General features: G+C 40.2%; 2 protein-coding genes across 4 annotated transcripts; both read right to left on the bottom strand.

The window, feature by feature from the left end:
* Positions 1 to 2,405: 2,405 nt before the first annotated feature.
* On the bottom strand, positions 2,406 to 33,744 carry UGDH (UDP-glucose 6-dehydrogenase). 3 transcript variants are annotated; one of them, XM_080681377.1, is made up of 13 exons: positions 31,960 to 32,017; positions 24,724 to 24,808; positions 24,326 to 24,494; positions 17,864 to 17,965; positions 14,648 to 14,848; positions 14,339 to 14,536; positions 13,728 to 13,875; positions 10,025 to 10,119; positions 8,250 to 8,380; positions 7,397 to 7,530; positions 6,685 to 6,776; positions 6,461 to 6,571; positions 2,406 to 3,748 (listed from the first exon to the last, which is right to left on the bottom strand). In XM_080681377.1, exons 2-13 carry the CDS (start codon positions 24,738 to 24,740, stop codon positions 3,638 to 3,640), a joined length of 1,509 nt encoding a protein of 502 aa, XP_080537503.1. In that variant the 5' UTR covers positions 24,741 to 24,808; positions 31,960 to 32,017; the 3' UTR covers positions 2,406 to 3,637. The 3 variants fall into 3 exon arrangements, with proteins under 3 accessions (XP_080537503.1, XP_080537504.1, XP_080537505.1); XM_080681378.1 differs by lacking the exons at positions 24,724 to 24,808; positions 31,960 to 32,017 and adding an exon at positions 32,874 to 33,744; XM_080681379.1 differs by lacking the exon at positions 24,724 to 24,808 and having other exon boundaries at positions 31,960 to 32,033.
* A 12,362-nt stretch (positions 33,745 to 46,106) lies between these two features.
* SMIM14 (small integral membrane protein 14) lies at positions 46,107 to 106,719 on the bottom strand. Its single transcript, XM_080681364.1, has 5 exons — positions 106,404 to 106,719; positions 79,482 to 79,591; positions 65,821 to 65,869; positions 50,633 to 50,775; positions 46,107 to 49,237 (listed from the first exon to the last, which is right to left on the bottom strand). The coding sequence occupies exons 2-5, from the start codon at positions 79,554 to 79,556 to the stop codon at positions 49,205 to 49,207; spliced, it is 300 nt and encodes a 99-aa protein (XP_080537490.1). The 5' UTR covers positions 79,557 to 79,591; positions 106,404 to 106,719; the 3' UTR covers positions 46,107 to 49,204.
* Positions 106,720 to 107,172: the final 453 nt, after the last annotated feature.

Below are 107,172 nucleotides of genomic sequence, written 5' to 3'. Positions count from 1 at the left end.
TTTCTAGCCTTCTGCCCTTCATCTGAAAATGAGGATCGGACTTATATCTTAAAGGAATTATGTGAGAAATGGATGAGAAAATGCACCCAATGGGTTCAGCACAGTAAGTGTCCTGTAATGCTCAGTGTTAATTACTGTTCTTGGTGATTCCAGAACCTAAACGTGGTTCTGGTTCAGTGGGACCAACTCATCATGGGTTTAACAGGAGTGCCCGTCACCTGCCAGCCACTATGCCGATATTTGTGTAAACATTCATTTCATGAAATCCTTATAACAATTTTTTATGCTTGTTTTGTTTTTTAATTATTTTTTTATTGATTTCAGAGGAAGGGAGAGGGAGATGGAAACATCAATGATTAGAGAAAATCATTAATTGGCTGCCTCCTGCACGCCCCCTACTGGGGATTGAGCCCACAACCCAGACATGTGCCCTTGACCAGAATCGAACTCAGGGCCCTTCAATTCGCAGGCTGACGCTCTATCCACTGAGTCAAACCAGATAGGGCTTATCACAATTTTTTGAGTTAGAGATGAATTACCTCTATTTTACAGATGAGGAAAATAAGGTTTGCAGGTAACTTAGCCAAGGTATCACATGCTAGTAGATAATGCAGTAAAAATTTAAAGCCAGAAATCTTTATAAAAAATATTTTTATTGATTTCAGTGGCAATATCGTAGCCAATAAGGTTTATCCGAGGCGTGATTATTGCTAATTGAATATATATATATATATATATATATATATATATATATATTGATTTCAGAGAGGAAAGACAAAAGGAGAGGGAGAGAGATAGAAACATCAATGAGAGATAATCATTGATCAGCTGCCTCCTGCATGCCCTCTACTGGGGATCAAACCTGCAACCTGGGCATGTGCTCGAACTGTGATCTCCTGGTTCATAGGTTGATGCTCAACCACTGAGCCATGCTGGCCAGGTTAAAGTTGGAAGTCTTAAGGGAATAACAGATAATTTCTAGAGAGCACATTGTGGGAGAAAGATTTTACTTTTTTATATACTCTTGTGTATCTATTTGAATGATTTTTTAAAAACCATTTTATGTATGATTTTATTTTAATTATTGGCTAATAATCTCACCAATATACATTGGCCCCACCAAAAATACTAGCTAAGAAAAATAGAAACCATGTATCACATTTTTTTTAGTGGTCTTTAATTTTATTAGGGGAAGAAATGGCTAACCACATTCTTGCAACTTTTCACACCAAGTTCTCAAATAGCTGTGCTAAGTTACCTCCCCAGCTGCTTTGGTTTTTCTCCTCCCCACCATAGACATCAAGTTTACAAGGCTCTATAAGCCATCTAGTGCCCGTTTTCCTCCACTTACCAATTCTCTTAACTTTTAATTCGTATTTTACACTTCCTTTTTTTTGTTGTTTTTGTTTTGTTAATCCTCACTTGAGTATTTTTCCCCCCCCCGTTGACTTTGAGAGAGAGTGGAAGGGAGGGGGAGAAACAGAAACATCAGTGCTAGAGAGACACATTGATTGGTTCCCTCCCACACCCCGACTGGGCGGGGATTGAGCCTGCAACTGACCAGAATCAAACCTGAGACCCCTCAGTCGCAGGCCGATGTTCCAATCACTGAGCCAAACCAACTGGGGCAGTATTTTACACGTTTTTTAAATAACCAATTCTAGGCATTTGAAGCATGCTAGCACTAAAAACGAGTGCCTAATTCTAGCAAGACATTTTTGGGTTATAATCCCTTTACTAGAATATAAAATTATTAAGCAGAATATTTTCAAGCAAAAATGTAAAGCAAATTCTAATAAATAAGCTCATCCTCACTTTCAAATTTTGTGAGGGCTCATTGTTTTTATTTTTGAGAGAGAGAGAGAGAGAGAGAGAAAGGGAAGGGGAGAGAGAGAGAGAGAGAGAGAAACATCGATTGGTTGCCTCCTGCACATGCCCCAACCAGGGATTAAACCTGCAACTGAGGTATGTGCCTTCTTCGGTCCACAAGCCGACGGCCTATCCACTGAGCCAAATCAGCTAGGGCAGGCTCATCTTATGTTCAAACATCCTGCTGTTTGTTTCTTTCAGGAGTCTACAAACGTTTTATTGAAGAGTCAGACAGCAAATATTTTAGGCTTCTCGGACTAAGGGGCAAAATTGGAGACTTACATAACCATTCGAAATGTAATTATGTAAAAATATAAAAAACATTCTTAGCTCACAAGGGGCTGGCCAGATTTGGCTCATGAGCTATAGTTTGCTGATATCTGGTCTATTTGCTACCGTCCCTCCCTTTCTCACATCATCTGCAAGTATGATGTAATGGTTTTTTCTCAAAAAAGTAGTGAAATTTTTCCTTTCTAATGTCAGACTGTCATAACTCATTAGTTATTTGCACTGTGACAAAAATACACTACACAGTTGTTTATGTAGAATATTTTATTTATGTATTTGAAATCTGTACAGATGGCTCCATCCTTATCTCTGTATTTATCTCTGTGTTCTTACTGAACAGCATTAATTCCTCAGGGATAAGGCCTGTATCTGTTTAACTCTGTACCCTCTTAGCAGAGCATAAGCATCAAATGGACATCTGACACATTTCAACAATAAAACAGAAGAGAAAACAATCAAACATAAGTCAACGAAAGACATAAAAAAGCAGGTGGAAACACATACAAAAATTCTTATTTTAAACTACCCATAATTTGTAAATTCTACGTCTTTAAGTTTATACATGAGATTATATCCATTTTCTTACTTAAAGAAAAAGTAGGAAAATTGCAACAGATAATAAAAATAAAAATGCAAAGTCAAGATAACAAATATTTTTGGCTCTCGAACTAAAAAAATGATCATCAATGAGGAAAAACAAGAAGTGAAGAGAAATGATATAGATCACACCATTGATGTTCTCTTCATGTTAAAAAAAAGGGGGGGCTTTTTAATCTTATTTGGATTGATTGGAAATGAGCAGTGATGACCTTTGGGGCTTAAAAATCAATGACACAGCTCATTAGACAAAAGGGTTATTTCTAACACAGAAGCACAGGAAATATATTAGAAGCAAACTAAAAATAAAAAGCACAAAAGGCCCCATTCTGTCCATTTCATCCTCCTCCTAAGAAACGGTCATCGAGACAAGAAATGGTGTGGAAAGCACCTTACCCAATGAAGCCAGAACCTCTAAGTCTCCACGACACTGTCTGAAAGGTTAACAGGGTTGCCCAGTAATTAGCATAGCAATTTTACGATTTAAAATACATATTTAATGACAGGTAATCAAACCGATAATCAGAAAACTGAAGAGTGCCTTTCCCTTTATAATATGACATTAAAGTGCTCCTATGGGTACTCTGTAAAGTAAAAAGTGTTTGAAGTTTAATCTTTGCTTTACAAAAATCAACACCATTAAAGCCAACATGATCATTTGCCACTCATCCAACCACTGAGGTAACAATATTATAAAAATATGTAAAAAATATTCTAGATTCATAATTACTAGATATGCTGATTCTCACAGAGCTAATATAAATTGATTATTAAAAAAATAGTTTTCTTTCCTTAAAAACACTTGGTTCATTTACCATTAAATATCAGATAGATATTAGCTATCCTGAAGTACCAAAAAAATTACAAATAAAAATGACAATGTTTAGACTCTGGGTTTCTTGTTAGGTGGATCCTGAAGACTAAACTTTGGGATTTCACCAGAAGGAGCATATGGAATTCTCTTTGAAGACACCTTTTTCCCAATTGTTTCAATCTAGAAAAAACGGGGGGGGGGGGTGGGAAGAGATTTTAGAAAGAAAACTAACAACAAGTATAACACATAAATGTAAATACTCTACATTGAAGTATAATAAGGGGAAAGAAGAAAATGTTTTCCAAGTTGTCTGAGTTGCTATGAAAGATCTTTGGTTCCTTGCCTATTATTTGGTTCCTTGCTGTGTCATTGATATGTTTCTCAAGTCCATATATATTATACTTTTCATATTCATATCTAGATACTCTCACTCCAGCCAGTCCCAACACCAGACCCCCCCCTCAAACAGAGCAGAGAATCATATACTGCTTTGGTTAAGGTAGCACATATGGAAGCAATTAAGACACTAGACTCCAGTTAATTCACATTCTCATACTCTGTTTTCATATCCACTTCCCTTATTCTAAAAAACTTGCAGAAGCTCTAATAGCATAGTTTTGGGGAGTTCAGGCTCTAGAGTTTGGAGGGCCCAGTTGGAATCCGGCTACGTTACCTAAGCTCTCTAGGTCTTCCTTATTTATAAACGTTATTACTACCACCTGCCTCGAAGGGTGGTGGTAAGAAATTAGATAAAGTGCTCAATACAATGTTTGGCATACAAGTCAACCTTCAATGAGTAAAGTCAAATTGTATTTTGGATATTACATTTTAAATTCTTTTCCATATATTCAAAATCATCAATCTTAACTTTAAAGACACTGCTTCTTTAATAATCATAAGTTTGCCCAGCCAGTGTGCTTTAATGGTTGAGCGTCAACCTATGAACCAGGAGGTCATGGTGTGATTCCTGGTCAGGAATAAAAGACCTGGCCTCTGAGGGGTAAGTGCATGATTTTACTAGGAGCCCTGGCTGGTTTGGCTCAGTGGATAGAGCATCAGCCTGAGGACTGAAGGGTCCCAGGTTCGAACCCGGTCGGGGGCACATGCCCGAGTTGTGGGCTCGATCCCCAATGGGGGGCGTGCAGGAGGCAGCTGATCGATAATTCTCTCTTCTCATTGATGTTTCTGTCTCTCTCTCCCTCTCCCTTCCTCTCTGAAATCAATAAAAATACATTTAAAAATAAATAAATAAAATAAAATGCTTACTAGGAAAAGTTAACTTATAAGAACTAAAACTCATTTGAAATATATACCTTTTACACATCTTCTCCCTTACATGAGTTCAACAAGAATGAAAGAAAATCTGTCTATGCCTTGCAAATAATCTTTGAAAAATAGCACTGCTGAGTTCAGTAAGGACTGGGAAGTCATGTTGTTACTCAGTAAGGAGGGGTGGGATAGAAGAATCCCCAAGGTCCTTGATGCAATGTTAACAGACAAGACTGCCATCTGATTCTTGCAAGTGAATCTCATGAATGAGAAATGAACACAATTCTAAATAACGAAGATCTTCAACAATTCAGTGAAGGTTAAGAGAACCAGATCTGATATTTTGAACAGGAGATGAGGCCTTCTCAGCACACAGCCAGCTCTGAACTCTGTCCCCTTCCACTCTGCTAGGGGCCTATGCTGACAGCAATCTCCTGGCACATTTCTTTACCATTCCCCCGCCGCCGCCCCACCCTGGCCTGCCGCCCCTATACACTGCTGTGAGGAAACAGAAAGTGGCTCCTTCTCATTAATCTTTTGGGACGCCTGGTAGAACTGAAATAGATGCAATATATGAACGTACTGTTCTGGGCAGAGGTTTCTGTCAGCTCTCTAAGCATTCCACAGTTAAGTGACAAACTGAAGAAGCAGAGGGCCAGGACCACTGAAGCTCCCACATCTCCTTCAGACCTCTCTCAGCACTAGGACAGTTTCAGAATGCAGAAGGCACAGGATCCTACACCAACACGTGGCAACTATATTGCATTCTGCGGTTTTCAAGTCACTTGTGTAGGAATAAAAGACCTGGCCTCTGAGGAGTCAGTGTACTGCAGACAGTTTAGCAAAGTAGCCTTGGCAGTTACAGGAAACATTTTTATGTCTTTTCATGATCTTTATGAGACGAGGTAGGGCAGGGCACATTTTGTCCCTATATGATAGGCAACTAATGACTTTAGCTACTATGTACGGGAGACTAAGACTGACCTTTTGATCGTACATTTTTTTTTTAATATATTTATTGATTTCAGAGAGGAAGGGAGAGGGATAGAGAGATAGAAACATCAATGATGAGAGAGAATAATTGATTGGCTGCCTCCTGCATGCCCCCTATTGTGGATCGAGCCCACAACCTGAGCATGTGCCCTTGGCCGGAATCGAACCTGGGACCCTTCAGTCCGCAGGCCGATGCTCTATCCACTGAGCCAAACCAGCTAGGGCTTGATCGTACATTTTTTTAAAATATATTTTTATTGATTTCAGAGAGGAAGGGAGAGGGAGAGAGAGACAGAAACATCAATGAGAGAGAATCACTGATTGGCTGCCTCCTGCACACCCCCCACTGGGGATCGAGTCCGCAACCCGGGCATGTGTGCCCTTGACCGGAATCGAACCCAGGACCTTTCAGTCCTCAGGCTGATGCTCTATCCACTGAGCCAAACCAGCTAGGCCTAGATCATAAATTTAAGGAGGGAATAGAATAGTTACAAAAATCCCATAGAGACTTCCCGGAGAACTGCCCTAGAGTCATGTTATTGTAAATGAGAAAATATTAAAATTCTAAAATGCAACACCATTGGAAAGCAAATGGCCAAACAACATAACACCAGTCTAGGCCACGATTACCTGGAAGCCAATGGTTTGCAGTTCATGGTGGAGCCCATCCAGGACACGCCGTCCGTCGAAGATGAAGGCTGGCTTCAGCATTTTTTTGTGAATACGTTCATAATCTAACTCCTATAGAGACAGAACCAAAGGAGCAGTTAGAATACACACATGAGCACATATTCAACTCCAACTGGTACTAGAACACCTCTAAAATTTTCCCCAATACCATTTCGCCACCTCACCTTAAACATGTCCCACTCAGTGCAAATAACAACAGCATGGGCACCATCACATGCTTCGTATGGGTCCTTAGAAATGGTCACAAGTTGGGACACTATAACAACAACAAAAAATTGGCGATAGAAAAGGAGTTATTTTAACACTAGGATTGCAGGAGGAGTTGAGGGCCTGAAAGAAATGGAATGGTCTGGTTGAAGTGTGAGTGAGGGGAATGAGCTGGCCATGAAGCACCCCAGTGGTGCCCCAGAAGCATCTCCTTGGAGCCTCTGGGGCGTTTTAGAATATGTAGGAAAAATAATGAGGGTAACCCACAATCATTACTTCAAATTGAAGTTGACAAAACAATGCCTAAGGTTTCTTTTTTTTATTTTTCCATTGATTTTTAGAGACAGTGGAAGGGAGGGAGGACAGAGGGAAGGGAGAGATAGAGATAGAGATAGAGATAGAGATAGAGATAGAGATAGAGATAGAGATAGAGATAGAAATATAGAGAGGCATCGGTGTGAGAGAGACACATCAAATGCCTCCTGCAGGAGCCCCCAACCAGGGCTGGGGATCAAACCTGCAACCAAGGTACACACCCTTGACCAGGAATAGAACTTGCTCTAACCAGGTGAAATGGGGCCTACCAATGACAGAAACTGAACAAAGGTTTCTGGAGAACAAACAAATTGTGGGACCATACTCAGTGATTCGTGAGACTCAAAGCCTTACCTTGGTCATCCTCTGAAACTCCTGGATGAGACAGATCCACAACTATTTGTTCCCTTGGTACTTTTGGATCATATATATGGAGGTGTGCACCTTCATCCATCAAATATTTGCTAATATATATACTAGAAGATTCTCTGATAAAAAAAAAAACAACCAGTGTTGTTAAGCTTTTTAAATGGCATATATTTTAATACCTTAGGCCAGTGGTCGGCAAACTCATCAGTCAACAGAGCGGCAAACCACGGCTCGCGAGCGCATGTGGCTCACGAGCCACAGTTTGCCGACCACTGCTTAGGCATTTAATATACAGGGTGGGGCAAAAGTTTACAATTGTGAGTATAAGAAACAGAGTTTATTCTTATATTATTTTTTTCCTTTTTAATGAATTTATTGAGGTGACACTGGTTAAAAAAATTATACGGGTTTCAAGTGCACAATTCTACAACACATTACTGCACATTGTATCCTGTGTTTACCACCCCAAGTCAAGTCTTTGTCTATCCTCATTTATTCCCCCTAAACTGTCCTGCACGTCTCTCCACTGCCTTTCCCTCTGGCAATTACCACACTGTTGTCTGTGTCCATGAGTTGTTTTTTCTGTTTTACTCAATTCCCCTACCCCCCATATTATATTTATTAATTACTGTATTATTTTCCATGTGAACAACTGTAAACCTACTTTTGCCTACTCTGTACAGGTAAGATGCTATATCTCGTGAAGATATGGATGTTCACTTTATTTTTATTCTTTATACTATATACACAGTGTTTTACACACTCATCCACCAAACACCAGAATAAGATAAGGAGTTAACACTCTCAAAGGGATTGAAATATTTTAAAGAACTAATACCTTGTATCACCAGTGTCCTTTTTGAATGCAAACCCCAAAATAGCTATCTTCTTATCAGTCACTGTATTAAACAGACCATCTATAATCCGGGAAGCAAACCTCCTTCTCTGGTAGTCATTTATATCTATGACCTGAAATTACATGTACAATTATGCAATTATTAAAGAGGTACAGCTTGTGCCATACATTGCTTAGTTTTATGATGCATACTGTTGTATGAAACCAAGCCTTATAAATCAACAGGATACAAGGATTAGTCAACTGCTTTAGTATCTACAGATTAAAAAAAACAAAACCCCCTTCTCCCCTCCTTAAAGCCATACTAAAATTTCTATTTTTCATTTGGCTTATCTTTCCATGCATCAGGCTGGGATGGATGTAAAGATGGAGAACACAGCTAAGTTTCAACTCCATTTGAGGTCCAGCTATGAGGCCAGCCTAAATAAGCACATAGAAGCTGTGTTCTCCTTAGCTAACTTCTCCAAACCCTGTGGAAGCAGGGCTGTAAGCAATCAAATCCCAAAGTACTTCCTCATATGCTTACTCCCACCCCTCACCACAATTGAGTGTGAATAGAAAGTGGACAGAGAACGGTCAAACATTGTACAGTTACAGCTGCCTCTGGATGAAATATAACACCATGAGCATTTGGCAGTTTTTAACTAAATGTTTTGGGTAAAAGTCTCTGATCACCTATTTATTTCTCTCCTAAGAGTTTATAAACAAAACTTCATGTTGGTGACCAAATGAATGTAAGGAAAGAGACTACTTTTCTGTGTGGGTTTTTTTTTTAAGTCTCTAAGCTTCAAGTGGCTGTATCCTGAGGACAGAAAATGAGCCCAAAGTGTTGGAAAATCAAGCTTTTATCTGCATTTGCCCCGCAATGGACAGTAAGATAAAGCTATTGTGTGGGATTGAGTATACATTTCCATTTTTTAAAATGTGTATTTCCTTACATTCCTACCCATTGCTGAAATCTGAAAAACTACAAACTTGGGGGGAAAATATTTGGGAAAGGTACGTGTACTGGCTGTATCTTGGATAAATTACTTAACATCTATAAGTTTCAATTTCCTCATTATAAATGAAGGATACTATTAGTGATGAGGACTATAAATGAGGACTAAGCAAAGCACTTAAAAAAGAGAGTCTGGCCCGGTTGGCATGGCTCAGTGGTTGAGTGTCGACCTATGAACCATGAGGTCACAGGTTCAATTCCCGGTCATGGCACATGCCTGGGGTTGGAGGCTAGATCCCCAGTGTGGGGCGTGCAGGAGGCAGCCGATCAATGGTTCTCTCTCATCATTAATGTTTCTATCTCTTTCTCCCTCTCCCTCCCTCTCTAAAATAAATTTAAAAATATATATTTTTAAAAAAGAGTCTGGCACAGAGTAATAAATGTTAACTCTATTTCCAATTTGAAAAGGTCTGTAATTTTAGCTCAAAGGGACAAGACAAATATCAGCCTATGCAAACCACATGAAATCATTATAATACAAGTCCTTCCTTTATTTTGTTATGGGTTTAATAATTACAATTTAGAGTAAGTTCTTGATTTACTCTAGGAGCAAATTTAGTTATAAAATTAGAAGAAATACTGCTTTATCAGAAACTTCTATCACAGCTGATTATCAAGAGAGAAAAACACCGAATAAATCTAAAATTTAAAAACTGAATATAATAATAGTTGAGTTCCTGGAATAAATAAATCCTATCAAAGGGTGACATTTTTAATTAGAAGTTAATCATAAGTTGTTGACTATAAAGATTAATACCTGTTGCCAATAATGAGCTACTTCAGGCAGATTCAGAGCCTCACAAAGATAAACCAAATTCAGAACATCCTTTTGAAAGCAGCTCCCACCAAAACCTAAAGAAAGAAAAAAGGAAATGACAATATTTTCATTTAGGATACCACAAAACTGAATCATGACCAGTTTGTCATACTAAAACAGAGGGCCTATGCTAGAATTTTAAATACTAAAATTTAAATATTGGAAAATTAGTGGGTTTACAAATTGTGTGAAATTTGCTGGCAACTAATCAATTCTAGAAATAAACCCCAAATAATTTTCTAGCTGAAGTTTTATTATTTTTATATTTTCTATTCTTTTTCTTAGTCATCTAGTATCACTGTCCCACATATCTAACTTTAGCACAGGGCTGGCAAACTTTTATGAGCCAGTAGCAAATATTTAAATCTTTGTACACCATATAGTCTCTGGCACAACTTTTTCTTGTTGTTAATCCTCACCCAACAATATTATTTCCATTGATATTTAGAGAGAATGGAAGGAAGAGGGAGAGACAGAGAGAGAGAAATATCAAAGTGGGAGAGACATATGGGTTGGTTGCCTCCCACACATGCCACTGAACAGGAATGGAACTCGTGATTCTTCAGTCCGCAGGCTGATGCTCTAACCACTGAGAAGTACCGCCCAGTGCTCTGACACAACTCTTCAACTCTGCCTTTGTAGCTCAGAAACAATCACAGACTATATGTAATCAAATGGGTGTGGCTATGTTCCAATAAAACTTTATTTACAAAAATAAACTGTGGGCAGGATTTGGCCTGAGGGCCATATTTTGCCCACCCCTATTCTAGTGCAATGCAGTATACAGTGAGGGTTGGCGTGAACTCTGGAGTCAGAAACACCTAGCCACTCATTAGCTGTATGACTTTGAGCAAGTTGCAAAATTTCCCTGAACCTCAATTACCTCCATAAAGAAAATACCAGCACCTTTATAATACGTTGTAAGGATTAATAATGAGATATATAAAGTGCTGGTTAAGTTGGTGCACAATATGGCTTCAGTAAATTGTAGTTATTTTCATTAAATGGTAGCTAGAAGAAAATATCAAAAAGATACAAAAAGCCAGGGAAACCAGTATTGGAAAATGGCATAAGGCCCCAGAAATACAAGAAAGGCTGCCCTATGGACCAATGTGTAAAAGGCTCTGTTTACGCCCTGGCCAGTGGGGCTCCATGGTTAGAGCATCAGCCCACAGGTAGAGGGTTCGACTCCCAGTCAAGGGCATGTACCTGGTTGCAGGTTTGATCCCCGGCTCTGGTGCAGAAGGCAGCTGGTTAATGTGTCTTTCTCACATAGATCTTTCTCTCTCTTTCCCCCCTCCCCTCTCCCTTCCACTCCCTCTAAAAATCATTAGAAAAAATATTCTCAGGTGAAGATTACAAAAAAAAATTTTTTAAGAGGCTCTGTTTACTTTTACATCAACCTTATTTACTTATATCCAAAAATACAATCAGTTCTCATTTTACCTGGTAGTTATGTTCTACAAATTGCCAAATTAACAAATACTGTAGCACTGCTCCTAAATGAAATACAGGGTTAGGTTCCTGTGAGCTTCTGGTCACATTTTCATCAACCAATCAATAAATAATCTTGTTTTATGTGTTTCTGTTTAGAGACACCTTATTTAATACATATTATTGATTCATTAACATTGAACTCACAGCCACCAGCACTATCACTCATGCAGGAATGAAGCTTAACCACATGTATTTTCTCCTGGATGCATTTTAAACAGTGAAACCATAACCAAAAAGCACAAAAATGCAAAACCCTTGCCACTTAATAAACCACAAAAACGGTGCATGTTTGTAGTATGAAACTGAAACGGGAAGGCAAGCACACTGCCTTATTCAGCTTCAGCTGGGAATGTATGTCAGGTGACTTAAATTTTTTGCTCCTCTGTTCATGTCTGCAAATGGCCACAAAGCACCCGAGTACTGATTTGGAGGTTAGAAATCAGTGAGTAAGCTAACTCACAAATACAGAATCTGGAAATAATGAAGATCAAAGCCTTATTTCTAAAAGTATATTCAGCCCTGACTGGTTTGGCTCAGTGGATAGAGCGTCGGCCTGCGGACTGAAGGGTCCCGGGTTCGATTCCGGTCGGGGGCATGTACCTTGGTTGCGGGCACATCCCCAGTGGGGGGTGTGCAGGAGGCAGCTGATTGATGTTTCTCTCCCATCAATGTTTCTAACTCTCTATCCCTCTGCCTTCCTCTCTGTAAAAAGTCAATAAAATATATTTTAAATAAATAAATAAATAAAAGTATATTCATAAGAAAAGCAAATTATAGCAAATTTTTACTACTTGCTTTGGGTATTACTTGAGGTTTTTTTTTAATGTGGTCTCCCAAACTTATTCTTCCTAAATGTTCTTATTAAATACTAATTTATTCCTTCTAAAACACTGAAGTATGTTTATCCTACTAATCAGTCAATAATTATTAAACAACATAAGTAACTCTTACCTCACTTAAAAAGTCCCTCATAGCTCTAGCTGGTTTGGCTCCGTGGATAGTGTTGGCCTGCAGACTGAAGGGTGCCGGGTTTGATTCTGGTAAAGGGCACATGCCTGGGTTGTGGGCTCGATCTCCAGTAAGGGGTGTGCAGCATGCAGCTAATCAATGATTCTCTCTCATCATTAGTGTTTCTATCTCTCCCTCTCCCTTCCTGAAATCAATAAACATCTATATATATAAAAGCCTAAGCAACTGTTTGACCATTCGACTGTTCGACCGGTAGCTATGATGCACACTAACCACCAGGGGACAGACGCTCAACACACAGGCATAGAAACATGGAACAGACTGATGAATATCAGAGGGAAGGGGGGAGGAGGGTGGGTGGGAAGATATTAACCAAAGATCTTATATTCATTCTAGAGGCCTGTTGCACAGATTTGTGCACCGGCGGGGTCCCTCAGCCTGGACTGCGGGGATCGTGTTGAAACCAGCAATCCAACATCCCCCGAGGGGTCCCAGATTGTGAGAGGGTGCAGGCCAGACCAAGGGACTCCACTGGTGCACGAATCTGTGCACCAGGCCTCTCATCCTATATAATAAAAGGCTAATATGCAAAACAACTAAACAGTAGAACGACCAGTTGCTATGACACACACTGACCACCAGGGGGCAGATGCTCAACGCTCATGGCTGGAAGCGCTAAGGATGTTCGACTGACGGCTTAGGGGAGCGGGCCTAAGCCGTCAGTCGGACACCCCCTGCGGGCTCCCAGACTGTGAGAGGGTGCAGGGCAAGCTGAGGGACCCCGCCCCAGAGCGCACAAATTTTGTGCACCCGGCCTCTAGTATATTATAAAAAAAAAAAGTTCCTGATAGGCTGAAGGCTACATGTATAGTGGGATGATTATTTTAAGGGTATTAAGTTAAACAAAGCCTTCCTTAAATTTATTTTATTTTTTTTTTTAAATAGATTTTCACTGATTTCAGAGAGGGAGAGGGAGAGAGAGAAATACCAATGATGAGAATCCTCAATCAGTTGCCTCCCACAACCCAGGCATGTGCCCTGACTGGGAATCGAACCGTGACCTCATGGTTCATAGGTCAACACTCAACCACTGAGCCATGCCAGCTGGGCGAGACTTCCTTAAATTTACAGACCCAACTAAATGAACCCACTTTATGTACTGAAATTTTCAGCTTACCAACACTGGCTTTCAGAAACTTATTTCCAATTCTCTGGTCCATTCCAATGGCTGTTGCCACCTCTTCTACATCAGCTCCTGTTGCTTCGCAAAGGGCACTTATAGAGTTAATGCTGCTGATTCTCTGGGCAAGAAAAGCATTTGCTGCCTTAAAAAATAAAAAAAGGAAAACTATGATAAGCTAAAATAGCAATTTTATACATCTGGGTTTATATTTCATTGTGTTGATGCAAATTACTGAGGGAAATATAAAAGTTACTGATGGGCTCTATTTAAGGAGGTAATAAATAGGTTGGTAAGGGAAAATGTTTTAATTAGAAAAAAGATGATTCTGAAAGAGGGTAAAAGAAGGGAATGACTTTAAAAAATACTGTTTTATTCTACCCTCCATTTTCTAAATTTTATTAAAATTATAGAATTTTCCAGAACATTTTATATAAGGGGGAATATTTAATCCCCCTTGTGAAAATTATCTCATAATGTATAAGAATATTATCTTCAAAAGGATACCTTTTGTTAATATTAAGAAAGTAGCTGTGTAACCTAACAGTTTATAAGAAAAATAAAACGTTGGCCTTAAATTAATGGAGAGTTGAATGCTATGTACCAACCAGTTTGGAAAGTTCTGAAGACCAAGTATTAGTGGTGAGGATCTTTTCTTTTGGAACCCAGTGCTGATACACAGCGCACAGTGCCTGCACAGCTCTCTGGCCCTCTGGGGTTTCATCCCCTCCAATCAGCACTCTGTCTGGGTTCTTTAGGTCCTTGATGGCCGTTCCTTCTGCCAAGAACTCAGGGTTGGACAGAACCTAGAATCCCAATGCAAAGAAAGTTTTAAGCTAGAATTAACTGTGAACAAACTTAAGACATCAATATTTACATAAGAAGAACCAGATTCCAATGCTTCCTTTTTTTTATACCTGTAGGTTCAAGTTGGGTTTTGTGTTTGCATCAAATATTTGACGAATACTTTCTGCTGCCCTCACAGGAACCGTGCTTTTCTCGGTCACAATTTTGTACCCATGTGAGTTTTGTACAATGCGTCTAGCACAGGCTTCAATGTACTTCAGATCTGCTGCACGGCCCTTCCCCATTCCGAAGGTTTTTGTCGGAGTGTTCACCTGGTGAAAGTATCCGGGATTAAGAACAGATTATCTGTGAGATACTCAGCAATTTCAAGATAGGCTGTGGACCGTCAATTAGCTAGTCAAGTGGGAAGTTAGCTGTCACCAGTAGCCCTGACTTTAATCCTCATTCGCTCCTCAAAAACAATACATTTTATAAATATAATCACCAGAAGGAATAGCTTGAAGCTTCTGGAGGATTAATTCAGTAAATTTTTGTTGAGAACTACCATACATGTGTCAGACACCAAGGCAGACAAGTTCCAAGCTAAAAAAAAAGTGCTATAGCTATAAAGATGAATGAAATAGTTCTTATCCTAAAGGACTTCACAATCTGAAATGAAATGTAAATTTTCTCTTCTTTCCTCTCTTCATTTTATGTAATATATTATCACTAGAGGCCCGGTGCCTCAAATTCATGCATGGGGGGGTCGTCCCCCTCAGCCCAGCCTGCACCCTCTCGAATCTGGGACCCCTCGGGGGATGTCCGACTGCTGGTTTAGGCCCGATATCAGGGATTGGGCCTAAATCGGCAGTCGGACATCCCTCCCACAATCCTGGACCACTGGCTCCTAATCACTCACCTGCTGACCTGCCTGGTTGCCCCTAACTGCACCCCCCCCACCCCCGCTGGCCTGATCATCCCAACTGCCCCCTCCCTGCTGGCCTGGTCACTCTTTTTTTTTTTTTTTAATATATTTTATTGATTTTTTACAGAGAGGAAGGAAGAGGGATAGAGAGTTAGAAACATCGATGAGAGAGAAGCATCGATCAGCTGCCTCCTGCACACCCCCTACTGGGGATGTGCCCGCAGCCAAGGCACATGCCCTTGACCGGAATCGAACCTGGGACCTTTCAGTCCGCAGGCCAACGCTCTATCCACTGAGCCAAACTGGTTTCGGCAGGCCTGGTCACTCTTAACTTCCCCCCCCCCCCGCCAGCCTGGTCACACCTTACTGCCCCCCCCCCCGCCAGCCTGGTTGCCCCCAATTGCCCCCCTCTGCCAGCCTGGTCACCCCTAACTGCCCCCCCCTGCTGGTCTGGTTGCCCCCAATTGCCCCCCTCTGCCAGCCTGGTTGCCCCTAACTGCCCCCCCGCCAGCCTGGTTGCCCCCAACTGCCCCCCCCCTGCTGGCCTGGTCACCCCCAACCGCCCCCCTGCCAACCTGGTCGCCCCTCATGGCCCCCCACCGGCCTAGTCGCCCCACACAGCCCACTGTTCAGTCATTTGATTGTCCCTCACTAACCCCCCTGCCGGCCTGGTCGCCCCACGCAGCCTGCTTGTTTAGTCGTTTGGTCATCCCTCACTAACCTCCCTGCAGTCCTAGTCATAGGCAGCCATCTTGTGAGGGTGTGACAGTCAATTTGCATATTACCTCTTTATTATATAGAATGGTCTTTAAATTCCTTTCTTACTATCCTTCTTTATAGACCATATCAATAGCTTTTAAAAATGTTTACAGTATCATTCACAAATACCTTCTTGGCTCATTAAAGCTAAGAATTATTTAGCATTTTCAGCATACACAAAACTACGTAGACAAAGACTATCAAACAGAAAGAAAAATAAATCCTGAGCCCAAAGTCCAGGCATTTAGTTTTGGCTTAGCTCTCTTATATAACCTTGGGGACGTATGGCTACCTTTGCCTCAATGACCTCATCAGGATAACACTCTTTAAAATCTAACACACAAGTTTTATAACACTGATAAAAATGAAAGTACAAGAAGGAAAAAAATGGAAGTACACTGAAAATTATAAAATTCTATACAGGAATAATTTTGAACCAGTAGGAAAAAGCGCCAATTTTCTTCTCTTGACAAGCTTATAACCTAATGGGTGACTAAAGAAATCAAGCCAAAATAATAAAAATTTGAGGACTGAGTTGAGGAGTGAAAAACAGGAAGAAAAAGTTGTTTATTTGTATGGAACTTAGGAAGAGAATTAGTCATGAAGCCATGGTGCAATGGAGTACAGAAGGGAAATGATGGCTGGCTTATGGGATAAGGCGAAACATGCCAGAGATGGGAGATGATCAGATGGCTTCCCTTCTGCAAGCTTAAGTAGAGGATGGGTAGGTGAATCATAGAAGCTGCACCAATTTCTCCGAAGTAATTAAAAAGGCCAAAAAGGGAGAGAGATTGGCTTCGTTACCACTTTTTTCAGGAGTTCACATATCTTCACAGTGCTGCTTTTGTCTCACCAGTCAGAAAACACCCCTTCTTTAACTTACAGTCATTAACAATATGCATAGAGGTATTTCTTCCCTTTTTCTCACGGGACCCAGTCAAACTCACGCCACTGGCTTCACCTTTATTCTGTAAGGCCCTAACGGTCTTGAGTCATATAACATCCTAACTCCTCAGACACCAATTGGTGATAACTATACCTGCACACACAGAATATGTGAGTAGATGGTTACCAGGACAGCAAGAAATAAGTTACCTTGGTTCAAATACTGGATTATCAGAGTTTACTCCCAAGCACTGAATCTATTATTTTTTTTTAATTACAAAGGTGCAACAGTTTAGCCATACTATGAGCTGAAGATATCTGTAGGCTAGCCTGGCAACCTAACCAACAGATGCCAAGTTCCAAATGAATTTAAAATGAGTTTTGGAACATAATTCATCTAGATAGGAGATGCCTGTAAGTTTGCAAGCAAACTTTATCTGATTCTCTTTACCTCACCTCCACCAACCAGAAGGGGAAAAATGATGAAATAAAATACTATCACCATATGTGCTCACACATTACCAGCACTTCCTAATTCTATATCTCAGACTAGAACTTTCTCTGAATTTATTTGTTCAATGATCTAATGACATATTTGACCAAATGATTAGAGATTTGGCAAGGTGTTAGACAAAGTCAGTGACAACCAAATTCAACTGGATAATGCAATCCTAAGCAATGCTGTGGCTAACTACAATGCATTTACTATTAAAATAAAATGAAACTTCTGTATAGTCAAGAATACATTAAAACACACACAGCAAAGGAAAATACTTACAGAAATAAATACAAGATCGGCTTCTTTAATGGCATCATCAATATTGGTAGAAAAAAATAAATTTTTTCCTCGACAGGCTTCTACCACTTCTTTTAGTCCTGGCTAAAAAGAAAAAAAGAAGAGGAGCTGTACATACTATTTACCAGTTATATGAGATAACCTAAGAGTATAGAATTACATGTGTTAAAGAAGCAGAAGTTGTCTTTGCTGGCTTGGCTCAGTGGACAGAGCATCAGCCTGCAGACTGAAGGGTTCCAGGTTCGATTCCGGCCAAGGGCACATGCCTGGGTTGCGGGCTCGATCCCCAGTAGGGGGGACTGGGGACATGCAGGAGGCAGCTGATCAATGACTCTCTCTCATCATTGATATTTCTATCTCTCTCTCCTCCCTTCCTCTCTGAAATCAATAAAGAAATGTATTTTTTTTTTAAAAAAAGAAGCAGAAGTTTATATTGTAAGTTAAAGGTCTAGACTTGCTCTCAAATAACACCTGTGTACAAAAATCAAAGATCATATACTAAAGGCCATAAAGTGTACATTATTTAACATTATTCAATAAAACAAATTAAACCTCCCATAATTAAAGCAGCAGCTTATTTCAATGCTGTGTCATTGTTTACCATGTGCCTGATTATTTCATAAGAGTTAATAATTAACTCTGAGTATCAACACAATTATCAGGAAATTCAATGTCTTCTGTGATTTCAAGCAAACATTTGATTTCACATTATCATTATGAATATAATATAGGTTTTTACCCCCAAGAATTTAGGCCATACAACTGGTGAAACAGTCACTATTTACACATACATGAATATATTTTTTCTAAGTTATACTATAAGAAACACTTCTAATGAAAATTGTTACTTTTCTCATAGTTTAACAGGAGATATAGTAATGTTAAGAATATTAAGCTGTGCTGCACCACCTAACAAGCATTCCTGCCCGCCCGCCCCCCCAAAAAAAAATCAGAACTAAATCTAATCAGACCAGTCCAATAAGCAAAATCCAGACTGAAAATTTCTACAGGATAAACAACTTGGTTTCTTCAACAAATAAACTAAAGAGAAAAACCGAGAGAGAAAGAGAGATTAAAATATTGTGGTCTTGAAAGACACTTAAGTGACACGAATCTGTTGGGATGTCCGGATCTTACTTGCACCCTGATTCAAATAAACTATGGGAGGAGGAACATGTATAAGAATTCTTGATATTAAGAAATAGTTTAAAATTTTATCAGTAAAAACGGTGATGTGCTTACATTTAAAAAACAATTATTTTAGAGATACATAATGAAATAAGTATAGATTAAATTATAAATAATCAGGATGGTGGTTTTTGGAAGGGGGGACTGGGCCATGTTGATAAATTGTTGAAACAGGGTGATGGGCATATGGGGATTCATTACGCTATTCTCTCTGCTTTTAGTACATTTGAAATTTTCCATAATAAAAAGGAAAAAAAAAAAACAACAACAAAAAAAACAAACCTAAACCACTGAAGCTTACTTTTCTTGGGAGAGAGGTTCAAACAATGCCCACAATATTATGGATGTTTATAAAACTACCTGCGTATATAGCAAAGTAAAAAGCCACTTCAGGACTTTAGGTTTAGAGTTATATCCAGAAGCAATTTACTTTTCTTCATGGTTCGGAGGCCTTTGAACATAAGCAATTAGAGGAAGTATTAAATGTAAATTCAATTTCCATTAGTTTGACTAAAATATATACTAGGACCAGCAAAATACATGAACCAACCATGGATGACACTACAACCATGAATATAGTGTCATCAATCATAGTAACGTTTCCTTGGTGATTTTGACTAGATTCTGGAAAATCAGACTAAAAGGTTATGGGATTTTGCAGAGGAATTTAATTCAGTCCTATGTATAATCTCCTAATACTATATTTAAATTAACCTAAAATTAGGGCAATGCAGAATTTCTTTAATATGTTTTTTAATTGACTTTAGAGAGAGAGAGGAAGGCAGAACGCACACGCAGGGATGGGAGGGGGGGGAGGGGGGAGAGGGGGAGAGAGAGAGAGAGAGAGAGAGAGAGAGAGAGAGAGAGGGAGAGAGACATCGATGTGAGAGAGACACATGAATCGGTTGCTTCTGGTGCACACCTAGACTGAGGACTGAACCTGCAACTGGGTATGTGCCCTGACCGGGAATCAAGTCAGCGACCTTTCAGTGCATAGGATGATGCTCAACCAATTGAGCCACATGGGCCAGGGCTTTTTGTTTGTTTATTTGTTAATCCTCACCCAAGGATATTTTTACATTGATCTTTTAGACAGAATGGAAGGAAGGGGGAGAGACAGAGAGAGAGAAGCATCGATGTTAGAGAGACAGATGGATTGGTTGCCTCCCGACTGGGGCCAGGGATTGAGTTAGCAACCGAGGTATGTGTCCTGGACCAGAATCGAACCCGAGACCCTACGGTCTACGGACTGATGTTCTACCCACTAAGCCAAACCAGCTAGGGCAATGCAGAATTTATACTAAGTTTCAATAAGACCTCAAAATTAACAACTACATTACTCTGCTAAAACCAATGGGATATTTGTAGATCTTCAGAAGTGATACAGAAGCAATTAATAATAAAGATTCTACCTTTTATTAGAGTCATTATGTAATTACCATAATAGTAATTAGAATTTATATAATACTTTTTATGAAAAAAACCCTCAAATCCTTTCATAGGGTAAAATTATCTTAAATTTCACTCAGAAAAAGAAAAGCAAATTATTCATTTTTTTAAAAAAAAAAGTAGTTATTAATGCCTTAGCTGGTTTGGTTCAGTGGACAGAGAATCGGCCTGCGGACTGAAGGGTTCTGGGTTCGATCCCAGGAAAGGGCACATGTCCGGGTTGTGGGCTCCATCCCCAGTAGGGGGTGTGCAGGAGGCAGCTGATCAATGATTCTTTCATCATTGATATTTCTCTCTCTCTCCTTCTCCCTTCCTCTCTGCAATCAATAAAAATAAAATAAAAAGTAGGTATCTTTATCAAATTAAGGAATCAATAAAACATTAAATTTAAAAAGTAGTTATTAAATTAGTTTAATGAACAATGTTAAGGAAAAAGGCAGACTATTCAATAAATATGGTAACACAAAACAAAATGTTTTAATTGTTAAATATTAACAGTATCTACTACATTATTTTCTGAGTAAAAACTTAAGTAACTTAATACCACATTAAACGTAAGTAACTTATTACCACATTTTACACTATAAATCATTACTATTTCTTTCTCATGGAATACAAAATGACTACTTTTTTATTAATATAGTTTTGACCCATAAAATATAAGCCTATAAGATTAGAAAGAACCACAGTAGCCAAAACCGGTTTGGCTCAGTGGATAGAGCGTCGGCCTGAGGACTGAAAGGTCCCGGGTTCGATTCCGGTCAAGGGCATGTACCTTGGTTGCGGGCACATCCCCAGTAGGAGGTGTGCAGGAGGCAGCTGATCGATGTTTCTCTCTCATCAATGTTTCTAACTCTCTATCTCTCTCCCTTCCTCTCTGTAAAAAATCAATAAAATATATTTTAAAAAAAAAAAAAAGAAAGAAAGAACCACAGTAAACATAAACTTCTAGGCCTTAAGTATATTTAGTTGGGTTTCATTGTGGCCTGATATATCTTTTTTTGGGGGGAGAGAAAGAGAAAGAGAGAAACACTGGTTTGTTGTTCCACTTATTTATGCATTTACTGGTTGATTTTTGTATGTGCCCTGACCAGGGTTCAAACATGCAACCTTGGCTTATCCATACAATGCTCTAACCAACAGAACTACCTGGCCAGGACTTGCCCTTACAATTTTTTGACTTAACAATGATGCGAAAGCGATATGCATTCAGTAGAAACTGTACTTCGAATTTTGATGTCTTCCCAGGGTAGCAATACACAGTACCATACTTTCTCATGATTCTGTTCAGCAGCAATGATCGTGAGAGATACTCTGCAGTGTAATGTGTTGCCAGTGTTTTTTGGATATTATGTTTTGCATCCCATCATGTCTACAAAACATCTGTGTTTACTGTTTCTGGTGAGAAAAGGAAGGCAATTGCTCTTGAGATAGAACTTGAGATAACGGTCCAACTGTAAGCTAACGTAAGTGTCCTGAGCATGTTGAAAATAGGCTTTGCTAAGTTATGATGTTCAGTAGATTAGGTATATTAAATGCATTTTTGACTCACAATAGTTCTTACAAAGGGTTTATCTGGATTATAACCCCATTCATAAAATGAGGAGCACCTGTACTGCTCTGAACCTTTACTATTCACAATCCTTGACCCAACACTATTCCTTTTATCTTCTTCCGAGTATTTTACCTCTCATTTCCAGACAATAAAGATTACCAATGTCAGTCATCTTTATTTCATGTCCCCACCAACAAAACTGTCTATATGTTTCTCCATCCTTGTTTGCTTCCCTTCAGTCTCCAAGAAGAAATTTTCAAGGCTAATCCCTCCATTTGTGCTTTTGATCCCATGCTTCAGCTCTTTCTACATTATTCCATCAATTAGCCCTTTCTTCTTACGCTTTTGACTATTCCTTCTCTATGTGATTTGTCTACTTTAGTTTATTAATGTGCTCGATCTTCAAATATAAATAAAATCATTGCATTTACCCTGTGCCCCTCTTCAGTGACCACCCCCCCTTCTAAATTAAACTTAAGAGTCTTACTTTTTTTCTACACTCTTTCACCCTCAAGCTCCTATCATTTGTAATTATTCTTACAAAAGTTATAATCCCCTCCATCATACAAAATTTAATGAATATGTCTCAGCCCTTACTTCTCCTGTATTTGTTATCGTTGACAGCTTACCTATTGATTCAGCAAACATTTATTGGACACTTCCTATGTGCTCCTCACTGTGTTAGTCACTCATAACCAAGACATACATCTCTATGGAGTTTGCACTATTAAAACTCTTCTGGTATTTGGTTTACCTTCTCTGAAATTCTTCATTGCTTCTCTATGGCATTTCCTCCTACACCTAACATCATGATTTGCTTTAGATAGTTAGGTGCTTCTATGTTGGGGACATAAATGTTTACAATGGTTATATCCTCTTGTTCGATTAATCCCTTTATCATTATGTAATGTCTTTCTTTGTCTCTTATTATAGTCTTTGTTATAAAGTCCATTTTGTCTGATGTAAGTATTGTTCACTTGCATAAAATATCTTTTTCTGGACTGGCTAGGTAGCTCAATTGGTTACAATATCATCCCAATATGCCAAGGTTGCATATCCAATCCCAGTCCCTGGTCAGGGCAAGTACAAGAAGCAACCAATGAGTGCATAAATTAGTAGAATAACATATCGATGTTTCTTTCTCTCTCTTTTTCCTCTCTCTCCCTACCTTTCTCTAAAATCAAGAAATAATAAAAAAGGGTTTCTGTCATGAGTGGCACACGTAGAGCAGCTTGATTGCGCTATGTGCGGAATCGCCATCAAGAGATTTCGGAAGCATAGTTTTTTGGTACTTGGGCAGCTGGTGATCATTGGTCCTGGCACCCACAAAAAAAAAAAAATAATAATAAATAAATAAATAAATAAATAAATAAATAAAACATATATCTTTTCTAGCCCTTTCCTTTCAGTCTGTGTATGTCTTTAGTTCTGAGGTGGGTCTCTTACAGACAGCATTATATATGGATCTTGTTTTCTTATTCATTTAACTACCCTATGTCTTTTGACTGGAGCATTTAAGCCATTAATATTTAAAGTGGTTATTGATAGGTACATATTTATTACCATTTTTTCTTTATTGTTCCCCCCCACCCCGTATTTATATATAAAAATACTGAATAGAAAATGCTACCATCAAATTTTCCAATGCTTCCTTGTTGGGCTTCAAAATCATATCATGAATTCATTTACAATGAAATAATTTTTAAAAAGGGATACAGAGAGCTTAACAAAATAGTTAAAAGCATATTTTCTTAACTATAAATTCTCTAAATTCAGAAATTTTGAAATTCCAATTAAACAAACTTGTGATACTAAACACTAAATATGAAAGACACGATTTACCAATCCAAGGTTTACCTGATATAAGTACAATAATCCAAGACCTATAACAGACTTATATGAATATTATAAACATCCATAGTTTTGTTTTTACTGAATACCACTTTTTAATTTTACTATTATGTTATGGTAACCATAGTAAAATTAGAAAGTAGAGAAAAAGATTACCCACAAACTCACTGCACTAATACAACCATTATTAATATTCTAATTTACTTCTTTCCAGTCATTTTCCTGGTCATACTTGACATAATTGTAATTATAATGCCCACAACAATGTATATCTAAATTTTTTCACTTAATTTCCTATCTGTTTCGAGCATAGATTTTTTTACATCAATAGTAAGTTATTTCACAAAACCAGTAAGAAAACAGAGAACATAAGAAAAAAAGAGTTGTATAATATGGTTTACCTCATAAATAGGGAGCGTAGGAGAGTTCCATGCATTGATTCTTGATTCATTGACATCAACAACCGTTACCTTGATTTCAGGGCACATCTGAGCTATGACACTACACGTGGGTCCTCCAACATAGCCCGCACCAATGCAACAGATCTTCTTAATTTCAAACATGACTGTACTAGAAGAGAAACAATAAGACTGTTCTACTATTGAAAACAGAAAATTTAAAATCACATTGCATATTCATCACAAAATAAAAATTGTCAAGGTGCCATATCTGGAAAGATTTCCTACATTCACACTCATTAAGAATTATGAAAATAGCCCTAGCCGGTTTGGCTCAGTGGATAGAGCGTCGGCCTGCGGACTGAAAGGTCCCAGGTTCGATTCCGGTCAAGGGCACGTACCTTGGTTGCGGGCACATCCCCAGTGGGGGGTGTGCAGAAGGCAGCTGATCGGTGTTTCTAACTCTCTATACCTCTCCCTTCCTCTCTGTAAAAAATCAATAAAATATATTTTTAAAAAATTATGAAAATAGTGATAAAAAATAACATTCCAATTGGATGACCAAACCTGTTCTCAGCTGCACTAGTATGAAACATAAGGAAAAAATTACAATAACTGGTATTACTGGAGAAGAGCCACAAAGATTATAATGACCAAATATTTAGAAAGTCAAGAAGCAAAATAAAATCTTACTTAGGCCTCTTAATATATGAGAACAGCTTTGATTGTGGAGGTAAAGTTCAAGGGTGAAATACAGTGCAATTCCTGCTTAAATAAATGCTGGTATACAAAGGTCAGCCTTGAGACCGGTTTAGACAAACACACGATAGTAAGATTAGTTCTGTAGTCCAGAATTGGCCTTTGAGATTATACTCTCTACCCAATTTGGCTTCAACAGTTTACTTTTAGGTATTTGACAATGATCTTAAACTCAATTTCAAATTTAATCAGAAACCATGAGATGGTTAAAAGAAAGAAATTTCTGTAGTAACCAAAGCTGTAACACAGTTTTGTTTTTTTAATCCTCACCCGAGGATATTTTTTCCATTGCTTTTTAGAGAGAGTAGAAGGGAGTGAGGGACAGAGAGAGAGAGAGAGAGAGAGAGAGAGAGAGAGAGAGGGAGAGAACATCGATGTGAGAGAGACACATCGATTGGTTGCCTCCCATATATGCCCCAAAGGGCCAAAGATTGAATCTGCCCTTGACCACCGGGAATTGAACCAACAACCCTTCCGTGCACAGGCTGATGCTCTTAACCCCCAAATCACACCGGCAAGGGCTTGGCAGATTTTCAAAAACCATTAGTTAAATTGATTTACACTAAATCAAAATTATGAAGGACTAATTTATCCATAAGAATGTCAGTTTATTCATTATAGTGAGAACAAAAACTGTCAAACTGATCAAATTCTTAGAATTTTACTCCTTGTCAAGACCTCGGACATCTAATTCATGGATTCCAAGAAAAGAAAAATGATAATCAGAGAGTTCAATAACGTTTTAGTATATTCCTACATGGATCAGAGAAGGCTGATCTCATTACCATGCCAGGCAAGTATATCCCTAATCTTCATTGGTTCTCTGGGTAGATTTGCCTACTGGAAATGAATGAGCTGACCAAACCACAAAAGTATCCTGGTCTGTATCATTAACAATTAACCCTGGCTTATAAACTGATCGTTAGTAGTCATAAATAGCAGATATCAACTCATAGAGTCTAATCTCTAATGACTTTTTAAAACCATATAAAGAAACAGAATTTTAGTAAAACAATAAATAATAGAGGCCTGGTGCATGAAAATTCATGCATTAGAGGGGGGGTCCCTCAGCCCGCCCTGCCCCCTCTCACAGTCTGGGAGCCCTCAGGGGCGGGAGGCGACCCAGCAATCAGGGGAAAGTGACACCCCCATCACACCTCTGCTGCTGCCACTGCCAGCAGTGCAAGCCTCGGCTGGACCTGGTTACCTGAGCCTTAGGCGGCCCTGGGCAGCTGGGGATGAGGGGACTGGGGAACTCCGGAGGCAGGCGCCCTGGCGGGGCTGAAGATACTGGGTGCCGCCATCTTTGAAGGTGGGGCAGTCAATTAGCATATTCCCTCCTTATTGGCTGTGGGCACTGCCATCTTTGCACTGGTGTGAGGGGCAATTAGCATATTCCCTCTTTATTAGATAGGATGAGCAGAAAGCAGTACTCTTAATGATATACATACAAAGAAATTTTTTAAATTTGTTTTTTGTTTTGAATAGGTAATGCATTCACATGGTTCAAAAATTAAATCCATATAACAAGGTATATACTCTAAGAAGTCTCATGCCTACTCCATCCGTATCTACTTTGTTCCCACAAGCAACTCCTTTATTAGATTTTTTTGTATCCTTCCAGTATTTTTAACACAAGTAAATTCTAATAATTTTTTCTTCCTAAATTCAAATGATAGAATACCATATACACTATCAACATTTGTTTTATTTTCCACTTAATGCATTCTGAAATCCCATGCATTTCCTCTCCTTTCTCTTACTTTTTAAAAAAAGTTATACCGTATTTCATTGTGTGGATGTACTTACCAAAGCCATGCTAAATCCGGTGTTCTCTTCTTAATAATCTAATTAAGTGGACTGACAGTTTCCTATCATGTAAAGCCATAAAAATATGGTATTCTTGCCCAGCTGGCATGGCTCAGTGGTTGAGCATCGATCTATGAGCCAGGAAGTCATGGTTCAATTCAGTCATGTGCCCTGCCTGGGTTGTGGGCTGATCCCCAGTGTGGGTTGTGCAGGAGGCAGCCTATCAATAATTCTCTATCATCATCGATGTTTCTAGTTCTCGCCCTCTTCCTTCCTCTCTGAAATCAATTAAAAATATTTTTTTTAAATGATATTCTTGCCCTAACCCAGGGGTGGGCAAACTTTTTGACTCGAGGGCCACAATGGGTTCTTAAACTGGACCGGAGGGCCGGAACAAAAGCATGGATGGAGTGTTTGTATGAACTAATATAAATTCAAAGTAAAGGAGCGGAGGGGAGAGCAAGAGAACCGGATAGAACAGCCGGATCCGGCCCGCGGGCCGTGGTTTGCCCAAGGCTGCCCTAACCGGTTTGGCTCAGTGGATAGAGCGTCGGCCTGCAGACTGAAGGGTCCCAGGTTCGATTCCAGTCAAGGGCATGTACCTTGGTTGCGGGCACATCCCCAGTAGGAGGTGTTGCAGGAGGCAGCTGATCAATGTTTCTCTCCCATTGATGTTTCTAACTCTCTATCCCTCTCCCTTCCTCTCTGTAAAAAAATCAATAAAATATATTTTTAAAAAAAATGATATTCTTATTAAACATTTAGGATTACAAGATTCACCTCAGCAAAAAATCAAAATTTACTTTGGCAACCATCCATCTTTCATTTCTTCACCCTTCTTCTACTTTTCAGTTCCGCTCTTAACCACTGTCCATGCCTCAAGTGCCCTATACACCAGGAGAAAGAAAAACTACATGGGAGGAAAAGACTGCAATGGGGTAGCTAACTGGCTAAAGCTCCCACCTGTGGGAAGGGGACTTCTGACTCTGGAGCAGGTTTACCAAAGATGTGTCTCCAGCTTTCGCTGCTGTTGTTCCCATGTCTACAACAGAAAAGGCTCGGCATCTGTTTTCAAAAAAATTGCTTCAAGTCCTAACCGATTTTGCTCAGTGGCTAGACGCAGCCATGGGCAAACTACGGCCCGCGGGCCAGATCCAGCTGTTCTATCCGGTTCTCTTGCTCTCCCCTCCACTCCTTTACTTTGAATTTATATTAGTTCACACAAACACTCCATCCATGCTTTTGTTCCGGCCCTCCAGTCCAGTTTAAGAACCCATTGTGGCCCTCGAGTCAAAAAGTTTGCCCACCCCTGGAGAGCGTCAGCCTGCAGACTGAAGGGTCCCGGGTTCGATTCCAGTCAAGGGCACATGCTCGGGTTGTGGGCTCCATCCCCAGTAGGGAGCTTGCAAGAGGCAACTGATCAATGATTCTCTCTCATCATTGATGTTTCTATATCTCTCTCCCTCTCCCTTCCTCTCTGAAATCAATAAAAATATATATATATTAAAAATTGCTTCAACTTACTTCAGGCATATTTCCATCTTCACCTTCATGAAAAATTACTATTTTCAATTTAAGGGTCTACTGTGTAGGCATAGCAGAGAATTTAGCCATAGAGGGATACAGGACCTGATACTCTAGTTTTAACAATTTATTTTAGGGAACGATTCAATCGAAAGACATTAAACACCCTACTATGTAACAGCCACTACTGTTCTACCAGTATGTACATAAAAGTAAACATGGCAGATACAGTTCCTACTTTTTTATGGCTATATTCTAGGAGCACACACAGACAAAATAATGGCAGTTGTGACACAATCCATATAATGAAATAATCATGTAGGAGACAGGGTGGGAGGGAAAAGCTGTCTGTGGAGAAAGGGCTACATTAGATCGGGTAGTTAAAGAAGGACTCTCTGAAAAAATGACTTTTAAGCTGACTTAAAAGTTGAAAAGGAGCTAGTTGCACCCAGATAACATGGCTAAATTATACAAGGCAGTACAAACAATAAATGAAAAAATGAGTGCTAAAGTCTATGGGGGGGGAGGTGGGAGGAGAGTCAAAATAATAAGGCATCTACATCAAGGCAAATGTAAAATCGAAGCTTGACCTAAAGAATGAGTAGGATATAGAAAGTATAGATTAGTGGGGGAGGACATTCCAGATGAGAAGAGAATAAATAAGGACTTACAGACAGACATGAGTCCAAAGAAGTGAGATCTGTCTCGCTGGACAAAAAAGTGGATGTTAAGAAGTAGTGAGTAGACCTAACCGGTTTGGCTCAGTGGATAGAGCATCGGCCTGCAGACTGAAAGGTCCCAGGTTCGATTCTGGTCAAAGGCATGTACCTTGGTTGCAGGCACATCCCCAGTAGGAGGTGTGCAGGAGGCAGCTGATCGATGTTTCTTTCTCATCAATGTTTCTAACTCTCTATCCCTCTCCCTTCCTCTCTGTAAAAAATCAATAAAATATATTAAAAATAAAAAAGAAGAAGAAGAAGTAGTGAATAGCCCTAGCTGGTTTGGCTCAGGTCCCGGGTTCGAGTCTGGTCAAGGGCACATGCCTGGGTTACAGGCTTGATTCCCAGTGGGGGACATGCAGGAGGCAGCCGATCAATGATTCTCTTTCATCATTGATATTTCGATCTCTCCCTCTCCATTCCTCTCTGAAATCAATATATATATATATATATGTGTGTGTGTGTGTGTGTATACATATATACATATATATATATAAAAGAAGTAGTGATCCTAGAATGGAAATGAATTGAAAGTGGGTCTTGAATGCCTCTTTCAGGAAAGCATGGCCATAACAATCCATGAGACTACAATTTAATAACTTAAGGTAAAATGGCAAAAGTAACTTAAGAATCAATGGTATTAATGTAGCTAAAATCTAATAATTCCACTGAAAAAAAAGGGGGGTGCTGAGGAAACAAAGGGAATGATCAGCCTGGAAAGAGGGAGTTAAGAACAAGAATGACATTGTTTATGTCAGTCCTGTCTACATAAAAGTACACAGAATCTGGAAGTCAGAAGTGTTCTGATTTCAGAGAATAGGGCAAAAACAGGCTTTCCCAATGCTTGGATGGCATATTCCCCAAAATTCTTTGTTCTGATTCCATGCTGCCTTATGAATTCAGATTTCCAGGAACCATAATACTAGAAAGTGATGGCCTGGATTTGAGACACAAGTATTCCAGGCACTGAAATACAATTTCTCTACTGTAATCGCAAGGTTCCATTCTAGCGTATTCATCAGTCCCTTATGAGCTTAATCATCATAAGTTAACATTTAAAGCCTCAGTAACTTTGGGTTCATGGAGGGGGCGGGGCGATGGAACTACCTTCCAGATATGTAAGGCTGAAGATCAAGTCCTGAACTGTAATGAACCTGAAGAACTACTACACTGTAACACCCTTACTGGACAGCTAGCCAACCTCTCTCTCTAAGTAAAACCAATAAATGTAGAATACGTAAAAAGTGTCATCTCAAAGTATTTTTGGACCAGAGGATTTCTTTGGGTTACCAGTTAATCCCATAGTTGAGAGGTCAATAGGGGATCCTATGTGGCCTCAATCTCAAGCAAAACAGGTGCTGGCTGCACATGCTTAAAAATGCAGAGAGTAATGCTGAACTTGAGGGTTTAGATGTAGATTCTCCGGTCATTGAGCACATCCAGGTGAACAAAGTGCCTAAGATGCAGCATTGAACTTACAGATCTCATGGGCAGATTAACCCACACAGGAGCTCTCCCTGCCACATGGAGAGGATCCTACTGAAAAAGAGCAGATTGTTCCTAAACTAGAAGAGGAGGTCGCACAGAAGAAAAAGATAACCAGAAGAAACAAAAACTTATGGCCGGAGAGTAAATTCAGTATAAAATAAATGCTAATAAAAGCAAATAATAATAATAATGATAACATGGATTGAATGTGTACATGAGGCAACTTGAGCTCAAGAAGTTCATAGATTAATAAGGTACTCCCAGTTCTTATCTGTTGCTGTTCGCCTCGATACCTAGAACAGTAGGCTCTCAATATATATTAATTGAATGAATAACTCTCCATGAGGGTCTACCTTTATAAATGAAGACTATTATTTTAATATCTTTAGCTCAGATGGCTGATCATAGTATTTTTGCAGAGACTGCCCAGAAACCTATCATCTTCTCCTCTTTAGACAGAACTTCAGTATGTCTTCCCAGTTATTTCTTAACCACCTTGACTGCAAGGCTGTATTCAGCTTGCCTCGCGTACAACAGATGGAGTAAACAATCGATAGCAGGTGGACCTGTATTATAGAATTACGTATGTTGCTGGGATCCCTGCATTGCTATTTCATAAGAAGTGTGACTGTAAATGACAATGGGAAAATTACGAAGAAGTTAGATGTATAATCTGTGCAAATCCAAACAAATTATCTTTGGAAATTTCAATAAAATTTTCAATAAGCTTTAATAGGGAGCTTGATACAGTGTTAGTGATATACTTTCCCCGACACAGATGTCTTCTGATTCCATTTCCTATTTCTACTTTTTTGTACCTTCTGACCCTCCCTACTGAGCTGTCAGGGAAATGGGAATGTTTGCTTTATAAGTCAGTCTGAAATGAGTTTTTTACCTCTGTATTTTGGGAAAGTTACAACAAACCACGTGATTCCAAAACTACTCTTCATTTTAAAATTTTACAAATTGAGGTCAATATTTCTACCTAGAATATGTGGCTAACAGGGAAGATCCTACTACAATCTAAACTACATATAATCCCTCCACCTCCACCCCTCTGTATACTCTGCAGGAAGCAATGGAGTAACTATAGCTGGATATGTCAACTTCACAAATCATTTTAGTCATTTTCAAAAGTTATATACTAACAGATGCCTGACCCAGGAAAAATACTAAACAGTGAGAGAGTGCTAATGTTATATCTAAAGGGTTTCTTTAGCTGTGGAAATAGTGAGAGACTGTATGGAATATGCTTCTTAGTTATAGATTTTATGTTAAAGAAGTACAGTGGTCAGAGAAGAAATGTGATCCTTCCAATCAGGATTGTCTACCACTTACCTTTAACTAGATGCTGGGTATTAACAAGCACATCTCAGAGCAGACAGTAAGCTCTTTCATTTCCAGAACCCCCCTGAAAAACAGACCAGACTACTGTTCTCTATTTCTTAGGGGATTTGAAGAAACTCAAAGACTCACTGTGTCTTTGAGGGCAATCAATGGACAGCCCTCCTCTGTACATATATCCATAAAAAGCTCCCAACCAGTGAATCCCTCTTTTCTGGATTCCAAAATTCTCAACCCTACTCCATTATCTTCCTATTTAAGAGGTATAATTTATCAAGGAATCATGCAAACATGATCCCCTAAAGCACCCAAGACAGGCCTTCCCTGACATGAAATAAAACAACTTATATGGTGTAGCGGCAACAATGCATTCCAGGACAGCCCATACAGATGCCACAATAGAATGTCTTAGGATTTCGCCCTCAAAAGGGCTTTCTGGCTTCGTTTTCTCGTTAGTTTCTTAAGAAGAGCCAATGGAGGGAAGAAAGCAGCAGCCCCCAGGTAAGCAGACTTCACACAAACAAAAGACCATGCATGATTCTGAGACCAAAATGGGGTCCCTAACCAGAGGACTGCTTCCTTCGGTGGGCGTTCGGCTTTCAGAGGGGCCGGGGAAATCTCCTTTACTTCAACTCAGAAAGTGAGAAAAAGCAGAAAGAGATGCGACTGGAAAACTCGCGAGTCTGGGATAAAAAGCCCAAAGCAATACCATCCTAGGGCAGCAGATCCAAAAGGCGATTCCTGCCCAGCGCCTACAGGAGGAGACGGGGGTCTTGAGACAGAAAGCCCGGGACTGAGCGCTGGGAGGGACCTTGGAGCAGCGTGCACACCCCAGCCCAGCTCCCTGCACACGCGGGACCCCGGAGCATCCCGACGGGGCGGCGAGCCAGCCCGGGAAAGGCGCTTACCCACTTCCAAGCACCGAGCGCGGCTTCCACTCCTGTCCCCACGGCTCGGACAGCTCCTCCCTCTGGGCCGCACTGCAGCCGCTCCGCCAGGTCTCCTCTCACTGCAACGAAAGTCCCGGGCCTGGGCCCGTATTTAAAGGCTTCTGCCCGAGAAGGCGGAGGCTTCATTCCCCTGTTGCCAGGCCCTCCTGGACTCCTCTCTCCGCGGCAAGCCTGCTCCTCCTCCCGCCACACCAGGCCGGGGGCCCGCCCCTATTTCCTGCGGGTTTCAGGGTCAGGGCTGGGAGGGTCAGGCCACGCCTCGGTCGAGCCTGGGCCAATCCGCTCTGGCCAGGTAGGCGGCCCCGCCCCTGCCGCGAACATCTGTGGGCGGAGCTGCGTGCGCAGCGGTCCTCTGAGGCTGCGGGGCTGGGTCCCTGGCGCGTCACCGCCTTGGTTGTCTGAGGCACTGGGATCACGGTTGCGCCCCGCTTCCCTCCCGGTCACCGGGTGTTGGCTAACGGTCCGCGCTGAGGTGCTGCCGCATGCACACTATGTCAGGCATGCTTCGGGGTTACGGGGGGGGGGGGGGGGGAGGGAGGAGAGAGAGACTGATCCCACTGCCGCCCGAGGGGACCGGAAGGTCCGGGCCCCCCTTCCGGTCTCCCCAGGAGCCGGGAGGGCCGGCCTTGTCTTTGGCCCGCTAGCCTGAGGGTCAGACGGGCCGGCGGCTGACTCCCCTCCCACGCCCTCCAGGCCCGCCTCACCCTGCGGGCTTGCGGCCTAAGGTTGAGTCAGATCCGGTCCAGCCCGCCGCTTCTGGGAAGGAGATGCCTGACGTCTGGAGGATGCTGAGTCCTGTCGTGACTGGACCACTTAGTGCCCCCGCCCCATCCCTTGGGAGGAGAAGCGGGACACCCACGCCCTTCAGAGATGTTTTGTAGATTTGAAACTCCTGCCAAATTCAGGATCTGGGGTGTCTGTGCATGATACTTAGCAGAATATGCAACATGTAAGTCCCGAGTATGCGGGAGGGTAAAATTAACATATGGAGCCTGCCCACTTTTAATGTGGAAGGCAGTTCTGTTTCTCTTGTGACCATCCCAAGGTCATTTAAACCTCAAATAAAAGCAGTCATGACATTTGGTTTCCCTCATTAAGATTACATCAGGTGCCCTAGCTGGTTTGGCTCAGTGGATAGAGTGTCGGCCTGAGGACTGAAGGTCTCGGGTTCCATTCTAGTCAAGGGCACATGCCCAGGTTGTGGGCTCAATCCCCAGTAGGGGGCATGCAGGAGGCAGCCAATCAATGATTCTCATCATTGATGTTTCTATCTCTCCCTCTCCCCTTCCTCTCTGAAATCAATAAAAATATATTTTAAAAAAGAATTACATCAGGTATCTGTACTAGAAGTCAAAGCATTTTTAGATATGTCATGAAATCAATTAGAAGATTATAAAGACCTTAAAATACCGCATAGATGATGTTTTTCTTGATAGGATCATGATGACGACTTTTTTTTTTTATATTTTATTGATATTTCACAGAGAGGAAGGGAGAGGGATAGAGAGCTAGAAACATCGATGAGAGAGAAACACCAATCAGCCGCCTCCCGCACACCTCCCACTGAGGATGTGCCCGCAACCAAGGCACATGCCCCTGACCGGAATCGAACCCGGGACCCTCCAGTCCGCAGGCCGACGCTCTATCCACTGAGCCAAACCGGTTTCGGCATCATGATGACGACTTTTAAAAAGCTGTTGAATGTTGACTAAATAAAATAATTTGCTGTGACTTGTATAAAGTGTGATAGTATACATAGGCATTGTACACTCTATGCAGTTAAATTCTATCATCCATCAAATATTTAGTGCATTAGACATTATCCTAGAAACCGAAGATGCAAAATGAATCAAGACCCAATTCCTTCTTCCAAACTCACAGGCTAGTAGGAGAGAGAAATGAACACATAAATAATTGCAATGTATGTAATATTATAATAGAGGGTATCATTTTTAACTTGGCATATAGATTTGTTACCTATTACAATTGGCTAATAAAAAATAAAATAATGTACTTTTCTATTCTTCCCCTTCTTATGATTTCAACATTTTTCTACCTATTAATCACTTTACATTCTTTGTTAGTATTTTGATAATAACAATCTTCACAGTAATCAGTAAAATCTCAGAAATTAAATCAGAATATCAATATTAGCTAGAAGGGACCTTTGGATCTAGGATAGCCATTCTCAAGATGCGCTGACAGTCTTTGAGACCCTTTCAAGGGATCCAGGGCGTCCAAACATTTTCAAGATAAAACTAATGTTACTTGTTTATTCACTCTCATTCTGTTACAAACATATTGGAATTTGCTAGAGGCTCGTGGACATTGTAATATATTGAATGCACACTTTTAGATTTGCAAAACTGTCAAGCACAACCTGGCTGGTGTGCTCACAGGTTAGAGCATTTGAAGGGTCATGGGTTCAATTCCCGGTCAAGGGTATGTACCTAGGTTGCAGGTTCCTTCCCAGCCCCAGTTGGGGTGTGCAGGAGGCAACCAATCAATGTGTCTCCCTCACATCAAAGTTTCTCATTCTCTCTCCCTTCCACTCTCTCTCAAAGTCGAAGGGAAAAAATATCCTCAGGTGAGGATTTTTAAAAAGTCAAGCAATACCAGTCTTCTTACTAATTTTTTATTTGGCAATATAGTAATTTTAAAAATATATATTTTATTGATTTTTTTACAGAGAGGAAGGGAGAGGGATAGAGAGAAACATCATTCAGCTGCCTCCTGCACACCCCCCACTGGGGATGTGCCCGCAACCAAGGTACATGCCCCCGACTGGAACTGAACGAAGGAAAGCCCCAGCTGGCAGCTGGAAGGCCCCAATAGGTCCTGATCGCTGGCCAGGCCTAGGGACCCTATCCGTGCAAGAATTTCATGCACCGGGCCTCTATAGTAACATAAAACCATCTCAATAATTTATAGAACTTTTGCTTCCCAAGTATTGTTCAGTTTACCTATATGTTGCTTTTTTCTTCTTCCCTCCATATAATTTTTTTCAACTTGCACAGACCCTCTGCAATTTTCCTAGTTCCTTTCAATTTTTTATTAACTCATTCAGAACTTTAGCACCACCTATTTTCTTTCTTTTTTTTAGACCCACCTATTTTCAATTCTATTACCCAAACCATATAATTTCTTCCAATTTAATTAGGATTCTTAATTCTTAGAAACCTTGACCTTTTTGGTGACAAGTAATTTACATTCTTCAGATTAGCAATACATTCACATTTTTAAGAGATATCTTTCAAATAAAATACAAGACATTCATTAACAGATTTAAATCCATCCTCTATCAGGGGTGGGCAAACTTTTTGACTCGAGGGCCACAATGGGTTCTTAAACTGGACCGAAGGGCTGGAACAAAAGCATGGATGGAGTGTTTGTGTGAACTAATATAAATTCAAAGTAAAGGAGTGGAGGGGAGAGCAAGAGAACCGGATAGAACAGCCGGATCCGGCCCGTGGGCTGTAGTTTGCCCATGGCTGCTCTAGATTCTCTGTAATAAGCCAAAAGTAGGCAAACTCTGATTAATATTTCAGTATCCTATTATTTCAGAATACATAGATATTTAATAATTTTTACTATTAAACCCAGCAAAACTCCAAAGTTTCAAGTTACCAAGGACTTTGGAAAACTATGTTTAGGTGTATATATAATTTTTACTGAAAAGCTTTTTCGAAACCCTTCATTTTAATTACATTTATTTATATGTCTTACAACTTTATGAGATTTTTAAAGCCAATTATTACCCAAGGCATTTTCTTGGCAGATTTTGTAATAGGGATAACATGACCGTGGCAGCTTTTAGGGGGCTGGAGAAAGGGGGTGGAGGGAGAAGGTTTATTTCTCATATTTTTCTTTCTGAATAGAATTCTTATGATTTAACAACATGAAATCTTACATATAAGAAGAGATTTTAGCCTACTTCAAAACAAAAACAACCCCTAAAGTAAATAAATGAGTACTCTCAAAAGGGGAGACTGGGACATTAGCCTTAGAATCTTATCTCACACTAACCCAAGCACAGCAAGTGACCTTTGGTCTGAGTGGGTTCCCTGTGTTCATAAAATGATGAAGAGCAAACTAAATCTCCAAAAGATAAGAAAGCAAGCAACAAACACATGTAACCAACGTTGCATTACAGACAGACAAGATCTCTCACTATAGCTAAGTGTTTCAGGCGGCTAATGCCTTGAGAGAGAGGCAGGGAGGGTCCCCAAGATTAAGAACTCTTGGCAGCAACTGGGAAGTCCCTACAATCCCTACCACGGGTTCAGCCCACCATAAGCAGCTGGGGACCCCAGCAAAGTGGGATATGCCCTCATCTTTAAAACAAATTAAACCAAACAACAAAGAGACACAAAACAACAATCCAGAGACACTCTTATGTACAATATTTACAGGCACACGCAACCCACAAACAAGAGCTTTACACTGTGCTTCTTATCTGTCCAGCCACAGAAACCTCAGAATATCCTGTGTTTAAAAAAAAAATAAATTAAAAAGCCCACTGAAGCAGAGCAATGTCTCTTGCAGGCTTGCTCAGAAGAGGGCAGTGAATGCCTCTGGTGCTATACACAGGAAGTGCTTCCCGTGTCTTACAAAGAAGCCCAGATGAGAGGCAGCAAGTGCTTCTCATGTCATACAAAAATGCTTAATTTAACTTAAGTGAAAGGATGGGAATTGCCAGGGCTGAGAGTGGGACTCCATGGGAAAATTCCTGGCGACGCTGCAAATAGAGTCCCGAATTTCAGCCCCAGGAACCCTCAGTCTAGACAGCAAGTGGGATCCCCAGTACTAACCTCAGAGGAGTTCCCACCTTGTAATCCCACCAGAGTCGCCAGCAAATGATAGTGGACAACAAATGGGTCCAGGCTGCCTATCACTACTTGAGCCAATTAAGCAAAGACAGGGTTGAATCATATGAGCATTTATTCCAATACTGCCGGCAGTATGGGAGAGCAGCAGGTCATCCACCAGAAATCTGCTCTAACACCTCCTACCAGCTGGCTGACTGTATAGAGACTAGGAGCCCAGTGCGCGAGTTGAAATTGTGCAGCGCCGCCCACCCTCGAGTCGCCGGTCTGGCCCTGCCTCCCTCTCCGGCCCTTGAAGTAGCTGCGGCTGCTGCTGATCAGGACCTCCCCCAGTGCAGGTGCGCCGAGGCCCCTGCCGCCCAACCCCCGACGCTGCGTGGGCAACCTCCTCCTGTCCGGTCTACCCGTTACAGGATCCCAGTTAATTAGCATATTTCTCCATTTTTAGATAGATAGATAGATAGATAGATAGATAGATAGATAGATAGATAGATAAAGGAAGAAATGCAGGGGAGTGAGGAGGGGTGACTGCAGAGTCTGTGGTCTGTGTGTCTTTTTCCAGAATTTTGAAGTCTGATAGATAACAAGATAGTTACTTTTCAATGGTGTTAAAACCCACCTCCACCAGCCCGTTCCTGGGACCCGAGAATGGTCAGCATTCCTGAGGCAAACTCCCAGAGGGGGTCAGGGTCTAGGCACAGCAACCAAATTAAAGTGAATCTTGTCCTTTGTTGTCAAAATGCATTTTCTTTTCTGAGAAGTGGGCCCATCTGGGCCCCAAGGTGTCTCTTTTTACACCTCTGTTTTTCTCCTGAGAATCAGGACACTCTGGCCATATAAATTATAACACTGATTCTTTTAAAAGCAACTTGAATATTATACAAGACTATTACATTTTTCTAGAGACTGGATAAAAATGACAGATAAAACTTACAAGATTTATTCAGTAAAGTATTTCAATTTAGTTTTATCAAATCTTGTATTTTTTTATAATATTTTTTCTCAGAATGCTTCATGAATGTCTTTTATTATTATTATTATTATTGATTTTTAGAGAGAGAGAGAAAAGGAGAGGGATAGAGAGAAACATCATTGATCAGCTGCCTCCTGCACGCCCCCTACCAGGGATTAAGCCTGACACCCAGGCATGTACCCTGACTGGGAATTGAACCAGCAACCTCTTGGTTCATGGGTCCATGCTCAATCACTGAGCCACACTGGCCCGGCAAATCTTATATTTTCCAGGCTGTCTAATCACACTGACTCTAGCATTCTGGACAGCAGCTGGGGTTACAATTATCTTAATGCTTTGGAGCTATCCAAGACTTGTCTGCAAATCCTGCAAAATCTCTTGTAGTTTCTGCATTATGATCTTGCTGTCACTTAATGGCTTTACCCAAAGACTGCATTAAAATAAATGTGGAAGTAAAAATGATAACCCAGCTTTTTTTTCTATTAAGCCAGCCATTAAAGAGATTTGCAAAATGTAAAGCAGTGCCACTCTTCTAAGTTCTCATTTTGGAAAATGGTTATCTTTTTTTTAGTTTAAGCATTTTATTATATTAACATGTATTGGGTTTATTGTTATTTTAAAATATTTAATATTTTAAATGTTTTGATTTGGGATACAACACGTAACCCATATAAACAAAAGCTCTTTGGGGTCCCCAAACCAGAGTGTTTGAGAATCACTATAAGCTATCACTAAATGCTATAGCCTCTGTCATATTTTTTTAGTTGTGAGAATAGTTTAAAATCCGAATGAATTGCTTACCTTAACATTAAGCTGGAATCACACAAAGCTACTTTAACATTTTTCCTCCAAGGCTAAAACACTATTGACAATACTAAATATTCTTATTTAGCACACAATACGATAGCTGCAATAAAAATATAAGTTTGAGAAATGGGTGAAAATTAGAGTAATTTTAAAAATTGTCAGCCATCTTCAACAAAAACACTCTTTGAATATCTGATGCTTTCATATATTAGTATAAACAATTATTAATATGAGAGAGCAAAGGATTTCAACCTTAACTGCTGCCAGTTTACATCTATATGACTAAGCTCTTAAAATATTGTGACAATGAAAAAAATTGCTTGGATATTGTGGAGGAAGAAAATTATCAGCCTTACCCATTCTTTTTTAAAAAAAATATATTTTTTTAATATATATTTTATTGATTTTTTACAGAGAGGAAGGGAGAGAGATAGAGAGCTAGAAACATCGATGAGAAACATCGATCAGCTGCCTCTTGCACACCTCCTACTGGGGATGTGCCCGCAACCAAGGTACATGCCCTCGACCGGAATCAAACCTGAGACCCTTCAGTCGGCAGGCCGATGCTCCATCCACTGAGCCAAACCAGTTTCGGCAACAGCAATACAATCATAGTAGGAGACTTTAATAATCCACTATCACAATTGGACAAATCCTCTAAACAAAAAATCAGCAAAGAAACATCAATCCTAAATGACTCACTAGACCAGATGGAATTAATTGACATCTTCAGAACATTTCACCCCAAAGCAACAGAATATACATTCTTCTCAAGTGCACATGGGTCATTTTCAAAGATAGACCATATGTTGGGTCATAGGCAAAGTTTCTTCAAATTCAAGAAGATAGAAATCATATCAAGCATCTTCTCAGATCACAGTGGTATAAAACTGAAAATCAACTACAATGAAAACAATCCAAAAAAATCAAACACATGGAGACTAAACAGCATGCTAATAAACAATGACTGGGTTACCAGAGAGATCAAGGAAGAAATAAAAAACATCATGGCAACAAATGACAATGAAAACACCACAATCCAAAATCTATGGGACACAGCGAAAGCAGTCTTGAGAGGGAAGTTCATAGCTCTACAAGCCTACTGCAAAAAATAAGAAACAATGGTAATAAATTACCTAACCCTACAACTCAAAGAGTTAGAAAAAGAGCAACAAGAAAAGCCCAGTGTAAGCAGAAGGAAGGAAATAATAAAGATCACAGCGGAGATAAACAACATTGAGACCACAAATAAATAAATAAATAATAATACAAAAGATCAACAAAACCAAGAGCTGGTTCTTTGAAAGGATAAACAAGATTGATGAACCTCTTGCGAGGCTCACCAAGAAGCAAAGAGAGAGGACCCAAATAAAAAAAATCAGAAATGAAAGAGGAGAAATAACAACAGACCCCACCGAAATACAAAGGATTGTTAAAAAATACTATGAACAACTCTATTCCAACAAACTGGACAACCTGGAGGAAATGGACATATTCCTAGAAAAATATAACCTTTCAAAACTCAATCAGGAAGAATCTAAACATCTCAATAGGGCAATAACTATGGAAAAAATTGAAGCAGTCATCAAAAAGCTTCCAGCAAACAAAAGCCCAGGGCCAGATGGCTTCACAGGAGAGTTTTACCAAACATTCAAGGAAGAACTAAAACCTATCCTCCTCAGACTATTCCAAAAAATTCAAGAGGAAGGAACACTTCCAAGCTCATTCTATGAATCCAGCATCACCCTAATACCAAAACCCGATAAAGACAACACAATGAAAGAGAATTACAAGCCAATAACCCTCATGAACATAGATGCCAAAATCCTCAACAAAATTCTAGCAAATTGGATCCAGCACTACATCAGAAAGATCATACACCATGACCAAGTAGGATTTATCCCAGGAATGTAAGGATGGTACAATATCCACAAATCAATAAACGTGATACATCACATAAACAAATTGAGAGATAAAAATCACAGTCATATCAATTGATGCAGAAAAAGCATTTGACAAAATCCAACACCCTTTCTTGATAAAAACTCTCAGCAAGGTGGGAATAGAAGGATCATACCTCAACATAATAAAAGCCATATATGATAAATCCACAGCTAACATCATACTCAATGGGCAAAAACTAAAACCACTTCCCCTAAGAACAGGAACAAGACAGGGATGCCCACTCTCACCACTCCTGTTCGACATAGTACTGGAAGTATTAGCCATTGCAATTAGACAAGAAGAAGACATAAAAGGCATCCAAATTGGAAAAGAAGAAGTAAAGCTGTCCTTATTTGCAGATGACATGATATTGTACATAAAAAACCCAAAAGACTCTATCAAAAAACTAATAGACTTAATAAATGAATTCGGCAAGGTAGCAGGATACAATATTAACACCAAGAAATCTATGGCATTTCTATACACCAATAGTGATCTTACAGAAAGAGAGACTAAAAAAGCAATCCCATTTACCATCTCACCAAAAAAAAAATTAAGATACCTAGGAATAAAATTAACTAAGGAGGTAAAAGACCTATACACGGAAAACTACAGGACACTGAAAAAAAAGAGATAGAGGAAGACGTAAACAGATGGAAGAACATACCATGTTCATGGATTGGGAGAATCAACATATTAAAATGTCCATACTACCCAAAGCAATCTATAGATTCAATGCACTCCCCATTAAAATACCAACGGCATATTTCACAGACCTAGAAAGAACTCTCCAAAAATTCATCTGGAATAAAAAAAGATCCCAAATAGCCACAGCAATCCTGAGAAAGAAGAACAAAGTAGGTGGGATCTCAATACCAGATTTCAAGCTGTATTACAAAGCCACTGTTCTCAAAACTGCCTGGTACTGGCACAAGAACAGACATATAGATCAATAGAATAGAATAGAGAACCCAAAAATCGACCCAAATCACTATGCTCAATTAATATTTGACAAAGGAGGCATGAACATACAATGGAGTCAAGACAGTCTCTTCAATAAATGGTGTTGGGAAAATTGGACGGATACATGCAAAAAAAAAAAATAAAACTAGACCACCAACTTACACCATACACAAAAATAAACTCAAAATGGATTAAGGACTTAAACAGAAGATGGGAAACCATAAAAATACTAAAGGAATCCACAGCCAGAAAAATCTCAGACATATGCCGAAGCAATTACTTCACTGATACTGCTCCTAGGGCGATGGAAACTAAAGAGAAAATAAACAAATGGGACTACATCAAAATAAAAAGCTCTTGCACAGCAAAGGAGACCATCAATAAAACAAGAAAGCCCAATGCATGGGAGAACATATTTGCCAATGATATCAACGATAAGGGTTTAATCTCCAACATTTACAGGGAACTCATGCAGCTTAACAAAAAGAAGATAAACAACCCAATCAAAAAATGGGCAACTGATCTAAATAGACACTTTTCGAAAGAAGACAGAAGGAAGGCCAAGAGACATGAAAACCTGCTCAAAGTCACTAATCATCAGAGAGATGCAAATCAAAACAACAATGCGGTACCATCTCACACCTGTCAGAATGGCTATTATCAACAAGTCAACAAATGACAAGTGCTGGCGAGGATGCAGAGAAAAAGGAACCCTGGTGCACTGCTGGTGGGAATGCAGACTGGTGCAGCCACTGTGGAGAACAGTATGGAGTTTCCTCAAAAAACTAAAAATGGAACTCCCATTTGACCCAGTGATCCCACTTCTAGGAATATATCCCAAGAAACTAGAAACACGAATCAGAAAGAATATATGCACCCCTATGTTCACAGCAGCACAATTCACCATAGCTAAGATTTGGAAACAGCCTAAGTGCCCATCAGCAGATGAGTGGATTAAAAAACTGTGGTATATCTACACAATGGAATACTACGCTGCAGTAAAAAAGGAGTTCTTACCATTTGCAACAACATGGATGGAGATGGAGAGCATTATGCTAAGTGAAATAAGCCAGGCAGAGAAAGATAAATATTACAGGATCTCACTCATTTGTGGAATATAATGAACAACATAAACTGATGAACAAAAATAGATCCAGAGATAGAGAAACATCAATCAGAACGTCAAACCTCAGGGAAGGTAGGGGAGGGTGAGGGTAAGGGGGAGAGATCAACCAAAGGACTTATATGCATGCATATAAGCCTAATCAATGGACACAGAGAACAGGGGGTGGGATCATGAATGGGAGGAGGGGGATAAGGGGGAATAAGGACACATATGTAATACCTTAATCAATAAAGAAAATTAAAAAAAAATGATGAGAGAAAATCATTGATCGGCTGCCTCCTGCATGCTCCCTACTGGGGATCTATCCTGCAACCTGGGAATGTGCCCTGACTGGGAATTAAACCGTGACCTCCTGTTTCATAGGCTGATGCTCAACCACTGAGCCACACTTGCCAGGTGAACCCTATCCTTTCTTCAATAGAAAAACTATAATTTTCTTTTTTAATTTAAATTTATTGGGGTGACATCCTATATAATAAAAGGCTAATATACAAATCGACCCAACGGTGGAACGACTGGTCACTATGATGCGTACTGACCACCAGGGGACAGACGCTCAATGCAGGAACCGGGCTCATGGCTGGTGAGTGCAGTGGTGGTGATGGGAGCGCTAAGGATATCTGACTGCTGGCTTAGGCCCGCTCCCCAGGGTGAGCAAGCCTAAGCCATCAGGGACATCCCCCGAGGGCTCCCAGACTGTAAGAGGGCACAGGCTGGGCTGAGGGACTCCTCCCCCCCGAGTGCACAATTTTTGTGCACCAGCCTCTAGTTGGTTAATAAAATTATATAGGTTTTACGGGTACAATTCTATAATGCATCATCTGTATGTTATACTAGAGACTGGTGCACAAATTCATGCACGGGTGGGGTCCCTCTGTGTAGCCTGTGGGGATTGGGCTGAAACTGGCAGTCCAACGTCGCCTGCCACTCCTGCCTACCACTCGACTCATCCTGGCCCCACTACGCCCAGGCAGTCCTGATTGGGAGAGGCTCGCGTTGTCACAGTGGCACTCACCAGCCATGAGCCCTGCATCTGGTGCCTGTCCCAAGGGGTGTGTGTGTGCAGGACACGATCAGCTCTCTGGGTGGGTGGGCAGTGGGACGCCCTTCCCATCCCGGGATACGGATCGGTCCTGCTGACTTTCGTGTAAGTTGTTGGGAGCCACCTGGAGGCCGCTTTTATATTGTTTCTTCCTTGCAGAGCTTCTAAGCAGCTGTGGTGCCTAAGGCCAACTTCCAGGAGGCCTGTGGTGCTGTTGGGATCATGCCAACAGCACTGGTCCATCAGTGCCTGGCCCGTTCTCCGAATATAGGACCTGTAGGACTACTGAGTGAGTGAGTGGCTACCGCCGGGCTGGTGGGCCGCCAGGATTGGTTGATCAGCTGAGTGGCACTCCCACTGTGGGAGTGCACTGACGATCAGGGGGCAACTCCTGCATTGAACATCTGCCCCCCTGGTGGTCAATTTGTGTCATAGCAACCAGTTGACTGGTCATTTGATTGCTTAAGCTTTTATATATACAGACTAGAGGCCTGATGCATGAAAATTCATGCAAGAGTAGGCCTTCCTTCCCCCGGCTGCCAGCACCAGCTTCCCTCTGGCACCCAGGACCTGGGCTGCTTCCCTCCTCTGGCTGCCAGCAGGCACCCAGGACCCGGACTGGCTTCCCTTGGGCCGCCCACAGGCACCCAGGGCCCAGGATGGCATCCCTCTGGCCCAGGCTTCATCAGGAAGGACATCTGGAATGACGTCCGATCTAATTAGCATATTACCCTTTTATTATTATAGATTGTGTGTTCATCACCCCAAGTCCGTAATTTTCAATGCTACTTAGCCCAAGATTTTGTTAAGACTGGTATTTTCTGATTTGTCTTTGGCTAACAGAATCATGCTTGACTGAAAGTTGAGACTGCCAGCTTTCAATAGGCTGTTGCTAGTAAAAATGGGAAAGTAAGAGAATGTTGACAAAGGTGCAATGGGAGACAAAACAGAGTAAAGTGTAGTCTTTAAGGTTGTCAGATAAAAATGAAGACTGAGAACATTTGCAAGGATAAATCTTAACCCATTTATTGGGGGTGTGGGCCCTGGTGTTAGATTTACATCTGTCCTGTATGTTGTAAACACAAAAATTGTACTTGCTGGATTAATTGTAAGGCCCCATACTGCTATTATATATTAATGTATTTCTTATAACCTCAAGTTTTTTAGGAAAGTCTTTTTAAAAAAAAATATATTTTTTTATTTACTTCAGAGAGGGAGAGGGAGAAATAGAAACATCAATGATGAAAGAGAATCATTGATCAGCTGCCTCCTGAACACCCCCTACTGGGATCGAGCCTACAACCAGGCAGGTGCCCTTCATGGGAATCAAATCCAGGACCCTTAGTCCTCAGGCCAATGCTCTATCCACTGAACCAAACTGGCTAAGGCAGGAAAGTCTTTAGTTAGGGGTAAAAAGGCTTACAAAGAAACTGTTTAATAAAGGATGTTAACATTTTACTAAGCAGAAGTACTTGGTTCTCTTCCAACAAAAGCCAAACAGAAAACAATGAGTGTTACTAACATTTTCTATTTATTCATTAATAAAAAGTGCATAGTACAAGCCCTTTATCCCAATCCAAGTACTCAGTAAGAGATTACAATAAACTCTGGATGGCACAGACATGATTTGTTTGGCATGATTAAACATTTAAAAACAGCAATTAACATTTAGCATAGCATATGACCACTTTCCTTTTAACAAAGTAATCATCAGACATGGTAACAAATACAAGATTTTCATTTGGAAATATTATGTTAAAACAAAACCTACTAATTCAACAACAAAAATTTAACTCATTAACTATAAACGCCCATTTCTCCTTCAAGTTGCTATTTTGTGTCTTAAGCTGAGCTGGTCAAAGTTTAGCACATATTCATTTAGAGTGACAGACTGTCATTCAGAATGATAAATTTCCAATGTTCCTTTGAAAATGTAAGAATTTGGTAATTCCATAAACACTATCATATTACATACCACACAAAGACACTAAAGGTAACTATGGAATAGCTGAACTTAATAGTTACTTCAGAAAATCTCTACAAGTTGTTTAAAATATGACTAGCTGACCAGGGAACAGTGCTTGGATATCTACATGATAAAATCTTTTACTAAACATAGTTCCAATGTTAACTTTTTTCCCAAATGGAAAGCAAAAAAACAGTGTTATTTTGCATAAAGGAACATTAAATGACTCTAAAAATAAATTCTGAATGGCATTTGTGGAATGTTTAAGAGCCCGCAGTGATTAAAATGTGAAGATTTATTTTTCTTTTTTCCAGATTATTTAAAAGTGCTTGTAGCCATAATTCAGGTGAATGTTTACAAGCCAAGTAATGAATAAGAGTGTGCTTAATAAAAAGGCCACATGTGGAAGCTTTAAGAATTAAAAATAATATAAATTACTAGTTAGGTTAACAGCAATACTTTATATGTAGTAGCACACTATGTTTTTTTTAGGACTGCAGATATTTTACAAGCAAAAAACCCAAGACTAAATACTCCACTAAAAACTTTTGTTACTAATAGATAATCCATACAGGAAAAGGTTAATATTCTAGATGTAATGTCAATTAAGTGTATGTGACAGAAATGAAGAACTAGGAATAAGAATCCAGATTTCTAGGTCTCTAACTGACACTAGACATTGTTTCCATGTCATGGCCACATCTTCTACCAAAGCCAATTCTCAATTATTTGTGTTTCATTGATTTAGTGAATACATCAGAATTTCTGCCAGGATTTCTAGCAGTTTAGAGAACAGACTTAGGATATACGTGGAAGCCTTCAAAGTTCAGGGGGGCAAGGGCAGAAATAGGAATGCTTATAGACATTTAGCTCCATCTTACGCCATTCCTGACTGTTCTGCTTTAAATACGATAGTAGCTATAGAGCTGGGAAGGCTTCCAGTACGCCACAGCAAGAGGAAAAACCTTGTCTATGGTATTTATTTATCCAGGATTTGACTTACCTGTGTTACAATACCCTTGATTAGACAAATAATTAAGAATAGGTTATATTACTCCAAGAAGTTGAGCACAAAGCCAAGATGCACAGGAGGAATGCAAGCAGTCAATATTGGATTATACAATGAAATGAAGCCCTTATAAAGTTTATGGCCCAGAATATAATCCTAATAAAGCTGGGGGGGGAGGGAATAGCCTAGGAGTGTCACACAACTATATCAGAGACTCTTAAACAGTACAACAATTTTGAGAAGTTTATTCAATTCATACAATTTCTCAGATCAATACAGTGAAAAGATAGACAAGTCTAGGGGGGAAACTCCTTACATTGATAGCAAAATTTCTTCTAGCTCCCATAAATCATCTGTAATCACTTGCTAGAAAAAAATTCCATAACCACATAGGTGATGCCTTTTTTAAATGCCATTTGTATTCATTTTCTTTCAAACTAACCAAAACAATGCAACCTTTTACTTTTCATACAGTTCAAAATTTTGCCTATATTTCCCCACCCCAATCCATTCCATTACCAAATAAGAATGAGATATAGGGTAAGAAAAAGATCCTTGATTGTTCCTCATTTTTCTCCTTTTCCCTTGGAGTAAACCAAAAATTCATTAAATATTTTTAGAAGTCTGGAGGACAACAAAATACTCAAATATTTTTCTTCAAAGGAAAATAGAGTAAATAAGCAAATAGCATTCAAATGTCAGTAAGCAAACAGGCTCCCAATACAGTTAGCTTTAAGAGTTTCATTTAACAGGGAAGTATTTGAACAGAAAGGAAGCTTTCTGAGAGGCACCCATTTAAGAAATAAATTACAGATTAAATTATTACTGAATAGATTATACCTGGCAAAGGCAAAAAGAATTAACTATTTTCTTCCTTTCATGAACCTTGTAAGGCTAATTAATATACAGTGGCTTCAAATGTCATATAATGGACTGAAAATCATCCACCATATTTAAATCATAAGGTTTTCTTAATATTAGACATTTTTATGGGAATAAAAACCTCAGTAAACAGTTATATAATTTCTTCTCTCCTCCTTTTCTAGTCACATAAGCCAGTTATAATGGATGATGCAGATTTCAGCTGTAACTTGTAAAATATTCCAAAGGCTGCCACAGTCCCAAGAACTGCTACCCATACACAAATAAACTACCAAGGTAAGTAGAAATATAGTGTGGTTCTAATTTTCTTTCATACAACCTCAGACAACCCCAAATAACTTCATAAATAGCCTATGAAAAAAGCAACCTTAAAATCTATCAAAACTATTTAAAATATTTAAATGCAGAGATCTTAAATTTCCTTCAATCAGGTCAGAAATCATCACCAAAATTGTGATCACAGTTACAAACAGAATGAATGGAATGTTTGAGTTTAGGGTAACCAAAAAACCCATGTTATTTTTTAAAATATAATCATTTACTCAAATACACCGTGAATAGGAATGGTGATAACACAGGAAGCAAAAATAAGCTTGCAAATGAAATTTCTAGAAGCTCATGAAAACAATACCATCCCATATTGCAGATGCAAAAGGAAGAACAGTTCTAATGGGGTTAAGAGTACTCTGGTCATCTTCGTTCATTTGGTCGTGCAAGGTGTTAACTATTTTCACTTCCCCATATCACAAAGTTAGTCCACAGGAGGGGCTGGTGGATCTTGTCCCTGTATTAGAGAGAAATTATACAATTGACTTCTTAAATCCCAGTGCAACCAATCTAACACATTTAGTAAGAACTGAGCAGCAGTATCCCCCAACTTCCCATCTCAAATCATATCCTTACTAGGATTTTTCATACAGTTTTGCACAAGGGAACACTAGATTACCAGTATTTCACCAATGTTTGCCTCATTCTTCCCTGTGCTATGGAAGAAAGGAAAATTGTTTAACAGTGATGTTTTGGATGAAACTGCTCTCCCTATCAGCTCCAGAGGTGCTATTTAAACTAATAAAGGTAGTCTCTTCTCTCTTGCTAAGGTGATGGATTGAGTACAGTACAAAATGAACTCGAGACTTGTTTCTCACTACAGAATGTCAATGAGGATGCACATGGCTCCAGATGCTATTAGCAGCTATCTAATGAGTATAGAGGGAGCCCATCTTGGAATGAAGCTGATGGTATGATGAAAGAATTGTCTTTGATGGCACTGTTAAACTTTCTAAACACTGACTCTACCTCTGGATTTTCTGATGTGTAAACCAATAAAGCACTTATTTAAACCAGGTTGAGCTGATTTTTGTAGCTTGCAATAGAAAGCAACTGAACTGTAAAGGGAATATCAGCACTTCAGGAATCTTCAGGAAGATTCCATTTATTTACTCTGACATGCATAAGGCCAGAGGAGAGGGTGGTCAATTTTTCTCCTTGGAATTATTCGATATGTCTTCTTGCTTCTTAGAGTAGTGGTACTACTGCTGCTAACAATGACCGAAGGCTTAGGGGGCTGTAATCTTGTCATTTTTAATGGCTTCTAAATTAGTTTATTAAATTGGATTTCTTTAGCTCCAAACGATGAGGAGGTAGATTTTTGATATAAAATAAAAATGTATATAGGAAGTAAGAAAAGGGGCTAAGGAGAAAGCAATTTATCAAGACAGCTGTTTAATGGCTAATCCCCTCTCCAAGACAAAAACAAAAATAAATTTAAGGCTTTAGTGCTAATGAGACTTTCTTTCTTAACTGAAGTCAGCATGCTATATATCTAAATGTTGAATCCTAAAAAAACCAAAGCACTGACCAATTAACATTGCACATTTACTTTCTCTTACATAAGAAATTAGGTTGCCCTGACCGGTTTGGCTCAGTGGATAGAGCGTTGGCCTGCGTACCCAAGGGTCCCAGGTTCGATTCCGGTCAAGGGCATGTGCCTTGGTTGCGGGCACAGCCATTTGGGGTTGCAAGATTTACTAGGATGACAAAGGGAGAACTTAAACTTACTCCAAGAATTAAATCTTCCTTTGCTAATTCAGATCTTTCAGTCAAAACAAACTTCTCCCCTTTTTTAGGCCATACCCCGCCCCCTACCTCTTCAAATGGGTTTCTAATCCACAGCACTTACATTATGAGGACTGGTTGGCTTCCCAGTTAGATTGGATCCTCGAAGATTAGGAGGTCTCAGTAGAAACAAGATCAATGCAATTACCATCCAGGCCATTAAGATCATGGTAATACTGATACCATTATCACCAGAGGGTCCTGGTACTAAAGACAAAAAAAAAAAAAAATATTTGCAACAAAAACTGGAGCATGATTTTAATATTGTTAGAAAAATATAAAAACAATTATGTTTAAATGTTAACTTCAAAAACTGTAGTGATATAAAAAACTGTAGTCATAATTTAAAGAAGTAGAATTATGAAGTATTACATTTTAAATTTCCCTTTCCTCCTGTGAGAAAATCTAAATGGTAAATGGTATAAAATAGTCAAAAGCCAAAACCTATTAAATGAAGATTTTAATAGTGTAGTTCTTAGTATCTTGGGATAATAGAATCCTTTGAGAATTTGATAAAAATTAAGGGGACTCTCTTCACTGTAAAAATCCATGTATACATATTCAATAATTTTGCATATAACTGTGGAAAGTTCATGGTCCTACAAAGCCATTAATCCAGATATATTGAGATCTACAGAACCCAGGTTAAAATTACCTGATATACAATAAAGACACTTACTTTTGGGGAAGGAGGAATTCTGCATTTTAATTACAGAAGCAGCAAGAAAAAATAACAAAGCTTAAGGAAAAAGGAACATCTGAGTTGTATAATATATAGATTGAAGATCCCTTTAATGATATTCTCAAACAAAGAGATATTAATTTGGCCTTCTTTTGTGTAAAAAGAAGTTGGATTCAGATCTAGATATTTTAAAGTCTATGCATTTATCAAAAGAAATGTCAGCCCTATCCGGTTTGGCTCAGTGGACAGAGCGTTGGCCTGCGGCCTGAGGACTGAAAGGTCCCAGGTTCGATTCCAGTCAAGGGCACATGCCCGGGTTGTGTGCTCGATCCCCAGTAGGGGGCGTGCAGGAGGCCGCCAACCAATGATTCTTCTCATCATTGATATTTGTCTCTCCCTCCCTCTTCCTTCCTCTCTGAAATCAATAAAAAAATAAAACAACAAAAAATATTCCACATCTTAAAAAAAAAAAAGGAATGTCAGGTGTGCGCATGCGCGCGCGCGCGCGCGTGTGTGTGTGTGTGTGTGTGTGTGTGTGTGTGTGTGTGTATATATATAAAATTTTTCTCTGCTCCTTGAGGCAGCCATATTTTATTTCACTCAAAATAACAAGTACCTACCACAGTGCCTGGCCCATGGTATGAGCTTCAAAAACTTGTAATAAATGAAACAAATTTTTACTGAACTATATTAGAAAAATCAATTATCACAAATGAAAATTATAGAAGATTGAATTTCTAAGCATAGTATCTCTAGTTGATTATTAAAATAGGCTGTCAAGACTATAATGGTTTTGCCAAAACCGGTTTGGCTCAGTGGATAGAGCGTCGGCCTGCGGACTGAAGGGTCCCGGGTTCGATTCCGGTCAAGGGCATGTACCTTAGTTGCGGGCACATCCCCAGTAGGGAATGTGCAAGAGGCAGCTGATCCATGTTTCTCTCTCATCAATGTTTCTAGCTCTCTATCCTTCTCCCTTCCTCTCTGTAAAATATCAATAAAATATATTAAAAAAAAAAAAAAAGACTATAATGGTTTGGTTTGGTTTTGTTCTCCTTGCCTCAGGAAAAAGTAAAAGAAATTCATGCAAGATACATTGCACTGGGGTCCATGGGCCCAGGACTCACTCCCAAGAAAGCGAAGGCCATGATGGGTGGCATTACTGAGGCCAAAGGATTAGTGACAAAAGGTGACAAAGTCAGGCAAAGGGTTGAGCTAGCCCAAGAGCAGGCTGGATAGGAATGTAGCCTTGGTCTGTTCCAACCCCAATCACTTCTCCAGAAACAGCTAATGTAGTATTCAGTCACCAAAATTGCACTATTCATCACACAATGAATCAGCAGGTTTTTTTCTATATACGTATCTTTTCCTTGGTTCCCTCCTATTATACTAAACTAGTGGCCCGGTGCACGAAATTCGTGCACATTAAAAGGGGATTAATTAGAGGAAATAATTTAATATTGCTATTTGCCCTTTCTCTATAATAGAAGTGTCAGAGATGAAAGAAAATTAGTAAAATGTATATGAAAACCTTCCTCCTATCAGAGTCTGGGGTGCACCACGGGACCCAGAGTCAAGTCCCCGCCAACCCACATGTGCCTCAAAATCGCGTAAGATCCAGACCCGGCCGCCCACCCCCCGCATTGGGCTAGATCTAGACCCAGCCAGTCCCTCCCTTGTCAAGCCCCGCCAGGCAGGGGACTTAGCCTCAGGTCCCCTGGCCCAGCGTCAGGATGGGGAGGCGTGGCCTGAGGTCCCCCAGCCCAGGGTGGGGGGCATGCCTTGAGGTCCCCCGTCAAGCCCCGCCAGGCAGGGGGGCACAGCCTCAGGTCCCCTGGCCAGGCACCGGGAGGGGGGCATAGCCTCAGGTCCCCTGTCAAGCCCCACCAGCAGGGGGGTGCAGCCTCAGGTCCCCCGTCTAGCCCCGCTGGGTGGGGGGCGTGGCCTAAATTCCCCCGACCCAGCACTGGGGGTGCATCTTGAGGTACCCTGTCAAGCCCCACTGGGTGGGGAGCATGGCCTGAGGTCCCCTGTCAAGCCCTGCCGGGTGGGGGGTGCGGTCTGAGGTCCCCCGGCCTGGCGCTGGGGCTGGGGGAGCAGCCTTAGGTCCCCGTCAAGCCCCACCGGGTGGGGGGCATGGCCTGAGGTCCCCCAGCCTGGTGCCAAAGCGGGAGGTGTGGCCTGAGGTGCCCTGTCAAGCCCTGCCAGGCGGGGGGGTGTGGTCTGAGGTCCCCTGTTCTGGCACTGGGGCAGGAGGGAACAGCCTCAGGTCCCCTAGCCCAGCACCAGGACGGGAAGCGCACCTTGAGGTCCCCTGTCAAGCCCTGCTGGGTGTGGGGCACGGCCTGAGGTCCCCTGTCAAGCCCTCCTGGGCAGGGGGCGCAGCCTGAGATCCCCTGTCAAGCCCTGCCAGGTGGGGGACACGGCCAGAGGTCCCCTGTCAAGCCCCACAGGGGTGGGGGAGGGTGTAGCCTCAGGTCTCTGCTGATTGCTTGTTAAGGCTCCTTATGGGAACTTGGCCTCAGATGTGGGTGCAGCCATCTTTGTGACGGAGTGATGGCTAATTAGCATATTCCCTCTTTATTAGATAGGATGTGCCTCTTTTATAATTAAAACCAATTTCTCCACTTGAGCTTTGGATCCCATTGCTCTTACAGAAGATCCACTATCTTCTCTCTTGTGTATTTAACAACCCCTTCTCTATTACAGCCATAATCACTTGTGATCAAGTTTATCCCATCTTAAAAAAAAAAAATCTTCATTTTCCCTACCTTAACCCCTTTCCCTGAGCTAATATCTTGAGAACTGTCTACATTTCACTACCTCCCATCACGGCTCTGGTTGGTATCCACCTCCACTATCATTTGAACAGCTTTTCCAAAGGTCACCTATGACACCGCCATCAAATGTTCTTAAACTGTGGTATACATTAGAACCATTCAGCAGCTTCTTAAAACACAGATGAATAAATCCCACCTTACACTTAATATACTCAATGTCCCAAACTAAAATAACAAGCATTTTCCCTGTCCCACCTTCCATGTCCCACCAAACTAGGTCTCCATTTATTTAGTTGCCTTGGCCAGAAACCTATGAGAACATCTTTTGTTCTCTCTCAATGATCTTCTACTTAACACATCATGAATTTTTTGTCAGTTTTACTACCTTAATATCACTCAAATCTGTCCAATTCTAGCTCTACTCCCACACTTGCTCTAGCTACCTTCGCTTCTTGTCTGGTCTACTGCAATGGCCTCTCAACAGATCTCCCCATACCTACTCTTGCCTCCTCTAATTCTGTGCTATATGCTGCTCCGATAGTGATTTTTTAAAAGCAAAAACTATTTATTATTTCATTACTAAATAGCAAAAATTTCAGTGGTTACTTTGAACCAAGCATTATCTCTCTTAATCCATTTAACAATTTTATTTTATGGTAGGTACTATCATATCTTCCTTTTATAGATGAGGAAACTGGGGGGAAAGGGGATTAAATACCAATGTCATATAGGTGGTATGTGGCCAAGTTGGGACTTAATTCTAAGTGTTCTCATTCCAGAACCTGTGCTCTTGACCTCTTTGCTATGTCATAATCTGACAATATCACATAGTGAGGCAGGCCTCTGAAAACTGTTAGAACTGTAGGTAGTAAAGTTGGAAAATACAGATTTAAAAATAATTTTTATAAGAAAGCTTATAACTACCTGTTAAGTAAAACTAGATTTAAAGTTAGCCAAAGATAGCTGTACATTATCACCTCTTATAGTGCCCATCTCAGAAATAAAATATTAGATTAATTGTATAAACCAGAAGTGTAATTCCAATGCCAATTCTTATTTTATTCAATTTGAAAAATGGATCCTTTACTTTTTTATATTCTTTTTAAAAATATATATTTTATTGATTTTTTTACAGAGAGGAAGGGAGAGGGAGAGTTAGAAACATCAATGAGAGAGAAACATCGATCAGCTGCCTCTTGCACACCTCCCACTGGGGATGTGCCCGCAACCAGGGTACATGCCCTTGACTGGAATCGAACCTGGGACCCCTGAGTCCGCAGGCCGACGCTCTATCCACTGAGCAAAACCAGTTAGGGCTTTTTATATTCTTTGTAAGTAAAAGATTCTGAAGCTTCAGAGTTGAATCTCAGATCACAAATTTACTAATTCATATTTCTGGACCAAGCAGCCCTGACAAAAGGCCCACTCCTTTTTAAAACTCTCATAGTGATAATATGACACTTAGTTCCCTGTAACTGTCTCATAGCTTGGTTCCTATTGCAGCCTTTCCTTCCTCCATTTTGCTGCCAGAAAACTCTGCTCTTAACACATCTCTGCTGACCAACCCAGTGACTCACTCTGTTGCTTCACTCTGAACTTTCAACCTTGCCCTTCCTAATATTTGGCCCATTCATCAATATTAACTCTCATCATTTCTCAGAAAAAGCATCCTTTGTCAACCCTATACCTTCTCTTTAGCCAGTGGTTCCTAGTCTACCTGTGCATCAGGATAGCCTGCAACAATATCACCACCACAGATTCTAACTCACATCACCTAATTCAGAAGCAACTCAGGGGTGGGGTTAGGAACCAATGATATTTTCAAAGCTTTCCAAATGAATCTGATGCAATAGTTCAATACTAGTTTGGCTGATAGCATTTGCCAACTTTGCAAACTCAGCCTTGGGGTACTCATTATTTTCCCATCTGACATGTTCTTACACATAACTCTATTTATTCTCCTATATCCTACATCCCTCTCTCTCTTCTGTAAACATCTCCATTTTATCTGACCACTCTTTCCTTTCTTCTAGTCTCCATTTTATCTGACCACTCTTTCCTTTCTTCTCTGGACTAGAAGAGCATTTCTAAAGAAATGGTTTCCTATTTCTCCTAATTAAGTCATTAACTTTTTAAGAATTGAGACCATCTCTTAGCTATGTGATCTATGCCTCAGTTTCTTTAGCTGTGAAATGGAAATACTACCATCATCTCAGAGAGTTGTGAAGGTTGAAATGATTAGTACATGAAAGGCAGTTAGCACGGTGCCTGGTACACAGTAGGTATTCAATAAACATTAGCCATTACCAGTATTAAGGTCAACTACAGCACAGAAAAGACTGAGTGCAGATGGATCCTAGTGGGAATAACTAGCCTAGATAAGATGATGAAGTGGGAATGGAAAGGGTCAAATACAAATGGTATTAGGATGGAAGAAGTACACTTGGTGACTGTCTAGAATGGTAATAGAAGGAAGAAAAAGTGAAGAATGCCTCTAGACAAGGGGTGGAGAACATCCTGCCCTCAGACCGTATAAGACTCATGAAATCATTTGGTCTGGCCCTGCCAAGGCATTAGGGGTGAGTTAATTAAATGTCTGACCAAATATAACAGGCTAATTTTTAAGTCGATAATTTTGTATGGCCTGTGGATGATGTCATAAATATACAAATGGCCCTTGGCGAAAAAAGGCTCCCCACCCCTGCTCTAAAGGGTAGTAGTATGCAGTCCAATTTCTCCATTTAAAAGGCTAAATGGATAATAGTTTTTCTAACCTCCAAGAATTAATAGATCATTTCTCTTATTTTCCACTAACTGAAAGACCATCCTAGGAATAAAGGATAACAGATGAACCAGCTGTAAAACCTCTTGATCATAGTCAATGTTTTTCATTTATAGCAGTCCCACAAAATTAAGATTCGCTCTAGAATTTACTTTCACATGGGCCTACGGTGCAAGGTTATTAAGAAAAAACTAAAACAAACTAAATGTCCATCAAGAGTGTATGATTAATAAATTATGGTATATCTGTATAATAAAATACTTTAAAAAGCTGTAAAAAAGAAGTTGAAAGAAGTTTCCATGAGATATGCTATGTTTTGGCAGAAAAAAAAAAGCAGAACAGTGTGTCCAAAAACATATTTTACTTGTACATGTATAAGAAATTCTGTAAAGATATAGAAGGCTAATAACACCTAGAGATTTGGTCTGGGTAGATGGGAGAATGAGTAGGAAGACAACTTTTCACTTCATGAAGTCTCAGAACAGGTATGCTATTCAAACTCCCTGACACTGTATGCAGGTAATACAAACAAATGTCAGGAGCAGTTATTTTAAGGTCAGTATGGAGAAGTAAATGGACCTTTAAATGATCTGGCCACTGTGGTTTTCATTGTTATAACCTTTAGGTACATATCTATATATATAAAAGGCTAAGTGACCGACCATCCATCCGTCCAACTGGCGGTACATATGATGTGCACTGGCAATTTAAAAATAAACGTTGAAAAAGCTTTTTCACAGCAAAAGAAACCATCAACAAAACAACAAGAAATCCCACTGTATGGGAGAACATATTTGCAAATGTTATCACTGATAAAGGTTTAATCTCCAACATCTACAGGCAGCTTATACAACTTAATAAAAGGAAGATAAATGATCCAATAAAAAAATGGGCAACGGACCTAAATAGAATCTTTTCTAAAGAAGACAGAAGGAAGGCCAAGAGACACATGCAAACATGCTCAAAGTCACTAATTATCCGAGAGATGCAAATCAAAACGACAATGCGATACCATCTCACACCTGTCAGAATGGCTATCATCAACAAATCAACAAACGACAAGTGTTGGCGAGGATGCGGAGAAAAAGGAACCCTCGTGCACTGCTGGTGGGAATGCAGACTGGTGCAGCCACTGTGGAGAACAGTATGGAGTTTCCTCAAAAAACTGAAAATGGAACTCCCATTTGACCCAGTAATCCCACTCCTAGGAATATATCCTAAGAAACTAGAAACACCAGTCAGAAAGGATATATGCACCCCTATGTTCATAGCAGCACAAAAATGCAATAGCTAAGATTTGGAAACAGCCTAGGTGCCCGTCAGCAGATGACTGGATCAGAAAACTATGGTACATCTACACAATGGAATACTATGCTGCCATAAAAAAGAAGGAATTATTACCATTTGTAGGCACTTGGATGGAATTAGAGAACATTATGCTAAGTGAAATAAGCCAGTCAATGAAAGAAAAATACCACATGATCCCACTCATTTGGGGATAATGAAAAACATTATAAACTGATGAACAAAAAGATAGTTACAGAGGCAGTAAAGCATCAAACAGACTGTCAAATTACAGTGGTAAGGTTAGGGAGAGGTGGGGGAAATAAGAGATCAACTGAAGGACTTATATGCATGTATATAAGAGTAACCAACGGATGCAAAACATTGGGGGGTGAGGGCATATATGGGAGTGGGGTGGGGGTCGGGGGCAATGATAAGATATGTACACATATAATACCTTAATAAAAATTTGAAAAAAAAAAATAATAAAAAAATAAATAAATAAAAAAAAAATAATAAAAATAAAATATGATGCATATATATAAATTGGAATTTCTGCATATTCATGATTATTTGGAGTATTTATGTACCTGATGAACCATATGAAGCATCAATAAAATATTAAATTGCAAAAAAAAAAAAAAAAAAAAAAAAAAAAAGATATGTACACATATAATACCTTAATAAAAAAATTTAAAAAATAAATAAATAAATGTTGACTTGCGCATGCGCGATACATATAAAGCTCTCGCTGGCACCAATCGCATGTGTTTTGATCTGTCATTGTCAATCGTGCAGTAATGTAATTACCACACAAATCTTTCTTCTAATTAATTTCCTTTCAATGTGCATGGATCCGTGCACCGGGCCACTAGTAAATAATAAGGGGCACATTAAGTGGAGGTTATAAAATCTGTTCCCTCACTGCTTGGAAATTATTTGCCTAAGAGGGTAAATAGCCCTAGCCTTTTTGCTCAATGGTTAGTGTCGGCCAGGACTAAGAGTCGTGGGTTCGATTCCAGTCAAGGGCGCAAACCTCAAACCCTGGCCTGGCTGGGGCTGTGGGAGGCAACCAATTGATGTGGCTCTCTCTGTCTCACTCTCTTTAAAAAATCAATGGGAAAAATATCTTCGGGTGAGGATTAACAACAACAGAAAGAGGATAAGTACTTTTTAGCCCTGGCCGGGTAGCTCAGTTGGTTGGAGCATTGTCTCGATACTCCAAGGTTTCAGGTTCTATCTCCAGTCAGGGCACATATAGGAAGCAAATAATCAAATAATGAATACATAAATAAGTGGAACAACAAACCTCTCTCTCTCAATCAATCTCTCTCTCTCTCTCTCTCTCTCTGACTCTCCCTTTCTCTCACCTCTAAAATAAACTTTTTAAAAACGAGGGTAAATGCTTTTTACTCTATGGTGTGGAAAGATGTCAAATCATAAAAATACAAAAGGATTTTGTACACCAAAATACAATGTTCTGTTTTTCTTAAGGATTAAATCTTGGGTAAAAGCAAACATGAGTATAAAAATGATGCCAGTCCGGCAACAGTGGCTCAGTTGGTTGAGTGTCATTCTGTGCACGGAAGGGTTGCCAGTTCGTCAGGGCATAAGCCTGGGTTATGAGTTCAATCCCAGGTTGTGGTGCGTGACGAAGGCAGCTGATCTATGTTTCTCTTTCTCTCTCTCTCTCTCTCTCTCTCTCTCTCTCTCTCTCTCTCTCTCTAATCATGTCCTCGGGTCAGTGTTAAGGGCAGAAATAGAATAGTGGGGACTAGCTATAATTATAAGAAATACTAATCATGCTCTGTTAACTGTGAGTGTACTCCAGCCAACATCAGAATTCAGTCCATCCTCCTTTTCTGAGAACTGCCCATCATCATGGAAAGATTAACAACCTTGTTGCTGAAACAATCTGGTTCTAGAGCAGCCGTGGGCAAACTACGGCCCGCGGGCCGGATCCGGCCCGTTCGGCTGTTCTATCCGGCCCACGGAGCCAAAAGAGCGGAGGGTTCTCTTGCTCTCCCCTCCGCTCCTTTACTTTGAATTTATATTAGTTCACACAAACACTCCATCCATGCTTTTGTTCTGGCCCTCCGGTCAGGTTTAAGAACCCATTGTGGCCCTCGAGTCAAAAAGTTTGCCCACCCCTGTTCTAGAGGCACCAACCTTTGCCTGCCCTTTGCCACCCTCAGCCCGCATGGCCTGTAACCTATAACTATTACACCTTGCCTACTTCCCTGCGGGAAGCCACCCACTGTTGATACTATCATGAGAGTGCATCAAGGAACCTGGAAGGCTGATGAACCTTGGGCATTGGCAGTGCTGACACTAGCACCAGATTGCTGAGATAGTGGTGGCTCAAGGCAATTCCCTAACCTGATAATCCTTTTACTGTTTACCAAACTTTACCTTTGATATATCTATATGCATTGCTAAAGAGCAAATGTGTATTCAAGTAAATAAAAAGCAGACCGGCCAGAAGTTCTTCACGAAAGAGACATCATCTGGCCTCCACCCCTTAATAAGTCACATTTCTTGTCTAGTGTTTTCATTTGTGCTTCGGCCCCTCCTTCAGATCCTGAACCCAGCCGTGCAGGTTGCCACACTTCCCCATGCCTGTAATTCCTACTTTCCCATGTAATCTTTGTTCTTCTACCCAATATAAACAGCTGGCTTATGGGAAGGGGTAGAGCATGTTTTTGTTAAACGGTTGAGTCATATATGAGCGTAAAAATTGATTTCAGGCCCTGGCTGGTTTGGCTCAATGGATAGAGCGTCCGCCTTTGGACTGAAGGGTCCCAGGTTCAATTCCAGCCAGGGGCACATGCCTGGGTTGCGGGCTCGGTCCCCAGTGGTGGCCATGCAGGAGGCGGCCGATCAGTGATTCTCTCTCATCATTGATGTTTCTATCTCTCTCTTCCTTCCTCTCTAAAATCAATAAAATATATTTTTTTTAAAAATTGATTTCAGAAAGAAAGGGAGAGGGAGAGAGACAGAAGCATCTGATGAGAGAGAATCACCAATAGGCTGCCTCCTGCATGCCCCAGACTGGGGATCAAGCCCACAACCCAGGCATGTGCCCCTAGTGGAAATCAAACTTTGATCTTCTGGGTTCATAGGTTGATGCTCAACCACTGAGCATAGCAGGTGGGCAAGAGCAGACTTTTGTGGATGACTTGCTGCTCTCCCATACTGCTGGCATTATTTGAATAAACGCTCATATATGACTCAACTGTCTCAGCTTAATTGGCTCAAGCAGTGAAAGGCAGCCCAGACCCATTGGTTGGCCAGTTTCATAAGAATTAAAATAACAATAAGAAGAGCCGAAACCAGTTTGGCTCAGTGGATAGAGCGTCGGACTGCGGACTGAACCCGGGTTTGATTCCGGTTAAGGGCATGTACCTTGGTTGCGGGCACATCGCCAGTGGGGGCTGTGCAGGAGGCAGCTGATCGATGTTTCTCTCTCATCGATGTTTCTAGCTCTCTATCCCTCTCCCTTCCTCTCTGTGAAATATCAATAAAATATATTTTAAAAAAATAACAATAAGAAGAAAAATAAAAAACAATGCCAAATGGAATATTCACAAAGAAGCTATTAACTTAGCTGGACACAGGAAGATGAAAGAGTAGAGAAGGAAGCTCTATGAGGTGCAGAGTCTGAGGGATTATTTCTGTAGACTTTTATAAGTTTCCACTGGGGAAAGTAGAACTAGAACAGTGAAAGTGAACAAAGCACCAACAGGCTTTAAGCCTATAATTTTGGGGATTATATACAGCAGCAATTTTTAACTGGTGTGTTGCTAGAACTTTTAAAACATGCAATACCTGACTATTTAGTCAGGGCCACTGACCTCTATTCCCTTAGATTGTCAAATAAAAAAATGACAAGCATCAACACAACAAATAGCCATGCAGTGTGAACCAAAATTATACCTATTTTTTTGTCAGAATGGCAAAAAATACATTTTTTGATGTGCCGCATAATTTTAGTAATTAGTTTATGTGTGCCATGAGATGAAATGGTTGAAAATAGCTGGTATGCAGTAATTACATTATCCTCAGTACAGCTACACATTTTCAAGCTGATTTACTTCAACAGTAAGTGATAGAGCTGGTTTCCATACATCTCTATCTGATAGGCAGTCTTTCCGAAGAGTGAGCAGATTTGTTCTGTACTATTCTAGAGAGCAAAACCGTGGGTGTACATCACAATAAAGTGAAATTTAGCTCAATATAAAGAATCACGCAGCAACTAGATCCATTAACAGATTGCAACTAGATTCTGCTCCCATATGAAGTAATGAGCTCCCTATTCAACCACATCATCTCAAATACGCAATTCTACATGGCAGGCATAACAGGTACTGTGATATTGTGATATAATTCAAATTATATATTTGGCTTTCATCCTGATTGCTGGAACAGAGATCCAAAACCTTGGAACTTCCTGAATGATAGGGGTGACAGGAACACCTTTTGTTAGTTATAATTAATCTCTTTCAACTATACCTGAGTTTATGCTAATGAGGTGACTCTTGGTGGGCCCCTAGCTTCAGGATGGGGGCTAGTTGCCTAGGGTTTAGACCAGGTGATTAGACAGTTGGTACTTGAGCTACACTCCCTGACCTCCAAGGAGGGTAGAAGTTAATCACCAGTGGCCAATGATTTAATCCTTCCTGCCTACATAATGGAACCTCCATAAAACAATGGGGTTCAGAGAGCTTGTTGGCTGGTGTACACATCAATGTGCTGGGAGAAGGACACACCAGAAGAAGGAGTTCTGCAAACCCCCCACTCCCCTCACCCTACCTTGGCTATGCATCTTTTCCTTTTGGCTGCTCCTGAGTTGTATTCTCTATAATAAACCAGTAATAGTAAATTACCTGTTTTCCCATGTTCTATGAGGCATTTTAGCAAATTATTGAACCTCAGGAGGGGAGTCATGGGAACCCTTGATTTATATTTTATGAAAACAGCAAGAGCTCACTAGAGAAAATTTAGAATAAACAGGAAAGTGATTCTATTACCCAGCAGAAATAAACTGGTTCCAGGGGTCCTGAAACTACGGCCCGCAGGCCACATGCGGCCCGCCGAGGACATTTATCCAGCCCGCCGGGTGCCGCTGCCCGTCCTGCTTAGCAACCGACTCGTCCCGGGCCTGCAGTGCGCATAGGAATTTGTTCATAGTTTTTTTTTTTTTAAACTATAGTCCAGCCCTCCAACAGTCTGAGGGACAGTGAACTGGTCCCCTGTTTAAAAAGTTTGAGGACCCCTGGAAAATATGGCTTTCAGAAAGGATTTCCAATAAGTGCTAAAAGACCTGGTAGGAAAAAACTGGTAAATATGACCAAATGAATATTCAAGCACTAGAGTTTGCCTTTATATTTAAATTAAGGAAGTGGCCCTTGCAGGTTTGGCTCAGTGGATAGAGCATTGGCCTGTGGACTAAAGGGTCCGGTTCCGTTCGGCCAGGGTACATGCCTGGGTTGCAGGCTCGATTCCTCCAGTGGGGGGCGTGCAGGAGGCAGCTAATCAATGATTCTCTCTCATCATTAATGTTTCTATCTCTCTATCTCCCTTCCTCTCTGAAATCAATAAAAATTATAATAAATAAATAAATAAATAAATAAATAAACTCCTGAAGGAAAAGGAGCTTGTTATAAAATAAAATAAATTACGTAAGTGAAAATTTCACTCACAGAAATAAGAGTGTATCTGTTTACAGGTGGGGCTGGCTCAAAGGTCACAAATACCACAAATGTAATAAACACCAGTTTTCCTGTAAGTTCAGTAGGATTATTTTCAACTAGAAGAACAAGTTTTAGCTTTACCTGCTGAGTCAAAAAACTGAGTTGCTTATCATAAGACATGATGCAGATTAATAAATGCTATTTAAGAAGCAACACAAAGAAAGGTGAAGTGAGAGAACCACCATTCATCATCCTAACAACTTAACACATCTGCACAGTACCATTACCTGCTCTACAGAGGCATAAAATACTTACCCTGTTGCACCAATGGACTATGTCTTCACAACATTTTTACTTTGGATGAGGCACTGTACCAGCTCCTATAAGTTGTTATATTTATAGAATTTGATGAAACACCCAGTATACACCGCAAGAACAACAATTACTCATGTAATAACAAGCACCTTTATAAAGGTATTTTACTGTGATTTTTTTTACTTCATATACATAATAAAGTGGAGCCCAGCTTCAGAGATGTTAAATATAAACAACTAGCCTATAAATAAATGCAATTTAGCATTATGTCAAAAGCCCTAAAATGTGCTTATAAGGGATGTTTAAGTATTGCTTATAAGAGCAAAAAAAGTTAATCCTCAATCGAGAATATTTTTCCCATTGATTTTTAGAGAGGGCGAAAGGGAGGGAGGGAGGAGGAGAAAGAGAGAGAGAAACAAGAATGTGAGAGACACACATCAACTGGTTGCCTCCCAACCAGGGCTGGAGATCGAATCTGCAACCCGTGACCCTTAGGTGGTGCATGGGTCGATGCTCTAACCATTGAGAACACCGGCCAGAACAGTTGGTATTTTTAATATAGATATATACTGATATTTTCATAATACAGTAGCAAAAAACAATACAAAGTGATCCCCTTTTTATAAGTGTATATGAAACCTAATTGTGTCAGGTCTCATCCTGTGAATGTCATACTTCCCTTCTTCTTTTTTTTTTTTTTTTTTTTTTAAATATATTTTATTGATTTTTTACAGAGAGGAAGGGAGAGGGATAGAGAGCCAGAAACATCGATGAGAGAGAAACATCGATCAGCTGCCTCCTGCACGCCCCCCACTGGGGATGTGCCTGCAACCAAGGTACATGCCCTTGACCGGAATCGAACCTGGGACCCTTCAGTCCACAGGCTGACGCTCTATCCACTGAGCCAAACCGGCCTCGGCCATACTTCCCTTCTTTAAGTGTTGAATTAATATAGCACAAGACTGGACTGACTTAAATGTTAGTTATCAGTTTCCCCAAAGTATCCTTCAAGTTATTTGTCCTGAAAGAAAAGATATTTAACATAATAGCCACCAAGTCTGTCAGCTGCATTCCCACGCAGGATCCACCTTGCTGCTGATTCTCACTTTATTGTCACCACTGAGCATAGACACAGATAGAAACCTCCCTAATGCTCATTCCTCTTGAGAATGCTAATGTCAGAACCAAAGGAATGACTGCACAGGCTCCCAAAGCTCCCAAACCTTGGGAAAGAATGGCCTCTTCCTTTACTCAGAAGTTCTCAGAGCTGCCAATGGATAAAAATAGATGCTAAGGAAAGAGCAAGGGTTTGTGCTAGCAGCCTCAATGTTCCAGTTCAACCAGCCGAAAGTGCCCCGCTACACATATATTTGCCAAGAAAAAGACCCGGAAGGGTTTACACCAAGTTAGTCAACAGTGGTTATCTTTTAGTATTCTGGACGTTTTTCCTTTTCTTTTTTCTTCTTTGTGAATTTTCTTCAATGAACGGGATTTGTTTTCGAGGCAAAAACAAAACAAAACAAAACAAAACAAAACAAAAAAATCAACAAAAACCACACAATTTTTTTTCAGTTGGTGAAATATTTAAGTAGCAATACATTACTGAGGACCATTTTCTTAAAGAACAAACTAAGAATAATTTATGACAAATATGCCCAGTCATCTGGCCTCTAATTTTGCCCTCGATGCCAAGCCTCCTCCTGTCGCATCGTTACTTACATTCCTGAAGACATTCTGTGTCGGTGCAGTAGGACTGGGACTGCCTCAACTACAATGAATAAGAAGAAAGGAAAGTTAACCATTGGACTTAACAAAAAATGAATACTATTTATTAGAATGGTCATGTTTTGTATTTTAATGAATGCTACCACAGTGTATATCATATCTTCAAAATCAGATACAAATGCAAAACACATTGAGGGGCTGTTCTGTTTTGGGGGATTTTTCCTACTTAAAGTAATTTTTAAATATACTGTGATCTACCACAATTCACCTATTTAAGTTAAGGAATTAAAAAATGCATACCTATGACAGGAACTCCTGCTCCCATATGTCATTAGACTTTCCAAAGTGTTATAGGAGAGGAAAGGAGAGGGGCTTATTTCCCCAGGTTGTTGCTGAGGGTAGGATTCTTATGATATCCAGAGAAAAGGAATTTTTTGAGACTCTCACAGGAGAATGAAATGATTTTTATTAGTGCAGAATTAAATTTCTGAGTTTTCAAAGTCCCATTTCCCTGTCATGTGGTACTGGTCCACAGTAACTAAATTTTACTTCAATATTCATTTGAGTTTGCTTCACCTTAAAAATTTTTAACCCCACTCCAAAACAAAAACAACAACAACAACAAAACCATAAATGAGAAAGAATGAATTCATGGCCTCAGGAGGTCTGATAAAATGATTATATTTAAAACTTGGTTACCCATGGATGAAACATTTTACTTTTATGGACTAGATTCAGGAAAGAGGGGGAAAGTCCTGCCTGTTTGTGCAAATAAATCTGCTCAAAATTATCACTAATATTTTTTTAAACTAAACTCCAAAACCAACAACAAAAAAGTTCTTTCAAATAAATGAATAAGTGTCCTAGTCAATGTTCTCTCTGACCAGACCTCACACAGCTCACAGTCATAACATTGGTTTGAAAATATCTGAGCGTAAGACTCCTGACTTTCCTCAAAACATAAATATAGAAAAGTATCCATTTATCTGACAAATATACTTTTTAAATTAAAAAAAAATTATTTGAGAGAGAGAAATAAGGGAGAGAAACATCGACTTGTTGTTCCACTTACTTATGCATTCATTGGTTGATTCTCGTATGTGTCCTAAACAGTCATTGAACCCGCAACCTTGGTGCATTGGACAACACTCTAACCAACTAAGCTACCCAGCCAGGGCCTATCTGAAAAAAATTTAAAAGTGCCTTCTATGTGCATTTTGCTAAAATAAGGTTTTCAGATTTTAAAAGTCTATTTGCTATTTGTTTTCAAATTCCTCAGAAATTCATATGTCAACTTTATTTGCAACAACTCAATTCATTGCCAGCTTAAAATCAAGCTATTTTTGAAAATGAAGATAGAAAATAGATGTGCCCAGTTTAAAATATTCTAAGTCAAGCATGTCAAACTCGCAGCATGAATATTTTTGTGGCCCAGCCAATATAACGGTATGTAAGAAACGTTTTAAAAAAATTTTCGGGCACAACAATTTCAAAACTACAACTACAAGACAGAACGGACACCATCCAGAACCACAGGAAAGCTGGCTGAGTGGCAATTCTACAACTAGAAGGAAAGAGGAAAGCTCACGGAGAAGGAACGTCAAAGAGCTGAGGTACGAAGACACGCGCGCGCTCAGAGAGGAAGGGCGGCGGAGTGCCTGGCTGGCTTTCTCTGGCGGAAGGGGGAAGGAAGCCCCCGACTGCACTGAACCCCAGTTCCGACTGCACTGAACCTCAGTTCCGGGCAAAACCTGTGGACCCAGGCTCATACAGGGGGAGTTTGGACTGTCAGTTAGAGAGAAAGGCACACGGAGACTGGGAGACTCGGAGACTCAGGAGAGCCGCGGAGGCAGGGGTCTGGAGGTGCGAGTGCACACAAAGACTGACTGAGGAGGTTACCACAGGCTATCCCTAGCGGAAGGGAATCAGAAGCTCCTGAGTGCACTGAACCCCAGTTCCGACTGCACTGAACCGCATTTCCGGGCAAGCCCCTGGGGACCCACGCTCTTACGGGGGAAATCTGGACTGTAAGGCGGAAACTCAGGAACCGTGGAAGGCAGAGGTCTGGAGGTGCGCGCGCAAGGGCAGGGCTGACGGGAAGCCAAGACTGTCTGCTCCGCCCTGAGACTCCACCCCTTCCAAGATGGGCACAGAGGCTTTTGCAATCTGGCAAGGCTAATCCTATAAGGCTGTCTCCAGCACCGAACTTTTCCCAGCATAGACACAGCTGATCCTTACAGCCAACTGGCCTGGAGGTCAATTCCTCCCAGTGATACCAACAACAATCAAAACTCAACTACAACAAGGCTGTACACACAGTCCACAAAGGGGTGCACCAAGAGTGTCCACCTCAGGTTAACTGGAAAGGCCGACCCACTGGGCCATATAGGACACCTAGCACACAAAGCCACCCTACCAACTCAGGGAAGCAGTGAAAAATGGGGAGACGAAGAAACAGATCACAGACGAAAGAAATGGAGGAAAACAAACGACTGGATATAGAATTCAAAACCACGGTTATAAGGCTCTTCAAGAATATCCTAGAAAAGGCCAATAAATATAATGAGACCCTCGAAGATATGAAGAAGGACCAACTAGAAATTAAACATACACTGACTGAAATAAAAAATATTATACAGAGACCCAACAGCAGACTAGAGGAATGCAAGAATCAAGTCAAAGATTTGAAATACAAAGAAGCAAAAAACACTCAACCAGAAAAGCAAAAAAAAAGAAAAAAGAATCCAAAAAGTTGAAGATAGTGTAAGAAGACTCTGGGACAACTTCAAGCGTACCAACATCAGAATTATGGGGGTGCCAGAAGAAGAGAGAGAGCAAGATACTGAAAACCTATTTGAAGAAATAATAACCGAAAACTTCCTCCACCTGGTGAAAGAAATAGACTTACAAGTCCAGGAAGCCCACAGAACTCCAAACAAAAGGAATCCAAAGAGGACCACACCAAGACACATCATAATTAAAATGCCAAGAGCAAAAGACAAAGAGAGAATATTAAAAGCAGCAAGAGAAAAACAGTTAATTACCTACAAGGGAGCACCCATACGATTGTCAGCTGATTTCTCAACAGGAACTATGCAGGCCAGACGGGAGTGGCAAGAAATATTCTAAGAGATGAATAGCAAGAACCTACAACCAAGATTACTCTACCCAGCAAAGCTATTATTCAGAATGGAAGGTCAGATAAAGAGCTTCACAGATAAGAAAAAGCTAAAGGAGTTCATCACCACCAAACCAGTATTATATGAAATGCTGAAAGGTATTCTTTAAGAAGAGGAAGAAGAAAAAAGTAAAGAGAAAAATTAGGAACAACAAATACTTATCTATCAACAAGTGAACCTAAAAATCAAGTGAATTAAAAATCTGAGGAACAGAATAAACTGGTGAATATAATAGAATCAGAGGCATAGAAAGGGAGTGGACTGATAATTCTCAGGGGGAAAGGGGTAAGGGGGGTGCAGGAAGAGACTGGACAAAAATCGTACACCTATGAATGAGGACAGTGTGGGGGGAGGTAAGGGCAAAGGGTGGGGTGGGAACCGGGTGGAGGGGAGCTATGGGGGGAAAAAGGAGAAACAATTGTAATAATCTGAACAATAAAGATTAAATTTTAAAAAATTTTTCGTAGCTTAATTTTTACAAAATCCTGTTATACATAATTATTAATAACGAATGACAACAGTTGCTAATGACTGATTACTATAATTGTGTTGCATTAATTTCCCTTACGCGACTTATGTGCAGGCGCACCATTTCTCTCCACTAATACTAGCAGCGAATATTTTAGCAGCTGATTGCCAACTTATTAGTCTTGTACTGACTTGTTTGGTGTGTGCAACAGGAAATATTTCGCTTTCAGAGGCAAGGAAAATAGGTTTATTTGCATTACGCTTACTAATGTGTGCAATTATTCAGTGTCTGGTAAGTTAATGTTGAAGAAAAAATATTAATTTTTATTAAAATGTTCTATTATTTTATGTTAATGATTACTCATTTATTTCAGCCCTTTGTATTCAGCATGTCTCTATCGAAATAAACCTACGTTTCTATGACAATTTAAGCTTTTGTTTTTTTAAGGCCCACATAAACTTAAACTTGTTTATTTGGCCCGTCTTAGCCTTTGAGTTGGGCATGCTTGTTCTAAATGGTCATCAATGTCAGGTCATGGGTTTCAATTTGGGTTTTAAGAGACATAGCCATATAAATAGAGTCTACATTATAGATCTGAAGATGTGATAGAGAACCTCACATAGAAAATAAAAACATAAAGTCTCTTAAAACAAACAAACAAACAAAAAACAGGCCGGCCGGTGTGGCTCAGTAGTTGAGAATTGACCACTGAACCAGGAAGTCACAGTTCAATTCCCAGTCAAGGTACATGCTGGATTGTGGACTTAATCCCTGGTAGAGGGTGTGCAGGACGCAGCAATCGATGATTCTCATCATTGATGTTTCTCTCTCCCTCTCCCTTCCTCTCTGAAATAAAAACATATTAAAACAAAACAGTGACTTTAAAAAATTTCCTATATTCCAATGTTGCTCAGTATGTTCTAGTAGTCGGAATAGAGCAGTAAGCAAAATAGACAAAATCCCACCATCCAATGATAACCATATTGTTAACAATTTGGTTAAATGTGTTCCAGGCATACATTTTTTTTATTGTCTAAAGTTTTACATATGTCTCCTTTTTCCCCAATTAACATATATTTTTGTAATATATTTGCATGTACACATAATTTTACAAAATAGAACACTTCATGTTATTTTGCTACCTTTTTGTCATACTTAACAACTAGTTGCAAATCTTTTAATGCCAAACCCAATTCTACATAACTTTTTTTTTTTTTTAAATATATTTTATTGATATTTTACAGAGAGGAAGGGAGAGGGATAGAGAGCTAGAAACATCGATGAGAGAGAGACATCGATCAGCTGCCTCCTGCACACCTCCCACTGGGGATGTGCCCGCAACCAAGGTACATGCCCTTGACCGGAATCGAACCCGGGACCCTTCAGTCCGCAGGCCAACGCTCTATCCACTGAGCCAAACCGGTTTTGGCTCTACATAACTTTTAATGCTTCACAGTATTCCATTTAATTGCATCATTTCCAAAACTGTATATGAAAAACAATGCTGCCCAGCTGGCATGGCTCAGTGGTTGAGCATCGACCTATGAACCAAGAGGTCACAGTTCGATTCCTGATCAGGGCATATGTCCGGGTTCTGGGCTCCATACCCAGTGGGGGGCGTGCAGAAGGCAGCTGAGCAATGGTTCTCTCTCATCATTGATGTTTCCTTCTCTCCCTCTCCCTTCCTCTCTGAAATCAATAAAAATATATTTAAAAAATAAGAAAAACAATGCTATGGTGAATATTCCTATAAATACATTCTTACACACTTCATTAATCTTTTTAGGATAAGGAATATAAAAATTACAATAAAGGTATGTGCATTTTAAGTTTTGATACATTTTCCGCAATTACAGGGGAATTTTATTTTTATTTTTGATTAATCCTCACCCACTCATTTTTAGAGAGAGTGGAAGGGAGAGGGAGAGACAAGGAGAAACATCAATGTGACAATGTGAGAGAGACACATCAAACTGGTTGCCTCCTGCACACACCCCAACCAGGGCCAGGGAACCTGTAACCAAGATACGTGCCCTTTATCGGAATTGAAACCTACAGTCTCCAGGCCGACGCTCTATCCACTGAGCCAAACTGGCTAGGGCAATAGGAGGGAAAGTTTATTTATTTGTTTGTTTGTTTGTTTGTTTGTTTATTTATTATTTATTTATTATCAGGCTGCTCCATGTGTGCCATTCAAAACAGAAGCCCTTTTTAAAAATATATATTTTTTTATTAATTTTAGAGAGGAAGGGAGCAGGAGAGCAGAACAGAAACATCAACGATGAGAAAGCATCACTGATCAGCTGCCTTCTGCACGCCCCCTACTGGGGACCGAGCCCGAAACCAGGCATGTGCCCTTGACCTGAATGGAACCCAGGAACCTTCAGTCCACAGGCTGATGCTTTATCCACTGAGTCAAACTGGCTAGGGTGAAGCCCTTTTTTTAGGAGGGGAATTTTAAAGAAATGACTAAGTACATTCAATTCAAGTATTTCTGCATAATCAAATCACTGCAGAAGTTCAGTGTTTCACCTGGGAGATCAGCTAAAACCTAATTATTTCTGAGCACATTTAGTCCTTAATGATTAAGCAGCATCTCTACATATTTTCCTACAACATTAACAAACATAATTTTGATGGAACACAATAATCTACTCACATTTAAACCTCAAGGCTTCAAATAATCAGGTAAAGGCAAGACTGAATATTTTGAAAGTATTTTTTTAATGTCTAACACTAATAGGCTGGGCTGCTTTGACCATATGACATGCACATACTTTTCCTAATCCTACAAAACACTATCTGAATTTGAGTTAATTTACTGAACCAAAAATCATCACACAATTCATGGGCACTAATAAGATAATAGTATAATTTATATGCTATACCCGTATGGTACAGTTTGTTTTTATTATATATAAAGACATATACATAAATATATAGGCATATGAAAGTCCACAAATTTAATGCAACCTCCGGCCAAGCAAGCAATTGAGGTCATGAGGTGGAATGGAGGGAGGGGGTGTGAGCAATAGGGAGAGGGACTTTGACATTCTGCTCTATATTTCTGTAACATTTCATGTGATAGTAATTTAGATATTCACATATTTTATGTGTTATTAAAAGAAAGGCCAAGAAAAAGACACACATACACAAAAAAACAAATTCTAAAAATGAGCCTGACTTTGATTGGCTGTTTTGGACTGAATGTGTGGTCTCCTCAAAATTTGTATGTTGAAATCCTAACCCCCTATTGGGAGATGGGGACTTTCGGTGGTGATTAGGTCATGAGGGTGGAGCCATCATGAGTGGGATTAGTGGTTTTATAAAAGAGCCCCCAGAATGCTCTCTCACCCTCTTTCCACCAAGTGAGGATACAACAAGAAAATGTCCGTCTGCATCCCGGAAATGGGTTCTCACCAGAACCCAACCAGGCTGGCACCCTGATATTGAACTTCTAACCCAGAACTATGAGAAATACATTTCTGTTTATAAGCAGCCTGAACTAAGATATTGCTAATATGGAAAGATATATGAAGTAGGGGGGGAGGGAGTTGCAGAAATGCATACATACTATACAGTAATCCCTCCTATGTAAAACAAATTTCTAGAAAGATATATGTGGCAGGTTATATTTTCTAAAAATAGCCACAGCACTATTAGCAGTCACACAGTCTTCCAGAATCTTGCCACTCCCTATCAAGAAATGAAGTCTATTTCCCCTGCTCTTGAACCTAAGAGCAAGCTTGTGATTGTTATAACCAAGAGCTTAGCAGAAGTGTCGTATTTATGTGACTTAGGCTAGATCATAGCAAGTTTCCAGCTGCTGCCTGGTTCTCCTCCTCCCCCATCCTCTTTGGAACAAAGCCACAATGCTGTGATGAAGCCACACAGCCACTTGAAAGGACCACATGTAGGTGCTCTTGCTGACAGTACTAAGTAGTGTTTAGCTGCCCATCAGCATCAACTGCCAGACAGTGAGTGAGCAAAAGCCTCCAGATGTTTCCGGCTCCCAGCCTGAGTCTTCCAGCTAAGAATCCAGATACTGTACAGCAGATAAACCACCTCCATTGTGCTCTGTATGAACTCCAGATACACAGTTTGTGAACTTCATAAAAGGTAGTTTTATGCCATTAAGTTTTGGGATAATTTTTTATACAGCCATAATAACTGGAGCAATATAAAAGAAACTATTAATAGTTCAAATTTGATAAAGTGGCAATAAAGAGTTGGGAAGCACAGGGAGATTTTTTGTCTTTCCCTTTCTACATTTAGCACTGTGTGAATTTTGTACCATGAGGACACACAATAGTTATTTTGTCTTTTAAATAAAACAAACTCTACCACAGGAAGACTACCTAAGTCTTCCAGTGCCTGGATGATAGTGATTAAAAACATTACGATTTGCCGAAACCGGTTTGGCTCAGTGGATAGAGCGTCGGCCTGCGGACTGGAAGGTCCCGGGTTCGATTCCGGTCAAGGGCATGTACCTGGGTTGCAGGCAAATCCCCAGTGGGGGTTGTGCAGGAGGCAGCTGATCGATGTTTCTCTCTCATCGATGTTTCTAACTCTCTGTCCCTCTCCCTTCCTCTCTGTAAAATATCAATAAAATATATTTAAAAAAAAAAAAGAAAAAGAAAACTGGACTAGTAATAAATCCTGTATTTATAAAAAAAAACAAAACAAAACAAAAAAAACATTAAGATTTAAGAAAGAAGTCCAATAAAATTTTCTTTACTGACTAAAATAAAGCTTGTAAGTTGATCATATGATTAAAAAGACTTTGTAGCAACATAGAAAATGCTAAATACTATTATTGAATTGCGGGAAAGTATACAAACATATTTGTTAGAAAGATCTGGGAAAATGCATACCAAATTCATCTAGGGAAATAGGGAATAAGCCAGATTTGGAGAAGTGACAGAGTTCACTCTTACTTTTAATACATTGGTTGCTTTTTTTCAAAAGAACATATTCATATATGGTTTATATCAATTATTATATTTTACAAAAATTAAAATATACTAGTAGTAGATATATTTGCTGGATAGAGAGGTTTCTTAAGATTTTCAGGCCCACATTTTCTTCCAGGTAAAAGCCAATAGGTCTTAATATGACTTCTTTAAGTACAGAAAACATTAGTCACAATTCACAGGGCTGTCAGGCCATATAGAGGAATCTGACCAAGGATCTCCCAGATCACATGCTTATAGTACTTTAATACGGAAACAAATTTAAGTAAATTAAAGATGTAAAAGTTTAAATTACACTATTTAGATTAGAGCTGAAATACAGAGTTCAAAATAAACAAGCAAAAAAAAGGATTATCTGCATTCCAAATCTTAGATTACAACATGGAATAGGAAAAACAGAGCATAATTCAAGTTCACATTTCTAAATCCATCTGTTCTCTCTTTCTGAAACACCTATCATTATAGAAGAAACTATATACTAAGAGACAGTCAGGAAAACATGAGAAGGAGGTGGTAGCAAGGGAGCAGAAAAGAATGAAGCCAGAATAAGTTTACAAATGGCTTCAATGGAAATGAAAAGAAAAATAAAAAAGCCCCTCTCCAGGCAGTTTGTATGGTTTAAGGAAATATGAATATTTTAAAACAAAACAGAACTAGCCCAGTTGGCATGGCTCAGTGGTTGAGCATCAACCTATGAACCAGGAGGTCATGGTTCAATTCCCTGTCAGGGCACATGCCTGGGTTGTGGGCTCAGGCTCGATCCCCAGTGTGGGGCGTGCAGGAGGCAGCCGATTAATGATTCCCTCTCATCGTTGATGTTTCTACCTATCTCCCTTCCTCTCTGAAATAAATTTTTTTAAAATAAAAATAAAGAAAAAAACCCCAAGAGGGTGCAGGCTGGGCTGAGGGACACCCCCCTCTGTGCACAAATTTCATTCACCAGGCCTCTAGTAACTTATAATTAGATTATGGTTTTATGTTGGCATCTTACTACATATTCTACAACATCACTAAAAATTCTTTTTTTATCACTGTGTATATTCCCATATTAAGTCAAGTAATAAAACACAGAATTATATGTAACATGACAAAGATAACTAATTTTAATTGAAACAGACTTACTATATATTCATATCTATATCTTTTGAGTCCTACTAGGTAGTATTTGAAGAGTATCAGACTAAGATAGAAAAATATCTGTAACTAGAGGCATGGTGCACGAATTCGTGCACGGGTGGGGTCCCTCGGGGTGGCCTGCAGGTGTTGGGCCCCAGCTTGTGCCCCAGCCTCGCAGTCCTGCAGCCCTGCCTGGCACTCCGCCATGGCCTGGTGCTGCCCTCTCACCTTCCCCACTATGCTGCCATGGTCTCACTCTCGTCGGGGCCCATTAGGGCCAGCAGTGTCTCCACTGCTGCCTGCTGCCAGCACTGCATCACTGACGCCCACCATGTTCCGCGCTGCCCCCTAGTGGTCAGCGCATGTCATAGTGAGCAGTCAAACTCCCAGTCGAACAACCGCTCGAGGGTACAATTTGCATATTAGGGTTTTATTATATAGGATGTCAGATAATACCTCCATTTTTTAACATATTTTTTTATTGATTTCAGAGAGGAAGGGAGAGGGAGAGAGAGATAGAAACATCAATGATGAGAAATAATCATCGATCAGCTGCCTCCTGCACACCCCACACTAGGGATTGAGGCCGCAACCTGGGCATGTGCCCTGATCGGGAATTGAACCATGACCTCCTGGTTCATAAGTTGATGCTCAACCACTGAGCCATGGTGGCTGGGCAATACCTCCATTTTTAATGTTTTTGAGCATTCCTAAGACAAACAGAAACATAGATGCACCTGGCAAAATACTACTGCATTAAGAACAGTCTAACACTTGTGTAACTCAGTGATGAAATTAAATCACAGGAAGGAGACATGCCAAGAGAGTAAGTAAAGCTTTGTCACCAGCACCCCAAATTGGGCATTTTTTGTACTGCAGTGTTATCAACCTTGAACTTAAATGCTGTTGATAATGTATCATTTTAAGACATTTCTATAAATATAGTAAGAGATACAACCATTTACTGTAAAGTCCATATTGCAGATAGACAATAAAATGAATGAAAATCAGATTTATATTCTTTGTTGCACAACTTACTTAACTAAGTAATCAAAACATACATAAGTACTGATGAGGCAGTAGAGAAGAGTCTGAATTGCTATTTGTATCATTGAGCCTTAGGAGACATACACATTTTTTCTATTTTTATATGTATGTTTTACATTCTGATGAGAAAAAATTCTACCAGTTTAGAAATCAAAAGAAGGTGAAAGAGAAGAAAATCTTATTAGAATTATTGAAAAGTCAAACACTGTAAAATATCGTATTTTCTTTTCAAATCACCTAAGAGTACATGCAAAAATTTTATTCTCCAATGGAAAAAGTTTATAATTACAAATTTTTGTATATAACTGTACTGCTTTTAACACCTTTGAAGGTGCTTACAAAGTTTTATTTTTAAATTAATTATTTGAATAGACAATACATTCACACAGCTTTTTGTTCTGTTTTGTTTGTTTTTGTTAAACCGCACCCGAGAATATTTTTCCCTTGATTTTTAGAAAGTGCAAGGGTAGGGGAGAAACCGAGAGAGAAACATCAATGTGATAGAAACACTGATTGGTTGCCTCCTGCACACGCCCCTACCAGAGCCAAGGATCGAGACTGCAACTGAGGTACGTGCCCTTGATCAGAATCAAACCCAGGACCCTTCAGTCCGCAGTCCAAAGCTCTATCCACTGAGCCAAACTGGCTAGGGCATATTCACAAGTTCTTAAACATAAAAATATAATGAAGAGTCTTTCTCCTCCTTTCTTTCCCTTCCCTTTTCCTTTTCCCTTCCCTTTCCCTTTCCCCCTCCCTCCCTCCCTTCCTTCCTTCCTTCCCTTTCCCTTCCTTACTCTCCCCTTCCCTTCCCTTCCTCCTCCCTTCCCTTCTTTTCCTCCTCCCTTCCCTTCCATTTTTCTTTCTTTCCATCCCAAGACTTATTTATTTACTTATTTTTAAATTTATCTTTGTTGTTGAAAGTATTACAGATGTCCCCCTATTCCACCCTGATTTCAAATATAGTGCTTTTTAAATGCCTGAAGGAGATCAACAGGCAGTGGAGCAGAGCATGGTACTAAAGAAGCAGGCAGGGCCTAGAGCCAAGCTGTCAGATTGAGCATCCCCTGCCACCCTCTAGTCAACTCCAACACCTGGGAAAAGTGACTTAACCTCTCTTATCTCAGTTTCCTCATTTGTGAAAGGAAAACCTACATTAGATGCTTCCTATGGACTTAAAATAGTACCCAACTTCCTTCAAACTCTCCCCAATGTAACTTTTAGGAGTCTGAGGTATATCCCTTGAAACCTCTTCTATGCACTTACAAACATATACTGACCTGCACAACTCTCTCTCTAACCTGCCAAGGCATCTCTATGGCTTTCGCTAGCATTTCTCAGATACTTCTAAAACACTTCTTTTTGTATTTCTAGTAGTTTTTGCATTCTCTGTTGTTCAGGACATAAAGGTTTATATCTTTTTGATGAATTGGGTTTTTTTGGTCAATATAATTCCCGTGTTCCATATCATTGTTTTGGCTTTGAATTATATTTTGTCTGAGATTTAGAGTATCACATTCTTTTGAGACAGTTTTTCCCCACTCCTTTATCATTTATCAAAAAATAGATCACTTTGGCTGCTGTAGTGGGACTGAACCTGAGGGGAGTGGGGTATGGCAAGAGGAGACCTATAAGGAGGCTAATTTTAATAATCCAGGCAAGAGATGATGATAGGTTAGACCAGGATGTTGCATTGGAGGTGTGAGAAATGGCTAGGTTCTGGATATGTTTTTAATGATATGTTTTGAGCTTAAAGGATTTGTTTCTGCATTAGCTATGGGGTTGGAAGAACAGAGTAAAAGATGACCTAAAAGTTATTCCTAATATCACAGTAACTTGAAAAAATTTTTGCCTTATATTTGAATTTAGAAATAAAAATTATCAGCTCTTTAACTTCATGAATACACAGGAGGAAATATTTTTTAAAATGTTCTTTCCTCAGACTCATCTATTTTTATATCAAGTTATAACAGATATGACATTGCCATTATATTTCTATATCCACAAGAGTAAGATTTAATTTTAAGTTCTTAGTTTATTGCTTTCCCTCTAAGGCATTCTTGAGGATCATATGTCTCAGTATATGCTGATTCTAAAAGAAATATCATTTATAAGAAATACACTTCTGATCACTATATATAGATACCAAGTCAGCAGAAAACCTTATTAAGTACCAACAATTCAAATATTTGAGCAAATGTTGGTGCCTGCCTTTAACTGGCCAATGACAATATACCTCTGTGTAAGAGTATTCTAAAACAACAAAATGTTATAATGTATAACATAACAATATGCCTTATTGTTAATAATGGTTAAATTTCTCCTTTTGTACATAAAAAGTATAAAGCATAAATAGCCCATATTTAAGCTTATAGGTCAGGAAAATCTTAAAAACACCAGAATTCAAATCTCCTTCAAAGTCTATAGACTACTATCCAAACAAAGTATGTATGTTGGTCAGAAATCTGCCTCTGTTAAATCATTTGGATTTTGAAATGCTCTGCATAGAGATTTTTATTGTCATGCCATTTGAAGGAGTAGGATTTGAACTATATCATTAACAGAAACTGACTTCACAGCAATTTATCCGGTAAACAAGCTCCATATAGCTAATGACTATAGACAGAATGTTGTTACCCAACCATGATGGGGAATTTCACCAACATAAATCTAACATAAATAAAGAAATTTGTTTTTATCTTTAGTAAAATAATTGCTGGTAAGTATTTTAACCATAACTTAAATCACTGTGGAATTTCAATTATGAAATAATTTTAGTGACCATCAGATGAAAATTTTTCCATAACTTTTTCACAAAAACAGAGCAGAAGCAGTACAGTTCAGTTCTGAATAGGACTGTCCTGTTCATCTCACCAGATTGATCAGCCTTCTCATCGCATGCTCATGAGAACAAACACATTCACAGGGATCGAATCCTCCTTCTGCCATGATTACCCAGCTTGATTTAACTTGACTGTTTAAATCTAGAAGAAGGAAAAAATATTGTCAGACTACCAGAGTTACTTTTTCTCTTGAACTATGAAAATTTCATATATTGTACAATTCAAAATAGTCCTTTTTAGTTCATATTTATTAATAACCTATATCTATGAATTTAGTACTAATCTTACATGAATTATATGCCAGGTAGCTCATTCAGTTAGAATGTCATCCCGATACACCATAGTTATGGGTTCAAATCTTGGTCAGGGCATATACGAGAATCAATGAATGCATAAATAAGTGGAAAAAGAAATAGAACTTCCTCACTCTCTCAAATCAATAAGTAGAAAAAAAATTTTAATGATAATGCAGTGTTCATCCCCGTGGTTCTGATTAAATAAGTGATAGTATAAGTAATCCTTTACAGCTGCTGAAAAGTATGAGGCAGATTTCTATGTGATGATTTGGGGAAATATTAATACTGAGATGAAATCAATTGTAGAACAATCAGGGCAACCTACTTCCCATCTGTTTTCTGAAGTAAGGGGAGGTAGGGATTGAAAGGATAAGTGGCGTTAGAGATAACCTGAGCTGAAAAGCCAAACCCTCCAGAAGTAGGAAACACCAGCCTGGCCGGTTTGGCTCAGTGGATAGAGTGTTGGCCTGCGGACTGAAAGGTCCCGGGTTCAATTCCAGTCAAGGGCATGTACCTTGGTTGCGGGCACATCCCCAGTAGAAGGTGTGCAGGAGGCAACTGATCAATGTTTCTCTCTCATCGATGTTTCTCTCTATCCCTCTCCCTTCCTCTCTGTAAAAAAATCAATAATTTTTTTTTTAAAAAGTAGGAAACACAAAATATCAATTCTGACTACTTCCTAATTCTGTCTGAGGCCACTCTGTGTCCACACCTGTCTTTGAAAACTGAGTAGCCTTCATGTTAGAGAACTGACTATATATATATATCCAACACAGAAAACCCTGAAAGTAAATAAAATCCACCCTTATACATAAAGTTACCCTTGAAAGCTTGTTTCTCAACTGTCTTTTCAAATTGTCCATAAGGGGAAAAAAGGGCTCAGACTGCTGTTGTGATATAAGCAAGTGTCCACTTACAAATACTGGTCCTTACTTCCTATCTGTGCCTCCCCAGGCCAATAAAACGTCAGTTAAAATTAAAAGATATTTTACTAAGATTTTTAAAAATGAGATTCAAATACTAAAGGGCTTAATACCTATCCAGTTCTGGAGCCTCTAAACACAGAAATGCTAAGAAAGTATAGTAGGTCCTCCAATAACAGTTTTGTTATAATGTTGATGAGAAGAAAAAAATTGATCCCCAGCAGGACCCACTGTGTGGCGTCTGCAAGTTCTCCCCATGTCTGCGTAGGTTTCCTCCCACATCTTCCTTCCATTGATTCCCAAAGATGTGCATGTCATGTGAACTGGGGTGTCTACATTTTCCCAGTCTGAGTGAGAATGTGTATGTATGTGTCCGTCCCTGAGATGGAAAGGTGTCCTGTCCAGGGTGGGTTCCAGCCTTGCACCCTGAGCTGTGGGGAGAAGCTCTGGCCACCCGCCATCCTCAAGTAGAATAAGCAGGCTAGAAAAAAAAATTATCTTTTTTTATTCATCTTTCTTTTTTTAAAATATATTTTTATTGATATCAGAGAGGAAGAGAGAGGGAAAGAGAAACACCATAAAAACATCAATGATGAAAGAGAATCATTGATCAGCTGCCTCCTGTACGCCCCCTACTGGGGATCGAGCCATGTGCCCTTGACTAGAATCGAACCCAGGACCCTGCAGTCCACAGGCTGACGCTCTATCTACTGAGCCAAACCGGCCAGGGCTATTCATCTTTCTTAAATGTCTGTACAGCTCACTTTTATTTCAATGTTTAATATTAAAAGTGTTTTGGGTCTTTATATAGCAGTTTGGTCATGTTTCTGTGACCAGAAATATGCCATAGGAACTTAACTCTTATTTATATGTTAGCCTTTGGTAAAACTGGTTTCTTTATACATCACTTCACTGACAGTCACAGTTTCCAAGAACCCATCAATGATATTAAGTGAGGAATTACTATACTAGCAAACTGACTTTTATAAAGAAAGGGAGATGTGTTATCACCCATTTAAAAAAAAATGTTTTTAAACCCACACAGTTTAAGGGCAGGAACCTATCTTAGTCATCAGTCTGTCTGTAAACACCTCCCTCATTGAGTAAGCCACAGCAATGAATAAATATTTACTGATTTTCGCCAAGGTTTATTTTCTCTGTGTCTATATATGCTAAGAGCACATAAATCAACTAGAATTTTAAAGTATACATCAGTTTTAATTAGCCTCTCCAGTAAAATAAGAAAGTATATTCATAAATAAGACATTCCTCAATAGTGTTATTCTTCTATGGAATTTTCTTCATGTAAAGTTGAGCTGTTTTAAGTATTATTCAGTTTTCAGTTAAGCGTTTCCACTTAATAGTACTTAAAAAAAATAGAATGGAAACAGTTCTTTTGGCTAGGATCACAGCACACCAGCAGCTAAGCAAAAAACTTAACCAATCCCACCCCACATTTAAATCCCTTGATGCCCAGAGACATTATGAAGCTACTCTATCCAGGGCAAGACAGAACTGAGTTACTTAATCAGAATCCCAGTAAATCAGCCTAGAAGAGGCTCTGGACAGAAAGTAATCTAAAACAATGATTCTGCCCTGGCCTGTGTTGCTTAGTTGGTAGGTACAGGAGACAATCGATGTTTCTTATGCGCAGGAGGCAGCCGACTGATGTTTCTCTCTCACATCAGTATTTCTCTCCCTCTCCCTTCCTCTCTCTCTAAAATCAATAAAAACATTTAAATAAATAATAAAAACAATACTTTTGCCTTTCACGTTTCAGAGGAGTGTTCACCTCCCCAACATACATCCCTAATGTGAGAACAATCTATAATAATAAAAGCATAATATGCTAATTAGACCGGACATCTTTCCGGATGTCTTTCCAGATGAAGCCCAAGTCCCGGGTGCCAGAGGGAAGCCGGTGCCGGCAGCCAGGGGAAGGAAGGCCTCCTCTTGCATGAATTTCGTGCATCGGGCCTCTAGAGTTAAATAATACCATAGGTATGGGCTTGACCCTTGAAGACAACCATCTTTATTACTATCAGTTACAAAAGGCCTAGGTCATAAAAATATGAAACGTGCACTGAAAAAAATTCAAAATTAAAAAAATCTAGGAGAGGGAGTAGTGAAGTAAATATAGGCACAGATGAAAAAAAGATGAAACTGATGATAATTATTCAAGTTAATAGGTATAAATATATATTCCTACATAATTTTACTTTGAAAATTTCCATAATAAGCATCTAACTTATGTATCAGTATTTTCCCATTATAATTAATATGTGTGATATCAATCTGGCCCTAAATTAAGCAAGTTTATAGGTGACTTTTTAGGCAGCATAAAGCACAAAATAAGTGGATACATTTAAATCTCTCAAACCATCCACTCCTAAACAACTCTCAACCCAGAAAAATAGTAAAATAGTGCACTCTGTATGTTGAGAGGACAAATACAATTCCCCATATCCCTCAGATCCGGTTCATTTTCTCCATCCACTACAACTAACAAACCTTTCCTGGTAGAGTTTGGCTGTAATATGTCAGTCGAGTCATCCAGTTTCTATATGCGCTGAGGGAATTTTCCAGTGTTGTTAACTAAGTTATTGTCTGCTGTTAGAACCTTAAACACTTCAGCTCATGCTGGGTGGGTTTAATTTACTTTATGTCATCACTGGGGAATCCAATTTAATTGCCTGCTTACAACTTTGGAAGGAATGAAAAAACAGATACTATGGTTTTGTTACAGTGTGCTTTCTAGAATTATGCCATGGAACTACATGCTTATATAGAGAATTGATTCCTTGGGAAATAAACTTCTTAAAAGTGGTTCTTAATTAGGCCAAACCCTCCTAGTAGGAAATAGTAAGATAGCAACATTATCAGTGATTTATATCTTTATCAGATCACTTGGAATCAGTGGTATCCCCCAAAGCACACAGAGTAAAATGAAAAATGTCAACCTTCCCATTCCTCTCTCCCCAGTTTTTCTCCCTTTCCTCAAAGGTACCACCTCAGTTAGCAGTCTGTTCTGAATAATACCAGGTGATTTTATATGTAATTACACCCTTAGAATTATATATACACATGTATCATCCTGGTGGGTTTTATGAGATTATATTATACATGTTCTGCAAATTGCTTTTTCCTAACGTAAAAAGCTTTAGAGACCTCTCACTACATAAAGCTCTACTTCTCATTCTTTTTAATACTCCAAAACATGTACATACAATTTTAGCAAATCTTTAGTAGAGATTACTTAGGACCTTTCCAATTTTTTGTTAATATAATGTTATAGAAAAGTTTATGTGCCCATATTTCTGTAGAACAGGATATAAACAAAATTAAATCTCTAGATGTAAAGGTGTTTACTAAAAGTCGTTAGCAATTAATTCTATCAACAGCATATAGTACAAATTACAAATTGTACAGCATAGTAATTGCATTCAGTATCACTATTACTATCACTAATAGTGCAATTATACATGGATATACTAAAAAAAAAATTTTGTACCCTGGCTGGGTAGATCAGTTTGTAAGAGTGTCATCCCCATGTGCCAAGGTTGCAGGTTCGATCTCCAGTCAGGCTTTCTGTCTGTCTCTCCCCACCCCTCTAAAATCAATTTAAAAAAAAATGTTTTTGCCAGGATGTCAAGATCAAAAAATATATTTTATTGACTTTATTTCCTAATTCTAATAAGACTGTACAGCTTTCAAGTTTATTGGTATTTATATTTCTTATTTTTGAAACTCCTTTTGTTTCATTGATTTTAGCTCTTTATATTATTGAATATTAATCCAGTTATATCATAATAAAATTGAGAACTTTTTATAGGTTACTTTCTTCCCTTCCTTCTAGATGGCGCCAAAACCAGATTAATAAGTGTCTCTTTCACACATCTTTTTACTTAACTATCTTCTCAGACTATTAGCTAAAGAGTTAAGACAATTGGAAACCACAAAAATACATCTAAAATCCTAACAGGGCAAATGAAAATAACGATGATAATATAAAATATTGTTTGGAAAGTGTTTTCACTTTCTGTAATTTTTTCTTTAAATATATTTTATTGATATTTTACAGAGAGGAAGGGAGAGGGACAGAGAGCCAGAAACATCGATGAGAGAGAAACATCGATCAGCTGCCTCCTGCACACCCGCCACCAGGGATGTGCCCGCAACCAAGGTACATGCCCCTGACCGGAATCGAACCCGGGACCCTTCAGTCCGCAGGCCTACGCTCTATCCACTGAGCCAAACCGGTTTCGGCACTTTCTGTAATTTTTTAACACAATGATTTCTTCCAGGAGGAACTGAAGGATAGTAACAAACCCTGAATTTTCTTTTGACAATTTTACTTCAGCTCTTTTATTTTGGAGCTATTTTTTGTTGCCATAGTGGTTAAGGACTCACATGAAGGCGGGGTGGGGGGGTGGGGGTTGTCTTCCAAACCATTAAAGATTTAGGGAGAAAGTGTTTATATGTTTGTGTGTGTGAGAGTTCACTTTGGTTCCTTGTATTACAGAAGAAATATGTGGTTTGGGATATATGCTTTTTTTTTTTTTAATATATTTTATTGATATTTCACAGAGAGGAAGGGAGAGGGATAGAGAGCTAGAAACATCGATGAGAGAGAAACATCGATCAGCTGCCTCCTGCACACCTCCCACTGAGGACGTGCCCGCAACCAAGGTACGTGCCCTTGACTGGAATCGAACCCGGGACCTTTCAGTCCGCAGGCCGATGCTCTATCCACTGAGCCAAACCGGTTTCGGCAAGGGATATATGCTTTTAAGAAACTATTATATTCTAAACTTCTTTTGTAAAAGAAGGTATATTTTATTAATAACTAGGGATAACAAAATTCCCAAAATATAATATAAACATATCTCAAGATTATAAAAGTAATTTTCAAACAGGTTAGCTATTTTTGTAATACATTTCAAAATAGTATTTTAAAGGTGCTTTTTGTTGTTGTTAATCCTCACCAGAGGATATTTTGCCATTGATTTTTTGGAGAGAGTGAAAGGGAGGGGGACAGAAAGAGAGAAACATCGATGTGAGAGAGACACATCTAAATGGTTGGGTGGGGATCGAGCCTGCAACTGAGGTACATGCCTTTGCCAGAATCAAACCCGGAACACTTCAGTCTGCAGGCCAACGCTCTATCCACTGAGCCAAATGGCTTGGGCTAAAAGTGCTTTAAACACAATTCTTGGGAAGAATCAGTCATGAATTTTTTTAAAGCAAATAATCCAAACATATGATAGATTAACCCACAATAATTCTCACATTAATTTGGAATGGAACTACCATTATATGACTTTTGCCTAAGATGGCCTTACTTGCTTATTTCTTGCTTCACCAATGGCTAGTAAATTTCCTTCCAGTAGGTAAATATAACAGAAAAAAAAAATTAAAAGTCTACGATAGGACTAAGAATAATATGGTAGTGAGATCTGAATAAAAGACAAGACCATGAAGATGATTAAAAATTAAGGGCTAGTAAGCAAAATGTAAATAAATCTCAAGTGTCTCAGAGACATAAGAGTTAAAATAGCCAAGAAAGTGTATAACCTTTTTTTGAAATAGGTAAGGCCAAGGAAAAAAGTGATTCCCCAAAGAGGAACTATAGCTAATTAAGAAACGTTTTTTAAAGGTCACTGTAAGTCATCTAAAACATGCAAATTAAAATGTGAACTTTCACCTAAAAACAAAACACAAAGTACAATGAAAGTTTCATCATACATTCCTAATTCTACAGTTAACTGCTATAACCCCTCTGAAATGTAATTTTTATCAGGAATGATAAAAATGTTCGTATTAATGCATGTTATATGTGGCTTGCTTTAAAATACTCCCAAGACAAGGAAAGAGACACATCTTTCGTACAGAATTCCAAAATCTAGTAGGTTTATCTCCTCCCCCAACCTTGAATGAGGACTGGACTTAGTGACTCATTTCTAAAGGACAGAAAACAGAAAGAGAAGGTAACTATATAGTAGAGAAACCTAGCAAACACTACCTTAACCAAAAGATTGAGGTAAACATCATTAGTGATGTTATGTTCATATCATGAACTCTTTGATATAATGTGATGAGAAGGGTACTTCACCTCTGTGTATTCTTCTCAAAAACCGTAACACCAAGTCAAATTATGAGAAAAATCATCAAACCCTAATTGAGGAGAATTCTACAATGGGCCTCATAAGTGCAAGGGCATCAAAAACAAGGAAGGCCTACAAAACTATCACAGGCCCTGGCTGGTTTGGCTCAGTGGATAGAGCGCTGGCCTGCGGACTGAAAGATCCCAGGTTCGATTCCAGTCAAGGGCATGTACCTTGGTTGCAGGCACATCCCCAGTGGGAGATGTGCAGGAGGCAGCTGATCGATGTTTCTAACTCTCTATCCGTCTCCCTTCCTCTCTGTAAAAAATCAATAAAATATATTTTTTAAAAAAAAAACACACAAAAAAACCTATCACAGACCAGAGGAGTTACAGGTGAATCTTGGTAAGTCCTTGCCTATATATATAAAGCTCTCGCGGCGCCAATCGCACAGGTGTGTTTCAATCTGTCATTGTCGATTGTGAATTTGGTTGACACTTCTATTATAGAGAAAGGGCGAATAGTGATATTAAAATATTTCTTCTAATTAATTTCCTTTCAATGTGCACAAATTTGTGCACCAGGCCACTAGTAAATGATAAAAAAAAATAAGATTACTACTGACATTTTACTTAAGTCACTAATACCAGGTAATGTACCATTAATTCCACAATCATCCATTGCTCTCCAGAAACTTCTGGAGATTGCCCTTCCTGTGATTCTACAAAGAGACTTATAAATTAATTTTTATTTGAGGCAGAGCTAGATTTCTGTCCTTCCATGCAAGCATTCAATCCCTTTACATTTTATGACTTGGAGTCTCTGGTCCCTGCTGCTGAAGCTCCATTGTGGTGCCAACATTAACTGAATGCAAGACTTGAAAAGGTCCTTTCCTTTCTTTTTTAAACAAATCCTCCAATTCCCACCTCAAAATATAACAAAATGGCAGCTTATCCTGTACACACCTCCGATCCATTCCTTACTAAGAAAAAGAGAACAGTTCTAAGAACCCAAAATCTGATTTGTCAACTTGATTTCTCCTTTATTTTTTTCAGAGTTGAATAATAAAAATATGTACCCTTATTTAACCTCCTCTCTTTTTTTTCCAATCTCTAGTTTCCTCTCTTCAATAAAGGTTAGTTCCCTGCTCCTGGTTCCAAGAGCAATATTACTAAGAAATTCATTTCCATCATAAGCAATGAGTCATAGATCCAGTATGCTCGATGTGAAATTCTTGTGGTTAAGGGAGAAAATATGTAGAATTACTATATGTCCAAAATTTAAACCTACATTTTTCTTTATTAATTATTCTACATTAAAATGATTATACTGGTTCTGTTATGGTAATCAGATGATATTTTTCTCGTTTTCTTAATTGACTATACTACATTTTACTTTATGAATCAAATTATATATAGGGTGTGGTAAAAGTAGGTTTACAATTGTGAGTACACAAAAACAGTTTATTCTTGTATTGCTATTTATTAACTATTGTATTATTTCCATATTAACAACTCTAGACTTACTTTTGCCTCACCTTTTATTTACATAATGAGTATGTAAATTTATAAATATATGCAAACATTTATACATGTAAACAAAAGATTCTACACAAAGTAAGTACTAAAGGTTGATGCCCAAACTTCCACACATGAAAACTTAAACATAAATTTTTACCTATGGAGAGACGCTTGCAAATGGTCTAAAACATTAAGGATTTAGTATTTAAAAATAATTTAGAATTGATTGATTGCCTCTGGAAAGGGGCTAAGACACAGAAGTAGTAATGAAACATTTCACTGCACACCATTTGTATCTGAACTACTTATTAACTTTTTAAAAGAACAATTTCTTTTATTTTTTTCTCTTGCTTTTTTTTTTTTTTTTTTTTTTTTTTTTTTTTAGAGACAGGGTCTCACTATGTTGCCCAGGCTGTGGCTATTCACAGGCGCGCTCCCACTGCTGATCAGCACGGGAGCTTTGAGCTGCTCCCGTTCACCCCTCCTTAGGCAACTGGTGGTCCCCCGCTCCCGGGAGGTCACCATATTGATGCCGAACTTTTAGGGCGGACACCAGATGGGCATAGCGCACTACAGCCCAAACTCCTGGGCTCAAGCGATCCGACAGCCTCAGCCTCCGGAGTAGCTGGGACTACAGGCGCGCACCACCGCACCGGCAAGAACAACTTCTTTTATTTTTATTTATTTTATTTTTTTATATTTTATTGATTTTTTACAGAGAGGAAGGGAGAGGGATAGAGAGCCAGAAACATCGATGAGAGAGAAACATCGATCAGCCTCCTCCTGCACACCTCCCACTGGGGACGTGCCCGCAACCAAGGTACATGCCCTTGACCGGAATCGAACCTGGGACCCTTCAGTCCACAGGCTGACGCTCTATCCACTGAGCCAAACCGGTTTCGGCAAGAACAACTTCTTTTAAAATAAGCTTCCTGTTTGGCCAGAAGGGACAAATAATTATTTTAATTTTCTCTTGAACAGAATATGATAAATTATCTTAACCCTCTATCTGACCCTCATTCCTGACTCAATTTGTTGGCTAAAGATAATATGGTAAAGTAGATATATTCTAAATTCTCTAAGTAAATGTGTAATAAAATGAACCAAATCTCATCATCAATGAGAAATGACCAAATATAAACAGACCACACAATGGAAACTTCTGAAGTTAGCCTTTGCCCTAAATCTAAGGTAATCATCCTTTGCAAAATCTATTTTCAAAGTGTTAGGTCTGACCAAATAATCAAATCAATAACCCCTTCCCTGGGAAATTGACCTTTATTGATTTCAGAGAGGAAGGGAGAGAAAGAGAGAGCTAGAAACATCAATGAGAGAGAATCATTGATTGGCTGCCTCCTACATGCCCCCTACCAGGGATCGAGCCCGCAACCTGCATTCCCTTTCACTCAGACCACATTCCATTTGCTAAGACCAGTATCTTTCGAAACCCTCTGGACTCGCCCAGAATCCAGCCAGAAAAAGACTGCCTGGAGTCCTTTAAAATCTCTGACTCCCATCCCAGGCCCTGGGTGCTGGCGCCATTTTGGGGCTCAGCCCATCTGGTCTCCAGATGACCTAATAAATTTATAATCCCTTACCACTTTGGCCTGATGCATTTCTCCTTCGGCAACCCTAATATTTGGTGCCAAAAATCCCGGGGGTTTCACGGAGAAAAGGAGCCATCACCCAGGCTTCGGTCACCCCGAATTTGCTACTCAGAGAGCAGTAGGCAGCGGCTGCTCGACCTGGGCTTACCTCCAAATCCAACTCGGGTGACATGATCGCCAACTTTGATTAGGCCTCCCTCCCTTATAGCCCTCCCGAACCAGCCAAGGAGGATGTGGAATGGGGAACCCTCCTTCCCATTGCTAATCTCCTCTCCCCTGCACTCAACACCAGTTCATTTCCTCTCCGGTTAAGTAACAAGTGGATCACCCTTCGGATTTCTGATTTGCTGTTTTCCGTCTCAAAGAAAGACCTAGAGCTAGGCCAGAAATCCTCTCCAGTCCAGCCTCTGGATCAGACTGTTTTCCTCTCTCTCTGGAGTCTGACTAGACTGTGGGGACGCCCTCCTGGCTTCCCGGGTGTCCCTTTGTTGCTTACATCCTCTTCCTAATTTACACCATGGGGAATTGTTTTTCCATCATCCCTCCCCCCAAAAAAAACACTTCTCTGGGATGTCTCCTCCATAATCTTTTTTTTTTTTTTTTTTTAACATCGATCAGCTGCCTCCTGCACACCCCCTACTGGGGATGTACCCACAACCAAGGTACATGCCCTTGACCGGATCGAACCTGGGACCCTTCAGTCCGCAGGCCGATGCTCTAGCCACTGAGCCAAACCGGTTAGGGCTCCTCCGTAATCTTAACACACTCGGCCTTCCCACAGAGGTCCCGCCAAAGCACCTTATCTTCTACTAATACTGCCTGGCCACTATGTAAATTAGACAGTGACTCACACTGGCCCGAGAATGGAACTTAGGATTTAACAGTCCCTGGGACTTAAGACAATTTCTGTCACCTCAATGGGAAATGGTCAGAGATCCCCTACACTCCGCAATCATCCTTCTCTGTCAAACTTGCTCTACTTATCAAATCCCACTTCTCCACTCAAAGCCCCCTTCTGCCAACGCCGGACCTTTCCACCCTGAGGCTTCTGATCCTTCCTTCTCTGACCTGTCAGGTCTCTCATCCCTCCCGATCACTTGGTTCTCTGTTCCCCTAGGGGTCCCCCGAATCCACCTCATGCCCCTCCTACAACTGCCCTGCTGTCTTCGGATTCCATCTCTTTGTCCACCTCCTCAGCCTCCTTACCGAGGACCCTTCTGACTCATTCCCAGGCAACCCATCCTCCAGCCCCCGTCCTTCCCTCCCAAGAGGTAGCCGGGGCCAAGGGTACTGTCTGAGCACACATTTTCCATGTCTGACCTCGCACAGATTGAGAGGTGTCTTGGGTCTTTTTCCACTGACCTGACCACCTTTACTAAGGAATTTGAGTACCTGACCCCACCCTATGACCTGACCTGGCATAACATCTACGTCATCCTGTCCTCCTCTCTAACCCCAGAGGAGAAGGAGAGCCTCTGGCTAGCAGCTCAGGACTACGCCGATGCCCTCCATAGATAGGACACGGTGGCAAACCAGGATGGTGCTGACGCAGTCCCCCAAACTGACCCGAGATGGGACTATCAGGTCAATTCTCCAGCGCTCCGGCTCCGTAGCCATATGATCACCTGTTTCATTGCCAGACTCAAAAACGCTGCCTCTGAGGCAGTTAACTATGGTAAACTTAACAAGATCACTCAAGTTTCTGACAAAAACCCAGCTCTCTTCCTTTCCCATCTCACAGAGGCCTTGCAGAAATTTACCACCTTAGACCCCACCTTCCCAGGGGGAACCCTTCTTCTGAACACCCATTTTATATCTCAATCAGCCCTGACACACACCACAAACTTTGAAAAATAGACACAGGTCCACAAACCCCTCAAAGAGACCTCGTAACCTTAAGGTCTTTAATAATAGAGATGAGGAGACCCAAATCCCAAAACAAAGGCAAGATCAGGCCAAGACTGAGGCCAGGAGGAGGCCTTTCAGCTCCTAGCCACTATTCTCACAACCCCAAATGAAGTGCCGGTCCTCCAATCAAGGGAGGGGCTGAGCCTCCTCCGGGCCTATGCTTCAAATGCGACAAGGAAGGACACAGGGCCAAATCCTGCCCAAACCTGAGACCCCACCTGGGCCCTGTCCAAGATGTGGAAGGGAAGGCCACTGTAAACTAGACTATAGTCTGGCCTCTCTAGGTCAGACCTCAGCCAGTCCAGCAAAGCCACCCTCTGGATCTCCTGGGAATGGCCACCAAAGACTGAAGCTGCCCAGGCCCTGATAGGGCCTCACAGACTTACATCACTAGGACAGAGCCTCAGGTAATGATTGTGGTGGCAGTTAAGCCGATCTCCTTTTTAATTGACACTGGGGCCAATTATTCTGCCCTCCGGGGTTGGCAGATTAGTCTCACAGCCATTAACCATTTCACCTCTACACTGCATCTTACTAAATACCCCCTTTATCCACTCTTTTCTCAGTCTATCCCAGTGCCCAACAGGGCTACCGTGTATTCCCCAACAAAGTCTAGTTGTCCCAAACCACAGTCACCTACCTGATTTCACCTACCCCACAAAGTCAAACCATTAACTTAGGCCATAAACGCCTTATCTCCTCCATGACTGTCCCCTCCTCTAGACAAGATATAGTTTCCTTTCTCGGGCTCACTGGTACTTTCTCCTCTGGGTTCCCAACTTTGGTCTTCTTGCAAGGCCCCTCTATGATTTGTGAAGAAGGGACCCGAAGGCCAGCATTCTCACCCCCTTTAATGCTCTAAAAAACTGCTCTCACCTCAGAGCCTTCTCATCCTCCCTTCCCAAAGAACAACTTTCTTTACTGTAAAACTGCAAACACTTACTTAACAGTCTTGCTACTATCAGAAGCTGAACTCATTATCACCCAAACCTTAGCATGTTACCTCTAAGGAGAATGTGGCAATTTTAAATCCAAGTAGCTGGCGGCCTGGAAACTACAGCCCTAGAACGGGCTGTGGTGCCTGCTTCTCCCCAACCCCTACCCCGCCTTTTCTCCAGCCTCATATGCCTATACATAATTTTCCAAAGTCTTTGGTAACTTAAAAGCTTTGAAGCATTGCTGGGTTAAATGACATACATCTAAATATAGCAAGTTTTAAGTTCACCTGATTTTACCTTTTGTTAAAGAAAAGCCATAAAGTAGATTTGGAACTGTTACTGTAATGTGCTTTGTTGAAGGTGTGTTTCTTAAAAGTGAGTGTGTTCATAAATGTCAATCTAAGAAATGCTGGTTGCTTACTTTTTGGTTATCATTGGAGAATTAAGGTTTCTAAGAGTTAAGAATTATAATTAAATTGGGAAAAAATTGTATGGGTTTGGTAATAGAAGGCATGAGGCATAGATATGCACTATAAAGGAAAAAGAAAGTACATTAAAATTGTAAGAAAGTTTGTGAAAGTTGTAAAAAGGTTTATGAAAATTATAGAAGGTTTGTAGGGAGAAATGTTAAAAGGAAGTAATATAAATGACACAGGCCAGTAATCCAGGACAAGCAGAATAGGGAAACTGAGATAATTTAACAGCAGTTTGCAGCCATCTAGAAAATCTAGATGCCAAGCAGTCTGCAACATCTAGTAAATCCTATTTTCCCTAAACCAAGGACATTTAAGACATTTATGGTTTGACCCTAGCCGTTCTGGCTCAGTGGATACAGTGTAAGCCTGCAGACCGAAGGGTCCTGGGTTCGATTCCAGTCAAGAGCATGTACTTCATTTGCAGGCTCAATCCCCGGCCCTAAGTCGGGGCCATGCAGGAGGCAACCAATGGATATTTTTCTCTCACATCAATGTTTCCCTCTCTCTGTCTCCCTTCCTTCCACTCTCTCTAAAAATCAATGGGAAAAATATCCTCTGGTGAGGATTATCAACAACAAAAAGAGTAAATGGTTTGCATTTTTCCTCCCCAACCAGAAGGTAAATAGCTTAAATCAACCTACTCAGGGAGCCAGATAGTAGAAATCCAATTAGTGCCATTTGCCAACCATACCCAAGTACAAATAAAGTTAAGAGAATAAACCTTATTTTGGTATATTAAAACAGTTTAATAAATTATGTATTTTTCTCCCTACCTTATCCCTCTAGAATTTGACAATTCTTAATGAGTGAATCATGGCAATACGTTTCTTTGCATGAATTCAGTAAGACCACTTTCCAATTGTGGTTTTATTAACCAAGATTTTGACTGTAATGTCATGCCTGAAAAAAATGTGCCTGGATTCGGGGCACCACAAGAAAGCACTCTCAAAACTGATTGAAGCCAACCAAAAGCCACTTGCAAGAAAAAGCCTGGTACCTTGCTTGATCATGTGGTTCATGACAGTCTTTTCAGTCTGGCCTAGTCAGGGATGCCACCCAAAAATTAACAGAAAGAGCTGCAAAGATTAGAGAACATTAATCAAATTCATGGGACTACTGGCTAAAGAATATAAATTGGACCACTTCTAAACCTTCACCAACCAGTCTCTCAGGGAAATCATGTTGCTACAACCCCTCACTCCAACCATGAGGAATCTACACAGTGTTCCAGCCAACTACAATCAAAGTCCATCTGCTTATGATCTCAATGACCCCCCTCAACAGGAAGTACGGAAGAAATGACCTCTGACCCTATTCCATAAAATCAAAAGGCTGGAATAAGTCTGATCAAATAATTGAACTGACATCCCTGGCCCTGGGAAACTGACCTTTAGATCATTTCACAACCAACATTCCCTTTCACTTAGACCACATTCCATTTGCTAAGACCAATACCTTCCCCTCTGGACTTGCCCAGAATCTGGACCCACCCAGAGAATTCTCCACTGAGAAAAAGCCTGCCTAGAGTCCTTTAAAATCTCTGACTCCCTGTCCCTGGGTGCTGGCACCATTTTGGGGCTCAGCCCATCTGGTTTCCAGATGACCTAATCTATAATAATAAAAGCATAATATGCTAATTAGACCGGACAGCCGAACGTCCTTCCGGACAAAGCCACAGTGACTGCGAGGGCCGAGGGCAGGCAGCCATGGCAGCTGGCAGAGGCAGCAGCAGCGGGGTGATGGGGACGGTGCCTTCCCCTGATCGGCCCAGTCACCTCCCGCAGAGGGAGGCCAGGCTCCCATGGGGAGTGGGCCTAAACCGTCAGTAGGACATCCTCTGAGGGCTCCCAGACTGTGAGGGGGGAAGGCCAGGCTAAGGGACCCTCTCCCCCAGTGCATGAATTTTCATGCACCGGGCCTCTAGTAAATTTATAATCCCTTACCACTTTGACCTCATGCATTCCTCCTTTGGCGACCCTAACACAAATTGTACCTTTCCCTTCCCCTATTCACCCTCTACTGGAAGCTTTAACAATTAAGAGAATCAAAATAATAAAACAACAGTGTACATACCAACTATTAATGTTGCTATAATGTTTTATCAAATTGAGTTTAAAATAAAGGCAAATGGTAATACATTTAAAAATTCATTTTTAAAATACACAAACAGAAGGAAAAAAACAAGGGCTAACACAAGTTTTGTTTTAGGTTTTTTCCCAAGGCACATCCAGAATCAAAGACACTGGATGCATACTACAGCTGGGATGGCAAACAGAAAAACAGTGAATAAGGGTAAGAGATAATAAATATTACAACCCAGTAAATAAGAAATCAATTCTTCTTTCTAGAACTTTCTCAACATCCCAACCATAATTCCACCTCTAAGGTTCTATTTTTTAAAAAATCTAAGATGTACAAAAGTGATTATCATAGTTTTATAATAGTAAAAAACAGGAAAAAAGGGAGTTCCAGTCAGGATGACAGAGTAAGAATTAAGAAAAACAAAAAACTAGAATAATCTAAATGTCTGGCCAAAAAGGGATGTTTAAATTGTAATACATACTATGATGTATTATGCAGCCATATGTTTCATTTTCTTTCATGACATGGGGAAATGATCACAATACAATATTAAAGTATACTAAAGATTTTAAAAAAAATAAGCATAGCCCTAGCCGGTTTGGCTCAGTGGATAGAGCGTCGGCCTGCAGACTGAAGGGTCCTGGGCTCGATTCTGGTCAAGGGCACATGCCCAGGTTGCAGGCTCAATCCCCAGTGGGGGGGCATGCAGGAGGCAGCCAATCAATGATTCTCTCTCATCATTGATGTTTCTCTCTCTCTCTCCCTCTTCTTTCCTCTCTGAAATCAATAAAAATATATTTTAAAAAATAAGCACAGCACATGCACATAAGTATAAAAAGGCACAGGAAAACACACACTCGAAAAAGTTGGAAGAAAACATACCCAAACTTTAAAATTGGTTATAACTTGGTAACATGATTTTACTTTGTTCATTTTTATTAAATCTATATTAATAAAAGCATAATATGCTAATTAGACCTGACAAAGCCAGGGCTGTGAGGGAGGCCCAGGTCCCGGTGCCTGCCGGCAGCCAGAGGGAAGCCCGGGTCCCAGCAGCCGGGGGAAGGAAGGCCTACTCTTGCACTAATTCTGGGCCTCTAGTATCATATAATAATCATATATTAACTCCTATAATCAGAAAAAAATTTTTGAATGCAGAAAAACTAACTTACATGTTTTTTGTTAATCCTCACCCGAGGATATTTTTTCCATTGTTTTCACAAGGTAGAAAATAGAGATGCTGGCCAGTGAAATGGGGAACTCAGAAAAAGCATTTCTAGAAAAAGCATCAATTCCATTGATTAGAACTCCAGAGTTGTAAAACCACAAAAGTGAATCATATGTCAGAAATTGCTGGAACTGCCCCCAGGACATTCAGGGAGCCTACACTTGAGTTTGCTCTCTATTCTTTAACCTTATTCTAAATTACATCACAGAGGTAACTACGCACCTCTAAAAATAATGTTTTTCTAGAAATAGCTTTCTGACCCTAAGATTTTACCCAGAAGCCAATTTAAAAACTGATCAACCAAATGATCAGGGCTATCCCCAAACTCTGGCTATCTTGCATATTAAACAAGGAAAACAAAATATTTGTCTATTAATTCCATATTATTATATTACTAGAGGCCCGGTGCATGAAATTCGTGCACGGGGGGGGGGGTATACCTCAGCCCAGCCTGCACCCTCTCCAATCTGGGACCCCTAGAGGGATGTCCAACTGCCTGTTTAGGCCCGATCACGGGATCAGGCCTAAACGGGCAGTTGGACATCCCTCTCACAATCCAGGACTGCTGGCTCCCAACCGCTTGCCTGCCTGCCTGCCTGCCTGATTGCCCCTAACGGCTTCTGCCTGCCAGCCTGATCACCCCTAACCACTCCCCTGCCAGCCCGATTGCCCCTAACCTGCCCTCCCCTGCTGGCCCGGTCATCCCTAACTTCCCTCCCTTGCCAGCCTGGTCGCCCCTAACTGCCCTCTCCTGCCAGCCTAATTGCCCCTAACAGCCCTCCCTTGCAGGCTTGGTCCCCTCCAACTGCCCTCCCATTCAGGGCTGGTCCCCCCACAACTGCCCTCCTCTGCCGGACCGGTCACCCCTAACTGCCCTCCCCTGCAGGCCTGATTGCCCCCAACTGCCCTCCCTTTCAGGCCTGGTTCCTCCCAACTGCCCTCCCCTGCAGGCCTGGTCGCCCCCAACTGCCCTCCCCTGCAGGCCTGGTCGCCCCCAACTGCCCTCCCCTGAAGGCCTGGTTGCCCCCAATTGCCTTCCTCTGCCGGACCCGTCACCCCTAACTGCCCTCCCCGGCAGGCCTGATCGCCCCCAACTGCCCTCCCTTTCAGGCCTGGTTCCCCCCAACTGCCCTCCCCTGCTGGCCTGATCGCCCACAACTGCCCTCCCCTGCTGGCCATCTTGTGTCCACATGGGGGCGGCCATCTTTGACCACATGGGGGCAGCCATCTTGTGTGTTGGCGTGATGGTCAATTTGCATATTACCTCTTTATTATATAGGATACTATATACTAACATATAGTTGGGATTGCTTTTATCAGATGACCCAGCATCTAAACCAGGGGTCCTCAAACTACAGCCCGCGGGCCACATGCGTCCCGCCGAGGACATTTATCTGGCCCGCCGGGTGCCGCTGCCTGTCCTGCTTAGCAGCCAACTTGTCCTGGGCCCGCAGTGCGCATAGGAATTTGTTCATAGTTTATTTTTTTAACTATAGTCCGGCCCTCCAACGGTCCGAGGGACAGTGAACTGGCCCCCTGTTTAAAAAGTTTGAGGACCCCTGATCTAAATGTACTAAGGAGCTCAAATTCACCCACATACAATATTTTATGAGGCCTTATAAAGATAACTTGAGAGCAATACAGAAATTAAAACATATTTTCTCTTGCCGGAACCGGTTTGGCTCAGTGGATAGAGCGTTGGCCTGCGGACTGAAGGGTCCCGGGTTCGATTCCGGTCAAGGGCATGTACCTTGGTTGCGGGCACATCCCCAGTGGGGGGTGTGCAGGAGGCAGCTGATCGATGTATCTCTCTCATCGATATTTCTAGCTATCTATCCTCTCCCTTTCCTCTCTGTAAAAAATCAATAAAATATATTTTAAAAAAAAATCTTTTAAAAAAACAAAAACAAAAACAAAAAAACATATTTTCTCTTAAACTATATTTACATCTCTGATGGGCAAGAAAAGGATACAGACTCAAATTCAAATCAAGCAATCATTATTTGTTAAAAACTGTACTAAAGCTACATATGGGAGAAGTTAGAAATTTTAAAAATTTAAATGTTGAAATAAACTCCATTATATACCCTAAATATCACAATTCTCTGTGCTTAAGAACTCTCTGAATTCTATCATGACATTTTAAAAAATTCAAATTAACAGCCAAGCAATTATAGTTACAAATTTCTTATATATTCCCTCTACTGATCCATTAAGGTGACCATACATTGTTCCATCTATAAGTAGCTATTTATAAGAGAAAAATACAGTGAAAACCACTTCTGAAATTCTTAATATAAAATATTTTGGGCATAAAAGAGAAAGGGAAGAAAGAAGTCTCTGGAAGAACAGGCCCTAGCCAGTTCTGCTCAGTGCATAGAGTGCTGGCCTGCAGACTGAAGGGTTCTGGGTTCGATTCTAGTCAGGGGCACGTGCCTTGGTTGCAGGCTCTATCCCCGGTTCCAGGCAGGGTGTGTGTGTATGGAGGGCGACCAGTAGATGTGTCTCTCTCACCTCAATGTCTCTGTCTCCCCGCCTCCCTTCCACTGTCTTTAAAAATCAATAGAAAAATATCCTTGGGTGAGGATTAACAAGCTTAAAAAAAAAGAAAAGACAGTTTGGCTCAGTGGATGGAGCGTCAGCCTACGGACCAAAGGGTCCCAGGGTCAATTCCAGTCAAGGGCACATACTTTGGTTACAGGCTTCTCCCTGGCCCAGGGCCCTGGTCGGGGCTCGTGTATGAGGCAACCAGTCCATGTGTTTCTTGCGCATCGATGTTTCTCTCTGTCTTTCCCTCTCTCTTCCACTCTCTAAAAATCAATGTAAAAATATCCTTGGGTGAGGATTAGCAACAACAACAAAAAAGACAACAAAATGTTTTCTTTCCATAGAGAAGAGTGGGAATGTATAGAGGAAACAAGGTCAGCGTGACCAGAAAGCCTATGCAAGGTTTCACTGTATAGGTCACATGTAGATTAGAGGATGTCAAGTCTTCATTTATTCAGATTCTGCAAATGACAACTTCACAAGTGGTACTATTAAAACTGTGGGGATGCATCAGTTCTCAACCTCTCATTTAAGAAGGAAAGAACTGATGCTCATAAAGCTTCAGTGACTTCCCAAAGTCACGCAGCAGAGGTGGGATTCAAACCCATGTCTTCTCTCACTTCTCCTTTCCTGAAAAGGATATTGCTAATAAGTCCTCAGGGGACTAAGTAACTGGCATAAGAGTTCTGAGAAGGATATAGAAAAAATAAAAAAGCCCCTTCCTCCAAGAGCGCCAGAGTAGTAGAAATACTCTGAATTACAAGATTCTTAATCATAATTAACTCATATGATAATAATATAATTATATAGCAATATCATTAGCCAAAATAAATGTCATAGGCAAATGACTTCTGTGATAATCTGACTGGAGAAAGTTCAAGTTCAAAGAAAAGGAGAACTATTTCTCTCAACCTTCTCACATTGCTATTAAGAGTAACTCTTCAAGGTCATCAAGAATGTTCTTAGCTCCTTAATTCCTCCATGTCTCTGCAGCACAAGCCTCTATTAAAGGTCCACCTGGGGGTTGCTGCCACTCTTCTAGAAATTCCCAGTTACTATGACCCTATTTTCCTATGGCTTAGACATTACTTTCTTTCCTCAGTGACCCCTTTTTTCCTTAGCAGTATTTGATCGTATTCTAGGAATTACCTTAGGGAACACTTGCTAAAATATCACGGGACAGCAGAAGAATACATCTTAGATAAATGATTCAAGTTATGGCACTACTACTGAGAATAGATAAATTACTTAGTGACTTCAGTTTCTCTAACTATAAAATCGGAGTGTTAACTGAAACTATTCATTTTAAAGGGTTGTTGCAAGGATCAAGTGAGAATTTGTAAGAGTTCTTTCTAAACTGTAAAATGCTCTGGGCCAATTCAAGTCTAAGCCCTTAGATTTGAAATGTATCTTCAACCCTCAGCCAAGTTCTCTGTATACTGCTTTAGAGCTGTTAGTATTCCCCTGGGGCTCAGCTATCACTCTTGGGCATAAAAGAGAAAGGGAAGAAAGAAGTCTCTGTTCTAAATCTTGGTCTCTCACCTAAAAACTTCCTATCCTTCCCTGGTTGTTCCTTACTCCTGTACAATCCCAAACATTCTCACAAGGTCCAGGAGTAAACATGTATTATAAGTAGTTAAATAAAAGAAAACTTTTCAATTGAATCATCTTTGTTTACATTCAATATCATAACCCAAAGTTTCATATTCAGGGAATGTCTTCTAAATTTCTACTCAAGAGTATTCAGTAGTCAAAAAAAGAAAATTACATATGCATTTCATAAAATAAAAGAGTACTTAGTAGAAATACTCTGAATTGCAACATTTAAACTCAGGGTCTATCTTTCATAAGGTAGAAACAGAAAAATTCAACAGAAGATTATATAAAAATTCCATACTATCACAAATCACAGTGTATATAAATTGCTCATAAATGTTAAGAAAGCACTTTTCAACAGCTGTATTACAAAGTACTAGTGTCTTCTGAAATTGTGAGGTACAAGTAATGTTACAAGTTTATGCCTGACTTACATCATTCAGGTAAATTAGAGTAGAATCTATTCTCAGTATCATTCTCATTCACTTGCTTGCCTACATGACTTTTTGAGCAGAAGGAATTACGGCTACTGCTCCCCCAACTCATGTAACTTACATCTCTCTCAACCATGCTGCAGCCTAGAAACTTTAACACCAAAGATTTCAAAATGTCAAATAAGTCAGTTTTTTCCACATTACCTTTGCTAAGAGTAACAAAGCAAAAAATACATACTATGTTAAATTAACTTGTTTTTTGAAAAGTATATTGTAAGCTAAAAAAGATAGCAGGCAGAACACTGATCTCTAGGTCTGGGGCATATAACATGAAGATGCTTACTGAATCCCTAACTTGATTTAAAGAACCTTTATTAGCTGTCAAATTTTGAAAAGTGCTGCACCTGTTACACTTCTCAATGAGTGTAGTCAAGTAAAAACCAGCTTCATCCTGTATTTTTACAAAGCTGAGCCTCACATCAATGCTTTGACCTAAGTTTAAAAAAAGGAAATGAAAAGTCAATATGAAAATAAGCAACAAGAAGGTAACTTTCCCCAGAACAAATGCACTGAAGTTTAAAATGTTATAAACAAAATATAAACACTACTATACACCTAAAATTTTTAACACTTTTCCAAAGAGTTTAATTTTAAAAGTAATACACATTTATAGTTTTAAAATTCAAACACAGAAAGATTAAAAAAAATAATAAAACTGCAAAAGTAAAGGGTACTCTCCTCTCCTCAGAGGCAACTTCTAGGTATTGCAAGTATATGTATGCTATATATACTTGTTAAGTTACTATTAAAATCACTACACTTCAAATCACTACAATGTTTTAAATATGACTTATTTTGTAATTAGACTGGTTGCTTTAATTATTTAGAGCTTGGGCTAACTACTTAAAACTACCAGGGTTCACCACAATATTTACTAGTATAATGGTGAAAATTAGAAACTACATTAATCTCCAAAATTAAATAAACCAGTTTATTCAAAATATCTTATAAAACACAGCCAGTTAAAATCAAGTTTAGAAAGTTTCTAAGGCCATGGTATAAAACTCATTAAGTTAAACAAACGAGAAATTAGGTTACAAATCTAAGTGAATATTATATCTCATTTACACTGAAGATGAATTTTTAAAAAATAAAACACTGCAAAGAAATATGTGGAGAGATGACTTTTGAATGAATGGATTGTATTTTGTTGTTGTTGGCTTTACATATTACTATTCTTTGTAGCTTTTCAATAACAAACATGTCTTTTGTTTAAAATGGTGGGGGAAGGGCTATTAGAAATGCGTAGCCAATTTAAATTTAAATAGAACAAAAACAATTCATGAAAGTAGTGCTACTAGCATATTTGGATAGCTAAAACAGGTAGATTTATTTAACACAACTTCCATGATTCTGTAAGTCAAAGAGACTAGTCAATACTGCTGTAATATAAGGTACATGAGCTTTGTGTCAAGGGAAAATTGGGCTTGAATTCCAACAGTACTAGTAGCTTTACCTTGGGCAACTTACCTAAATACCCAGAGTCTGTTTCCTCCAGTGTAAATTAGGGATAACAATATCTGACTTGGAGGGTTGATATGTCAGGTAAATTTAATATAAAGGAAATAAAGGAACTGGCATATATATTCCATAGATAGTAAATGCCATTATTATTGATATTCAGACAGGTAATTGTTTTTTAATGTCAGACTCAAATAATTTTCAGCCCTCTTTCAGAATGGCTTTCAAACTGCCAAACTGTTCTTTACCTAACTGCAGTTTCTACTGATACGTGCCCAACTATGGAAACAAACATTCAAATGGAACAACAGTACATTCAAGAGGAATACAGACATATTCACCAAGCTCATTCATTCAACCAACATTCATTGAGTACCTACAATGCAGTGAAAAGACATGTCCCCATTTTCAGAGTTTAATTTCTAGTGTGGGAGACTGAATATGTATTTTAAAAAAAGAAAATTCCAAATAGTGACAAATATTATGCAGAAAACAAGAGAAGTCAATGCAATGCAATCTCCTTGAAGAGGCAACATCTGAACTAAGAGCTGAATTATATCATGGAATTAGCAGCAAGATCTGGGATAAGAGTAGTGAAGCCATAGGGTACAAGCAAGTGCAAATGCCCTAAGGCAGGAGCATGCCTGGCAAGTTCCAGGAACAACGCCACCGGTGGGGCTGGAACAAAGGAAGAAACAGATGTGGCCAGGCTCCGTCACACTGATCTAGTGCCAAACAGGTAGTGCCTGGCAAGCTTTAGTAAGGAGTTTGGATTTTATTCTGAATGTGATGGGAGGCTTTCAACATAGGGGCAACAAAATCTGATCTACATTTTAGGATCTCCTAGCCTGTAGGAAGGAACCATAAAAAGCCTAAGTGAAAGCAGGGAGACCAGCAGGTTACTGCAGAAGGCCAGGTCAGAGATGGTGATAGTTGGCAAAGGTGGTGGCAGTAAAGGTGGGAGAAGTGGATAAATCTAGAATATATATTAAACACTGTAACTTAAGGCAAATCAAAGAAAAAGAATTAATCAGATAATGAGTAGTTAGCATCTGGGACTGACTTTACCGAAGAGGCACAGAATGAAAATAAAGGTTTAAAGGTTTTAGTTAAATTTATGACTAATGGAAACCGAAAGGGTTATCAGCATATTTAGGGTACTTCACAATATGTACTTATCCTCTGAAGCTGAGGTGAAATGGACATTTCCTTCTCTTTCGGAACCACCCATAAAGCACACATCCAAGATTCAATGTCAATAAAGCATATTAGCATGATTCATAAAGTAAATCTTTCAGGATCTTACTGCTGCAGGCCTGCACAGCTGGTCAGCATTGGGAGCATACTGTGACTATGAAATAGAACTAAAGCTCTACCTGAATCAAACCACTAAAATAGCAAACACTTTTGAAACTTCCATATTGTCAACTCAAATTATTCTGTGCTTGCTCTTCTGACAGTTAAACTAAAAAGGCCTTACTTTGCCACACAATGCATAATAATTTCTTAAATCTTGTATCACCATAAATATCTGGGAGGAAATCTTTTGAAACCATCATATTATTGTTATGGTCTGGCAAACATACAGTGAATAGTCCTTAAAAGTTAAGGTCCAAAAGTCCACATCCGAAAAAGCAGGTGATAGCTTTTCTTGTAAACCATTTTTGTATAAAATATATAAATTCTATCCTGGCTGGGTAGCTCAGTTGATTAGAGCATCACCCTGATATGCCAAGGATGTGGATTCAATTCCCAGCCAGTCAGGGCACAAAGAAGAAGCAACCAATGAATGCATTGATAAGTGGAACAACAAATCGAAGTTTCTCTCTCTCACTCTTTCTCTCTTCCTCTCTATCTCTGAAATCAACAAATAAAATTTTTAAATATATGTATAAATGCCAAAAAGAAGTCTGAAAGGATATAAACCACAGCTAACATTGGTGGTGGCAGGAATATTATTTTTTTCTTTTTCTTTGTTTATATGCCTCAATCAACATTTTTCCCAATTATCACAAATTATTTTGTGTAAGCAAAAATATTCAGTTATGCATTTGCATAAAAGATTAAAAAAAAAGAACTGCAAAAAAACAACTAATTCAACAGGATTCCACCTGTGGTGTTAAGAAAAAGATTTCAGCTCTGGCCAGTGTGGCTCAGATAGTTGAGCATTCTCCAGAGCAGCAGTCCCCAAACCTTCCGGACCTCACGGACCACCGGTTGCCCACTGCTCCAGAGCACCAAAAGGTCATGGGTTCGATTCCTGGTCAGGGCACATGCCCAGGTTGTGGGTTTGGTCCCCGTCCTGGATCTCCATGTTTCTCTCTCCCTCCTTCACCCGCTCCCTCTCCTTTCCTCTCTCTCTACAATCAATTTTTTTTTAAAAGAACGAAAAAATATCTCAACGGCCCTCGCAGGAGGAAGAAATTTGTTAAGAGGTCCACACAAGTAGGTCCCCTGCAAGGTAGTAGTCTAAATTCATTAAGAACTCTCCCCGGATTTGATAAGGGACAATCAATTAGCACATACTTCTGTTTTTCTTTCTTATGGTTTACCAAAGAAACACCTCAATTAATGAGTTGGGGGAGGGGTGTTCTTTTTAAAAACCAAGTTAGGACAAAAAAAGGTTTGGTCTTCAGGTCTCCTTGGTGTCTTGGGGGGAGGGCGACCACGTATGGTGGCCCGGCTGGCAGCAGGCTACGCTAGAGGAATCTTCGTGGCCAGTCACCCCTGAAGTGGAACACACGTTTTCAGCCTCCTCCACAGAAATGGGCAGCGAGAACGCTTCCTAAGGGTTCTCAAGACTAAACCAGCTGAGACAGTTACTGAGACTAAAAGAGATGAGACAGTCACTGCCCTCCAAGTTACTGCAGGCAGAGCTGCCAACGATTTCTGACAATAACACCCCAAAACTGGACGGTCTCTCTTCAACAAACACAGGTTAATATGTGCGTACAGCTCATCCGACTCTCTTGATGCAAACCCAAGATATTAAGGCCACAGCTTCGATTTTGCAAACTAGGACAACCAAAAACATCCTATTGACTCTCTCCGGCTAACCAACATCATCTGGGCTAAAATCTTCACACGCATAGAAACAGCCACTTTGGAAAACTTTGGCTTTCAACGGCAACATGGGACTTCAGGTACTCCTGTAATCAGTTTATCGCACAATCTGTGCTATCTCTTTGCTGTCAGCTCTGGTTCCACTTATTGAACAGAGAGAAGAAAAAAAAAGGGAATCCTTTAAATTCGCAACACAATACAGGATAAAAAGCTCCCGCTTTCTAGATGGCAGCTTTCCTGTCTCATCAATCACAACAAAGGACGCATCTCAATGCCTTCCTTAAACCTGGCCAGAGCTGAAAACCAGAGGTAAATGATATAGTGTGAATTTCAGAATTTGTGGGTTTCTCCTACCCGCTACGTAACGACTCCCTCTCTTCTTTTACTCCATTAAACGCCTCCACCCGAGTTAACTGTCTCGCCCTAAAAATAAAACCACCCGGGGCTATCGTCCACTTTCCAGCCAAGCCCCGACTATGGTTTCCTGCAGAAAAGCCAAAATGCAGGCTCTCTGCCTCGCTCATCGCCGGAGGACCCGGGCTCGACAGCAGCGGGGTTCTCCCGAGCAGACTCGCCAGCCCGGCCGGGAACCACCGACCCCGAGCAGCAGTCCTGCTCTGTCGTAGCCACCGCAGCCCGCGAGAGCCTGAGGACCCCCCAGGAAAAACCGGGGTGAGGAGAAGGTGGGCCGCCGCAGGAGAGACACTCACCCGCCCAGAAAACAACCGACGGGGCGGGGAGGATGGGGGCCGGGAGCTCGGCTCGGCAGAAAGACCGCCTGGGGCTTCCGGAACGCTGCGGCGGCGGCTCCTGGTCTCGGGCTTCCTCCCCTCCTCTGTTTTGGTGCGACTGACCACGTCACTATTAGCCACGAGACCCGGATCTGCCCGCTTCCGCGGGCGGCGGCGCAACAGATTGCAGCTGCTCGAGACCCCAGCGGCGGGTCTGCGGAGCGTGCGCGAACTCCGCGCCTGCGCAGTGCGTCGGGGGAGGCGGGACGGGCGCGGGCGTCGCGATATTCGTGGGACTGATTGCGGCAGTTGCAGTTCCGGTTGAATGGGGCGAGGCCTCGCGGATGTTGAACTGCCCCACGTAGCCTCTGGTTTGTCCGAGGTGGATTTTTTTCCCCTCTACTGGGCGTCCCTGATGGCTGTCCCCGACTGGAGTCTTTAAATTTAGAATAGCGGGGGTAGAGGTGGGCTCAGGTTGATGTCCGCTGAGACAGGGTACCACTACAGAGGTTGTTTTTGATCAAAACTCAGGGCCAGGTGAAAATGGGACAAAGAGGATTTTGTCTTGGATACAAAAGGACGTTGAATGTGGCAGTTATTGATCCCCTTTACCCTCACATGCTTACACCCAGGAAGCTGGCTACAATTAAGCTCAAAAGGAGTATTGAAAGGAAGATGTCACAAAAGACGACTTGCTGGTCGAGAGAGAGAGCAGGGGACTGGAAGAGGAAAGCTGTGAGGTCCAAAA

This window comes from Plecotus auritus (genome assembly GCF_963455305.1).
Source record: "Plecotus auritus genome assembly, chromosome: 1".
In the NCBI taxonomy this organism is placed as follows: Eukaryota; Metazoa; Chordata; class Mammalia; order Chiroptera; family Vespertilionidae; genus Plecotus; species Plecotus auritus.
Note: the sequence above shows the minus strand (reverse complement) of the source record. Positions and strands in the feature narration are given on the sequence as shown.

What these genes read in the sequence shown, in the direction of transcription:
- UGDH (XM_080681377.1), bottom strand. An exon ending in AACCCAACTTGAACCTACAG is followed by an intron (nt 14,537 to 14,647) that starts GTATAAAAAAAA and finishes TTGGGATTCTAG; the next exon opens with GTTCTGTCCAACCCTGAGTT. An exon ending in TAGCTCATTATTGGCAACAG is followed by an intron (nt 8,381 to 10,024) that starts GTATTAATCTTT and finishes ATGTAATTTCAG; the next exon opens with GTCATAGATATAAATGACTA.
- SMIM14 (XM_080681364.1), bottom strand. Translation starts at nt 79,556, where the DNA reads ATGGCAGAAGGAGGATTCGATCCCTGTGAATGTGTTTGTTCTCATGAG. An exon ending in CACAGAATGTCTTCAGGAAT is followed by an intron (nt 50,776 to 65,820) that starts GTAAGTAACGAT and finishes TTTTGTCTTTAG; the next exon opens with TACCAGGACCCTCTGGTGAT. An exon ending in AGCCAACCAGTCCTCATAAT is followed by an intron (nt 49,238 to 50,632) that starts GTAAGTGCTGTG and finishes TCTCTAATACAG; the next exon opens with GGACAAGATCCACCAGCCCC.